Genomic DNA, 130,672 nt, shown 5'->3' on the forward strand with positions numbered 1-130,672 from the left:
TAGCAGCGGAATGGAACGTCGACGGTTCTGAAAATGAATTATTCGAATCAGTTACATTTATATGTAAGATCTCTGCGTTGTACAGCCTAGCTGGGTTAGGAATTCTGGAATCAACATTATTTGATTACTGACGTTCCTCGAATAAGATGGGGTGTTATTTTATTTATCGTATCATTGCACACACGCACCAAATAGCTGTCCTGGACGGACTAATTAGACCAGATAGATGGCATACCGTTTCTTTAGCGGGAAGTCCATACCGTTCGCCGCAGCGCCGATTGATTTATTAGATTATAAATGTTTGAAGAAATGCAGCAGGGAAACCATGCTGCGTTGTCTTTGGCGCTCTTCCCTGCTGGGCACAATTTATGATCTGTTTATGTACCCGTCCGGTTCTGCCCGGAAAAAGGTGAGTGATTATATGTGCTAATACGGGCACATAATTCTTATTTCTGATTTCCGCCCAGCTTCCCGTCGGGACAGACACGCGTGCGGGCGGCCGAACCGAAAGTACGTAACAAGCAGTTGCTTTCACTCCGAACCGTAATCGATAAAAAATCTCGTTGACATCATAATAAATGGAACGAGTGTAAGCGAACGAAACTGATCACCACATTAATTGAGGCGTTAAAATATGTAGAAACGTGTGTGCATATAAACAGCATCAGGAAATATTGTTAGAAGATTGTTCCAGTAGGTGAGCGTTTCTAGTTTCTACTCGTTAAGTACCGGAAGTTCTCATGCATCATTTTTAGTTTTGTTTTCCAATCATACAGAATGTAAGGAAACGGTTTCCGACCAATCAGCAAACAAACATAATAATATTAATCATAGTATTGAATCAAAGTGAGCAGTACGCTCGAAGACTTTCGTGCTGGTCGATCAGTAAAAAGGAAATAATTCGGGTTTTAGAAGCAATTGTAATTTTCTGGGCTCAAAATGCCCAGAAACCCTGTAATATAGACTTTAAATTTTCATTCGTAATGCCAATCATCACCATATGCCTGCATTCGCAACAGACGAGTTTTTCTCAAACCAGTATTAACACTAATTGTCAAAATCTTATCTTTGTAACGCTCTACCATGGGGCATTCTGTTATTATACTAATTATACTTCTGCATACATCAATCGATTAACACCGGTCCTACCGCACATCGATCGACAAGTGAAACCCATATGCAAATACTGGCCACCTTCCGAACGTACCGATTCCGAAACCCCTTCCACATCTTCTGTTCTCGGGCCATTTAGCTAGTGGTCCTTTCAGAACACAATGTCTATACAATTGAACGTACATTTCCGATATTACCAATCGCACTCTCCATCAACTACCGGGCCTCTCGACTACCCTGATCAGCTCTCGTTACCCTTTCCTGTCGCTTCCTGACTTGTTGATTGTTAGTCCAATCCGATACATGTATATTTTATGATCCTGCTTCTCATTTATTCATTTATTTCATTTTTCTTCCACTCAGCTCAATTTCTTCCGGTTGCATTATTTTGTTCGCTCCTTTCTTATCTTACATAGCCCCGTCCTTTCCACCGTCGTGGTGCCGCTCGTCAGTGATTTCCGCATGAGGCAAATTGCTGGTGTTCGACTTTTCAGAATTTTTCCCTCCTTTTCTTTTTTTTTCGATATCGATTATTATCCGCTGGAGCGTATTTTTCTTTATAATATTTTTTCCTCCCGCGCGCTGTTGGGCCCGTTTCTGGCTGCTGCCTTCGATCAGGAACGGCAACGCTAACGACGAGGACCGCCAGCAATAGCTAACGAAAGCAGCCTTCCCAGTGAAAGAAATCGAAATGGGTGGCAAATTGGTAGTGGGTAGTGGGTGGTATTTTACTTCGCTTCCAGGTCCAGGCGTCGAGGGTGAGTTGAGCGCCTAGAAAATGCAACGCGCAGAAAAGAGAGGATTTTTTTCAGCTTCGTTTGTTCGTTTTCCACCGGTTTTCGTCGAACTGGTTTTTGCAGCTCTTCGGGGACCCTTTTGTAGCATGTACATTAGTCAGATTTTTCTCCATTGTAATGTATGTAGAAGCTTTCCATTTATTTTTGGTCCCGCCGTGCCGTTCTCCTGTTTTGGTGGACATGGCCATGGCGCCAACCCAACCGGTTGATGTAATCGGTACGACGAAGCGATACTGATAATGGAAATTTAATCATGAAAAATACGGTTCAAGAAATATGTCATAGTCGTGTAAGGTTCAGCATTTCTCGTAATTTTTAACAGATATTTTTGATTAAAATATTTTTATATAATCGTCGCTGACTAGATTATGTCACCGTAAACCTGTGGATTGTGGACACCTGTGGGGCTCACTAAATTTGATAAATTCATATACTCTAACTAATTTATCCCACCGAAAGCAACCCGAAAGATTTAATAAATGCCAGGCAGCCAGTTTATGAAATGAAAGATAGAACATCAAGTTCAAAAACTAAAAATGAGATTTTGCTTCACTAAAATAAAAGCTTAACTGAGAAATTCGCTTTTCGGACGCAGCACTCCTGCTAGTCAAACAAAAAATAGCAATCAATTCCTTAGCAAATAAATCCAGAAAGATAATTGACCATTATTAAAATAAAAATGTTTCAATAAATTTAAAAGCGATGAGGGCGGTCTCCCACCCGGTTTCTGAGATATGACAATGATTGCTAGCTACGTAGTTTTCCTGTGTTTTAGTTTAACATCCGAAAACGGAATGTAATCCCTAGGCTTCTTTGACGGCAGCAGGAAAAAGTGTATTATTCTGCGTGAAATCGCTTCTGAATATTGAATTTTCTCATGTCTGCAGGACTCAAGTAGTTGTGTTCGTGATAATAGGCATTGTTGTAATGATTCTAGTACGTAGATATGGATCTTTACTGCGTTCTTCATCACATGTAGTTTCGGAAATCTGATTGTCCCTAGTAAGGCATTGTTAGCCTATTCTTTGGAAGGAAATTTCCTATCACACTTCTCAATGTCTTACTTCTCGATGACTGCGTGACTCTTGTTACAGGGATGCACTTTGTAATAACACTTTCCCTAGATTTCATCGACGATGATAACGCACGCAGAATTTTTATCTTAGGAATGACATTGCCTATGAAAGTATTCAACTTTTTGTATACGTCTCTAACTAACATGAATCTATTATCATCAGAAGTTTTCGGACGAAAACAATAATTCTACAATTTCAATTTTATTTTAACTACACAACAAATTTTCGTCCGCAAAATTATCATGATATGACATCTGATCAAAAGGAAATTCAAATAATAAAATGGTACAGTTCAAAATGGTTTCTTGAATAAATAAATAAAGACACAAATCATATACAATGGAAATATAAAAAACGTTATAGTTTCTTCTATTACAGCTGTACGCCCTTTCCCTTAGGCATATTTGATTAAAATTTAGATTGAAGTTTTTGGAGCGTCTTAGTAGAATACGAAACCTAAAAATAAAAAATAAGAAAACTTATCCAACTAGAACTTTCGAACTAGTTCGAAAACAGACACTGAGGAAGCCTGCAAGTCGTAGGCGAAATACATATCTGTCATTGAATAAAATACACATAGTAGAATTAAATTGGATAAGTTTTCTTATTTTTTATTTTTAGGTAAAATTTAGATACCCAAATGGCAGCGATAACAGATTGCTGCATTAAAAGAACATAATGATTACGAAAGCAATAAAATCTGAAGTTTCTCTATCAAATTATAATTTTATCATACCTTTCGAGAAGATTGCTGCTATTGAGTGTACATGAATTCACTTGTACGCATTGTCCTGAAGCATATTTTCCGCGAAAAAACGACGAGTGTTAATTCTTTGCTGCAACATAGGCTTCCGCCTAGTGCATATGTACACTAGTTGCCATATCAATCAACGCGCTACACTGGTAATTCACTCTGTACCTCATCATCAGCCTGAGTACACAACATAATCACTGATGAGTGGCAACTCGAGTGCAGCAGTGCTGTACCTCTTCTAGCATACGCGAACACCGCTATCGTCGAGGTGCACACCGAAAAAACCAGACGTTGACGACCACTCGAAATTGCACGCGTCCTCAAGGACGACAAACCGCCAGCCAACCAACGAGTCAGCCAGCCAGCCAACCAACCAGGCCGCGTGGATACGCTGAGGAAAACTCCCAGAGCGTATCGTTGATTTATAATTGAATTGCTCTCTTTTTTTACAACTCAAATCAAGTGTACAAAATTCAACAATTTCTGCTTCGTCTTTTTTAATTTTTATTTTGTTTCCGGCCTTTTTCCACTTTGCGCTCCTCTGTCAACGATGGCGATGGTACGATAGAGAGAGAGTCAGAGTCAGCCTGAATGTGAAGAAGTTGTTCTAATTCACCTGACATATTATTTTAACCTTTCTTCAGTTTTGTGACCCCAAATTATCGCCATGTCGGAATAGAACAGCCACTTGCTTGTAATAAATTGTTGACAAACAATTATCAATGTTTTAGAATAAAATTATAGGATTGAATTGTTTTGATTTTTGTTAGCGTACGAAAAAACTTTTGGGCTGTATATATGACAAAATATGTCAAATCGAGTTCCGGCGAGGCCCAATAACCAAAGGAAGACATAACCTTTCCGCATCAGAACGATGCCAAACGGGGAATGCTGGAGCTGAACATCGCTTTTCAAATTCTGGAATTGGGGCACACTGAAATGCCACCGTGCAAAATATGTCCAAAAAATTCAACTTCCATCCGTTGCATTCTTTCACATGCAGAAGAATACGCCAAGCTTTCAACTCTCGACAATACTACCGCTATTCTCTTCTTTCCTCCTACCTCCTATTTTACTACCCGCAAGCTCACTCGTATCCCTTCCGTTTTTCTTTCTCTGTATGAACAGGAAACCCGCCCAATTGTCAACGCTTTGCCAATTCTCTTCACTCCCTTTTTGCCCCTTTACCACTCCATCGCATCAAAATAATGACACATACTTAATTTTCCGTTTTATCCCACTTTTCCTGACTTACCACATGGCTTGAAATGCGAATAAATCCAATCTACTTGTCGTCTAGGCGTTACGCTGCCGGGGATGCTGATTCGTCTTTTTTTCTTCCTTCTACTCCAAGCCGCGAGTTAAGTAAAATCTGTGTGTTCTTTTGTTACTTTGTATGGTGTAAATTTTGTAATAGATCCCCATTAAAATACCGGATCCATACAACATGCGGTGCAGTGCTGCTGCGTGCCGACAATCGCTTAAGTGACATATTCGGCACGTTATGTTATTTTGGGACAAACTAAATTATTTCCACTAATGACCCATTGCATTGTGCAAACCAACTTTGGATAAACAAACGATGTACACAAAAACTGAAAGGAACATTCTTCGGTCGTTGAATAACGAGTCTAAAACTGATAAGTTTATCGACTCCTGTATCTCGTACTAATGAGTTCTTCGTCCTCAACCATATATGCAATTCATTCGTTTACATCCGTTTATTATGAAGCCTGCACAGCGCCCGAAGACTGAACACACGGAACGTGTGCTATATTTCTCTTAATTGATGATTCTGCTTCTGCTGCATATCAGTAATTTATGGTGAATAACCGGAATGAAATAATTTCTATGTAAAATATCGGCTATATGCAATTGCTCTACCATCTCACTTTGCTATGGATACCTACCAGCCTACCCTAGACCCCCCTAAACCATTCCTCTATCGCTGGTATACTCACTCCTGCTACCGGGTACAGAACCACTGCACAACTGTGACTGCCACCCTCCGATGCCGGCCGCCCACGCGACAACCTTTTTGCGGATTTTCCTCCTACACGTAGCTGCACACGCTTTTCTTTTCCCATCGTTTTTCTTTCGAGGGGATCCGATCCGATCCGTTTCACTTGTCAACGACAACAACAATAATAAATAAGAATAATAATATTGCTAACAGCACAGCAAGCTGGGCCGTTTGGGGACAGCAGCGGGAGCAACAAGAAATAACGTCCCATTTTCGCAGTATGGGGGTTTTAAACTTTAATGTAAATATTAAAGTTAACTCCACGCAAAACTAATTTGGCATTTCGATGAAACTATAAATTATAGACTGACTGGCTGACTGAAGAAAGAGAAAAAACAATGCACTGTTTCGTGTCGTCTACAATGGAACCTCTTTCTGATTGTATGTCGGCAACACAGATCCTGGGCGAACGAGGTTTAGAGCTGGGTTAGGGCTAGAGGTGGGCAGAGGTGGAGGAGCGCACATTCGAGCAATTCAAGCAGGCAGCAGTTTCGGTTCCTTGCTTTGCATGCACATTACATTTTTCAAATTCAACAACCCTATTCCAATTATTTTAACATTCTATCACTCGGCTTTGGCTGTAGGTATGCCTTGTGTACACTGCCCAGCTCGTACTTCCGTTCACTTTTGCCTCCATCCGTGTCGTTCCATCTGGAGAAAATCGGTTCCGTTTGGCCTCACATGTGCAGGTAGTTTACCCCCCCAAGTACGGTTGGGATGGATCGCATCGAAAAAGGTTTGCAAATTCGATGCTCTGAAGAATGAGAATTAGCAGGAGATGCCGATGATGCTACCGCGCTGTTTTTATTGGTTATCATTTGAAAATTTCAACAAAGGAAAGAAAAATCAATATTGGACTATTGGTTCACTTCGTTTAAAAATATTAAAGGAAAAAAGTTGCCTTTGGATGTAAAAAAATCTAAAAAAAAGAGCAAAAAAGATGTTGATCTCAGAGATTGACAATTTCATAATCAGCGAAAGCATCAGGCCCGTTCTGATCGGAAATCATATTCTGAATTCCAATCGACATGTATTACAGCATACAGTTTAATTCTGATCAAGGTAAAATGTCTTATTGAAAGGGTTTTGATCGGTACGATCGTTTCCTGAACATTTATTCCTTTCAAAAAGCAACTAAAGTTTGTTTTTTTTGAGCGGCTAGTGGAAAACGAAAATTGAATGAATGAAAAGTCGAAACTAGTTTTACAAGGAAAACGTTTACACCCAATCCATCCAATCCATCATCCAATTTTCGATTTTTTAGCATCTTATTAATTCCAAATAAGTATCTCCGGAAGGAATATTCCTATTTATTAATATAGTGTAAGGAGAGGCAAGACAGGTCACCTAAGAAAAACATTCGTCGTTTCTCTACGCATTCATTTAAGCCCACTTGTTCTCATTGGCGGAACTAGGGGGGGGCTAGGGGGGGCTAAGCCCCCCCTAGGAGAGATTTAGCCCCCCCTAGAAAAATTGACTTGGCCGACCAATAAAACGGTCGAAAAAAAAAATCTGGGGCTATAGCCCCCCCTAGAAATGAGCGCTAGTTCCGCCAATGCTTGTTCTATTCTTCACTATCTTGTAACGATTCCAAGAGATGGGAATCGACTGAACTATTACTAGCCTAATAACCACCCCGACCGGTGTATCCTAAAATCCGGATCACTGAAAGTGGAGGCAAGGGAAGTGTGAACAGAGTCGGAGACGACAAACTAAAACCACCGATCATGATCCCGATGATTTATTCCCGTAAGCGGGCCAATTCACAAAAATCCAGTTACAATCTATTCAGATAGAGTCATTAGTAAACTCCTCTAAAAACTCAGCAAGTCCGATTTTTAAGAGATTAGGTATATATTTTTTGTGAAAATGGGTTACATAACAAAACCAATTCTTTTATCCAAAAACCTTTGTAAATTATTCCAACGAGAAACCCCATCATCGATGTTATTAACGGTTGATAGCAGCAAAAATTCGAGAACGTAAGTAGAAGTGGATCGGGCACACCTTGAGGAAAGGAGCGACCGAGATCTACAGAGAAGCACTCGGCTGGAATCCGCAAGAATAGCGTAGAAGAAGCATACCTAGAGGCGTAGGCAACTTAGCCTACGACATCCGGGCTGTAGACGAAAAGCTGTCCAGAACACAGATGAAATCCATGACGATTGACTGTCGGCAGTGGAGATCTCTGATATCATCCCTTTGTTCTGCCGCCCGACATGGACAAATCAGTAAAAAGTAAATAAGTTTGTAAATTATTTATAGACAAGAAAACGGAACAAAAATTATTCATTGTTACCGCAAAAAACGATTTCTAAATAGGCGACAAATCAAAATAATTAACATTTTCATTCAGGATTGCCAAGTCTGGTAATTTCAAAAACCGGCCGGCAATGACTCTAAACAAAAAACTGGTTGTTACTACGACCAAAATCATGTCAAACTAATTTTTTGCTTTTATTCTTACGTATGACACTTTATTTAAAAAAACAAATTTACTATAACATTTGCGCAGATAAATATGTGTAAGGTATAAACCGATAGCAGGCGTGTAGTTTTGTCCTCGTAGATTTGACTAGTGACTGCAGCTCTGCCCATAAATGAAGAATTGGCTAATATGCTACGAACATGAATTTGAGAAAAATGCAATTTTATTACTTTGGTCTGTCAAAGAGGTTTTACGCGGTAATGGCAACCTGTTTAATGTGCATATTACCCGTCATACATGCTGGAGTCATGCCGTTGAATAGAAACAGCGATACCTGTGGCCAAAAGCCTTTCGGGGCACGTTTTTAACGCAGTAGCCATTTTTTCATTTACTAACCCAATGAGAGTTGACAATCCAGGGAAAAATCTCGCTAACGTGTATACGTTATCAATTATCTTATGCTGGCGAGTCTTCAAAATGGTTTTAAACTATTTAAAACAGTACGGAAGCATAAGTGACGACGAAATGGATGATGAAACATCTAATCCGTGCACCCGAAGAAGTTGTCGACGAAGCGTGAGGGTCAAGCGCTTGAAACTAGAAGGTAGAACCAGCTTCATCATGCCGTCGTATGCTGGTTTCTGCCAGGGTTACTAATAAATTTGTTACCACAAATGGGACAATGCAAATAAAAAATTTGGTATTTATCAGTTTGACACAATAAAAATAATATTAGACAAAAAATAAATTATCAGAAAACTGACCTTTTACCGGATTGACTGTCTGTGGATAAAATATTAGGTCTGCTTCGTTTTGCTTATTTCATGTATCGCGTAAGATGTGCAGACATTTTACATTCAAATTTTTCTATCGAAAAAGGATATAAATTAAGCAACGGTACCCCTCCTTACCTTTAGAAAGGAAAACAAAATCGGCAAGAAGTGTTTCGGCATTCAACAATTCAACGCACCATTATGCTATTCGTATTAAATAATTTATTACAGGCAGTAGAGCGGTCTTGAAACACCATCGTTACTTGCATTTACACTTACGACATCTAGTTTTGTTAATTTCACTACTGTAATCTAACTTTCCATTTATTATAACTAGAATTCTACACTCACTGGCATCCCATTGGCCAAATTCATTTTATTCACATACCCACTAGTTTTGCGGTACGAAGCATTTAGATTGTAATAAAGAACGAACGTTTTTTTGGTTTTGAGCTTCCATCGTATAAAATGTACAAAATTATAACAAAATATAAGAATATATTAAAGAAAAATGTCGTACTTTGAAGTTTGGTGCAGCTGTAGGTACACGCTGATTTTCCAAAAATTGGAAAGGCAAATAGACTCGTTTTACAATAACTTATCAAGATGGCATAAAAAATTGACTAGTTCAGCTACACATTCCTGTACATAGCTTAATCGATTTGGTTTCATTTACTGGGACTTTGCTAGACAACACAGAACGCCATAGAATGACGATGTTTGGAAGAATCGTCTACTCAACCACATGCCGGTTTCGTTTCAAAGATGAACGTCATAATTTTCCCAAACTAAGGATTTTTACGCGTAGGTAACTTATGATGGTAATAATGTTTCAAATTGAACAGGCTATTGATGTAGTCTAGCTTTAGGATTTACAACTAAAATTTTGGCAAATTTTTATTATTTATTTATATTATGTATGGCAACATCTGGCTTTGGAACATTGTATGTCGATTAAATTAACCGAAAGGCTTTGGTAAGAAAGTAAAGGTATTCAAAAACCACCACCAGAAAATCATCCTTTTAAATTAACTGTGTTGTAGCAGTTAGAAAGTTTTAGACTTAGATTAGGAAACGTTTGATAGCAACAAGGAAAATCAACGCTTCAGTTGAAAACTGCTGATAGTTGCGAAAAATCTTATCTATCGAAATGTACAGAAATAGCTTAACTTCAAAAGTGACTGAGTAAAGAAAAATCGCACTGTACGTACCGCCGCAGACGCCTTAGTTGGTCAAATCTTCCAACAATTCTTCGGTACTGCGGTTTGCTTTCTTAAACTCTTCCATATACTTGGCCGGCACGGTCCACTCGAGCAGCTCCTGCACGTTCTGCTTCAGACGGAAAGCCGGATCCAGTGATTTATCGTCGAACGCTTTGCGACCCGCGCATTTTAACGAATCAACTAGCACATTATCAATCAACCGCCGGTCAAAGCCCAGATCCTTTAACCGCTCTTCTGTTGAGATCTTTTTCAGTAGAATAGCAACCAGGAAGCGCATGTGTGACAGTGGCATAGGAGGATCAACCCCGCTATTTGCATTTTTCACCTAAAAACAGTAAAATTGATTGGTTATAAATCTTTAGCTAGAACCTAGTCTGTTACCTCTCTATCGATAATTTCCTCCACACTGGCAGCTGCCTCTGGTGTTTCCGGCTGACAGCTGGCAACATGATTCTGGTAGTCTAGTTTGGTTTTGAAGAAAACGTTGCAATTTTTGCATAAATACGATTTGTCCTGATTGTGAATAGAGAGCATGTGTTTCTTCAGATGGGGCAACTGAGAGAATCCAACCTTGCAGATCGGACATTCAAATGGTTTTTCCCCTGTATGTTTACGAATGTGTAACTTGAGCACACTTGAATGAGCGAAGGCTTGCCAGCAAACCTGTAACGGAAAACAACCATTAAAATAGTAAATCCTAAAAATAGATCCTAACTAACCTGACATCTGTAGGGACGCTCCCCGGTATGTATGCGCTGATGCACTACCAGTTGCGATCGCTGAGAGAAGACGGCACCGCAGACGGCACATCCGTGTGGACGAATCATCTTATGAGTTCGCATGTGTTGCGGAAGATGGCCTTTGAACATCTTGTTGCATATATGACAATGGAAAGCCTTTAAATTTGCGTGGTAGCATTGGAGATGCTTCTTCAATGCGTCCGGACGATAAAACCCTTTTCCGCAGATATGGCACGTATAATCACGGATGTCCAGATGACTTTTGAGATGCATTTTCAGATTGGCCGCACACGAGAAGGCTCCCGAGCAGTGGGGACACTTATGCCGGCGAATTCCGTTGTGTGTAGCTAGATGCTGAGTGAGCTGAAAAACGAAAATCAAACATCGTTTTATTAAAAGATTAAGAAAAATGCTTTAAACATTCTTTCGCTTTTCTCGAAAATGTTCATGTACTGGCACACATCAGAGGAATGTCAATCGTTCCGTGACGGCAAACACTGTTCCAATTATACGGTCCTTATCGGCAAGAACATGAAAGGGAACAAGCTCTATTTGCTATTCATATTGGTGAGAAGAAAAATGTTTCATGAAAATAAAAGAAAAACAAGCACGGTTCCCGATGGAAAGTAAAAACGAAGCAAAAAGCAATATTTGTGTTAGTAATCAATTTATCGTGTTTTTGATTACGACCCTTTTCCACCCATCATTCTGGCTTGCAGGCTTCTAGGGATAACCTTATACAGTTTTTTCCCCACTCTAGCTATGGTCGGTTCACGTTTGGAAGGCTGTGGGGCGAAACGCTTCCCCACGTCTGCTACTGCTGCTGCTGCTGTTACCGACCGTTCCTGCATCGAAAGGTGGATACACGCGTATGCAAAACATCATATCGCAGCCTGCACAGTAGCCTTGAAGCGTACCGTTTCGGCTACATTTGGGTAGCCGGCGAAAGGGGGTGTCAAATGCAGAAGAATATTTTTGAATAGGTACCTCACCACCAACTGCCCTATGGCAATGTCAATCATTGCGTTGGTTTTAGTGGCGCGCAGCTGTTCCGGGCAGGCATAGGTTTACTTTCCAATGGCGGTATTCCAAAAATACAAATTACTTGCGTTTTGTGAAAATAGTAAATAATGTCTATGTTATAATTTAAATATATATTTATTCTAGTAGAAGGGCGAAAAGAAAGCATATCAATGTTTACCATACTATTTATGTCTAATTTAAAAAGATTATAACAAGTATTTATAAACCGATGATTGCTTTAACAAGTTTTCTAAGGAAAATTAATTACTTATTATTGTCAACTACTGAAAAATGTTTGTGCTACCGGAAATTTGATCAAAGGTTGAACATCAATGATTTTACCCTTGTGTGACATGATTTTAAAGCATATATCTCGTGAGAAATGAGTAAAAGAATATATTGTTATTTGAGATGCAAATTTGAGTAGCATTAAGAACGAAGATCTATTCAGCAAGCACGCAATTTTTTTATTTGCCATCTTTCTCTTTTACATCAACGCTATTTGATGCTATTGTTATCCATTAGACCTATTACATATTGCATTGCCTTCAATGTTATAGAAATCAAAATTTCCAACAAATCTTTTTAAAGTTATTTGGTGCCGTATACAAATCGTCCATAAGATTAAATATTTAATTCTGCTTCACAAACTCCACTGAATCTGAGTGAAGTTTTTGGAGCGTCTTAGTAAAATACGAAACCTGGAAATTAAATAAAAAGAAAACTTATCCAATTTAACTCTACTATGTATATTTTATTTTTGACAGATACGTATTTCGCCTACGACTTGCAGGCTTCCTTAGTGTTCCTCAGTTTTCGAGTTCGCTTCTTTTTGCTATAATCGCTATTGAACGAGCAATTAGCTTATTCAATTTTATACGTGCTTGTGTGTATTAGGTTTACCTTTCCTTCAAACGTTACTCTACTTTACCCACTCGTTCCTTACTGCTAGTACTATCCCATATTATAGATGTCCCTGGCGAGGACTCAATGCGTTCCTCTGACCAGTACCCAGTACACTTAAACTATTAGAGTGACTTATTGCACTGTCATTGTCAAGAAGCCTCATCGGGGTAATATATAACTCACCATGAAGGAAGGGTAATAAGGGGCCTGAGAAAAAACCAACGCTAAAGTCACTTGACACCGAATGGACTGATTCTAGGAGTCCTTTATTGTGACTGTGATGGTAATAGGGGGAAGTCTTCTATGCCCGGACAGCCTCTATGTCCGGACACTAAGTTTTCTCAAAAACAAGAGCTAATAAAAATATTCGGAAAGAAGTGAACAATAGTAAATTGCGAGATTTCGCAGTGTCCCATTTATGACGTCTTTGTTTCAAAAGGTAAATAAATGAGAACTGACAAAAGTTCAAACATTTAAAACAGAGTCCAGTAAATTTCATGAAAGTGTAGTTGCAAATGTTGTAATAGCAATATTTCTAAACGATGGCTTGATAAAGTTATTTTTTCGAAACAGTTTAAACTTAACATGAAAATACAAGATTTTGAAGAAAAAACTTATTTTTTAAAACTGTATCGTGTCCTCTACGGCCGGAGCCCAACTAGTCCTCTATGACCGGACAGTAATGTAATCAGCAAAATATACTTACTTAGTCTAAAATTGCTGTATCTTTAATTCCTATGCGAAATAAAATTAGATAAGCAATGCAAAAGGTAAAAACTACAAGGTATACAGCCCTAAGGGTGACGTAGGACTATGTCAGATCATTAGATCAAAGACTAATAGTAAACTAGTAAACTGCATTTCTGGTAAATGTATATTTATAAGAATCTATGAGTGCCATTGTTTAAGTGAATGTTTAACAGAGAAGAGCGAAATATTCAGATTCAATTCTTCATTGAATGCAATGACACTTTGAAACGCCTACAACCTTTGAGACACCGCTGGAAAGCCGATCAACGGCGAATAAACAGCCTAACTAACATAGTCCAGTAGTTATCTAAGAGTGTGCGTTAAGCACAATAGCCCCTCCCTGAAGTAATACCGATAAGGTGGTTCCAGGGGGGATTGAGGCTGGAGACTCGAGTAGGGTTTTAGTGGGTCTGGATCCTCACGTCCCAGTAGGGGGGTCGGGATACCAAACCCCACTCCCTGAGTTGTCTTCTCAGGTGTCTGATAGCAGATTTCCCTACTCGTTAAAAAAACAACCTTCGAGACATAGAGATTTCTTTTAAAATCAATTGTGCATCACAAAGGTTGAAATAGTAATGTATGACCAGCCCACAGCTTATTGTATTAAATATGATTATGCGTAGCTTGACATGTTTCAATAATCTTACTTTGACTCGCTTGTGGCCTTTAAAAGGGCCATTGGTTACAAATAACCAATTAGAGCCAAAGCACGTTCATCGCAAATATGACGTGCCATTCGAAAGTCCTTCTCTTTTGACATGAATGGGAACAGGAACGTAAGTTAGCGGTGTCGATTCACTGTCTTTCTCCGAGAAGGTTTTTCTAGTTTACTTTTACAGTTTACCGCTTGTTACATAGGACATGGCAGAAAATATGGCACATGCGCAAAAATTTCTGTTTTATTTGTATGAGAGTCCTTATTCTCCTACCACAGGGGTGAGGGGTCACGAACCATCATAAAATAAATTCATGCCTCCAAAAACGCCTACATACTAAATTTGGTTATATTTGCTTGCTTAGTTCTTGTATTTCATTCGTATGGGAGCCCCCTCCCTCCCCTCTTAGAAGGTGAAGGGGTCTACACCATAGAAAAAATTCTTACCTCCAAAAACCCCCACATGCCAAATTTAGTTCCTTTTACTTGATTAGTTCTAGAGTTATGAGGAAATTTGTATATTATTTGTATAAGAGCCCCTTCCTCCTCCTGAAGAGAGGAGGGGTATCAATTCACCATAGAAAAAATTCTTGCCTTCTGAAATCCCCTCATGCCAAATTTGGTACCATTTGCTTGATAAGTTCTAGAGTTATGAGGAAATTTGTATTTCATTTGTATGGGAGCCCCCCCTCTTAAATGGGGAAGCGATCTCAATACACAATAAAAAAACCCTGCGTTCTGAAAGCCCCACATGCCAAATTTGGTTCCATTTGCTTAAATAGTTCTCAAGTTTTGAGGAAATTTGTGTTTCATTCCTATGGGAGCCCCCCCTCTTACGCTCTCCTTAAAATTGCTCTCTCACTTTTCCATAAAATTGCTGGTCATTTTATCTATCCAACGACATATAAATTGTTCAGTTTCGTTCAGTAGTTTAGTAGTTTATTAGCATTTGAAATCTTTCATTCAAACGTTACACTTCTATTTTCTTTTTCACAAAGTGCTACCCAGTCCCAGTATAGTAAACAAAGACGTAGTCCTACGTCCAAAAAAATCAGAAAAAATTCTAGCAAAATATCAGTTTGATGTCATTCTATCACCGTGCTTTGTAAATGGAGTTGCCGCATACATTTTCACATGCATTTCGCGTTACCAGCACTCTCAACAAACATTTTATGTGAATAGAACTTTACTTTTATACAGACTAGACTCACAAGATGTGTGCTGAAGTTAGGATCTTTTTCTTCCATTGATGTAGGTTTTAACAGATCAAATTGTCATGTCATGAGCATAGGGAACAGCTCTCGATTTGAGCTAATTTGTATAAAAAATACTTTCTATTTTCAAATTTAACCTTGCTGCACAAATTTTGTTGCTTTGTATTTTTTTGCTTGTAATACTGTTTTTCTCCACATTAAAGGGGAAAATAGATGTAATAAAACCGGGAAATATTGAGTTTTATCTGAAAATCCTTAAGTGTACGAGGACTTCCCCCTTATAAGAATAATAAAACTTTCACACAAAATTTTCTACGACAACCCCAAAGAAAAGTTAGAAGATATATGTTCTGACTTCATGGCAAAATTTAAAAAATATTTTTAATTAACAGTTTTTTAGCAATAAATATTTCACGATGGCGGTTTCTGGTGTTTTCGGGTTCGATTTTCCTCAACACTTAACTACTTTAAAAATGCATATCTCCAGAGCCAAGCTTTGTTTTCCGCAGAACTTAGTTTTCATAGTGATGGAAAGCTCCGAAAAAATTAGGAAAAGTATTTTCTACCTGCTCGAAAACTTTCAAAAATTCAACTTTCAAACAGGTTGCAGTGTATGTACATATATGACAACATTTTATTTCTTTGCTGGCGGTGGGTATGAAATGGGGAAAGCGACCATCATAGCTTTTGCCAGCCCAAGCTCCTACCTACCGCCTCCACGTGGCCATACCCGGTAATACTCTATTGAGCTAAGCTAAAAGGTGCGATGCCACGTGGTTCCCAGATGCAGACGGCTGAGCCCCACGGCCTTGGTAGCAGGTAAGTATATGTTATTTTGATTATTTGTTTCGTTTTAGCTCAAGCTCCTATTGTACAATTAAGACTCTAACCGTAACAAGCTTAAATAATGCACTAGGATATCGTAAGGAAAAATTAAATTACTTATTGGATATTAGATGATGGAAACTGACGCAATTTTTTTTATTCGAAGGACTGATGGTGAGATTGTTCTATTTTTCCCATATATGCTATATTTAATTTTATTTTTAATATTTTATTCATATCGTATATACTGGGTACAAGAACACCTATGAAGATTGCGTGAGTTTTTGCGCATCTTCTTAAAGTAGGTGGTCAACTAACGTACCCATTTCTACAATCGTAAGGACATGGCCAGGTGTATCGTGTACTTACGGGTACATCATATCAGTCACCCATGATGTGTACGTCTGTGCTATGCTATGCTATGCTATTTTATTTCTTTGCTGGCGGTGAAATTTGTAAACTCACTCTGTTACTTTAATTTAACTAGAGAAATTGATCGCACTTTTGGCTCAATTTACGGTCGACATAATCGTCCATTAGAGCAATTTATTCGAGCAGCTATGGATCGTATTGTGCGTACCGAGCAAATAATAACTGCTGTATAGTGAAAAGGAACTAAAATGACTTCAATTTATGGAAGATTTTGTTTGGTGAATGGGCGGTGAAAGTTATTGTTGATTCCGAATTTCACAAGAAAGTTTTGCTCAGCTCTGAAGCTCATTTTTATTTAAACGGATACGTCAATAAGCAAAACAGTCGCTTTTGGAGGAAAGAGAATCCTCGTACCATTGTTGAAACGCCGTTGCATCCTGCAAATGTCAGTGTGTGATGCACTTTACGCGCCCGGAATTAATGTTCTCCTAAAGTAATGCCAGCCAGAAAGTAATACGGTTAATGGCAACCGATAAAGGGTTATGATCACTACCTTTTTAGAACCACAATTGTGTTTCCTTATGTGAAGTAGCCAATATTTTAATAAGACGGTACAAAATGCCACACCGCGCCGATATATTAGACATTCTAATTAATTCGGAATCGGAACTCGATGGGCTTAGTAAGAATGTAGATTCAATGCTATCATTAATTTTCAATGATATGGTAGTAGTGACTTCAATGACTAGAAAGCCGAAAACTTATACAAACTATACAGGATTTTTGTATATTTCCGTCAAATAAAAGCTCCAACAAGATTTTGTGTGTTTTTAAAAACGATCGTTGATAAATACTAATGCTTCTAATTTATGAATAACCGAATGCTTTTATGAATGATGCCACTGTCACACAAACCAACTCTGTGCGATTCTTTTATCATGTCATGTCAGTTTATCAGGCTATCAGTTTCAATCATTATTGAATAGAAAGCATCGAGAATTTGAGAGAGCAAATATCATTACTGCATCTATTAAACAATAACAAATCGTACTTTAGCTTGCTTGATGCTAATGTGTATCAATTTGGTATCTAAGTGAGATTGGTTTATTAAAAACTTGACTTTAATAATACGCAACAGGTCGCTAGAATTGCTAGGGCAAGAATTTCACGTAATACCTAGGGATCGTTATCAAAACTGTAAATTATAACGACTATTCATATTAAAAGCCTACCTAAATTAGAAGATCCAATTAAAATCCAATCTGGAAATATAATTTAACAGCAATTTTTGACTAACTTAATATTCGATGTTTTGCCTCCACGGGGAAATAATTTCTTTAACATTACTTGAACATTTTCTGCCACACCTTTTTCCACCCACAGTAGAAACTTATACGAGAAGAAAAACTCAAACCAACTCACCTGGCCACCTCGGGCGAACTTTTTCGGGCACATTGGGCACTGGTACGGTTTCTCGCCGGTGTGCACTCGCATATGTAAACGCAGCCGTTCCTTGATTGGGAACGCCTTCCCGCACAGATCGCACGTGTACAGTGTATCCGTACCATGCTGGGACGCGATATGATTCTTCAAACAGCCTGCCTGCCGGAAGCGGTTGGTACAGTGCGGACAGCCGTACGGTCGCTCGTCATTGTGAATGCGCAAATGCTTGCGCAAATCATTTGCTCCCATAAAATTCTTATCGCACACGTTGCATATGTACTGCTTGCGAGATTTCTTTCGCCCTTGTTTTGGCTGATCGGTTCCGCTAATATCGTCTCCATTAGACCATGTACCAGACACTGGCTCATAGTCTACAGCCAGAACCAACAAACCGTTGTCCAAATCTTCGGCCTCCGGCAAGATAGGTTGCTCCGGTAAAACAAGCTGCGGAGATTCTGGCAAATTGGAAACCTCTTGAGGAGTAGATTCCGCCGGTAAAATGAACTCCGGTGATTCCAGCACATTGGAAGCTATCGGTTGTTGATTGTTGTTGTTTTTGTTATTTTCTTTTTTAATGAGCCTGCCTTTTCGTTTGCTTGGAGCTTCAGCAACGGGAAGGATATATTGCTCGGGCAAAACAAGCTCTGCTGATTCTGGTACACTAGAAGCTGCCAGCTCATTATTGGTCTTGTTATTTCCATTTTCTTTCTTAATGACCTTAGATTTTCGTTTGCTTGGTAATGCGACTTCCGGAAGGATTGACCGCTGCTGTAATACCGTTCCGTGTACTTCCGATGATTCTGGTAAACTGCAAGCCACCGGATTGTTAACGTTATTGTTGTTTTCGTTTTCTTGCTTAATGACTTTAGCTTTTCGCCTGCTCGGAGGTGTTTTCGTCACTTCTGCTGTCCTAGCAGGACGAGTGCGCTTCATTGTGTGTTAGTTAAGATATCAGATATTTGTTTAAGGTAAATGCACAATTGTACTTAATATTTTTGGGTTAGGTTTAACTACGCTCCGATATATGGCACAGAACTCTTTGGTTTGCTTACTGTCGAACAATTCGCTAGCACATTACACTGGATTGTTAGTAATATAGTAGAATGACAATAGTTTTTTGTTAGTTACACCACCACCAAATAGCGAGAAATTACTGATTACATCACTTCTACATCCCGATAGGGTTTCTGCTCTATACCATCTACAACCGACAAAGCTTCGTTGGAAACTATAGTCCTGCCACTTTGCTTTCCTAAGCTAACCTCCGTTTGTACCTTTTCTTTACGTACTGCTGTATCCAACCGATTCACTCGACATTATGCATAAACACATTCGTTTTTTGCTGCTGCCGCAACTTTGCTCCGATTTCATTTCGTACACTTTGGTGCCACTTGCGCGCGGCACCAGTAGGGACCGGGTAAGAAGAGAAATTGAATTATAATTCTAATTTATTCTTTTGAGTGTGACTAGCTTCTTCGATTTCGTCGCCAAGCTTTGGCCGGAGACTTCCTCTATCCGTAGGTCAACTCGAGGTGACGGCGTTGACTGCTACTGGCGACTGTGTCACATGCAAATCAACTGCAAACGACTGGATCTGAAATTGAAGCAAAACAGAAATAAACGGTTATTCAATGTTGTCCAAAGATTAGTGCAGCACTTGGGAAGGCGGTACATACATGTATACATAAAGTAACGTACGCAACGGTTATTATAAATAAAAGATTTAAACCAGATTCAAATATTTACTTTTGGGTACTAGATTCTCAAGCTCGAGACACGAGTAACTTGGCTCATTGCTCTCGTTGTGTTCGTCGAATAGCGACACCGAGATAAGCTGATTAAACACTATACGAGGCTACACTGATAAGCTGGAACTCTACTAGCTAGCAATGTTGCTGCACAAATGACTGCAACGATAGGATCTGTACCGTAGAGCAACTTTTACAACCGAATGCTTCAGCAAAAAGGAGTTGTGAAAAACTTCAATACAGGATAAAGTCGGAAACCCCTGACGAGCCGAGGGTTCTTTGCCGTACATATGGAAACAGGACCTCGAAAACATATTGTACACTGCGTCCCGCGTTTTGCGTACATATACCTAGACACAGCGTGGCAGGGAGGCAATGTGGTTATGACGACACGCTTCCTCACAATCGATGTAGGTATATAGCGGAGCACTATAGTCAGTTTCAAATGTGTGTCTTTTCTATGTAACAGCTGTATTTTCCCCCTTTTTTGTGACGGTCGGGTCAATGAATTAATTCGCTTTCCGGGGACGCAGATTTCTGAGCGCGCCGCATAGGGTGACTGTCTGAATTGCGACGCTCTTCTATTCGAGCAGTATAGTATATGCTAGGAAGTCGATGAAATTGGAATGGACTGTTTGTCTGATATGGTTTGATGGCATAACATAGACCTTGCACTTGCAGAAGTCAATATTGTGATTTAATACGTGGTAACTCAAGAACTGATCTATTCATCCTCATTTGAAACTAACAGCAGTTTCCTCCGAAGCATCGACTTTTTCGTCCTTTTCACTCATCCTAAATTGACCCTCATCTTAGACTCACGATCACGCACTCTACCGCTCGCTGCTACGCTGGGCGTGCATTGCACTCAACCGAGTGTGACTCATGTGTACGAGTGTACCTACGATGTTTGGTTTATGCTTCTTTCCTTTGTGCGCTCACAGTCGTCGTTTGTGTGACATACTACTTCATACCACTGCTCCTGTAGAAGTTGTATGCACAAGGCATTATTGTAGACAATCACATGGAACAGAGTGGCACACAAGCGGTGCGATATATCCCGGTCACCATCAGCTGCTCTACATAGAGGAGCTCGATCTCTTATCCTAACCTACGGAAAGCTGCCGTCAGCAAGTTCACACATATGGTTTACAGATTGTCCCGAGTCATAGCAAGGAGCACAAAATATAATTGAAAATATGACATACAAACGAGCACACAAAGACTTCTGGACAAGCAACGAACGTCATATCTTTTAATTGGACCTATGAGACATAATTCTCCATTTATGGAATGTAAGATTTTAAGGAAAGAAATTTGATATATGTGCCTTCATCATCACTTTTCGATACATTCGGAGAAAAGCTTCACATAAATATACGATTATTAAAAATCCAACATAAGCAGTTATAAGTTTATGTGTCATATGATTCGCAATAAATTTGACTCAGACTATTTACATTATGCGCAGGCACCGATTCCTACAACTGCTCAAGTAAAAAGCAGCAGACCACAGGGGCCGGGTTTCCGGCTTGCTCGATGAGTCTAGATTGTGCTTTACAGTGCGATATGGCGGCCAACGTCTTCCGAGAGGAGCGCGGTCACGGCTCACTGATTTCAAACAAAGAACACATTCATCGATGTGATATATATTGGATGCATAGTTTGGGGGGGGTGTGCGGTCATAATTATTTCATGACTGATTGAAGCTGATAAACTTAATTTCTTCCAAGAATGAGGATGACTCAGTCTTTCTGCCCCACTTTGGACTCAGTTCTGTTGCACAGTTTAATGCTAGATTGCTTTGGGTTAGGCACTGGAAATATCAAAAGTAAGCAAACTGTCTCGATGTATTTAAAATTTATTTTTAAATTAAAATAGATTGGCAGATTTGATATCTTTGATTTTGATATCATAGCCAGGAACTTTGCAACGGCGGAAGCAATCTATGTCAGACTGAAAGCGGAGTCGAGGAGGATTGGACTATAAATAAATGCGTCGACGACCATGAAAGGAAGAGGCTCAAAGGAAACAAACGTGCACCTTCCACGGACAGTAACCGTTGACGGCGACTAACTAGAAGTGGTAGATGAATTCGTGTTTAAGATCGCTGGTGACCGCGGACAACAACACTAGTGAGGAAAACGACGCATTCAAGCGGGAAATTGGTTCACTGGGTGAAGGCGTATGAATCAGGAGCTACGGGCAGGGATGACACGATCACTTTGACTGAATTCATATTCATTTGACAGTACCATCTCAGCCAAGTAAAATTTGATGAAGTTTTATATAGGACATATGTAGAATTAGTTATTATCTACAATTTTGCTGAACAAAGTTATGCTGTATCTTTGTAGTTACGGCGCGACAATGCTAGCAACTCATTGGTGACTAAATGAACCTTCACTTAGTTACTAAAGAGGTACTAGTAGCATTGTAACACTGCAAATACAAAAGATACAGCAATACTTTATTCAAAAAAGTTGTAGATAATAACTAGTTCTTCAATCGTCCCATATACAACTTTTTCAAATTCTGCATGACTAAGACGGTACTGTCAAATGACTGTGAATTGAGTCAAAGTGATTGTGCCATCCCTGGATACGGGCACTACTTACAGACATTTCGATCGACCAGACATCTGGTTAAAGTCGGTAAGCTATGGTAGACCGGACACGTCGACGAAAACGAAAACAACCCACCGGCACCAGGAACAGAGTGGCTCAACGTGCAAGATGGCTCGACCAGGTCAAAAGTGATTTATGATATCTGAGACGACTGGGGAATCAGCCCAAGATCGAGTTGAATGTATATATGACTGCTTGAAACAGCACGAGCCACCCCCGCTCTATGCTGCTGACGACGACGACCTCCTCGTGGTACCAGCCGGGATACGAGCAACCGTGGTGGAAATCGGGTAACCAATCCCGATGGAATCCAAGGTCATATGTTGACAGGGAAGCTTCGTCCGTCGTTGGTCCGGCAAGCCAGGGGACTGGCGCCGTAGGCCTTGCAAACCTCCACCACGAAAAACTATTAAGCAACAAACGAGGGACGAAGAAATTCAAACTTGAACAATCGAAATAGACCCCTACGACGTTCTCTCAACTTTCAACTCCAAGGGAGGACTCAAGTGCTCTACGACGTCATAGCGCTGCAGGAGGTATGCTGGAAAACGTACGTACGTTTAGAGATGGACATACCATCTACCAGAGCTGCGACAACACACACGAACCGGTTACAACTTTCATAGTGATGAGCGAGATGCGAAAATGTATGATTAGATGATGGCCATTCAAGCTACGAATGTACAGGTTGAGAATCAAGGACCGGTTCTTCAACATAAGCATCATCAACGTGCGCAGTTAATACGACCAGTTCCCAAAACATGATATCAAGAACGTCATCGGTGTCGGCACCCTCACTGACCAACGAAATGGGCCTAAGAACTATCTACTTTGCCGTCTACAAGTAGTACCTTCTTCCAGCATTCCAAATCAAACAGAATCACAGATCGACCATGTTTTGATCGACCACCGGCACTTCCCAGATATCACTGATGTTAGATCCTATCGAATCGCTAACGCTGCCTTGGACCACTATCCAGTGATGGTTAGAATGCACCCAAAACTCTCCGTTGTGAACAGCATTCGGTACCAACGCCAGCCTCGGTTAAATCTTACGCGGCTGAAGCAACCAGATGTCGCAAACTACGTGCACTCCCTTGAAGCTGCGCTGCCGGAAGAGGATGAGCTGAACGAAGGCCCTCTCGAGGAGTGTTGGAAAACCATCAAAACAGCCATTAGCAATGTAGCGAATAGCTCTATCGGGCATGTTGCACGGAATCAACAGAACGATTGCTTTGCCAATGAATATAGGACGGTGATGGATGAGCACGGCCAAGGTGCGCACTGCCACACGTCAGAACGTGGAAAGACACAAACAGAAGAAGATGCAGCGAAAACAAATCTTCCAGGGAAAAAAGCGTTACCTGGAAAAGCAGGAGCATGCGGGCTTAGAGCGGCTGCATCATTCTCAGCAAACGCGAAAGTTCTACCAGAAACTGAATGGATCTCGCAAAAGCTTTGTGTCGCGGGCCGAAATATGTCGTAATAAAAATGGCAGTATTCTGACGGACGACACTGAGGTGACCTATCGGATAGGTGGAAGCAGCACTTCGATGAACCTGAATGGTGCCCATTCGAAAAACCAAGGCGGTGGGGAAAGCAATTTCGACGATGCGACAAACGGTGCCAACCGTTGGGCGAAGTTAAGGAGGTCATCAAACAGCTAAACAGGAATAAATCGGCTGAGAAAGATGGCGGAGCCTATTAAAATGGAACCAGAAAAGCTGGCCTTGGCCTGCAGTGGTCAATTGGTTAGAATTTGGGATTGGAAAGATGGGGTTATCTATCCGATCTACAAGAAGGACAAGTTGAACTGTGAGTGCCATCACCGTTCTCAATGCTACCTACAAAATGTTCTCCCAAATCATCTTCCGCTGTCTATCACCAATTGTACCAGCAATCGGGGCCAGCTATAAAAGACAATCTTCGTGACTGTCGACATTCTTGAACCCAGTGCCCTTCTGGAACACAAAAAATCACCAATTGCGAACAGATTTGTGGGAATTAAGCCAACTTTGTCGGCTTGAATGGCGATCAACAACGGATCAAATGTTTACACTGCGACAGATCTACTAAAAGGGCCTGAATACAGAGTTTCTACGCACCATTTGTTCGTCGATTTCAAAGCTGCATATGATACCATCGAAAAGAGTAATAGAAAATTATGAACGAGAACGACTTCCCCAGGAGGCTGACTAAACTGATTCAGTCTGATTCAATGGATGATACACAGCAATGCTGTGTTCAGATTTCGGGTGGATCGTCAAATTCATTCGAATCACACAGAAGTTCGTCATGGCAATGGTTTATGCCTGCTGTTCAAAATAGTGCTACAAGGTGTTATGAATCGAGCGGATATCAACACGCGGAGCCTGAGCTTCAGCAAATCTAGTCAATTTGTCTGCTTTGCCAATGACATAGATATTATCGGCGGTGGCTGAACAGTACACCAGACTAAAGCGCGAAGCAGAAAAGATTGTGTTAAAGGTAAATACGTCTAAAACAAAGCACATGCTGACCGGCGGAACCAAGACCGACCAACGCCACTTGAGCAACAGTGCGAAGATCGACAACGATGAGTTTGATGTAGTTGACGAATTTGTCTATTTTGGCTCACTGCTAACGGCGGTCACTGGCGCCAGCCTTTAGGACGGCGGAGGCGAAGTATCAGCGGATGTCGTGCTTTACTATGCGCTTCACAAGCAATAGCAGTCGAACAGACTTAGCCCCCGTACAAGAGGCTCATTAATCCGATTATTCTCTACGGGCATGAAACGTGGACAATGCTCAAAGAGGACCTGCGAGTGTTTGAAATTTTCGAAAGACGAGTACCAAGAACGATCTTCGGTGACGTACAGTAGAATGAAGTATGGAGACAGAGCATGAACCATGAACTCGCACAACTCTATGGCGAATGGACAGGGCAGGTTACTAGAATGCCGGACAACCACCCTGCATAAGTGGTGTTTTTGTACCAAATCCGATAGGAACAAGACGATGAGGGGCGCAGTGAGCAAGATGGTTAGATTGGAGATTGCGAGATCTGGTGGAGAGTACACGGTGTTTAAGGAATTGGAGACCAGTAGCCCACAACCGAGCGATTTGGAGAAGTTTGGTTAATCAGGCTATGACTTAGGTCAGCAAGCCAATTAAGGTTAATAAGGCGTGTATATAGATATTTTTTCAACTAGTTTAAAAATAGAAATTATCATTAACAAACGTGATGCGATTCTTTTATCCATTGATTGCAAATGTGTTACAAAAATTAGAATGATCGAAAATTGAGGTCTGTATTATTTCTGATTTAATTGCAGGGGATCAAAACTTTTCATGAAATTTGCGGCGTCATTCCCCACAGAAGCCTCACACAGTCACATAGAGCTGACAACAAATCGAATTAAAGCCACCTGAGCCCTTCTGTGCAAAGAAATTTAAATGCAAATATGAAGCGAACCTGATCGGTGTGACAGCACTTTTGTTGTAGCGATCATCACAAAACAATTAACTGCATACATAAAACGAGCATATGGCATAGCGAAAAAAATCGCTAATACCACCATGTCATCACATTTCGTTTGCCATGCGCAGGAAGCCAAAAGTACCACAACATCAAGCTAGTTATACTTTTTTATTGAGCAAAGTGATATGTACCACTCATTATGAACAAAATCAAGCACGACAAAACTAGAGTACCAAGCGAAAAAGAAAACAGCGGCCCGTACTTACCTGCTCGATTACAGTAGGCGGCGTGTACCGTTGACTAAAGGCCGTCCGATAAGAGCGTAATTACGAAATTTTATAAGGTAAACATTGCGCTAGGCTCACGCCACACAGGTTCTTTGCGATACCCGGAGAGTATTTTTTGTAAAGCACACTTTCGCCAACAATTAAATTGAAATTCACTCACACACATGTACTATAAGAATGTGTGTCTGACCTGGCCATACAGTTGACTGATTGTTTCACAATCTCTATTGTACTGATAACTGGAGCTCCACATTTGCAAAAAGACACCACGCGACGCGATCCGATTTTGTTTGCTGACAAGCACTGCCAAGACAAGCGGTCGAATAGTTTTGGTTTCTGCCCGGCGAATTGAGTTGATTTATTTCAATTGCCTACACTTGATTCCCAGAATGGCAAAGTCGAGAGAATTGCCGGCCGATCTCGTCGCTGTGACTCTCGTTTAATGCTCGCTCTATATTTTAATCACTGGGGTACCGACCGCGTCGCGTTTGCACAGGATGCAGATGCACTTATTTAGCTATTTATTTCTGTGCAGTCGTCAGCAGTGAGCCGACAGCCTCCAGCAGGGATCGCACGATCGAAGTCACACCATAACAATTTGTTGTGGTATATGCGCTGTGCGGTTAATTCGGTTTAGAAATACTCTAGTAAATGCACTCGGTCGACGTTGGTCGTTCAGTCGAACGAATGGGATGACACGAACTGAATGCGCTGATTGTTGGATTGAAACTGTGCGCACGCGTGTTGGCCTTCGGCGTCGGGTCGGTTCTGTTTTTCGAATTTTCCTTCTTTGTACGCCGCGTTGAGTGACGAACACGGTGGGTTCAGAACTTGCGATGCAAACTTTTTTTTATTTTCGGTTGAGGCGTAGTAAGATTAGGCGGTCATTAAATTTACTTTCGTCGGGTTATTAACAGAATAGAAATGTGTGGTCATCATCACATTATATTTATTGATTTAACTAAAGATATCTTTCAAACAATCAGTTCGTTTCTATTGCGAATGAAATCATTAATCAATTTTATTAGTTTACGCGTGACTTAAAACAAAATCCACATAAGATATTAAATACCAATGCTGTCGATTATGTACTTCATTGTTCCACAACAAGATCAACGCTATCAGCATTCTGCGTTGAACCCGCAGAAGAGGCATACACAAGTTTCTTACTAGCACTGTCAAATAAATTGAGAAACAGTCGCCGTCATCACATTAATTGTCAACAAACTCGAGTGCTCTGGTTATTCCTGGTATGTATCACATAGGAAAAAGTAAATATAAACCCTCAGGGGCTGCACACATGCGGTACTTTCAATGGATTTCTTTTTTATTTCCTTTCTTAAATAAACTGCTGCACGTGGAACATGAAAGTTCGAGCAGTTTCAGTGGCTTCAATCTGACTTGAGGTTGATAGTTCGGCTTCGAAGCATTCCGCACATAGTGAAGTGACGAACTTCATGCATCTTACTGTAGAACACATTATATTGCTCAAGATCTTTGCAAATATGAAAATGACTAAAAACTTGGCAAAAATAACCTTTAATTTTTCTGCGACATGAATTGTACTTAAGTTGCATTTTTGAAATGCAATTTTAAATTTTCTTCGGTAAGGACGAAAAATCTACAATAAATTGCAGATTTGCCCCAATTAAAAACCTCCTTCAATCCACAATTTTTGTTCTATCAGACATAATTTAGAGGAGTGTGAGGCGGATAAAAAGGCAAAGTCTATAGACCTATGGGTGCTACATATCGCAAATTGGCCTTCTGTTTTATACGAAAGACTTCGCAGTCGGCTGTTACAGTACAGGACAATTGCGGGGCTGGTGATACGATGCTATTGACTCTAACAGCCTCTCCCATCTGAGATTCGAACATACGATGACTGGCTTGTCAGACCAGGATCGTACCTCGAGGCCAACAGGGAGGTGACTAAAATGTCGAATTAGTACGGAATTATAACGGTTTGAAACTACACGTCTTGAGTCTCGAAATTACAGTGCGCCCTCGTTCGTTTGATTGCTCATGCCCATGCAAACCAACGGAGTCTGTTTTTTATTTGAGCCACTGGCAATCCTAAATATGCTAAAACTTGTATGAACTGGCCGCCCTGCTCTTTGTTATTGTTTTGGTGGTTTGATTCGTTTGATTCAGTTGGTAGTTGCAAGTAGCGAATAGTTCGTTCTCCCATCAGATTTCCATCATAATCGTTGAGAAAACGGAATATAAAACAGATTAAACAAGCCAGACCAGTACAAACAAATCGTGTTTATGTGCATTGTCTGCATAAGCAATTGATGTCATGTTGAAAATGACATTTGAACCATTTTTAATTTGCACGTCATGAAAACCAGCGGGGCTCCAATCTAAAAGTGTTCAGATTAAAAACGGTCAAACAAACGGGGGTCCACGATATATGAAAGAAAATTATTATGGCTTTTATAGCCATCATAAATCAAGGAAAGCAATTGTGATTTATGAACATTTGTAACAAATATTATCCCCAGGCCTGAATATGGCAAAATTTATGTTGCTCAAAGTGGTTCACAAGTCCATGTATTTCTTAAAATTTGGCTTATGTCGACGCACATTTCATAACTGATGATGTTTCTCCTACAAAACTTATCACAGATTGATGACATTACGGTTACGTTAACTATTATTGCTCTAATTTTTAGAATTTAAACGTTAAACTTTTACCACGTGGAAAACTAACTTTTGTCCCAATATTGGAGTAAGAGAACGATTTGGCATTTGATCAAAGAAAAGGAAGATTTGGTTTGCAAAAGCACTGTTATTCCATGTGAATGATAGTAAAATGTTGCATGTTGCAGTCATGTCGCCAAAGGGGGGCCCTGATTCGACTCTAATCGTTTTATATGCCTATTTTTTTCATTTAAAACATAAATACATAAGATGTATTGTAATGTATTGTAGTTTTAAGCGGCAAAATATGCATATAAAACAACCGAAGTCGAAATAGGGCTACCGCTTCCCCTCTGGCTACGTGGCTGGTGTGCTGAGTTGTTGAACCAATATCGAATATATTTCATTTTATGGTTTTGTAAATTGTCTTTTTGAAATTTGGTCTTTTTGAAGACATTTAAATGAATTTAAAGAAATTTAATTAACTATACATAGCAGTTGACGAGTTGACTAGGACAAACAAATAAAAGAATATTATTTCCCTTTTTCCAGGCAATGAAAAATGTGAAACAATCATCTTTTAATCATACCAAAAAACATTTTTCTCATTTCGCTGCTGTTCAAAGCATGAGCCACAAAGATGATTTTCCCCACTATCTTCAATTTATTTCCATGCAGTTTTTGTGAAATGTTTAGCGATATTTCTAGCTCATAAATATAGTATGCATAAATATTTCTGCCCAGTTTCGAGGTACAATGCTGGTCTAAAAAGCCAGTCGTCGAATGATCGAATTTAGTGCAGTAATGAATTAACCTGGAGAAATCGAAGCGTCCAACGTAACTTTCATTGAAGCACAAATCGTCCTATGTAGCACATCCAAAATTATAATAAACGATAATAAACCAAAATTACCCAATTTTAAATAGATTTGAATCCAGACAACATAAATCATTAATCACGTTAAATAAATGTTCAGAAATTGTTTCATTTTGTAATTATATTTAAAATTCAATGTAACGAACTTCAACCTCGTTTTCCTCGATATTTTTTATTCAGTTTTATTTATGTTGCTCAAATGCAGACAATTTTCTCGATGTGATGAAATTGTTACCTTGGATGTAACGACGTGAGATTTTTCCTTTATAATGATTACCCTTCAAAACACAGTTTCCATATTCCAAAACAGAAAACGTTTTTCTTTAAATAGCCATCAAGCAATTAAGCGACGTTCAAAAATATAAAATGTGTCATATCGAGTCCAGTATTCATTAGTAATGAAATATTCATATTCTATCAACCAATTTATCAGATTTTATTGGGAAATATTCACGACTAAAATATACAAGCCTTGCTACTCCGCGACCAGCTATTTTTTGTGACGTTGGTAAGTTCGATGAAATAAGTCGTGGGAAATATTCATTTTTCCGCTATTTAGAGTAAATTACCAATAGGTAGTGGCACACCTAATTCGCTTGCTAATATTAGTACATCATAGCCAGATTTTATTTTCCAACCTGTCGTACACTTCTGGAATCTGCATTTTAATAGGTATTGTCCAATCATAAGAAGCGTCCAATGATAGGCAAATTACTGCACTTCATGCTAATAATGTCAATCCAACAAACTCAAATCTAGAAACAATTAACTGCCAAATTCCAGCAAAGCCGGAAATCTATCACTGGCGCTGACTCAGGGCGAGAAATTATATGACAGGATTCGAGCGTTGAAGTCTTTTTCGTAGTTTGCGAAACTGATAACAAACACACTTGTAACAAAACGGAACCTTGCGACTACTGCAAGGAAACATGCGCGATACAGCAGAAACAAAAACAACAAAGAAAAGTAAGAAGGGAGCGTTGGGGCGGTTGCAGATCCCCCCATGAGTATCATTTGTTACCAATATGTGAGCGACATCCCGAAAATCCCCTGCACGTCTCACGACGGTGACCAACGCTGATAACCGGGATGGATTTGTGCGATATGAAGATTAGCGAGCGCATTTTTTCGAGCGAAATTTACCTAGGAACGTTGGCTGAGTAAAGAAAACACATTACGCAATTTCTATTTTTAAACTAGCGCTTCTAATTAATCTCAATTGTTTTTGGGTTGGGTGCAGTGAGTATGAAAAAAAAAAGCATCTACTGCACAAATAAGAAAGACGTACCGTTGGAAAAGCAATGAATCGTCGAGTTTACGAGAAAGGGTTCCTAGTCTAAGACGTATGCAGTCATTCGCCACTGTCATGACCTTTAGTCGCCTTTACTCTCATTCAAAATCTAGGTACGATAAGCGAAAAATGACAAATAAAAATAAGCGAATGGGGCTATGTACAAGACATGCAGGAGTTTCTTTTCTTTGGATGACAACATAAAAGACAAACAAATTCATGCAAACAAACACGCGGATTTCATTGGAAACCTACTTACAAGAACCATTAATAGAGTTTCGAAAAATTAGAACTGATTTCACTTGAAATAGGCAACTTCGATCGAAAAGATTTACGGCGAGCAGAGCAGGAACTTCCTCCTAGATACGGTCGGCAGAAGATTTTTCACTTTTCTTCTATGTGTACCCGGATGACAGTTCGTCCGGTATGGCACACACACTACGAAACAACGATGTTCTCCGCTACTGACATTTAATTTTGCGCAAGCGTGTTCAGATCCGTGTTGCCAGAAGCTAACTCACCAGCAAATAGTATATCCTAGAACCGTTTTGATGCGACAATAATTACAATATATTTTGATATTTTCACACGAATTTTACTACTAAAACTAAATTAAACTGTTAACAGTTGAGTGATTGCAATATTTTATCACCAAAATAAATAAAACACTGAAACCAGCGGGGTGCTATCCTTATCTTAACGAACGGTGTTTGACAGTCGACTTAACGAAGGGCGCTATTTGCAAGAAATGCAGGAAATAGCGCCCGTCTGACAGGTAAATTTGCTGCCAACCTTGTCGAGATGTGCTGAGGATGTTGGCAACAAAAACATGGCACCCATCGCAAGCCCCTGACTGAAACCTGATTTAATCATTTATAATTGAAACAATATAACTGACGGCAACACTACGAATGCCCACCGAGTTTGATTAATGACGAATGAACAAAGACAGTCTATACTACAGACGGTAGATAATCTACAGACGCGCAAAGAGAAAAATTACCAATTCGGCAACACTTTTTTTTGTTTATTTTATTTAAACAGTTTTGGCAACCAGTCAGAATTGGATCAATCTCCCTATAATCAGCAGTAAGTTGCGTGAATCGCGAGGTATGTTCCATGGAACTTCGCGAATTACGACGCATATTTTGCAAATTGAACAAGCCAATTGAATTTTTCAAAGCATTATATGATATATCGAGTCCATAACTAATCCATATGTTGTTAGTAAATCAATAGTTAAAGTTTTAATATTTCAGGTAGATTACAAAACTTAGTCTTCCCTGCCTATACGAAACACAAGTTTGTTTACTTTGCTCATTTGGTGTCTCGATTTGACGGTTCGATTGGTGTTTTATGCCACGCTCTTTGCGCGTCTGTAGATTATCTACCGTCTGTAGTCTATACAGCAGAACAGTGGTCCTCCATATTAAGCGGTTATATACAGTTAGGAGGCTTAAAAAAGTGGATTTTTCTAGAATTTTTCTAGAGAAACCCCTTTAACTGATTAAAGTGAAAATTTGTATATGTCTTGCAGTAGATTTTGGCTGTATTTTAACATATTTTGTTTTTGAAAATTCAGCCGTTTTCGGGAAATCTTGTTCACCGACTTTTAAAACACGGTTTTGAGATTCGCGCGTTCAAAGTTTCGCGTTCCTTCTGCAATCACTCTGACACGTCGTTAGAAATATGCGTTTAACTTCATTAATATTTGCCGGATTGGCATGAAATTTTCCGTGTGGGTGTGCATACTTAAATATATGTACACTACGAAAATGATATAAACAGAAAATCAATTTTTCGAAAATTCTAACTGTATATAACCCCTTAATATAAATTCAATTTTTTTACGGAAAACCATTCGTTTCTGATTTTTACTGTATTATTTAGCCATTTGCATTGGCGGAACTAGGGAAAAGCCACCCTCGGAGAGATTTAGCGCCCTCTAGAGATATCGACTGTTTTTTAAACTTAAGAAAAACAATAGTTAGGAAACTGTAGGAAATAAAAACTTGAGAGCAATGTTTATTTGTATCACTTTTATAAGATCTCATGCATTAATGTGCATTTAATTTTATTATGCCGAGGAACTCCGCCTGCAAATGACGATTCTCTGTAGAGGCATGTTCGAACGAACCTGAAGCTACTGAGAACCAGAGCAGAGGTTCCACAGCCCCTGCCTAAGAGGAGGATGGTTTTAATAGCTTCTAACCATGGCTATTGGGCAATGACCTGAATGGATAAACCCCTAATCCAAGGTGTGACGCGAACCGAGCCGAGGGATGAATGGTGGAGGGGTTTTTATAAATACCCAGCCGCAACGGAGCCTGTGGAGTACTAGGGCGCCCACAAGAGTAATTTGCTCTTGCTGCATTAAGCCGGTCACTGATGTAGTGGACCATTTCTTACCGAGCAACCGGAAACAAAGAAACGAAGGGAGTGGAGATGAGAAAAAGGGAGAGACAGGACCTGAATGATGCGCTATCAGAAGTTCAGTCCCGTCCCTCGTCTATACTTAATGCGCCGACTCGTAGTGAATTTACGACGAAGATGTGGCTCCAACTCTCCATTCACGAGTCCAAATTTATTCTGCTAAATCTCTGACTATGTGCTGAAGGTTAAGCTCAAACAATGGGACAGTCGAACAGTCATGACCAATTAGATGGTCGTACAATAACTCAAACCATCAAAAAAATTAAAACGCCGAGTACTAAGGTTACTCATTAGTTGCTGAGTCTCAATAAGAGAAATCTCAGCACGCTTATTTGTCTTGTGACAGGACATGGACCGAGTAAATATCTTCGGAAACTCGGTTTCGTACAAGATGATATTGAACCTCGGGACACTTGCTCTGAAATTCAGCACTAATAGGATGCAGACTGCAGTATCTCAAAAAGGGTTTACTAGAACCTAGGGAGATCTGATTTGCGTAGCCGATCAGGGTAACCAGGTTCATAAATCAAGTCATCCCTGGTTGGTACCTGCCTCGCTCCAACTACCAGCCTATGACTTCCTCAATAAGTAACAGGTAAGCTTGAAGCGTACAGTAAAAGAAATAAACGGGACATACCACAATAGTTCAAAATATTGGACGCAGTGGTAAGAGTACCCAACAGAAGAAGAGGTAAAAGAAGAAAAAAAAGGTAAAAATATGCCGGGGGCTACATCCTTTGTAATGAGGCCAGGCTTTGTAATGAGGTTGATTTTTTATAGCGGTAGTTTTTTTTACAGTCGACGGAGGGAACGGTAGAGAAAGTAATGAAACAAAGGTCTTGAAAGTGTCTCCAGGAGAAGACAAAACGTGAAGCAGCGGGTGGGCAACGCTGACTAAGTTTGTATAACGTTCCTCTGTACCTAACCAAGCTATAGCGGGACCCAATTATAACCGGATTCGAGGCCAAACTCTTTCCAGGACCTATGTATCGCATATCCAAATGTCAGAGCCTATTGAGTTCATAATGTACTAAAACGTAATTGTTAAGAAAGAAAAAAAAATATTGCGGTCGAACTGACTAAGCTCAATGTACAAATGCAAATGTGCAAATGTACAAGACGCTCATTAGACCTGTTGTTAGCCCGGCCAGTTAGCTTCATGGTTCGATGCTGGCCTAACGAGCCAATCGTTGTTTGTTCGTTTCTCGGCAGGGCGGTGCTGTCATAGAGTCAGTAGGATCTTTGCATTAGCCCCGTAGTTATCCTGTACTCTAATAACCGACCGTCTGTCGATGAAGGGTCAAGTTCTAAACGGCGTTTATACCCACATGGCTTTGCTTTGCTTTTAGACCGGTTGTTCTCTACGGACATACAACGTAAACGATGCTCGAGGAGGACCAGCTGGTATCCGGAGTTTTCGAAAGACGGGTGCTAAGAACGATCTTCGACGGCGTACAAAAAAACGGAGTATGGATGCGGAGGATGAATCATTAACACGCTCAGCTCTATGGCGAACCTAAAAACTTTCCAAATGATATTTTTTCTAGATTGCTGATCTGTATTGAAATTTTAATGCAACAGTTTTTGAAGTTGGTAAATGATCCAACTGGGAAATCGAATCGCAAGAAAATTGTTGAAATTGTTACCACTAAAAGAATAAATAGAAATTGCCAAAATAGAAAACGGTGAGGTTTTCCATTTAAATACTGTTTTACTACCGTGAATCGCATAACAGCCCCATTTATATAAAAAATGGTACTGTTATGCGATTCACGAAAGTTTAGGTCTTTTACATATGATCAAAAATTCACGTATTCACATAAATATGCACAAAATTTTATAAAATTTCAGTCCATTTTCTACGATAATTTTAATTAGCAAATGCCCATCTGTGTCTTAACGTAATTCAACCGTGAAGTGCTTTACTTCTATGTGGCTAATTTTTGGCGCCTACTTCCGTGAGGCATACAGTTTTATTATTATTTTATTATTTATTATCTTACTTCATCGGATCTACCTAATGTCTGAATGAACATTAAAACTGTGAATGGAATTTAAATGGGCAGTTAACGAATATGCAAATTTTCGCACACAAAATAAATGCCAGGAACATCGAATTATAATTTCATATTTTTACTAGTATTTGTAAACGTACCAAATCAATTAGGAAGTGACGATAATATTCCTATACATTGCACTCCTTGTAACATTCTCCTCACTTCCTCTTTGCTCTTTGATACGCTACTACAGTTTTTTAAATTTATAATACAGCTGGGATCGATTTTTGAAATCCTTTATAGTAAATTTATTCGTTCACAATAATTTTACTATACGATAATCAATTACGTTAAAAAATAAGATTACAGTTTTCGTCCGGCCCACAGGTTTCAAGATTATTAATCAATGAAAGTCTATAGACTCACTGCACTCCTCAGCGTATGTGCTTTGATTGCTCTATATAATGATGAGTATAGTATGCTCTATATAATTCGTGTGCACCTTCTATTATTCCGCCAAATTCTCACGGTCCAGCAATTATTTTATGGCTGTGAAATACGCCGTCCGCATGTTTAACACGCAAATTTGTATTAAGTGCTATGATTCAAACGAACGATGGATACGTCATACCCAGCTAGTGCAATCGGAAAGGAAATTACGGTCCCCTTTGAACGTAATTATTCCCAGCTTCAGTATTTCGACGTATCTGTAACGAGTAAGATGCTCACATCTTTGTATCAAAAATTAGCCATAATTTCATTATGTGGATTTACACTACTAAATGCTACCGTGCCGCGCCGGATATCGCGTTACCGTCCACCGAGACCACATTTCGAAGTATATCACCCGAAGGGACTAATTGTTTGGATTCCAGCCGATGTCGGTATCACTCTGTTCACTTTTCATGGCAAAGCGAACCAACGGTTCTTCGATGAACACGAGATTGGCGACTGGGCACAAACTATTTCCCGACCTAAGGATGGTCGCTTCACCTTTGTGGACCGAAAAGCCGAACTAAAACTTGGTGACGTCATCTACTTCAAAACAATCATGGCGCACAATGGAATAACGTATCGTGGGAACTATGGGGTTCACGAGGTCAGCAAGTATTCAGGCACAACGCCGAGAGGCGACGGTGGAGGCGGCCGAAAGACTACCACACTGCCTCCATTTGTGTATAAGAATAACGAACGACGAACTAAAGGTGTTGATCCGGATACGTATGTCCCCATGGACCCGTTCGAATATGAATCGAAAGAATTTCATTCACCAACGTTAATAAGAACTCGTACAATTTCGACCCAAACCAGTGCCGAGGAGCTAGGACACAAGGAATGCGATACAGCACAAACGCAGGTGAACGGAAGAAGAGTGTGCCCTGGCAAGTTGATTTTTGAAGAAACTTTTGACGCTGGTAAATTAAACGAGCGAAAATGGCGAATTGAAAATCGATTCGCGTCAGATCCGGTTAGTAGGACTTATTTGTCCTATTTTTGTAATTTTAACTAACGGTGGCTTTAAATATATTGTAGGATAACGAATTTGCGGTTTACGCCGACTTCGAAGAGAACATCCAAATACGCAACGGGAAGTTGCTTATCAAGCCGACACTGTTTGAGAGCAAATTCGGTCCCGGTTCGACCAATACGAAATTTATGTTTGCTTCTGAGTGCACTGGGGTGCAAAATTCGCGCGATTGTATACGGGATCGGAAAATAGATTTTGATATGATTCCACCGGTTCTTACTGCACAAATTTCCACTTTCAATTCGTTCAAATTTATGTACGGAAAAATTCTAATCCGAGCAAAGTTGCCCAGGGGAGATTGGGTGTTTCCTCGTAAGTATGTTGGATTAAACAAAAAGAATCAAATATAATGAAACGTTTTTCAGAACTGTACCTCAACCCGCGCAATGAATATTATGGCCGCGACGAATATTCCTCTGGATTGATGCGAGTGGCTTACGTACCTGGTGGGCCTCGGCTTCGTAATCAGTTATCCGGTGGAGTGCTTCTGAATAATGCGGAACCACTACGTTGCTCGAAAATGTGTACACTTACACGTCCCCGCAATTGGAGTGATGAATTTCACGAGTTTGGCCTTACATGGAGTCCTGCGGGCATCTTCATGGAAGTAAACAAGGAGGTATACTGCCACATTGACCCAGAACAAGGCTTCTTTCGGGAAATGATGGCCACAAAACCACAGATAGCAAATCTATGGAAGCTGAGTGGAAATCGCATGGCACCCTTCGACAAAGAATTCTACATTAGTTTAGGCGTCGGCGTTGGCGGTCATTATGATTTTCATCTATTCCAGGAGAAACCTTGGAAAGATCTTTCTGTCAAAGCCATGCACTCGTTTTGGAGTGCACGAGATAGATGGTATCCCACGTGGAACGTGAACAGTACTCTGCAGGTGGACTACGTCAAAGTATACGCTATTTAGATACGACTGTAGAAAATTCTTTCAAATTTCAAAAATACTGCGCTTCCGTTCAATTGTATTCCTCGTCAGCAATAATACATTTCATTTTAAACGATGTTAGGTACTCAATCATACTCACCAGAACTATAACTCGTCCTAAAAAATTAATAAAACTTATTCACTTACAACTGGTAAATTTAACAGAAAAGCAAACCTCATTTTTTGCTGGTACATTCTGCGTATCGTCCCTCTCATCAACTTTGATATCATCTCCGGTCTGCTGTTCTTCTACCTCCTCCGGTTCACGTTCGAAAAGCACCACTAGTTCAACATGTGGCGAGTGTGGAAACATATCCACAGGGATGGCCTTCTTTGCGACGAATGGTACACCGCGCATTGTTTTCGAGCAGGGCCGCATCAAATCCACCCAGTTTTTGATGGCACTCCGCGGCGAACAGGACACGTACACTAATCGATTCAATCCGCGAGCATTTCGCAGCTGCGTGATCGAACGAATGTCTGTGGAGAAAAAAAAAATTCAATTACGATCACTTTAGGTGTATATCCTCACGAACTTACGTAAACCGGCTCTGGGTGGATCGACAATCGCCACCAAGTTTTCTCCACTTTGAATGTTTGCATTTCGGATCAACGACGTAATCAAGTCGTCCGCATTTCCCGCATAAAACTTGCAATTTTCTATCTGATTCAACTCAGCATTGTACTTTGCATCTTCTATGGCTTGCGGGACAATTTCTACCCCTAAAACTTGCTTGCAATGTTTCGCGAAGCAAAGACCAATCGTACCGGTTCCACAGCAAATGTCTAACACTGAAGACTTCTCCGAGACATCTGCCAAATCAATAGCACATTGGTACAGTATCTCGGCGGCAGGAGTGTTAATCTGAAAGAAGGCTAACGGACTAATGCGAAATTTAAGCCCAAGAATAGTGTCCACTATGTGTGTCTCTCCGAACAGGTGCTCCACTTGATTAACGTGCTGGCCTGGTTTGTGTTTCTCGATCTTTTCGAAATAAATTGAAGTTATACCGACATCTTTCGCCTTGTCGGTGGTGAAGTGAGCAACGATTGATGCTTGAAATTCTTTGAGTTCATCCTCGGAAAGCGACTGAGGATGAATTCCAACGACAATCATTACTTCTCCTGTAGCAGATGACGTTCGAATCGTCAGTTGCCGAAAATAGCCTTGATAGGTTTCTGGACTGTACACCTCGTATTTTGACTGTCGTACGAACTCTTCAAATAATTTAACAGTCATCTTCATTTTATCTGAAATGTTTTTCAGATTCTCAGGTGACTCGACTTCAATAAAACCGTTGGAATAGCTTCCCACACGGAAACCGACTGTGGTTTCACCGTGCTCATTCTTTCCAACAGAAAATTCACATTTATTCCGATAACCATCCGTTAGAGGAGATTTTCTTATCGATTCCAGTTTGCACGGAAGATTATCATTGAGTTTCCTCTGCGCTTCGATATGACTCCGTAATGATACACAGATTCTCCAAATTTCGTTTCCAAATGAACTCAACACGTTTCGCATTTCCGACTGCTTCTGCATTAATTGATCCTCATAACTAAGGTAGGCCAAAGCAGTTACTGTTTCTTCGAGTGTTTTGCGTTTCTTAACACTAGCGATCCCATCCGTACCAGCGGCCTCGTTACGACGTTTAACCAACGGATCAGGAGCGGGTTTGGCTTCAAAGGCTTGTAACGTTTTGCCCTTCCAAACGTAACCGTTTAGCACTTTAATCGCGGCTTGCCGTTCCGGCTCGTCGCGAAAACACACAAATAGAAACGGACATCCTGGACGCATTATTTTTATCTTGTTCGTTGCAAGTTCCAGCTTAACATTAAGTAGTTTTTTTAGTTCCTATGATGAGAAACTGTATCAATATAATTTTGTTTTAAACCAATTATAGTGTAATACTTACATGAATACCATAGTGCTTCGGTAAATTTCTAATTTCTATCTTAAACAGCTCAGATGTAAAGCCAGTAGCTTCAAGGTAAGCATACTCATCTTCCTTTGCGGCAGTCTTCTTTTCTGCTCCCTCTTTCAGCTCAGTCTCTGCTCCTGCAATGTCCAGGTCTTTGGGGGTATCACCTTCGGGAAGAGATAGTGGCGCTGTTTCCATGTTTTAGTAAACTGTTTCCGGCTTTTCTACTAAACAATACCCAACGGAGCGCTTCAGCAACAAGCAATGTGACGGATGTGAATGTGACATGTGCGTTTGTTAGTAAACAATGAGTCGATAAGGGATGGGAAAATTATTGATTTGCCGCATATCGATGATCTTACCGATCTCGCCTGTCGCTGAACTTTTGACGTAATCCAAAATTGCCTCTGTGAAAATAAAACCTTTTATCACAGACAAACAGACATAACACTCGTTTTCCATTCATCGTACCGATTAAACCGTCATTTCAAATTTGGGCTTAGTTGGGAATGTCTCCGTTTTGGTCAAAGTGGCGCTTTTTGACGAAAGTGGGGGAATTCCCCATAAAAAGTACTTGCTACTTCGAGGGATACCCATATTGCTATTTGATATTTGGGAATGTCAATCATAGATGGTGCTAGTGTTCAGGCTAAATGGTGAGGTACGATAATTTTTGTTGATTTTTCTTCCAAGAGTTATGTCTGTTTGTCTGTGCTTTTATGCAAGGGTTAATTATTTTACGCGTAATTAATTTTTATTCGATCCTGCTGCCATTATATATATATTGGTAATAATAGTCGACGAATGATTGATTGATTTGCCAGCAGCTGTACGTAATTTGGTTACCTACAGCAACACCAAATGAAAGTGTCCAAACTATGCATACAGCAGAAAATGGACTCCAAAATAGTTTTGTTACTTTATTATTCGCTCCTTGAATATTATCCCCAGGTTTTGCTCGTGACGTCATTATAGTTTATTTTGACACCAATTTTGCGAGACTGTTTTCAGCCCTCTGATCAAGCCGTGAATTAAGCGCTGGTTCCAGGTGTGTTAAGTTATACAATAGTTGAATAAGCTACTCTTCAACAAAAATGATGGTTGGAACGTCGAACTATAGCTACCCAACATATATGTTGGGCTCGAAATAAACAAAATGTTGGCCGAGTTAATATAGCCGAGCGTCTAGCCTCTTCTTCTGCAAACTTGCTTCACGACTTTCGCACGAATGCGAACATGTTGACTTAGCCCTGTTTATAATATTCATCCATGCAAATCAATCTTCTCTCTGAGAAGACAACAATGCAAGCAACAACGAAATGAATTTAAGACTAAAACATCCATTATTACCCTAAATTGCGTCAACAGATATTCGATTGAATGTTGTCAGATGTCGCTGCGGTAGGCCGGTTGCTGTCAAAACTTCGGCCAATCACGGTATCACACGAACGTAAACTTGCCACGTCTCGTTTACTCGTCGGCTTTACCGTTTCGTGGCAAAAAGCAGAAGGAGAAAAATATCGTCTTCGTTGCGCGCCGGACGGAGCATCGTTCAGTAACAATCTGTTCGTGATCGTGAATGTAAGTACTAATTTTTGTTGTAGTGGGTTGTTTCGTCTGAAGGAAAGAGACTTTTTCCAGTGATTTTTTGTACATTATTGTATAAAATATCTTTTCAATTCTGTTGGAAACTAGTCCTTTCTTCCTTTAAACAAATCCATTTTCAAGTGCTCTAATATGCATTGCGTTCGTAATAAGAAAAGTGATGTTTATTGAATTTTTCCATCTGGCACTCAAATTGCAGAGCAGCAGTAGGCTAAGGAACTAGAACACAATATGCGTGCAGCAACGTCGCTGGGTTTGGCAGTGCTTGTCGCCGGAATTGCCCTGGTGGCATCCAAGGTGGAAGTCAAAACCGAGGAAGAGGTGTTAGTACTTACGAAAGATAACTTCCAGTCGGTGATCGACGAGAACGAATATGTTCTGGTAGAATTCTGTAAGTATTATCGATTTATAATCATTCATCGCCTGGACTGAAAAATCATTCTCCATCTTGAAAATAACTGAACATGGAACCTATGTTCGGCTTTGATGTGCTAGGAAAATTACCAAAAAGTGCTCTTTTTCTCAGTATGCTTCCTACACTTCATTTCAAGTTACCTATTACTTTCCTGGAGAAAGGAGAATAATTATTTTAGTCATCGAAACGCCGACACATTTCCTTATTGCAAACTGTGAAGTCATTTTGTGCCCAGTCTGGATACTCAGCGTCAGCACTGCAGCATACTTGAGCCGAGTCCAGACTGTCTGTATACGTGGAATTTTCTTGTTCCATTGCTATACACGTCGATGATGGTTGCCGCGACTTAGCTACGCGTACAATACAATCAAGATAACGCTATCGAGTTTGTCCTGTAATCAAAATGCACATATTTTTGCGGCCGGTGTAGACTTAGTTAGTGCATCTTTAATTATGATCTCGATTTACTGTTGTTTCCACATGCGATCGGTGAGAATAGAATAGTAGATAATTTGTAGTCGAAATGTTTCCCCCGCCCTGCCTACTCTATTCTTAAATTAAACGAGTATTGGTGAACTCAGTCGGCTTGATTTACAATCCAACCATGGATTTAGTGGTTGTGCGTCACTAAAACTAACCACTACCTTTTCCTCCGAAAGCTTAGTGTTTAGTGAGGCACGTCCGGAAAAAGAGAATGTCGTCGCCAACGTTTCTTCTTCCAATGATGAGAAGACAACATTGCACAAAAGATAAAATACTACCGGTTTACAGGGATTCACTCAGTAGGTTGAACCTTTTAATTTTACTGTTTCGAATGAAACATTAAATTAAGTCAGTAAGATTTTGTTTTTGGCGTAACCGTTTTGACACGTACAAAGTAAGTACATATTCGGTTTTGGATTTTTGGAACATATACAGTAGGATTTCGAATTTGGTAACAAATGCGTAGGATACAGTAGTATTTGGCAACAAATGCGTGTCACCTATGTTACCAAAATCGAGACTCTTTTTTGATATGAAAAAATTGAATGTAAATGCATAAGAAATCAACTAAATATCATTAATCAACGATTTTTCCACGATTCCAACCGTTTTACGTTTAAAAAGTTCACCAATAGTCCAGTACATGTAAGTTTTCGAAGCTTACACATGTAAGTGTAAGCGTTTGGACGTAGTCCTACGGCAATGAAAATATTGTCCACAACATTTTATTAACCTACTGAGGGCATCGGTTTTTTCGTCAATTAGAGCATGTATGTGGAAACGGATTGATATTTCACGAGAATTATATGTTTGCAGTGGTTAGGTGATACCATAGGATATAGGATGTCCGACCATGTTGGATTCAGTACCGTTTCACCTTTTAACGTTGTAAAAATATCGTTAAACATCACATTAGTAAATTTGAGAAAAAATCAATTTGTAGCGCATTCATTATTAGGTTTGCCTATATCAACAAAAAGTTCTGAAATTTGCACGTTTTCAGTCTCGGCTCGGCAGAACAGACGTATGCCGCATGTGTTGCAAAAATCAAAATCTCACTGTATCACGAGGTTAACTCCTCCGCAGTGGAGTCGATGCGATCTTTTTAAACTTTCTTTTTTAACAATGTCTGTACGTTTTTCTTATTTATTTTTAACAACATGCAATATACGCCAAAAAACGATATCAAAATCATCAATATCCATTAATAGTTGCCGTAGCGAGACTGGAGAGCATTGCTCCGTAAATAATATATGATTATTTATATGCCGCATTTTGCACTGGACTTACTGGACTTTGCAGTTTGAAAGTGCGAACATAGTGAAATTCCAATAGTAAAAGTTTTTGTAAAACAGAAAGAGCGACCTCGGCATTGCTGTTTTGTTTTTATATGAATTGACATTAAGAAAATTAACCTACATTCAACTGTTAAACACAATACAGTTTTTACGAATCTGTAAAAATCTTTTTTGGTTGACGTAGAAGTAAAGGTAAGGGCACAGATAAACAGTCACCTCTTCCAATTATCACGGCGATTCGACTTTAACACATCAACTTTGCATTAATCGGTTGTTGGCACCACTAGTTAACTAAGCAAACGTCCAGAAAATTTTCTTTGAAATACATTTGTGTCCCCGTAATAATTGAAAGAAAGGGAAACCAAAGAGAGCCTCTGAATGTTGCTAAGGTCCTTTTGACAAATAGGAGAAATAAGAAGTAAATAAAAACTAAATTTGAGGAATGTGAAAGGATAACCATAAAAGCAAACTGAAATAGCATAACCGGACTCCGACAATCAAAAATGTTCATAACACTTGTTATCGAAAAAAGCCGAACACTCATTATAGGCTCAACCAAAAAATCTAAGCACATTGAAAGGACTAATCGCCGGCCACTGCCCACGCAAACATCATCTCATTAAGTTAGGAAAGCTCAGTGGAAAGCCCAACGCGCTGGCAAGATTGTCATCTGCGTATTATTTGAGTAGTCCAGTGGTGGACAGCTTATCTTTGAACTAATTTCGCTCATGCTCTATTCATGGTGACACAATTGCAAGACTGGTAATTTAAATGTTGTCCGGTTTTCCGAAATATTTTGAGTGACACCGAGCTTTACCGATTTTTGAAACACCCGACCGAAACCGACTTGAAAGCGGCGTTCGATGGAATAGACCATAGCAAATTGTTTAAGAAAACTTTGCAGCTTGGTGCGTCACAGATTACTGTATGGCTTAGTTCGTACACACGATAGAGTTCTGCGTGTAAAATTCAACAAATGTCGCTCCACTGAGTTCACCATCAATTCCGGAGTCCCACAAGGCAGTAACATGGGGCCTTTGTTATTCGCACTATTTTTCAACGATGTTTTGCTGGATGCCAAGCTCTCCTTCAACTTACACCGCATAAACGTCATCGCTAAGGCAACACTTCAGCTAGGTTTCATCTCGAAAACTGCTCGGGATTTTAACGATTATCATTGCTTGAATGCCTTACATTGTGTTCACTGGTGCGCCCGCTACTCGAGTACGCTAGTTTAGTGTGCTGTCCTCAACAGCTTGTATGAAACTTGCGAATTGGACGAGTACTAAAATGGTAAAAGAATTATTGTGTGCATTAGGAACTTTATAAATTGACTTGCTACAGTTTCATTAAGACAGTATGAATGGTTCTTGTAAATCAATCTGCATTTCCAATGATGCGATGTTTATTGGTGTTTCCTGTCAGTTCGTTGGGGAGGGCCTGTCGCTTCCTTCATGTTGATAGTGAGCACTCTGCGAATGCCGAGTATTTATAAAACGCCTGCTGCGTATCCTCGAGAAGGGAATACTAAAATCTTCCGACATCTGCCTAACGTAACGTAGTACCACGTCAGCCCTTCCGATTTTTACTTCCGCTTCTTTATGCTAATCAATCAGCATAAAAAGGCATTGGATCGGTGCAATATCTTGCGTATCTATCAACAGTTGAGAGATATAAACGTTGCCTCCAGCCTTAATTTTTTATCACTGCAATTCCTGTGTGCTGTAGCTTGTAATCTCGCACGTACAATAGTGCTTAGATTAATCTAGATCTAGGCAAACAAAAAATCTACTGTTTGTTCGCTTCCCACGACGAGTCGGCGGTCGAACTGGTTCTGATTACTACTTTAAATAGGGCATGTTCCTTAGACAACGCACTTTAATATGTTTAAATAAATTTACTTCCAGTTTTTCAAGATTTACCTCGTTGGCTGATCATCAGTCCTTCGTTACCAAGCCATAGCATGAATACTATAATAGAGAGATGAAATTATTGTTCCAATTGTGTACTGAATATTCAAGCTCCTATGGTTCCTGTTCAAACCACCACTCCTTAATGGAGCAGTACTATTTTCATCAAGCTTACGTGGCCGGATTGTTGCAACGTAGCAACATCGCACACATATTCTCTATCACTTGCACCTGATTATCGCGACTGGCATTTCACTTAGTGTGTAATTAAAGCATGTTATTAGACAAGGAAAAAAAATTGTCTTATCAAAAGTAAACAGCCATGTACCTCAAATCATGATTTTGAAATTACAGCAAGCAAGATAACATATCAATTTCCTCGAAATAAAACAGAAAAAATCACCAACATACACGTCCTCTTTTCGTCGAAAATAGTTCATAACTTTAAAAAGCAGGAAACTTGGTTGCTGTCATCTTCATTCACGGAATACACTATCTTTATTATGCATCAGTCAAGCGATCAATCAATTATTGGCCTGCAATCACTACGAGAAAGCGAATATATTAGTGATTCCAGCCCGCAGTTGCGGCCGGCGCTTTTCACCGGCATCAGTCGCAACCATGTTTTTGATTTTATTGTCGGCATACCGGCTTTTTGCTGACAACAGCGCGTGCCGCACTCGATGTGCTTACTGGAACCAAAAAGCATGATTTACATTTTCGGTCACTCACCTTCCGGCGCGGAAATTTGCCGCCTGCCGCTTGCCGGGTCGGTGCGTCTTGCTTGCACTTGACATCGAGTGCATGCTCGAATGAATCAACGGGGGGTTTACAAGCAAAGCTCAATCAAGTTAAGGTTTAAGCGCAATCAGCGAGTTGACTGTTTTGGTTAAGTCACACAAACCAAGATACTAAAACACAGTTATTTTTCTCTTTCTTGTATTTACACCTGTTTGGTGTGCCCGTTTCCTACCACCTAAACATTGACAGCATATTTCATGGTAAAGGTGTACAAAAGTCGATATGTCAGTTTAATGGTTAGTACCTAGGTAACTATTTTCTTTTGCTTTTGCTTTGCTTGTGCTCACAAACATACATATGATTTAAACAGTTTCAATTCAGCCGACGAAAACGACTTATTAATGCCGTTCAGTCGCATTTCTTTGGTGTTTTAGTAATGAACACACGTTTTGAATTACCAAAAAAATAAACTAACCAAACTTACGAATGCTTATGCTTTGCTAGTTGATCCAGCGCTTGCTAGATTTTCAATGAAAGTAACCAACTATGGGGTATATCTACCAATAGTGGACCCTCTCCCTATAGTGAACCCTCGGGTACAATTTCAGCGTTCATCAGTTGGTACTTTCTTATTACTGTGGATAAATAACAAGGAACAGAAAGAACTAAACATAACACACATTTTAGATCATAACATTTAGTTGCATTCGTTTACTAAAGCCGTAATTTCGAAATTTTCCACAAGCGAGGGTCTATTATGAGCCTACCAATGCAAAAAATCTTACCCTTAGTGGACCCTCTCCATAAGAAACACACAAGAATTCCTATAATGGACCCGAACGTTATCCTATTATAAACCCAAAGGGTTTATCAGTTTTTGGAAAGTACAGTGATTTGCAGCATAAGTTGATATTTTGGCTAGCTTAATCCAATGTTACTGATATTGTATGTGCTATTGGTTGGATATTCTATAATGCCAGTTTAAAAAAATCCACAGAATAAGTCAGCTCGAGCCCTGAAAGTGTCTACTACTGGTAGTTATACTCTATAGTGGGTGCCTGTAGATGCTGTTACCAACCAAGCGGTAAATTACGACAGCAGAATGATGTAACATGTTGAAGTAGGAAGAAAATGTTTCGCTGTTCAGCGTATAGATCTAGCAGGAGATAAAGTAAAGAGCTTTGTACTGCGTTGATGTGAGTGTTTATAACAGAACAGCACAGACTGTATACATACTGACGTGGTGCTAACGAACTGGAACACGATTGAACGTCGTAGAGAAAGTCAGAATTAGTCGGATTTCTAAGACGCTCGGAAATAGTTTGTAATTATTCTGCTTTTTCTTGTGTGGTGTGGTGTGAACAAAAAAGAGAAATGTCAAGAATATTTCCGGTCGGTTATATTTAGAAATTTCTAATTTTTCTATGAACTATGTAATGAAAACAGCATAACTTTGCAATCCTTTTTTTGTCAAAGCCACACTGCAATTGCAGAATCTAGAAAACATTGACCGTTCTGCGGCGGTCGCCGCATGTCGCTGTCAAAACAAATCTCACATGTTCATGTTGGCCGTCATGTCATAACATATCATGCCAAAGAGTTTCCTTTGCGACGTCGAGTCATTTTACCAGGAATCTGCTGGTGGGAATTTTTCCCGCCAACACGTACGGCACCGGTGTAATTTAATACTTTGCACACACGTAATTCGATAGGGAACGTTTTCGTATATTCCGCTTCGACACCCTTCTTTCGCTGCAATCTTTCGTTCCCTCATCCTTTGACTGAACGGACGGCAAGACAGACTCCTGGATGTGGCGACCAGTCGCTGCGTTGATAATGTTGATGATAATAAAATTGATGACGTGATAAACACACTAACAATAAGGCTCTAATGAAAAACTTCAAAGACCAAAAATAGATTCCATGTTGCGTTTGCTTTTCATTAGATATTCACAAACAAATGACCATATTCGCAGCTAAAAATAGTATGCTAATCTTGTTCGTCTTTCTTCTTTCGGAATAGATGCTCCTTGGTGTGGACACTGTAAGGCACTCGCTCCCGAGTATGCCAAGGCTGCTAAAGCTCTGGTAGAGAAGGACTCCAAAATCAAACTTGCTAAGGTGGATGCCACCGAAGAGCAGGAATTGGCCGAAAAATTCGCAGTTCGGGGATACCCGACGTTGAAGTTCTTCCGCAGTGGTACACCAATTGAGTACAATGGTGGTCGCGAAAAGGATACAATTATTTCGTGGCTGGAGAAAAAAACCGGCCCAGCTGCCAAGGAGTTAGAAGCCGTTACGGACGCTGAAGAATTCCTAAAAGAGTTCCCCGTAGTCGTGGTTGGTTTCTTCAAGGATCGTGAATCTGCCGAAGCTAAAGCTTTCCTAGCCACTGCAAATGCTGTCGATGACTACCCATTCGCTATCACATCCAGCGACGACGTATACAGTAAATACGAAGCCAAGTGCGGTTCAATTGTACTGTTCAAGCACTTCGATGAAGGAAAGGCCGTATTTGAAGGTGAAGTAAACGAGGAGGCTTTGAAAAAATTCATCTCCGCAGAATCACTTCCGCTGATTGTCGACTTTAGTCACGAAACTGCCCAAAAAATCTTCGGCGGTGACATCAAGAACCATTTGCTATTCTTCGTTTCGAAAGAGGCTGGCCATTTGGAGAAGTATATTAACGATGCAGCTAAAGCTGTTGCCAAAAAATTCCGAGACAGAATTTTGTTCGTCACCATCGATGCTGACCAGGAAGATCATCAGCGCATCTTGGAGTTCTTCGGAATGAAGAAGGATGAAGTACCGTCGATGCGTATCATCCACTTGGAACAAGAAATGGCTAAATACAAGCCAGAAACCAATGACCTGTCCCCCGAAAAGGTGGAGGAATTCGTACAAAACTTCTTTGATGGCAAGGTGAAGCAGCATCTCTTGACGCAGGATCTGCCAGAAGATTGGGACAAAAATCCAGTTAAAGTGCTGGTTTCCACCAAATTTGATGAAGTTGCTCTGGATCCCACAAAGGATGTACTGGTTGAGTTCTACGCTCCGTGGTGCGGACACTGCAAACAGCTTGTGCCTATCTATGACAAACTTGGCGAAAAATACGCCGATTCAGAAACGGTCGTCATCGCCAAAATCGATGCTACCGCCAACGAGCTGGAGCACACCAAAATCAATTCGTTCCCAACCATCTATCTGTACCGAAAGGGAGACAACAAGAAGGTTGAGTTCAAGGGAGAGCGCACTCTGGAGGGACTTTCTGATTTCCTAGATGGCAAGGATGCTGGGGTGAGTTTAAAATTTACTTTTTAAATTTATTCTTGATTAATGTTTTTTTTATTTTCAGGAAAACGAGGTGAACGAAGACACTGAAGAAGAGGAGAAACCCACAAAGGATGAACTGTAAAGTGGTGCAGAAAAAAGGAGCAAAAAAGACCGATAAAAAAGATCGTCAACTAATTTGGACAGCACAGCCGTTTGCTCTGCAAAACACAACAAACAAACAAGCAGAACAGCCGCAAAATTCACTCATTCAGATAACCAATCTAGCGGAATCGTTAGAAACCCCTAACAAAATGAATTGTAAAATAGTCACAATTTTGTTCAATACCTCCCTTTTGCTTGCCCCTTGCTGATAAACACGTAGAGGCGAGAGACCGTAGAAATTCCAATTTGCAAGAGACTGTTTTATAGTAATTTGTGCTGTCTGGGAAATACCAGCGAAAACCCACGAGGGGTATGAATTGAAATTATCATAGGCATGTTCTTTTTCCATCAACAACAAACAACAACTTAAAAAGAACAAAGAATGGTTCTAAAATGATGAGGTTAGGCTAAACAGAGATGCATTTTTAAATGTTATATTAACATTAAAGAATAAAACAAGTGAAAAACAGAAACGCATTACTTGTTTGGTTCTAAAGGCTTCCAGAGATTAAATCATTCAACAGAGAATGTCATCGGTTTTAACCGGCCGGTTTTGGGTTGTAGTCGCTGATTATCGTTTGCATGCAACTAACGGGCAAATTTCAGTTTTAGCACAAAAAATAGGAAGGTTTTATAATTTTGTGAGTGTGATTTTTTCAGATGTTAACAGGAAGTCTATGGATTTGAAAAGAAGAATAATAAAAAGAGTTAACTAATGTAAGTAGCGATTAATTTTTTACTGTGAAGTATCTCGACTCTTGAATCAACGGAGCTACGGTTACGATTGCGTTTGAAGATTTTTTCAGATTTTCGGTCGATTTTAGTCGTAATTTAAGAATACTGAAACCAACAGCAAAAATAAACATCGTTGGTAAATATTTGAAATGTTTCGTCGGAAAGCCCAATTTCGAAAGCAGTTTTTGGGCCCAAATCAGGAGCTCCATTTTTAGAAATGTATTCACCGCATTTCCGCATTCTTCTTGCCAATCTGAACACAGAGAATATATTTTCATGAAAAGAATTTTTGTTTCAAACAATGCTTTTGAAATTTGCAGTATCAATGACGACTTATTTCTCCTTAATGATTCAAATTATGAATATAGTAAGGTGCCCTACTTCCAGGCGGCTAGTTTTGGTTTCTAATTCTGTGCACCTGAAACTAAAGTCAATAATCTCTCAACAAATCATGCACATTTCCTCCAACAATGTTTGAATGCTTGAAGGAGAATACGTTCAAAAATATTCTGCATGTTGCGAGGCAGTTTTCAGTTGAGCGGACACGGGCGAGAAATATGAGCGGTCCTAGATGATTGCCCCGCGGAACACCTGAAGTGGCACAAAATGTATTGGATCTGCAATCGCCGATGGTAACCATCGCATCGTCGGCTGCGAAAGGCTGGAATTCCATATAGAAAACATTATCATAACAGTAGCAGTTGACTCCGTAAGTAAGAAGTTGACTCAGAGATGGTTTTCATACTAATGAAACTGTAATATTTACTGTAAAAAATCTGTTCAGTCTTATGCATTGCATTTTAGCCTTTGGAATTACAGCCTTTCGCAGCCATTACTTTGAAGAGGCTTGCAAAGGAAAAAATTGAGTATATCTTCTATTTTGTCAGAAAACTTTAAAAAAAAAATTCCGGTGATTTTTTTTAACGTCAAGTCAAAGTCAAGAATTATTCTTAAATCAAGCATCGTAGAACAAAATCCTGAAAAAATAATTAGCTCACCGATTTTTGATCTTTGAAAAACTAAATCCAAATTTTAATTATTGAAACATAATTGTAAGTAGAAAATATATTGAAATTTTTTCATGCGAAAGAGTTTTTCTGACTTTTCTTTAAACTTTGTCCAGGTGTTATTTGTCTTGAATTGCTGAGAAAAATTTTGCTTCTATAAACAATTTTTGTTCAACGTTGTGTGGTTCAACAGCCCAAATTTTTTTAAATTGGAAGTATCCGAGAAAATCGGCATATCTACTGAAAGTTTTAGGGGAAAATAAGAGATCAGACCTTAAATTTTCTAAATATTGTTTTCGGCGAAGAACAATCCTGAAACTCTTGGTACGATAATTCGTAAAAATGTCCCAAAGGATACATTTTTGTCCCGTTGTTCTATCAAAGTAATTTACTTGGCGTTTTGATCAATTTGTACGTTATTTATTTTTGCATCGAATAAGTCACCGCTATTTTATATTTCGAACGAAAGTTGTCTCGAACGAAATTTCCGCCAGCAAAATCAAATGGGCAAAACATCTCGTTCGAAACAAGTCAATCGAAATAAAGATTCGTTCGAAATACAGAATAGGGGTGAGCGTATATACAGTAGACTCTCGGAAAAGTTAATTGTTCAGAAAAGTTAAGCGAGTACCAGCTCTCATGCAACGCTCTAAAAAGTTAATTTTTGCCTTAACTTTTCTGAGAGTTTAAATTTGTTGGATGTCCAAGCGTTCGTCTATACATGTGTGTGGTATTCTATCTTCATTTCTCATTTTTCGGTTTATTGTCGCGTTTCCATAGTTTCATACAGAGTCGCATCATAACTGGGATTAAATATTGTACCGGACAGTTATACCAATAGTTCAATACAGGCACATCGTTACTTCAGGATTATTGATAATATACTGGAAAAGCACAAATGAATTTAAAATGCAAAAGAAGGACCAGCAAGGAACTAAAAATAAGCGCGAACGTCACAAAACGTAGTCGCAGACTACGAAAAAAGAAAAGTAATGTAACCGACTATTTTAAACTTACAAAAAGGAACTAAGTATTATTTCATAAAGATCTTGCTACATATTTCTTTCCATTACAACTTCCAAATACATAAAAATGTGTATCCTATATCCCGAAATGCATTTTTCGCTTTTGTATTTATCATTTTCAATGATTTTTAGGACAACTCGGAAAAGTTAATATTTCGGAAAAGTTAATCGACCCATTCCCCAACCGATTAACTTTTCCGACAGTCCACTGTATACGGAAATAAGGTTGTATGTTCGATGATGTCCGCCAAGGTCAAATTTTGCAACGTTTAGCGATAAATGGAGACTAAGTTGTGTAAACATACTGTAGGGAATGTGTCAGGCAGAATAAGTTGGTTGGATAATTAATTCAGTTAGGTTATAAATGTTTGTATTCCTTTCCGTGTTACAAAATGGTGTTGGCATATAGATCTTGTTTACTGGTATGAGTGTAAGAATTCCTCTGCATGTGTGAACGAGATCATGCATCGTGCGCACAAAATGCGTGGCTCAACACTCTCTTGTCTGAGCAGAACAGAGGAAAGGAGAGCGAATCGTTCGTTTCGAATTGCGGTTGCGAGTTTATTAAAAGCGTTGCGCGAAACAAGAGAGGCAGTTTTTTGGAAGATGTAAGCTTGGACGGACGTGTTTCATCGGAGTTCGAAAGTTGTGTCGATGGTAGATTTGGAGCTGAATTATGCTCCAAATCGTGAAAATTCTAGTCATTAAAAGGAGAGACACGACATTGGCGCAAATATCGCTCCCAAAGGGCTCACCCTTTCACGGCTCTCTGAAAAAGTGCTACCAAAGGTGTTTTGAAAAATGCAGCTGGCGGATCATTAATTTAAGAAAATTATTGTGATATGTTTTCTCAATTGCGTGATTATGTGGTTCTTTTTCATGTAGTGCGGAGGCGAAGACAGTGCCTAATTTTGCTGCCGGAACCGAATGCAAGAGTGCATTTGATAAGAAAAAGAAGTACGCTTGCGCGCGTCTAATTGATTCGTGTGTTCTGGAAAGGCAGAATACTTTTTTGAAACTCGCTGGTGTGCGTGGTTTGTGCGCCCCTGGGAAGGCCACGTAAAAATCGCTTGTGTGCGAGATTTAAGTGCCTCTGCGAAGGTCTTAAAAACGTTTTTGTGTGTGATTCTAGCGCCTCTGGGAGGGCCGTGAATGCTTTGTAAAATACGCTGGTATGCGTGGTTTGTACGCCTCTGGGAAGGCCACGAAAAAATTGCTGCGTGCGTCATTCGAGTACCTCTGGAAAGGTCATGAAAATTGCTTGTATACTAGGTTTGAGTGCCTCTGCGAAGGCCTTAAAAAAAACGCTTGTGTGCGTGATTCTAGCGCCTCTGGGTGGGCCATGAATGCTTTCTAAAATACGCTGGCATGCGTAGTTCGTAAGCCTCTGCGAAGGCCTTAAAAACGTTTTTGTGTGTGATTCTAGCGCCTCTGGGAGGGCCGTGAATGATTTGTAAAATACGCTGGTATGCGTGGTTCGTGCGCCTCTGGGAAGGCAACGAAAAAACTGCTGCGTGCATCGTTCAAGTGCCTCTGGGAAGGCTATGAAAATCACTTGTATGCTAGGTTTGCGTGCCTCTGCAAGGGCTTTAAAAACGCTTGTGTGCGTGAATCGAGCGCATCTGCGAAGGCCATTGCTATCTAAAATAAACCGGCGTGGTTTGCGCGTTCTTGGGAAGGCCACGAAAAATCGCTAATTTGCGTTGCTTGATCGCCGCTGGGAAGGCCATGAAAATTGCTTTTGTGCGTGTTTTGAGCGCTTCGAGTGCCTCTGCGAAGGTCAAAATCTGAGAAAAATGAATACTTTGTTAAAATATGCTGGTGTGTACGAAAGGTCAACAGAAAAGAAACATAGATTTTCACCGAAATGTTTAGTTTTGGACAGTCCACGGTTTTGGTAGTTGTCTGTAAGGCAGTTGCGCGTACGTTGTTTTCAATATTCATCTGTTGAGAGCAAATAAAAGTCATTAATTGCAATTTTACATATTGCTGAAGAATGTTGTAGCTCAGTTTATAACCATTTTTCTTCAATAGAAAACTAAAGATAGGCGATAGTTTAACGAATACCGACAGTATCGTTATTTTGCCAAAATATGGTCTCGAAATCACTCTACTTCCGTTTCGGAAAGCAACTTGAACGGGTATAGTCATAGTTATAACACAGAGAAGCTATAATATGTTATATCTCACGGATATAAAGTAGCTGGTTTTCGTCGATTATCGTTGAGAACGTAACGTTTAATCACGTTTAATTTTACGTAGTAGCAGCGTTCTACTTGACGTAAAAGTTTAAACTTGTTAAGTCCTACCGACTGCGCCAATGTCGTGTCTCTCCTTTTAATGACTAGAATTTTCACGATTTGGAGCATAATTCAGCTCCAAATCTACCATCGACACAACTTTCGAACTCCGATGAAACACGTCCGTCCAAGCTTACATCTTCCAAAAAACTGCCTCTCTTGTTTCGCGCAACGCTTTTAATAAACTCGCAACCGCAATTCGAAACGAACGATTCGCTCTCCTTTCCTCTGTTCTGCTCAGACAAGAGAGTGTTGAGCCACGCATTTTGTGCGCACGATGCATGATCTCGTTCACACATGCAGAGGAATTCTTACACTCATACCAGTAAACAAGATCTATATGCCAACACCATTTTGTAACACGGAAAGGAATACAAACATTTATAACCTAACTGAATTAATTATCCAACCAACTTATTCTGCCTGACACATTCCCTACACATACCATCTAATCTGTTTAGTTTTTCGCTATAATTTAAAAAACAAAAAACAACAACAAAGCACTAAGTTATGTTTTTATAATGTTTTATTGACTGGTAATATTAATTATGTACCTATTCATGTTTGTTAGAACTTGAACTGGTGACGTATTTTGTATTTTTTTATGAACCCATTGTTTAGTCAAATATCAAATTTGCTATGTTTCGAATTACTGGAAAAGTATAGCCATGTTTTCTGCAAGCATCAGCTCTGTATAGAGAATTATGGAAAAGATGAACCCCCTTCCATGAGATTTTTTTTCCTGTGAGAACTCATCACTGCGACCAGTATAGTTGATCTATTGTGATATCGCCCGAGTGTTTGCTGTATGACCTGCACTACATTTCTTTTTGCTATAATTGCTATTGAATGAGCGATATGCTTATTAAATAATATGCGTGCTTGTGTGTATTGGGGTTTACCCTTCCTTCAAAACTTGTACTATCCCATATTATAGCCGTCCCTGGCGAGAACTCATTTGTTCCTCTGATCAGTGCGATGATGAATGATGAATTCGTTCCTCTTCCATGAGATTAATAAATAAAATAAACATTTTAGAGGGACTTTTTCAAGCTCAGTGATAAATGAGAAAGTATGATGAATTTATAAACAACTTTTTGCTACATGTGGCTTCTAATTCATCACTGACACATGATCATCATGATCGTCACCCGAACGTTAACTAACTTTTTAATGTCATTCCACTTAACCTTTAACAGCTAATTACGATTGAATGTTGTAACATTCAAGAGACTGCAAAGAGAAAACTGCAAAGAATTTTTTCTTACTCCCCCAGAGTAGACCAGAAACTAAATATTTTTTTATAAAACCGTTGTTATTATTTTTTTGCAAAACGAGCTAAAGTTTATGTTGAACGACATATTTTTTACAGGTATATGAGACCTGTTCAACAGAAACGCTAAAAGAAAATACATAAAGACGTACCCAAATGCGTACCATAACCCACATCAATCATTTGTAAAGCATTATTCACACAAACGAATAACCTATCAGGTATACAGGGTATGCAATTACAAATTCGAAGTGTTTAAAAGTTCGAGTATTCGTCATAATTTACTTAAAATAAGTTCATTTAACTTTACATACTGTTTACCTGATCACATCCTACCTAAAGCACATCCATGCCTAAAGTCATTCTACTTCTACCCCTGAAATAATATCATAGGCATAACCTCTAAATGAGAGAGGAAGCCACAGCAAAATCGTTTTTAGCCTTTTTAGCGGTTTATTGGGTGAATCCCATACAATGTCTTCACACTTCAGTCCCGCCATTGAAAAGGTTTACCTACCTGGCTTTCAGAAAGGACATATTAGCATGGATTTTAGAAAGATAAAATAGATGGATGGAACAAATCAAGACTCTAGCGTCGTACTTCAAGAATCAGTGGAATTTATGCTGCAACCAAAGGAAACAGTGAGAGAAAATCGCAACATAACGCACATTCCGCTATATTTCTCTCTCTGTTCGACGGCGACACAAACACAATATGTTTGACTGCCAGCTTCTCTCGCGTAAAAAGAACTGACAGCCCATAATACACAAATTGCTGGGAGCATTGGTAAAGTGAATGTTCCCGGAGATCAGTCAGTCAGTTTAGTTGCGCCAGTGAAGCGGGTTGTCGTGAAAGTTACAGTCGGAAATTCGCATGTTCGCTTTAGTTTATTGAACGAGTGAGTAGTAGCTGCTGCCTATCCAATATCCATTTTGTTCGTTCCACGGTGAGAGGGGAAACTGAAAATTATTGCAACACTATACGGTTTCTCTTATTTAATTTTGTCACCAGCCGGAGTTGATTACAAATTAAACGAAAAATCTCGGGGAAATATATTGCAAAATATTGCCTGTTGTTCGACTCGACTAGCAGTGATTTTCTACGCGTGATCAGTTCGTGTTTGCATCCGTGTGTGGGAAGCGAAGGAGGAGGCGGAAAATTTCTCCGTGCAGTGTTTTGAAGCAAACCAAAACTGCTGCATCAATCCAATATGGAGCGAGCGGTGGCAGTATCAGCAGCAGTGCGTTTGTTATTGTTTTATTAATCGAAATTATTGCACAACCTGTAATACCAATTTTCCAGTGACGGTGGGGGAGAAATAATAGTTACCGCTGCAGTGCTTTTTGGTGGTGACATGGAAATTAACATCATAGGATAGTAAAGTTCTGTACAGTGCTGAAACTGCAATATTCGGTGCTTCTGTTTTAAACCCAGAAGCGCATTTCGAACGAAATCTGGTGAACGCAGCAGCTTATAGGAAAAAAGTTGGTGGTGTTTTGCTAGTATTGATTTTTTTGGCGCACGTAGTTTTTCTTGCTGGCATAAAATCGATGCGAATGTGCTTTTTAGTTTGTTTTCGTTTTTAATCTTTAGTTTATCCTTCCTAATAATTTGTACAAACATTTAGCTCTTATTTGTATAATTTCACGTTACCAATTTCGTATTGTATATATGTAGTATATACTTATTGCTAGATGTAGTCGACATATAGTGATAATGCTTTTTTAATGCACGATGGCAACATAACAACATGGTTCGAAAACCAGTTAGTAATCAATCAATACGACATTTCAGTTGATGTGTGTAACCTGATTTGTCTCCGTCAGTAAAACACTACTGTGGAAAACAGCATGGATATCATCACTCAAGTAGCGAATGATGGAACAACATCGAAAAATAGCGAAAAAAATCTCCAAGCGTCGTCACCCACATTTTTTCTGCCCTCTGTCGGTGCTTCCTCGTTTAACGACAGGGACTGCCAGCGCTCGCTTACCGGTGTGGAACCCATCGAGGAAACGAGAGCGAAAGCAACGATCATCTGTGACCTAGATCTGCACACACCGCCGGTGTTTGGCGGAAAAGATCGTACCTACCATCATCATTTGCTGGTGCAGCATCAACACCACCATCATCATCATCACCATCACCACCTCCACCACAACAAGCTCCACAATTTGCAACTTCAGCTGAACGGTACTTCAGCTGCTAATAGCGTCAACAAATCTCCCACCGCCAACAGCATCGACATGCGGGACAACTACTGCTTCTACCGATTGCAGCGGTTTATCTCGCGTAACCCGATGCTTAACTACCTGCTGCCACTGTGCGTGATTGCAGTGCTAGTGTTTGTGATTTACGCCTTTCGTGATTACGCCAAAACGCTTCTGTACTGGATTGAAACACAAAACTCGTGGATCATATTCGGCATCTTCCTGTGTTTGTTCACAATCGTTAGCTTCCCAGTGACGGTTGGATATTTGGTGCTAATCATAAGCAGCGGCTATCTGTTTGGTTTCGTCAAAGGTCTCCTAACGGTGGTAATCGGTGCCAATCTGGGCGTAGCCATCGCACACAACACCATCAAGGGACTTCAGACCAAGCTGCCATTGCATAAGTAAGTATCATATGAACTGGCTTGTATTAGATTGCCAAAACACATATAGATAAGAGAGATTCTAGGAAACCGTATAAGTGGCTGTGAAAAGGTCATACGGTACAAACGATTATTGACTCAAGCTTGCGACTAAATATTGACACCCTTTCCGATTTCACAAGAAACAATCATTCATTCATGCAATACGCGTATCTTTACGCTGTTGTTTTTATTGTTGACTTTCGAAATATTTTCGGAATCAGCTTGATTTGATTTTCTTCGGTTAGCAACAGGCGTATGAATAATGCATATTTTTACGACATTGCTTGAAAACAATTTCTCACCAACTTTTCTTTGCAACTTACATTTTTAGCAACCACTTTAAGGCCAAATACTAATAAAGATGGCTAGGTTCGGTACTTGTAGGTACCAGAAGCGCAGGTCATGTTTTCAATTTATCCATTTTAGGACAAACTTTTATTTTATAGGACGAGATTTTCACTGTAATATGAGATCGGTCGGATGATCAATCGACCATCATTACCAAAATGTTGTGAAATTTCCATCAAGGAATTACTTAGGTGGCTTGCCATCCTAAAACAAAGCCTGTTGAACAAAGTTTCTCCAATTTACTCGATTGTAGACTACCGCTCCCCAATTCCTTGTAAACCGAGTACTCTGCCCTAGATCTCGCTCCACCTGGTCTAACCATCTTGCACGCTGCGCTCCTGGCCGTTTTGTGGCCGTTCCTGTTTGTCTTGTTGTCAAACACCATCTTTGCAGGGTAGTTGTCCGGCATTCTTGCAATATGCCCTGCCCATCGTATCCGTCCAGCTTTAGCCACCACCATAGATCTGTGCGACTTCATGGTTCATCCCCCATCTCCATACACCGTTTTCCTGTACGCCACAGAAGATCGTTCTTAGTACTCGTCTTTCTACTCCGAGTAGTTGCAGCTCCTCCTCGAACATTGTCCATGTTTCAACTGGTCTAATGAGCATCTTGACAGGGCATGGTACCTGTACGGAGGCTTAGTCTGTTCGACCGCAATCGCTTGTGAAGCCCATAGTAAAAGCACGACTTCCGCTGATAATACGCCTCCGAATCTCACGACTGGTGTCAATGTCCGCCGTTACAAGGAAGCTAAGGTAGACAAATTCGTCAATTACCTCAAACTCATGGCCTTCGATCGTTACCATAATGCCCAAGCGGCATCGATCGACTTCGGTTTTGCCTGCCAGCATGTACTTTGTTTTAGACGCATTAACCTTTAACTTAATCTTTTCTGCTTCACGATTTAGTCTGGTGTACTGTTCAGCCACCGCCACAGATGTTCTGCCGATAATATCCATGTCATCGGCAAAGCAGACGAATTTACTGGTTTTATTGAAGATCGTGCTCCGCGTGTTGATATCCGCTCGGTTCATAACACCTTGTAGCGTTATTTTGAACAGCAGACATGAGAGGCCATCACCTTGATGAAGCCCTCTATGTGATTCGAATAAACTTGACAATCCGCACACTGCTATGTATACCATCCATCGTAGATTGATTCAGTTTGATCAGCTTTGTGGGGAAGCCGTTCTCGTACGATACTGGTCCTAGTGAATAGTCCTTACAGGAAAAAGGCCTATGAAAGGTCTATGATTTTCTATAGAACTTTTCGGTCGATGGTATCACATGCAGCTTTGAAATCAACGAACAAATGGTGTGTGAGTATTCTATATGCACGGTCTTCCTGGAGTGCGGATCTGCTGCAATGTAAATATTTGATCCGTTGTTGATCGATGTCGATCATGTGTGCCGCCATGGTTCTCCGTCTAGGCACAATTCAAGCGGTCATCTTGCGGACGTCCGTCAAAATACCACCATTGTCCTGACACACTTCGGTTCGCGGCACAAATCCTTTGCGGGTTCCGTTTAGTTTCTGTTTTAGGTAGAATTTTTGCATTTCCTGACAACGACGCAGCCACTCTTACTCCGCATACTCTTGCCTTTTAGGTAGCGCTTTACGTCTTGGAAGATTTGGGTTCGCAGCATCTTCTTCTATCTATCTTTCCTCGTTTTTACGTATGGCACTGCGCATCCTGGCCGGCCGAGCATCGTTCTCTTCATCCATTTCTCTCCATTCATCGTCAAACTACTCGTTCCACTGATTCCGTGCCACGTGCCTGATAGAGCACTCCGCTACATTGCTAATGGTTATTTTGATGGTCTTCCAACAGTTTTCGAGGGGCTTCATTTAATTTGTACAGCGCAACTTCGAGTGAGTGCGCGTAGTTTACTACAAATTCTGATGGTTGTTTAGGCACAAATCTTCTACATGATTGTGAGGAACGTGCTGCTTGAGCCAAAGATGCTGATACCTGATACCTGATGGCTGCTTCAGCCGTGCGTCGGTAACGAATGTTGTTCACAAAGAAAAGTTTTAGGCGCATCTTAACTATCACTAGGTTGTGGTCCGAGCGCTCCGATAAGATCTGACGTCAAATGTGCCTGAGAACTGCCGGCAGTCGATCAAAACGTGGTCATATCTGTGATTCTATATGATTTGGTAACCTCCAAGACTATGCCGTAAGTAGATAATACGAGGGGCCATGTTCGTGGAGGTGGCAAAATCTATAAGGTCCATTCCGTTAGTCCGTGGGTGTACTCTCCAATCACTGGTTTGTATTCCTCCTCCTAGTCGACCTGAGCCTTGAAATCCCCGATAACAATCTTTGATATCATCATGTTTTATGCAGCGGGCGCATTCACGCTCCAACTGCCCGTTGAGTTCCTCCATTTCGTCATCAGTATTTCTGAGGTGAGGGCTGTGCACATTGATGATGCTTATGTTGAAGAACCGGCCCTTGATTCACAACCTGCACATTCGAGGATGCACCCAATCACCCGTTTCCGCATCGCTCCCATCACTATGTAAGCTCACCCAGCTTGTGTGTTGCCGCAGCTCTGGTAGATGGTATATCCATCTCTGAATGTACGTATCCTTGAGCCCTTCCAATACACTTCCTACAACGTTACGACGTCGAACGTCGAAATAGATACATACATCAAAACATCAGAGAGCGCTCGAGTGGGTAAAAGAAAATAAATTTTTGAATAATAACTAATGGTCAATTTTGATGTATCGCTTAAGCGACGGAGCCAAAGATTTTAATAATTTTTAAGTAATACTGACACACATTGCCCCGTTCTACCTTAACCCCTCTAAGGTTTACATCATTTTTAGCGCCGCAAAATTCACTAAAATGGCCATAACTTTTTTATTTTTCAATATTTTTTCACCAAATTTGGAAATTTTGCCGAAAATATTTTCTATTTTCATAATATCTATAGATAATGGTCATATGCCATATGGTCCCGGAGTTATTCCGGAGTTCCTTGGGGGATCTAGATATGGCTTTTTTAGATAAAGTTGCCAAATATCTAGAATTTGTTTGAAATCTGTTGATTTTTGAAAACATATCATCAACTGTGGACAAATCAGTTACTTTGCCGCAGTTATGTGCCATGGTGCGCGCCATCCGGATCCGGGGGGACACTATGAATCCGGAACCGGTTCCCGTAACGGGACATTTCAGCGTCAGTAAAGCATGTCGTGTCGCATATCAAAAAACAGCAGCATTCGACAAAATAGTCATTTGTGATCATCTCATGTCTCTCAGAGGCCGTATGACCGGTTCCGGGTCCGGGGAGGGTTTCTTTTCTGATTCAAGCACAGAACGGATTTCGGAGGAACTTGTCCGGGACCTGGAATCGGCCATATGGCCTCTGAAAGACATGAGATGATCGCCAATCGCTATTTTATCGAATGCTGATGTTTTTTGATATGCGACACGACATGCTTTACTGATGCTGAAATGCCCCGTTACAGGAACCGGTTCAGGATTTATAGTGTCCCCCGGATCCGGATGGCGCGCAACATGACTCATAACTGCGGCAAAGTAACTGATATGTCCACAGTCGATGATATGTTTTCAAAAATCAACAGATTTCAAACAAATTTTAGATATTTGGCAACTTTATCTAAAAAAGCCATATCTCGGTCCCCCAAGGAACTCCGGAATAACTCCGGGACCATATGGCATATGGCCATTATCTATAGATATTATGAAAATAGAAATTATTTTCGGCAAAATTCCCAATTTTGGTGAAAAAATATTGAAAAATAAAAAAGTTATGGCCATTTTAGTGAATTTTACGGCGCTAAAAATGATGTAGACCTTAGAGGGGTTAATAGGTGTGAATGGTCAATAACTTTATTCATTGACACGTCTATCATGAAACAGTTTATTTGAAACAGAAAATGGTGTGATGGGTTGAGACTATCATCGGACCTTTTTCGTATATGTAGACATTTCGTGGTCCGTGGAATAGTTCTCAACTTCTGGAAACAGCTTAAGATCAAGAGTCGGAGAGCAAAAAAGCAAATAATACAGCAAAGAACGTCTTTGAAGTAATGCTAGAGAAGCTGTCGAATAGTGAATACAGCTTTTGCTACTTTGTGGAAATTTGACAGTGGTTGCGTTCTTTTCAATCAGTTGTTGCGATCTTTTCAATTCTTTACAATCATTACATCATTACAATCTTCAATAAAATATTTAAAACAGACAAAACACTATAAATAATAAACTGATTATATTAATAGTATTATCTTAGTAATAGTTTTCTAATCAATTACATGCCGATTCGTAGCAAAACCATTCTTTGGAGACTGGTGCAGTAGAATGACACAAACACATGGTAAAGACTATAAAAATAACCCGAAACTAATTATGCTTGAAGCTAGTGGAACACGCTTAAATAATTTCGAACGTCGTCGATAAGTACCATGTCCTTCACCATTGCCTAGCCTATACGATTCCGCTTACTTTATTACCACACCACACCAGTGTTGTGAGAATGAGTTGTTCAAATATCCACATGCCTACGATATCATTGACACGTATATGAATGCAAATACGCGTGAATGGAGTAGCACACAAATTACGCAGCAATGAAAAGATATAAAACTCCATTGCCTTCCTTAGACGATCTGACGAACATTTACTTTTTTCTTCATATCGCAAATAAGCATAATTCTACGACATGAGGTCTGATGCCGTAGAAGCAAAACAAGCGGTCATCACTCCTGTTTTGCTGGCGTCATAACGCGAGGTCTTCTCCATTGACTTAGCACAGTTTCTACGGATGACTTTTGAATATCGCCTGCACGGTGTCTGCAACAACCAAACAAATAAAATTATTTCTACCGCAAACACTATCATGAAACTCATGTTAAAAGGCAATTACATGAATAGTCAGAAGTAGTTTGTCGATTGTCAGTTCGCCATCCGTTCACAGTTTCGAGCCAACCGCAAAAAGATACTCTCGAGGGGTCTACCTTCAAAGCAGATCATTCTAGCGCAAAACGGTTTTAGTCGTCATGATAAGTAGCGATAGGAGTGGGAACTTCCACTAAAATTAAATCGGATGTAGATTGCAGCAAGACCCCTCGCTCAAGCAGCCGTAGTGAAGTACAATAAGCCTCGTTTGGTGCGGCACGGAAGCTTGTCATAGATTTGTCGCTTTATTAGACACCTCGGATGAAAGTGGCACTAATAAAATTGCATCACGAACAGAAGAACTCAGGACCTGTAACCGGTCAGATAGGATACAGTAACAGGCTAGAAGGGAGTACAATTTATTACTTGAACGACCACTTGTTATTGCTCAATTAGTTATTTATATGTATTTCAAACAGTTGAATTATCGCGATGATAATTTCCGAACGACGTTAAAATTAATTGGTCTGTAATATAAAGAAGGTAATAATTTATGAAAAATGTGCCTTTCCTTTTCCGCGATATAATACAAAACCCATTGAGCTAATGAATTAAGTTGATTGCTAGTAAATACCAGCCTCATTGACAGGTTCTTCGAAGTTTCTACAATTGTGCAACGCTTTATTGCATGCTTCCTTTCTCCGGAAGATAAATTTTTGTTGCAGACAGAAGACATGCTCGATTTTAAGTGATAAATTCAAGTAATTTTCATTCACGTTTTATAGAATGACTCCTTTCTATCTTCACTGTTAGAAGTTGGTTTAAACAAGCTATTAAATCTTATAGTGAAGCATTACAACTGCTAGGTTCTAATAGTTGATTGAAACATTAACAACATTTAATTACGGAAACTATTTCAAATTCGCAGCATTGATTTTTTTTTTTCATTTTTCCGAAGTTGAGTTCAATTAGCATACTAAACTCGAACTAGTATAAACGAAAAATTCATATTCAAATACCAAACAGCTTAAAAATTCCCCGGAAATTTTCTTGGTTGATTGTCATTTCTGGATGACTGAAGTTTTGGAGCGTCTTAGTAGAATAAGAAACCTGAAATTAAATTAAAAAGAATAAAACTTTCCAATTAAATTCTATGATACGAAAAATCCGTTCGACAACATTGTTTGACCCTGGTAAATCTAGATACACCTGTTGAAGCAATAGTTTCTGCTTATAACATTTTGCAAATACATAGCATAGCAAGACTTCTGCCAATAACGGGTGGAATCCGCTTTCGCAGGCACTCTTCTCCATTGGAACCCGTAAGCGTTCGTCACAGAAACATGTACTTGGTGGCAACAGCTGCAGATTCCCCGCCAGATCGGCAGTTTTCTCGCGAATTTATCGACGCATCAAAGTTTCGTACGTTGTGATGAAGTCCTCTGTGGTATAGGGTAAGACTGGGAAAAATGAAACGCTTACTCGAAACAGACTAGATTAGTAGACCTTTTACATTAGTTATTATGCTAATACGTTATAATGGTAATATTTCTACAATACAATGTACACAGCAATCTGAACAGTGTAGCTTTCTAATTAAATAATATTGTGTACATTTTTTTCCATTTAACGCAAAGAATTAAAGTATTGTTTTAATTTTGATTTAGACATAGTGAAGTCAATATTTTCGCAATGTTAGTTGCAGGCAATCATCATCTGATTTAAAGGCTAGAATTTAGCATTATTTGTACGGCAGTGACTTGTGCTAAATATATTCCGGTTGATCAATTGCCGGGTCGTTACGTAAACGCAAAGCTTAGAGTTCTATAGTTCTGTAAAAAAATGTTCTATAAAAATGGGCTGGTACCGAATGGCCGAAATCCAAATGGCCGAATTTCAATAACAGTCACAGAAGGCCGAATCACGAAAGGCCGAATCACGAATGGCCGAATCACGAAAGGTCGAATCACAAAAAGCCGAATCACGAATGGCCGAATCACGAAAGGCCGAAATTTTTCGGAATGCCTAAATAACTACTTAATAAAAAACTATGAATTGGCAAGTTGTTAACAAATAACTTTAATCAACCAAAGAACAAACTACTACTATTAAACAAACAAAACATGCTTTACGAACGCCTTTAGCGCTTAATAAAAGCGCAACTGCGTCAACCAAATTTTTGCTGCTCATTTTGTGAGCATTAACACATTTCGAGTAGATTTTTTCATCTATTTTTCGGCACGAATTCGGAACATCCCCCTGAAGAATTCTAAGGATGTTCCCCTCTATCGCCTTTTGCTCCACCCGCAGCTCTGTGATAATCCTGGTCATTGACAGGTGATGGGAACCAACAATGGTTGTCCATCATTGGTGCCATGCTTCCAAGCTGTTTGTGGCCCGCGGTAGTTTGTCAATGACGGGCTTAAAATTTGACCTCAGAGTGGGGTGAAACAATGGCCTGTTGTTCCGGTTCCTCCCACTTATGTAAGTATTCCAAAAATATATAAGGAAATTCTCCAATTCTTCAGGCATCCGTCGCGTCGCACGCCTCCTGTATCCGATTTTGCGGCAGAAAAGACGAGGCCTAGAATTTTTATTACATTATAAAAACATCAAATAAAAGTACTTTATCAACAAACCTGCAGCCGTTTTACCGCCATGAATATGTCTGTGTTGGTCGAGTAATGTTAGTCCGCGTATATTTAATTGTTTTATTATATTTTGTGTGAAATGAAAAAAGCATTAGAAGCATTCCGCTTCTGCTTGTTTTTATTGAATAGTATCCCATCAATGGAAAGCATCGGTTTTCCTCCCTGCGACAACACAATTTTAACGACAGGTGCACTTTCTTCGTTGTTGAAACCAGCAACATCGGACGAATCGCCGGATGCACTCATTTTTCACAGGACAACTACCAACTACCGTGCGGAAAGCAAACCGTGTTCAACAACAGTGGACACAACTGTTGGCTTTGCTATGTGCGGTCAACAAAGATGGACACGGCGGGATATTGAATCAAATATTTCGGCCGCTTTAGTAATAGGGTAATAAACTTGTAGTTTACTGCATTTACTTCTTTATGAAAATCCATGACAGTAAGAAGATTACAATTATAATATAAGCATATATCTACGAAAGATAATTTTTATACTGGTTTTTACCTCATATTTCTTGATTATAAATACATCTTCATTATAATGTGCGAGACGTATTTACCGTGTTAGTAGCAAGTGTTTCCTAGATGATTCAGGGCGAGACGCCGTAGGCCGCGAGTGTGCGCCGGTGACCCGCCGTCGGAAGCGCCGGCCACTGCGGGGGGGCAGCCCCCCCGCAGAAACCACTACTATTTAGGTGCATGCATTTTCCTAGGTTTACTGTCTACTAGGGATTATCCCTTAGTTAAGTCCGAACGAGCGGCAGCGAGTAAGGACGGCATGTACCCAACGTTTGCGCAGGTTGAAGGCTATGAATATTTTCGGTCGAATATGACATTCGGCCTTTCGTGTTTCGGCCATTTGTGATTCGGCCATTCGTGATTCGGCCTTTTGTGATTCGGCCATTCGTGATTCGGCCATTTGATATATTATGCCATTCGTTATTTCGGCCATTTGTGTTTCGGCCATTCATGATTCGGCCATTCGTAGGTAATCCATAAAAATTCTATAGAATCTATACGGTGTGAAACAAATATCGTTTACAAATGATGCTTTATTGAGTTCAACTCACGCCGCTGTTTTAGTGTTTGTATATTTATAAGCAAGACGCGGGCTTCATAAGAGGGAAGAGGAAAACTTGTCCAATTTAGTTTATGCAGAGCAAACGACACGAATTGTTTTTGCATGGATTCTGTTCACTCCTGGTGTATTACTGAAAATGACGACCAGGCTACAGTATTCTAATATTGATATCGCATATGCAATATATAATGCTGTTATTGTGTCATGGAAGTCGTAACTAAATCTTTTTATAAATCCTAGCATACTTTTAGCTCTGCTGATAATTGTGTTATAGTGTTCAATAAATGTTACTTTTGATATATTTCTTAAATCCCACCTCCCAGTTGGCCTCGAGGTATGATGCTGGCCTAATAAGCCAGTCGTCGTATGTTCAAATCTCGACTGGGAGAGGTTGCTTGAGTCAATAGGATCGTAGCAACTGGCCCTGCAATTGTCCTGCACTGTAATAGCTGGCTGCGAAGTCTGTCGTATAAAAACAGAAGGTCAAGTTTCGATAACGGAATGTAGCACCTAGGATTTGCTTTTGCTTTTTTACTTTTTTGCTTTAATGCTGATTTGTTGAGCGGCCTTTTAAAAACCCATGCTGCATATTAGATATTCTACTTTAGACTTGATTGAACTTGATGTGATTTGATTCATTGGTGATTGCTTCAAAAAGTTTGGGAGTACAAGAAATAATAGCAATTCCACGATAGTTGCTTATATTAAATTTTTTACCGCTTTTAAAAATAGGAATGAGGTATGAGACATTCCATGCCTTAGGGAAATCTATTACCACGAACAAGATTTTTAAGGTAATGCAATTATTAACAGTATAAGAAAAAGGTAAAATGGAATGGTTTGTAGTTTGAGCAAAACGAAATGTTTTCTATGAATTCTCGGGTAAATTTTCAAATAGACCTAAGTGACAATGAGAAATTCTCTTCGCGTCTCCTCTCTTCCGTCTTTCACGGCAACATAAATGCATAGAAAAGGAAATTTTCAAAACATTTAGCTAACTAGTGACTCCGGCAACCGTTTTATGCAAAGCTGATGTGTTAAAATTCATTAGGATCGCCGTAAAAAGCGGAAGAGAGGAGACGCGAAGAGAATCTCTCATTGTCACTTAGGTCTATTTGAAAATTTACCCGAGAATTCTCTTATTCGTGTATTATGTGATAAATAATGAAAGAAAACCTAGATCTTCTGGGAAAGCAGGATTTGTTCTAATCAGTTTGCAATCAATCCATTTTTAATCAACAAAACGTTTATTATATTGCAAATAATTTGGAGAGGAATCTATTTAATACAATTGTTTTATAAATAATTTATCATAGTAAGCAATACGAAGAAGATTAAAATAACAAATCAAATATCTCCTTTCAATTGTATTTATTTATTTAGATTGATTTACTTTTGTTTTATGATTTTATTTTTAAAACTTTCCGTTGGTAATAATTATAAACAAATTAAACATAAAAAATGTCTTATGCAGCAGCTGTGAAAACAGAAGTCACTTGCCATCAATTTCACTATTCACGTTATAGTTCTATATCCAATAACGTGTGAAATGTAGCTGCTGCTGCAGACAATCTGTTTTTCATTAGAGCAAGTTGGGGGAAAAGTTGCTCGTTTGGTGTATAATAAATGTCCATTTAATCTGGCGACAACGACTAAAGTTCTTTTGTTGAACGTCTTAATGTCCCTAGGTACAATTTTTTCCATCTTTTTATCAGATCCCGAATATCGTTGTGATAAATGTCTTCTCATTTCCCATAAATCAAGTCATTTTTGTTTTATGGCTTCATATGAGCGGAACTGCTAATCAGCCATACTATGTGCCAATGCACAGAGCAAAATGGATAATATCTAGGAAATATAGCGGGTGAGGTAGCCCTTTTGAGTGTTTCCAAATAGGTTTCAACGGCTTTGACACCGTGAGGCGGAACGTTGGCATGCTGTAGCATCACTTTGTTCTACCGCTGCTCGTATCACGATCGTTTATCGCGCATCTATCAAGTTCAACACCATTCCTCAGTAACGACTTCACGGTGCTCCAAATAGCGTTATTATCAAAAAAAATTCTCCATAAAATCTGAGTATACCAGTCGATTTGTATTACTTTCCACCATCTTCAGTCAAAATTTTAAAAAAATCATAGGCACAGTTTTAGAGAAACGGCCATTTAATGTCAAAAAGGCATAAATCTCGTAGAAAAAGACAAAATACATATACAATTGTGCTTATTTTATCACACAATGATTTGCAATAATCATACTGCTGTCATTATCATAAAAAGAACATAGTACGCCTTGTTCTGCACTACAACAAAAGTTATTGTAAGATTTATTTTTTTGTGATAGAGTAAGGTGGGGCAAAAGTCCGATTCAATGATTTATCAGTGCCGATTCCGCATAATTTGACAACATTGATATGGACTTGACATACTTTGACAGCTTAAAGTCCATCGTATACATTTACTATTTACGAATCTTAATTGCTGAGTTAAATGAAAATGTTCAATTAGTGCGGTTTGGATGTTTTATTTCGCAATACAGGAAACGCAATATAAACATAGTTGAAGCAGCATTTCACATTACTCAAGCATCTCTTTTGAAAATGCGGTGAGAAAAATTTACAAAATATATTTCTATTTTACATAATTTAATCAAATCCTGCCAAGCACCACATGGGACAAAAGTGCATTTCAATTAGTGTATTAGCAAGTGTACTAATTTCATAAATTCAAAGTTCGAACTTTTGCCTCGCGGTCAACGCTCTTTTTCCGTGCTAATTTGGCCAAAATGCGATTCGGCACCTGATCAGAAAAATGATGAATTTTAATACTATTACTCCAGATGATTTATAGCTAAATGTGAAGATGTTGAGTTGTTACATCAATATTAAATATAGTTTACTGTTGTGCTTCATTTCATGAAAATTGAAGACAACTTCAAATGTCGCACTTATGCCCCACCTTACTCTAATGGATATTCACGAAGAAAATCGTAGGAAAGTTTTACGAAAAATAAAAATGCCCACTAGCGTGGCAAAAGTTCGTTTGAATCCAATTCATAATTACAACGTATTATTTACTTGTCCATGAATCGCACTTTTGCTCCGCCCGTGAATCGCATTTTTGCCCTACAAGACTTTTTAAGGGATTTGATCAAATTATGGAAATAGAAATATATTTTGAGAATTTCTCTCAACGCATTTTTAAAATAGCGAAACGCTGCTGCAATGTTTCAACAAGGAATAGCCTCCATATCAACAGGAGCCGTTTTTGCCATATAACGAAATATTACATCAAAACCGCTCCAAAGTAACATTTACACATAAACAACAAATGTTTACGATAAATTCAAGCTATCTCAGTATTCGACGATTCATACTAATGTTGTCAAATTACGTGCAATCTGAATCCCATATAGCCCTAGCTGTGCTGGCGGCCGGCAAAATGGAATTAAATAAATTACGTGCAATCTGCACTGATAAGCCATTGAATCACACTTTTGCCCCTCTTTACTCTACACATATTCACAAATATGCAGTTAATTAAAGCAAAATTCATTAATATACGAGAACAAATTGGAAAACTCCTTTTAATACTACAATATTTTATGTCTAAAGCTTGCCACTTGTTTTTTTGCACGACTTTTTTTGCACGGTTTCTCGAAATAACACGGTTTTTCCAAAAATTTCACCAACAACAGTTGTACACCTAATTCTTTTTTTACACGGATTCTAGTACGCGGAATTTTTTTTGCACGACTTTTTTTGCACGGTTTCTCGAAATAACACGGATTTTTTTACACGGTTTCTCGAAATAACACGGTTTATTTTAGCACGGTATTTTTTTACACGGGACACATCCCCCGTGTAAAAAAGAATTGGGTGTATTATACAAAACTCATTAAGTAATTCATATTTCCGTTATGTTGCATGCAGCATATCTCAAAAATATTAAAATGCTTCTACCGATATTTGGTACTCTTTTGCGCACTAAACAAGCGTATTTGTATAGCTATTGCGCCAATTTTCTTATGATTTTTGCTCTTTTCATTTTAAAAGGGCATCTCTCCAAAACAGTGCCTGCGCTTTTTCTAAATTTCATCCATATATATTGGTAAGTGCTACAAATCGGCTGGTGTACTCATATTTCATGGAGACTTTTTTTTTGATAATAACGGTCTGGGGAGCACCGTGTAAGCACAATTGTATATGTATTTTGTCTTTTTCTACGAGATTTATGCCTTTTTAACTTTAAATGGCCGTTTCTCCAAAACTGTGCCTACGATTTTTTTTAAATTTTGACTGAAGATGGTGGAAAGTAATACAAATCGACTGGTATACTCAGATTTTATGGAGAATTTTTTTTGATAATAACGCTAGAGCACCGTGGACTTGGTTTTGTTCAATTTCAACCACCAAATACCTACACAGACATATGGCCCTGTAGTCCCCATATGACTTTCTTTACTGTAGGTTGCTATAATGTTTCAAATGAGTTATTTGGTATGTTAAAATTCACATTGTCATTGAAGATTATCGTTAAAATGCATATTGAATGAGTTGCAAGATCACTACTATCTGATTTCAAAAGTGCGTATTAGTTAAATTGAGAACGTTTAATGGCGAACTTGTGCCCCCTCTTACACTATTTGTTTACTGTGGGGAATTAAATTTAGCTTTATCGGACAAGCGGCGGATGAACATTCTATTTCCCGCCTATTGCGGAGGCAGTGAAATACAAACTGGAAAAAATAAAACCGAGTAAACAGTGCCGTGTTCACTGTCTTACTTCGTCACTCCTATCGTGTTCAGTATTGATAGTGTTTTCCTGTTTTTATAAAACTAAAATACAGATGCGAATAATTTCGCTCTCCGCTGCTGCTACCGCAGGCTTGCGCCCTGAGACTTGCACCCGGTAGAGAGCACACAAAGCATGAGGAATTGACCATGAAACTGCAGCCAGTTCAATGCGATTAGGTTGAACTAACAGTGAGGAACACGTTTGTTGCTTGTCGTACGTAATTTACACCTCCCGGGCGTATGGGAAGCCCAGCCCGAGAGACACTTTGGTTATGTGAACGTAAAAGTTTTCCAATTACACTATTACTAATTACAGTTTGGGGTAAACCTAACTTGGGTTCGAAACAAAGAACCTACAAAATTCATACTTTCAAAAATCTAAAAATACAATTAGTCTGTTAGTTCAGTGTTCTAACTTTACGGTAAAGGCTTATTGAATACCCGACGATGGAAACTGATTTAATCAAACACAATTTTTGTCAATTAACGCCGCTCCCGCTTGCGCTGATACCGAGTATGAATTCTTATCGAGGTTAACGATTTCAATCAATTTTAAACTATATTTTGTATTGACTATGTTTAGTTACTCTTGAAATCTAAGCGAAGTCTAATCTAATCTAATCTCACACTAACGCAGCCAATTCTTGAAGGCATCCTGGAAAATGACGATTACTTGAATCAATCATTTTTCTTGTCAACGGCCAGGCCAACTGCGCAGCATGTACCGCAGAGAGAATTCCAAGGAATCAAGTGGAACCAGAAAAAATATCTAATTCCATTAAACTCCTTGAAATCAAGGGGAAGGAAGAAAGCGTGGACCTCCCGTACCAAACGCTTCCCGTATACATAGATAATGATTTATTTACAATCGTTGGGAGTATCTTTGCTAATAAAGGTTAAATGATACTCCGGACCCTCAGGGATGAACTAATGGTATTTAGACCAGAAGCCAGGCTGCAATTGGCCAAGGATATAGCGCCTTATTTCGCTCTCTGAAAATAGATTAGTTTGCCAAAAATATTAGTTTAAATCATATAATACTTGAAAATAAAGTCGTGTGGTTTAATGGTTGCCTAAAACTACATTTGTAAGGTTAGGAACTGAAAACCGCACGACCCCGCACCTCCTAGCTTGGCTACTCAATTATACAAATTGAAGTATTTCCAGGTATGGCCACATGGAGGCGCTAGGTAGGGGCTTGGGATGGCTAGAGCTATGTTGGGCGCTTCTTCCTAGTTGCCTTCCCCATTTCATACCCTTACTCTTGAAATCTAAGCGAAGTAGACTAAAATTTGTTTGCAATGTTCTCCGATACTTACTGAGTCTATTAAAGTTAAACATAAACAATACACATACGCTAAGAATAATGACCTAATACTGTTTTGAATATGTATTACGACATAAAGTGGCAAAATAATGTAACTCAATTTTTAGCGAAGAAATCGTCATTACTTGTGCACTGCAGTGAAGTCACGTTTTCAAAGATAGTTCTCATACGTATGGTGCCAGGAACGGCGTTAATGCAAACAAGGAATATGCCAAGAAATGAAGCATGAGCTAAACAAAAACTCGTGTCTCATAATACGGCTCGTCTGTTGTTTATGCATATACTTTGTGCACAGTTTATTGATCTACAGCGATACGAGTAAGGCAACACAAGTTGACATACGAATAGAAACACCTTGAACTCGCGGGCCATGATTTTTGCGGAGGCTCACGTGATTGCCGGTTGCCCTTGAAGGAAAACGACGTTTAAGGATAATGAGAGAGTTTCGTGATATTTACTTGCAGCACGGCCGCCTGTACTCTGTACATAACACTATAAGCTGTCGACTTGACTGTGTGAGAGCTGTAAAACGTTGGAACGTATAATAGGAAACACTTGAATAACATAAGTTTGCCGCCTTTGAAAAGAAACTAAACAACGTTAGGTGCATTAAGTTTTTTTCTACCTGAAACTGCCATGGAAACATGCAGTCCACTGGAAAGCCATCTGGTACCTAATCGTACTCGGTATATCTCAAGATGAGCTCAAGTTGAATTTTACGAATGTAGGAAAAGAGGTCAAAGTCATAGACACTGAAATATAGTTTAACTAAATGCTAGTTGAATCTCACACCATATCTCTTTTCTTTTCTTTCTCTGTTTCCCATGCCAGGTTGATAAAGAATGAGACCGCCCGAGCCATTCTACGCGTGATATCGGGACCACGGGCGTTCAAAATAGTATTATTCGCCAGACTGACGCCGATACCGTTTGGACTGCAGAACACCATCTTTGGGGTAAGCAACAAATCAGTCACGGTGCATTGTTGTCCTGTGTTTCAGTCCTGAATTGAGTTTGAATAATGACAGTTTAAGAATACTTCATAGATGTCTCCTTCCATTATCAATAAAACGAGCTAAAATGAGTCAAGATAATATCGACCAAATAGTTATGTTTTTGCATATGTATAATAATCAATATGTCATGGCATTAAAATAAAACAATGCATCGAAATTATACTAATATTTCATCGCCGTTGACCCGAGAGTGTTCTTTCTGGGAGACAACTTTGCACCACCTATAATTTACAGTTCGATCTATCAAATTAAAAAAAATGCTCATCAATTTACGATTCAGGTTAACTTTAGATTGGTAAATGGCGGAATCATTTCAAATCATTAATGATTTTAAAACACATAAATATTCAATTTGACATATCGTCTTTAACTGTGACAAGAGAGAAAAAACAGAAATCAAGGTCACGTCTGCCTTTCCCAGTCCCGTTTACACTTGTTACGCTTTCGACTATAGGATCGATTCGGACCTTTACCGGCATCAACGGATTTCACAGTCGGTCCGGTTGTTTTCTGCTGCGTCGTCGCATCCAATCGCGCTTACAAACGCCAGCCTGAGCCAAACAGCAGTTTACTGCTGGCTAATAAAAATAATATATTTCTCATTCAGTCATCAAGTTGGCGCGACGAATACGTAAACAAAACCAACAAAAGCCAATGGTCTGTTTTCTTTCAAGACTGCGTCGAATTGGCTCGTGTTGGCCAACGCAGCGGCCGGCAGCGAAAGTCTTTCGCCATAGCCGGTCAGATCCGGTTTTGTGGAGGAGAGATGATCCTATATCAGATCCGCCTTTCGTATTTAGTTTACGTTTGCTATGTTTCGATTACGTAAAGAAAATGTTGCAAAATACCTGTTATTAACGATTGATTATACGATAAATTTTATTTAAATTAGCTTTTAATTTAGAATTCAAAACAGGTCTCTATGTTGCAAAGTTTGTTTTTTCCTAAAAATACATTTGATACATTCAAACTGTTATTATTATGTTAACTGTTACACTACTTGAAAAAATCGGAGCACTAAATAAATGTGTAAACGTTTTCGTTGCTAATCATAACGTCATACAAAACATCGTGGTCAGTCACATGTAAGTACTGCCAATATACCCTTCAAAATTTCCGGTGATTTCTCGATATTTATCCACTATGTAGTTCCCCAATTACTAAAAGCGAGGTTCCCTACTAACCTGGTTCATCCAGTTGCACTCGGAGCTTTTTCAAATAGAAGCAAAGAAGATAACATGTTCATCCAGTTTTAAACTGCGTCTGTATATTCCGTTACAGGCGAGTGTTAAGAACCGAAATTGTTTTTGTTTTGCACTGGATCAAGGTAAAAAATTTTATTTTTGTAAAATTTCAGTAAAAATGAAATAACATATTTTGGTGTAGTTTAAAAAAAACTTCTAAGAACATCCGATTAGAGTTAGGACTACATTCGAGTTGTGTTGTTAACCATCGCGATGAAAACAGACGGGATGCCGACCATATGTTTTAAATCAATATGTACCTATTTGTATTTTGTTTCATTTCATTTAGCCGTGCGTGTTTTTTTTATCTTTCCTGCATTATATATTTTTAGCTCAGCGCGGTGAATGCACGAAGCTACCACACCGGTACGGTGATAGGACTGTTGCCGGCGCAAACCATCAACGTCTATCTCGGTTCCAAACTGCGCTCGATCCATGAAGTGCTCAACGATCACAATGCTGCTCTTGGTCTTGCTGGGTACGGCGTGTTCGTGGTAGAGGTAAGTGACCAAATATGAAGTCGAAGTCATTTGCTGCTACATTGCTAATGCATTTTTATTTCCTCCTTTGAATATATGGACACAATCAACCAACAACAACCTAACTACAAACAGGTCATTGTCGGCGCTGCTCTGATGGTTTGGGTGATACAGAAAGCCCGCACGGAGTTATCCGCCGCTCTGCTGTCCGATATGGAAACAGATGACAAGATACTGATTGAAATCGAGGCATAGGACTGTTTGAACGATTTATCGAAAAACGTCTCGACTGTTGCATATATGTTGAAATAAAACTATAAGCTAAGGATAATTATATAGAAAGCTCGAGTCAAGCCGAATATTTTAAGCAGATGATGGCGATAAAGGATGTGCCTAGAAGGGAGTGTTCAGGCAGAGTCTGGATAACAGTGTCGTTCCTATGAAAAAAAAGTCAGGTAAGAGTTTGTTTTCAGATGGTATCAAAATATCAGATTAGGTACTCCAAAATAATTACAGATTACTTTGGAACATTGTAGCAGAATCTCAACTAAATAAGGCAAGAAAGAAATTGTTGATCATGCAGATGATTACTACTTGCAAAATTGAACGTATTTTTTGCCTAATTTATTGAAATATCAGGTACTGCAAGTCAGATGAAATGGAACGGAATATTACTCAATTATTAAATCTAAAACAATATTATAACTCCGAAGAGTCTATCGTTGTGTTGCCTCTGATAAACCGTCCAAGCTATTTTTATATTTAAAGATTGATAGATTTTTTACAAATTTTGTCCACTACTTTGTCAGCAGCGGTAAGGAAGATAATGCAATTTATTTGGTTTCTAACAGCAAACAACAATAATAGAGTTAATTGATAAACAAACATCGAGTATGACACGTATATCGAATGGCGAGTACCTCGAAAAAAAAAATACGACAGGATGTTTGAAATGAAACCGCACCTAACGAACGTGCGTTGAATTATATTGAAACTCTTATCGTTGTGCAAATTTGAAAGACATACATTTTAGTTATTGAATAGCGGATGTCGTATTTTCATCAAATCCGTCGCTCGCGAATGAGATTTTGGTAGCAAATTCTAGAATATCATTTTTGCTGAATTAAAATCAGATATTCCGTTTTCAAAAATAAGATCAATTATCTGAAACGTTATATGCCGACTATTTGAAATCACCTAAACACTAGTTTTATACTATCTGATTTGTCAGTGACTTTAAGGTTCAAACACGCGTCATTGATTTCTGGAATTTCATGTTCATGAAACTGTTCTCACTTCATTATTTGCGTCTATCAGAACGCAATCACAAATGTTCGTGAACGTAACTTTTATTTTGAGCATAAAAACTGTTTTGAAATCCCAAAAATCAAAAATGCGTGTCTGAACCTTAAACAAAAAAACAACAAAATCGATAAAATTTAAAACTAAGTTCTATTCTGACAAATAAGATGGTGAAGGGCACTATTAATATGTTTTGTTGCTAGCAATACCAAGTTGTACCATTGCATTACCACAAAGTGCATCAGTTGGTAGCAAAAACAATCAGTACAAATCTGAAAAACTGCAAAACGTTGACTTCCTGCCTATTTATAGTATATTTCCGAGTAGTAAAAAAATCAAATGAATTACCAACAAACTACCTATTCGGTTTTCGCAAAGCTAAATAAAAGTGTCATTATTTTTAAAATTTTATGTTCCAAGAGCCCTTTGCTCAGCAATTGTGATAGAAAAAAAGTGTTTCTTTAGAAGATTCTGCCTAGCGTAAGATAAGGCCTGAAACGCCACCGAAGAAGATGCGTTTTCAATGTTCTCCCGTGTTTTCTGTTATTTATTTTTTGTTTCATTGTACAAACTACCGTAACTGTAAATCCTGCACCGTAATATTATAGCAATTAAGATAACCTTAAAAAGACTATGAATTCTGAATTAAACTTGCAATGTACCAATATGTAGATGTAGATATAAATCATAATATGCATATCCAATAGCCGGTTACAAGTGATTGAGGAGAGCGTTAAACTGATAGTGCCATCTGTGAAGGACTAGCTAAGTAAGGTTTCAATCCAGTTGAAAGCAACATAAGCTACATGAATGCCACATAAATGAATCACTGAGGGTGTGTTTCAATTTCAACATTAACAATTTAGAATGATTTAAAAATGGTTTTAGAAATTACGAAAACGTAATTTTACAGTCAGCAGCTGCTGCCAAAACTAGGAACTCGAGAAATTCGATCTCTTTTTCATATTGCAATCTTCCGGTGGGTTCTGCCGATTGCACGAGCTCCGATAACAAACGTGCAACACGTTTTATCATTCATAATGACCCAATCATTTTACATCAGAGTTTACGCCGAAGTGTTACGTCTAGATTGTTTCTTTGCCTCCAGGGATTGCATACGTTATGATGCGGTCCAACTTGTACCTTGATTCTTCTCAAATCAGCACTCTTTTTTTGGGTTCTGAACTACGATTGCAAAGCCCAATGTGCCTTTGTATTATACAGCTTCCGCAGGAAGCTCATCAAACTGCTTCAATCTACAATGGATACGGTGGACTACGTAGATTAGCGGCCCACAATGACACCAGCCGTGAGATTCGGAGACGTATTGTCAGCGGAAGCTGTGCTTCATAAAGCAATTGCAGTCGAACAGTCGAAACCCCCGTACAAAGTGCACCCAGTACAAGACACTTATTAGACCGGTTGTTCTCTACGGGCATGAAACGTGGACAATCCTCGAGGAGGACCTACGAGTGCTCGGAGTTTTCGAAAGATGAGTGCGAAAAACGATGTTCGGCGGGGTACAGGAAAATGAAGTATGGAGGCAGACGATGAACCATAAACTATCATATAGCGAATTCATAAATTAACCTGGCTCAGGTCGATTAGCACTCAGTTTTAATCGAAGTGCTGTCAAAGCGTTCATAAATTAACCGAGATTGTATCTCGGTTAAACTGGCAGCATTCAGTTTGAAGCGCAGGTTAAAACTGTCTAGCATTACGGTTTACGGGTCGATCTGTCAAACTGCCCGTATCGTTCATAAATTTCGGGTTCGAGTTGGCACGAACCCAGGTTAATTTATGAATTCGCTAATAGTGAGTATCGATCTTCGGGCGAGCTGTCATCTGTGTGAGTGATGACACTCCACATCTTTGGACGGATGGGTCACTCATAGGGGAAAGCTTTTTTAGTACATCCACGAAGACTCGCAACTGTATGGGTGATAACACTCCAAATCTTTGGACGGAAGGGTGTTCATGGTTAAATTCTTTTCCTAGGATATAGATTCAAACTTAATCTCGTGTTTTTGTCTTAACATATAATGAAATCAATTATTGATTCGAATAATTTTCCGCTCATTTCCCTTCACGTCTTATTGCACCCTAGGGATACTAACAAACTCCTGAGTTTTTTTCTTCTACCATTTCCTTCGTCTTTTAGAAAGACTATCAATATTTTTTAGTGTTATTTAGCGAGTAGACAGAGTTAACGAAGCAATCGTTGCACTATTATTACGCAATAGATCAGCGGTTCCCAAATGGGGGTTCGCGAACCCCCAGGGGTACGCCAAAACTTTAGTTCGCTTCAGAATAGTATAGGGAAATCGGTCAGGGGGTACGCGAACCGAAAAAAGGTTGGGAACCGCTGCAATAGATGATCATTAGCAACAAGCTCTAACATCAAATATAATTCTCTATTATTTCTTTAGAAGAATGATACGTTACTAACTTGAAATATAGTTACCAGAATAATATTCCAATAAAGCATTTCTGATTCAAACAAATCTGTCTGAAATTTTGAAAGGAAATATTAAATATTGCACATTGGCTACTTTCATAGGATTATTCTTTCAAGTATTTATTGGTCATCAGGAGTTATTTTAAATCAGAATACTCGTTACTATTAAGAAAAATTTGTTTAACTAACCGAATCATTAAAAGTTGATTTTGCAAATGTGGTACAACAATCTTATTACCTAAAGTACATCACAGATATACAAGCGGTGAAAGTCAAATCACCATCCCGACCATCCTCTTCCAGAGTCATTAGCGACACTGCCGCGGCGGTCTCTGGAACATCAGCATCTTCGACAGCCCCGTTTTCGTTTTGTCTGGTGTGCCATACAGGCATAATCTATCACAGTTAAGGCATAGTCAGCATCTGCCCGAGTAACACAAAGTGGAGGTTTTATCCGCAAAACCTGTTCCGGAAGAAGTTAAGCATAAAGCGTTAGAGTGCGGCTTAGTTATTTCTGGTTTCTTTCGGTTAACAAAAGCGATGTCTAATGTGTTAGTAACATGATTAATGAGATATTATGAGTCTACACTCCACCTCTAATAACATTAATTTTATTTCGATACCACCATTTTGGATTCTGCCGAGATTAACACTGGTCCTAGCAGTGGGAAACAAGAGGTTAGAGTCTGACTTTCTTTCACTGTCACATTTAAAGCTCAATTTCGAAACATTCTTCTTCAGAAGTTTTAATTCCATTTTTGTTGTTTGATCAGAAAATAAAATCTCAGCTTGTTAAATGTCATGTTCATGTTCAGTGCTAGGTGCATGCCCTGGAGTGGTCCGCTTCTTTGCGGTTGTAAGTCTCAATTTAGTTTTTGAGCTTTCTCGGAATGACGCTTAAGCGCCGACCCGAGCGCATTCAAGGCAAAGTCGACGTCATCTTTGGTTACACACATCGGAGGTTTAATTCTAAGGACCTGTTGAATACAAGGTGAGGGATAGAAATAAGCACGAAAAATGCGATTATGATAGCTACTAACTACTGTGTTAATTGATCAATAGTGATTATGCTTTTGGTGCTCAACAAATGTAAGGACTGAGGTTAATAAAGCAATTACGGATGTACACTTACGTTTGCGTTTAAACCACCCCGACCGAACAGCACTCCCATATCCTTACACGTTTCCCAGATCTCAACAAAGTGCGGAGCGCTGAGATGCTGCCGGGTTTCCTTGTCCTTGACCAACTCGACACCAATCATAAGACCCTATGGAGAACGATCAGTTAGTTACGAATCAACAGTATTTTAATGGTTATTAAACAGTAATTTTGTAACCAAGTTAAATTGTTTAGTTGAATTGTAAAGTGATTCTATATTAATTTCTGAATCATTAAACAAGATAGTTTCCGTCCAGTTCCAGATTCTGACTGCAAAATGTGATCACTATTAAACATGTGTCTTGCACACAATTTCGAAAAGCAATTTCCTATTGCCTTAACATGCCTTATCAAACAGAAAACGCCCCTTTTCTCCCGAACACTTGCATAGGAAAATACCTCGCTAATTTATCAGTCTCATTCATTCATTCAACATGTTCAGTTCAACTATTCTAATTACAACAGTGTTTATTGCACAAATGTGCAGCTCAATTAAAATTTGGCAGCACAATCTGAATTTCGACAATCCGGACAACTGGATCGCGGGGAACATTCCGAACGCAGGCAATTCCGTTCGGTTTCCAGCTAAGTTGAATGCACTGGTCAGTCTACCCGATGCCATTAGTGTACCCTCTATGATACTCCCCCAAAGTGGAGTTCTTCTACTGCCGGAACGTGATTTCTCACTGGTCTTCGCTGATGCCTCCAAGCAACGTGAAGAGTCACGCTTCAAGATTCCTCTTCGCAGACCTTATTACTCAACGAAAAGCTGGCAAAAAATAGACAGCAGTGCTAGCGGTTCCGTTGAACTGAACAAAGCTATTCCGCACACTGAAAGGATTCCGTGCCAATACGAAATGGCAGTTTTTACTAAAAATCCTACACCGATCGATTTCCAATATCATCAAGCAATCGAAGTGAAAGATGTCAAATATGCAAATACTCAAGGACTGGACGAATTTCGGCATTTTCTGTCCACAGAGTTGGGCCAATTTGCAATTTACAATGGGGAAGAGACTCTAGTGAAAGAAGGTAAATGTGGAAGTCCCGAGAAGTGTCCCTGCCAGCCGGATTGGGTGAAAGATGCAGTGTGTGCCAACGAAGTATGTCCTGTTCCATTATGCTTGAAACCTATCGTTCCAAACGGCCATTGCTGTGCCATATGTGGAAGCATGCTTACGATGGATTTGATCAACTTCGGTGGCAAGTTTATGCTGGGAGAATTCTCTAAAAAACTGGAAAGAAAAATTGCTTCCTCCGAAATGGATGAAACAATGGTCAATTGGCACGTGAGTGTTCAGAATGATGCTCTCCAGCTGGTGGTTGTCGATGCTGAGAACTATGATGAGAAAAGCATTCAACTGATGCAAAGTTTAGAGCCGTTTTTTATGAAGCAATTTCTTAATGGTTGGTGCTCAATGAAATTCTAAATAATAAATTAATTCAAAGGTGTCTACCTTTCGCAGGTCATAAAATCGTTCATTCTGGACATCCTTATATCCCCTACGAGAGTGGCCAGCTGTTTATGACAATGTTCCTGACTTTATTAGTGATTTCTATTTGCTTCACAATCATCTACGTATATTATTACGACAATAATATGCTTCCGCGAATAACTGCAATGATTCGCAATCGCCAATTTTTCCTCTCGCCATTTGTTTTTGCCAGGTTTGATCCAAATAATGATAACGAAGAATCTACAGTGGATATTAATTTTGTCCCGTCGGGAGTGGAAAATCTAAACTCATCTTTTAATAATCCAATGTTTGAGGATGCTTCGAGAGAAGTGTCCGTACCGGTAGAAACTGGCAAAAAAGCCGAAGGCGAATCTTACGTTGATGTAGAATTGAAGAGCCATGAATAATATTTATATTCTATAATAAACGAAATAAAACATTTGCTATTTACCTTTCCTCTAACATCTCCTATAACTTCATATTTATCGCGCAGTTTCTCCAATTCTTTCAACATGTAGGTACCAACCACACGGGCGTTTTTCTGCAGTTCTTCTTCGTCAATTACCTGCAATCAACTACATGTTAAAATTTGTCCAACACCGTCCAACAAAAAAAAACTAACATCTAGGACAGCCATTCCAACGGCACTAGCCAACGGGTTACCGCCGAATGTATTGAAGTGCAGTGCTTGTGACAGCACCTCCGCTACCTTTCTCGAAGTTACCACGGCACCGATCGGGAACCCATTGCCAATGCCCTTCGCCATCGTCACGATATCCGGCACAATGTCGTGTGCCTCGAAGCCCCAATAGTGCTCTCCGGTTCGTGCAAATCCAGACTGCACCTCATCGGAAATGAACAATCCTCCGTTTACGCGCACAAGTTCGGCAGCTCGCTTTATGTATCCCTTCGGGTACTGTACCGTTCCGCCGACTCCTTGAATCGACTCGGCAAACATAGCGGCAACCTTTCCCCTTGGCAATGAGTATTTGAAGACCTGCTCCAATTGGTCATAGTAACGTTCGGAAGCGAGACACTGATTGGCAGGACAATCACAATGTCGTGTGGTTTGTACCGGTGAATCCCGACAGTGACTTCCACCCCAGATACCGGTGTACGGATCTGGATTCATAGCATGTAAAATCCCATTGCTAATCCCTGGAAGCGGATATCTCCACGTCGAATGAGCCGTTAGGCCCATGGTGTACGGCGATGCTCCATGATAAGCATTGCGAAAGCTGATGATTTCCTGGTACCCGGTGTACAGGCGAGCAATCAGCATAGCCAGATCGTTTGCCTCCGAGCCTGAGTTGACAAAGTAGACGTTTTTCAGATCACCTGGAAACTTAGATGCCAGCTTTTCGGCGTACTCATGGATTTTGGGATGCATATAGATGTTAGTTGTGTGCCATAAGGTTTTCATCTGCTTTTCCAGTGCAGCATTAATCTTCCTAGAATTCAATATTGGATGTTTCAACAAGTGTTACTAAGTTATTATATAGATAAACCTACGGATGGCAGTGTCCAACGGAAACGGTCACAATGCCAGCGAACATATCCAAATAGCGGCGACCTTCGTGGTCGAACAGCCACTGCATGCTACCCTTGTGGATGAGCAGTGGCTTCTTATAGTACGATGTCACATTGGGGGTAAGATACCGTTTCCGTAAATCGGCAATCTTTTCATAGCTATGCTCACCGTAAGCCGGTTGTTCCTGGCCAGATTTTGACAGTTCCGGTGTGTCCTGTGGTCTAGCACTAGCCTGGATAGAGAGACTTTTCTGCAGTGTATTCCTGGTTCCCTGCAATGCTGAGTGGAAATAAAACATTAAGTGTAGTGTTTACTACATTTGATTTTTAATAAATAAGAGTAATAAAGGAAAAATTAATTGCAATTTAATTTCATCGGCTCGGTCTCCAAACTTATCTTTTAAAACGGGAGTCCTTCCTATAGACGGAGGGAACGGTAGAAGAAAGTCGTGAAATCAAAGCTGTTTAGAGTATCCAATGGAGTGGGACAAGTTATAAAAATAATTAATGCCTGACCTCATTACAAAAAAGGTTAAGACAACAAAACATGAGGTGGGTCTATTCCAAATGTATGATTTTTTTCTCTGGAGAAAGATAGTAAAATTAGAGTGTTACGAATTTTAGCAAATTTACGAACAACTTTGTCGAAGAGTGATGAAGAGTTTGAAACGCTTATAAAACTTTTGTCGGAGCTAATTTATTATGCACCAACATATTCTAGATACTTTTGTAGTAAGTTCCTTCTATTAGCTTTCGGAAAAAGTTATCGGGGTACGATGTGAGATTTCGGTCACATAACAAATTTACATTTATAGATACACTAGCTGACCCGACAAACTTCGTATTGCCACAAATTAACCTGTGTTGTACATAAATCATGAATCTCGGATGATCTTTGTCACTATCTCGAGTTTTGCAAGCCCCCCAGTGGGCGGCGCTTCCGACGGCGGGTCACTGGCAACACTCGCGACCGGCTCGTCCTGAATGATCTAGTGTTACTATAGATAGTTTTTGTGGTATTGTTATTGATTAATGTTTTATGGAAGAGTCTCGAATTTCTCGAGTTGGATTAGTTTTTGAGTTTCGCAAAAATTTCTGTTTTATTTGTATGAGAGTCCATATCCCCCTACCACAGGGGTGAGAGGTCTCTAACTATCATAAAATAAATTCAAGACTCAAAAATCTCCTACATGCTAAATTTGGTTCCATTTGCTTGATTAGTACTCAAATTATAAGGAAATTTGTATTTCATTTGTATGGGAGCCCACCCTCTTAAAAGGGAAAGGGGTCGTAATACACCACAGAAAAAAAATTCTGCCATCTAAAACTCTCACATGCCAAATTTGGTTCCATTTGCTTGGTTAGTTCTCGAATTATGAGGAAATTTGTATTTCATTTGTGTAGAAGCCCCCCCTGTTGAAGTGTGGAAGGATCCTAATTCACCGTAGAAAATATTTTTGCCTCCAAAAACCTCCACATGCCGAATTTGGTTCTATTTGCTTGATTAGTTCTCGAGTTATGGGGAAATTTGCATTTCATTTGTATTGGAGCCCCCCCTCCTAATGTGGGAAGAGGTCCTAATTCATCACAGAAAAAATTCTTGCCTCCAAAAACACCTACACGCCAAATTTGGTTCCATTTGCTGGATTAGTTCTCGAGTTATGAGGAAATTTGTATTTCGTTTGTATAGGACCCCCCCTCCTAAAGTGGGGAGGGGTCCCAATTCATCATTGAAAAAAAAAATTGTCTCCAAAAACACACATATGCCAAATTTGGTTCAATTCGCTTGATTAGTTCTCGAGTTATGAGGAAATTTGTATTTCATTTGTACAGGAGCCCCTCCTCTTAAAGTGGGGAGGGGTCCTAATTCACCATAGAAAATTTTCTTGCTCTCGAAAACCTTCACATGCCAAATTTGGTTGCATTTGCTTGATTAGTTCTCGAGTTATGAGGAAATTTGTGTGGAAGCCCCCCCTCTTAAAGGGGAGAGGAGTTATAATTCCTCTTATAAAGAGGGGAGGGGTCTCAATTCACCATAGCATAAATTCTTGTCACCAAAAAAAACACCCACATGCCAAATGTTGTTCTATTTGCTTGATTAGTTCTCGAGTTAGGAGGAAATTTGTATTTCATTTGTACAGGAGCCCCCCCTCTTAGAGTGGGGAGGGGTCCTAATTTACCGTAGAAAATTTTCCTGCCCTCGAAAACCTTCACATGCCAAATTTGGTTCCATTTGCTTGATTAGTTCTCGAGTTATGAGGAAATTTGTATGGAAGCCCCCCCTCTTAAAGGGGAGAGGAGTTACAATTCCCCTTATAAAGAGGGAGGGGTCTCAATTTACCATAGAATAAATTCTTGTCACCGAAAACTTGCTTGATTAGTTCTCGAGTTATGAGGAAATTTGTATTTAATTTGTATAGGAGCCCCCCCTCCTAAAGTGGGGAGAGGTTCTTATTTATCATAGAAAAAATTCTTGCCTCCAAAAACACCTACATGCCAAATTTGGTTCCATTTGCTGGATTAGCTCTCGAGTTATAAGGAAATTTGTATTTCGTTTGTATAGGAGCCCCCCCCCCACTTAAAGTGGGGAGGGGTCCCAATTCATCATAGAAAAAAATTTTGTCTCCAAAAACACACACATGCCAAATTTGGTTCCATTTGCTTGATTAGTTCTCGAGTTATGAGGAAATTGGTATTTCATTTGTACAGGAGCCCCCCCTCTTAAAGTGAGGAGGGGTCCTAATTCAGCATAGAAAATTTTCTTGCCCTCGAAAACTTTCACATGCCAAATTTGGTTCCATTTGCTTGATTAGTTCTCGAGTTATGAGGAAATTTGTATTTCGCTTGTATAGGAGCCCCCCCTCCTAAAGTGGGGAGGGGTCCCAATTCATCATAGAAAAAATTTTGGTCTCCAAAAACACACACATGCCAAATTTGGTTCCATTTGCTTGATTAGTTCTCGAGTTATGAGGAAATTTGTATGGAAGCCCCCCCTCTTAAAGGGGAGAGGAGTTATAATTCCCCTTATAAAGAGGGGAGGGGTCTCAAAGTACCCTAGAATAAATTCTTGTCACCGAAAACACCCACATGCCAAATTTGGTTCTATTTGCTTGATTAGTTCTCGAGTTATGCAGAAATTTGTGTTTCATTTGTATGGGAGCCCCCCCTCTTAGTGGGGGGAGGGGTCTCTAACCATCACTAAAACCTTCCCTGGCCCCAAAAACCTCTACATGCAAATTTTCACGCCGATTGGTTCAGTAGTTTTCGATTCTATAAGGAACAAAATACAGACAGACAGACAGACAGACAGACAGACAGACAGACAGACAGACAGACAGACAGACAGACAGACAGACAGAAATCCTTCTTTATAGGTATAGAAGATTTGCAGCTCATAATAAATGCTTCAAGTATTTATTATTTTTGATACAATGATAGCAATAAAACTATTCCAGGTATATACCACAAAAAGCCGTCAAAATATTACCAAATCATTGTACTAGTGTAGGTACGAATATTTTTAATTACTATATCAGCAATTACATGAAAAGTCATATTTCAAGTGGATAAAAGAATCAAATAGCATGGGTGATTGCCACTTCGGGATTCGCCATTCCTACGTAGGCCTAGCCTAGGTTCTTAAAGTAGCTTTACATTTCTTAATTTTTCTCCGCAAATATTGCTAATGTACGCATCAGTGCTTTAGAGTTAATTAGAATATACAGAGTTGATGTCGCTGAGCCTATTAGCAGGATGTTTCTAATAGTATTATTTTCCATACGCCTTAGCATGCGTTTGCAAAATGTCTTTCTGTAAATGAATGATTCATTATATCCCTTACTATGCTATAGGATAACAGCAAAACAGTTATCTGATATCTTCGTTATAATATCTTATATTTTCTATCATATATATTAATTTGCATTTTCTAAAATAAACACCAAATTTGATTCGTTCGTATATACAGTAATTTGATTTGAAAATTTACTACAATATAAATCAACATCATAAGCATTGATTAAATTATAAGTAATAATTGAAACACCTGTATTTTTCTATAAAAGGATTCCATTTTTTCTGGCAATAACAATCACTTTCATTCTATTAAACATTACGCAATGCGTGACAGGAACATATGGTGACTAAAAAGATTATTATTAGGTAGCTTAGTGCAAATATTTCAGGGTACCGTATTTGACGAAAAAAATCCTTCTACGCTTGTGGTCAAATCTCAATCATTAAAGAGTTATTAAATAATTTTATTATTCGGTTCTGTTTGTCATAAATTAGCTCTTGTGTAAAAAGTACGCTAGCTAGCTCAATTCTGTTACTTTCATTCGAAGGTTGAGAAAATTTTGTATTCGAAATTTCTTTTCAACGTACTTGATCCAAATTGTGGATAACGGCAGTATGAAGTCAAAATATAGAATAATAAAATATGTAAAATGCACATATATTTAATATTACTCTATAAATACTTTGAACGACGTGTTGGGAATTGTTAACGGATCGACGGAAAAATATCTGGGAATTAACATCAAAACGATTTACCTCGCGGTAACACTACTTAATTACACTATTATTTTCGGTTGAAAACAATTATATATTGACAAATATGCTTCTTCTTCTTCAGCAGCATAGGGCCGGGGTGGCTCGTGCTGTTTCAAGCACTCGTCTCCATTCAGCTCGGTCTTGGGCCACTCGTCGCCAATTTCTTAGTCGTCTCAGAAGTCGCAAATCGCTTTCGACCTGGTCGAGCCATCGTGCACGTTGGGCCCTCCTGTTCCTGGTGCCGGTGGGGTTGTTGAAGAGGACTATTTTTGTCGCATTGTCGTCCGGCATCCTTACGACGTGTCCGGCTCACCGTAGCCTGCTAACTTTCGCTAGATGTACGATGGGAGTCTCCCCAAGCAGTACCTGTAGCTCGTGATTCATACGCCTCCGCCACTCTCCGCTTTCAGTTTGTACTCCGCCAAATATCGTCCGTAGCACTTTCCGCTCGAACACGGCACGGGTGCGTATGTGCTCTGTAACCAGCGTCACGGCTTCAAGTCCATAAAGAACTACCGGTCTAATAAGGGTTTTGTACATTGTTAGCTTCGTGTGGCGGCGTATTCTTCCTGATCGTAGCGTTTTACGAAGGGCAAAGTAGACCCGATTTCCCGCTTAGATGCGCCGCTGGATCTCATTCCTAGTGGTGTTGTCCGCGGTCACCAGCGATCCCAAATACACGAACTCCTCTACCACTTCTAGTTCATCGCCGTCAACGGTTACCGTCCGTGGGAAGCCTTGTGCTTGTGCTATCGGTGACAGCCGGCGTAACAGGATCTGGGAGAGTACCTTGTAGGCGGCGTTTACCAGCGTAATACCACGATTGTTGCAGCAGTCTAGCCGATCACCCTTTTTGTAGATGAAACAAACCACTCCTTCTATCCATTCCTCCGGTAGCTTTTCCTCCTCCCAAATCTTCGAAATAACCCAATGTAGAGCCTTTGCTAGCGTTTCTCCGCTATATTTATAAAGCTCTGTCGGCAGGCGGTCCTTCCCAGCGGCTTTATTGGTCTTCTGCAGCCCGATTTCTCGTTTGACTTCTTGGAGCGCCTGATCTCATTACTATCTTCCATGGGCGCTCCTAGGTTAATTTCCGTTCCGCCTCCTTCTGCGACTTCGCCATTGAGGTGTTCATCGAAGAACTGTTTCCATCTGTCGACCACCTCGCGCTCGTTTGTAATTAGATTCCCTCCCTCGTCCCTACACATGTCAGGTTTCGGTGTGTAGCCCTTCCGAGTTTGGTTCACCTTCTCATAAAACTTGCGCGTGTCATTAGCTCGGAATAGTTGCTCTAATTCTTCACGATCTCTGTCCTCCTTTTGGCGCTTTTTCCTCCTCAGGATCGTGCTCAACTGGTTCCTAGCTCATCGGTATTTGGCCTGGTTCTCTCTAGTGGCAATACTTAGATAATTTTTCCAAGCATTTTTTTCTCCTCCACCGCTTGTTGGCATCATCATGAAACCAATCATTTTGTGTACTCCGAGGCCCAGATAACACAAAATCGTAATAGAAAGTTCACATTAAATCGTTTTCATGTCAATTTCACATTGGAATTGTATAATGATTAGAGTATGTCAAATCTAAGTGAACAATAAGTTGTTTTGCAGTCGTGCGTGCCTTCATATACAATTCATGGCTGTGAATTATAAATCAGGATAGGCGATTGCAATATTTGATTATATCTTAATCATATATTCAGGAGTATTTAGTTGCGTGTTATAAAAACTACGCAAAATAGAATTACAAATAATTGATAAAGCTTTCGCACGTATATCGCCTCCACTTTGGTACATATATGTTCTTATATGGCGTGAAATATAACTTTTTCGTTCAGATATGATTTCGTATATCTCAGTTGCAATCGAGATATACAAACCAAATGGTTTACTGGGGGCTCAATACCTAGTGCCGCGGTAGCGGCCTCTCCGATGGCCGAGCGTATTCTGCTCCAACCGTCTTCGAGGTTTGAAGCACCTAACCCAAGGTTTTGCTTTACTTTCTCCATGGTCGATGAATGGGCTGCAGCAGACATCTATGATCTATGCATAACAAATTAAACTCATCACAAACTTTTTCGCAGTTTTTTTCTTTTTCAAATAAAAGTAGAACCCTAAGTTACGGAAATTTATACTATGTCTAATATAGAGGAATCTCCCTAAGTTAATAATTGTGCAACTTAGCAGACATCCACAGTAAACGAAATTCGTACATGGGGCATTAATTTTGGCGTGAAAGGCCACCTACTAGTGCAAAACAAGTCGCTTCGTTCAATATAATAATACCAATCGATCATCGTAGGTACATCATCCGCTTCTGTAGAGATTATCTCAAATTAGACGCCGTGATTATGAATTGCTGATAAAATGAACAAGTGCAATGTAATAGCTATTATTGCTGTGTTCCGATCAGAGAATCGAAAGATTTTCGACTAGATTGTTGATAGATGTTTTTTGAACGAGTTTAATGGTTCAAAAACTGAAATTAAACAATACCTAATAAAAACAATTAGATATTTCCCTTCAATTATTGATATAAACTGACTGTAAAACCCGATACAAGCATTCAACCAGTACAATCACCTACAAGGCCCAAGCAATGGGTTACTCCTACATAGTGTGAACTCTTGGTGTTAATCAATACAGTGACGATTTAAACGTTTTTGTTCAATCGAATTCTACAGTCAACTAAGGTGACTTGCTAGGTACTAATAAAATACATTTAAGAAATATTGTCTTTATATAGTAGACGTAGGCTTTACGATATGAAGGTTTAACAGTTAGGTCGTGCAAAAATTTTTAAGGTTCTAAGGCATTGTCTTCCGCATATAGGCACAGGAGGGTATGTTCGGCCAATTGCCTCTATTTTTTCGGCCTAGGCCTAGTACTAGAGGAAGAACAGGTGGTTTCAACGTTCTTTTGATAAAAAAAACGGTAGATTACTTACGTTCTTGAGAAAATAGTCATAACATATTAAAGATGTATATCGGCAAAGTATTTCTATTAGCGAAAGAAAAGGAAAATAGGCTGAATTTAGAAACAGGCCGTAAACATCTTCCCGTACCCTATATCGTGTTCCTAACAACCCTATATCCTATAACAACTCTTTTATACGATTGGTACTTACATGTTACATCACATTGGATTCAGTTAATCAAATCAGTCAGTAATAAGAAGGCGACTAAAGCACATGATATTATTATTAGCGCAGTCTTGATAGTAATTTGCATTTAAATCACAAATGAGCAGAATGTTATATCATGACGGGCATAATAGATATTATTAGCCGCTTGGCTATCAAGTTCGTTCATAAACAAAAGAAATGACTAATTTTTACTATTATTACTATGAAACAAGCAATGATCCTATGTTCTTTTGACTGGGTTCAACTTAGGTTTCAACAAAGATAGGCTGTACAAATTCAGCGTTTGTATGTACAATAAAATAATAAGAAGGAAGGGTCATGTAAGCTGTAAAAGGCTATCGTTTTTGTGTCAATGAATAGTTGTTGAAAAAGATCAATTCAAAAATTTCAATGAAAATATGGAACCAATCCTGACTGCTTTCCCTAGTGCAAATAATCAGTTGAAAAAATGTAAAAGACGTATTTTGAATATCTGGAATTTTACGATCGTCCGACATTTGATTACATTTTAATGCATGGCTCTTCCAATTCGTCCGCTCTTCGAGTACGCTACGCTGGGGTCGTTTATACTTTTCATTGAATGAAAGTGATAACCCCCCGGGTCGTAGCTCTTGCTCTTATGTGTGAAATTTGATTAGAAGTTTCGTGATAATAGCAAAAACAACGTAGGTAGTCCTAATTAGCGGTTTTAGTTATCATTTTTTGATTCAGATTCAAATTCTGCATATAATATTATGAAATTGATTTAAGACGTAATTCACTGAAATGATTCTCCTTGCAAAAAGTTAAGGGTAGACACTTTTCTAAATCAGCAAGTTTTACGTAGAGTAAGACCCTCTAATATAATTAGAAATTCATTGTGATTAGAAATGATTTTTCAGTAGAATGCCATCTTGCGGAATAGAGATGTAAAGCAAAGGCTTTGCTTGACCGAAATGCTTGCTGCCTCACATGAACTTTTCAGCTACATTAGATATTATTTAGTAAACACACAGAAACGCTCAAAAACCTATGTAATAGCGAAATTGAAAAAAAAAATTGGAACATGATTTGTTATGTTGAGTTACTTAGAAACGACATTATTATTATTTAATGTCTTTAAACGATTCATTAAGATTTACTTTATCAGCTGCTTCGGCTGACCTTTGGCTCAATTTAGAGATTATCTTTTGGTTTGACATTTGATTGCTTTATGGGTGCAATTTTTGCCCGGCTTTATCTACTAGACTGAGAACTGACTGGATTTTTGCCCGGCTTTATCTACTAGACTGACTAGAAGACTGAGCTATATATGTAGTATCTGATTCTTTACATCTGATAAACTTTTTCTACATCAACTTACACCTAATCAAGCAATGCGTTGCATTTGACGTAAACTCAAGCAATTCAATTGAAATATTAGAACGAGAAAGTTAATACTAATATTCTAATTAAGTCAGTCGCATGTTTACAACCACAACCGGCTTGATCGATCGCTTGTTTCAACGCTTCCAGTGCATTGTATTAAAATCCAGTTTGCAGTACCTCCCGGATCAGGCCCGGATCACCACCGATCGTACGTGCTGTGTAACGGTTCGAGATAATTTTCATTTAGATCGTTTCACAGACAGTGAGTCCGCCAAGGGCGGAATGCGGCGATGGAGGAAAGTGAATGCGACACATGTGTTCTCTGAAGATGCGAATTGTTCACTTGATAAGTGGCGCATGCTAAAAATAGCGGAGGACAACACGGTGGTTTTATGATTTTTTTTATGAAATGTTTTTATTATGCTTTTTTTGTCTGCGGTACATGGTTTTTAGTATTTGTAACATCATTAGCGTCGGTAATGTTATATTTGTCAGGTTGGGTTTATGAAAAAAATTTATTTTTTTAAAGCTTTTATAGAATTGAACCCCTAACAGAACATCGCCGATTTATAATAAATTTTGATCCCAATGTTCAATTTTCATCATTCGCGCCTTGAAAAAAAACAACCTTAAACTAGAATTTTAGTTATCATGTTATTAGCTGACTCACGTTTTGCTTTCCAGCTCTAATCATAAAGTAAAAATGCTTTCTTTTTCTTTTATGCATGATAAAAATTGGCACCTAGTTAACAGCCCTGGTAACGCTACTGCAACACGCGCTGCTTTTTACGCCACGCGTAAATTGTGTTTATCAACATTCATTGAGTTCAGTGATTTAATCAAAAGCTATGTTTACGGTATGCCACGAAGATATGCGACTTGGTCTATTAATAAGTAAAAAATCATTTGCTTAAACTGGTAATAGAAAATGACACAGCCGGTTTTCGAATCAGGAACTAGTCGATCTAGGGTCGAAAGGTTTAAATTAATTCCGATCGTTCAGCGCCGCATACATTACAACTATTTAAGCTTCATTTGCATATTCATACAGCTGGAGCGCCACAACTCAATTGCAGTTGGTGATGATCAGTGGCGATCCCCGTTAACTTTAGGTATCAAAGTTCACTTTTTGTATCATTTGTTTGTCCAGTTTTTCTGCGATCGGCAATCCGCAATTCGTTGTAATGAAAGATATAACCATTCAGTTCGAAAACGCGTTCTGAACCTAGCATGAAAGAATGACCTACGAAAGCAACGATGTCTCGCTCAAAGCTGACGCGCAATTATCAATGGAAGAAGTTCTCCAGTTCAGTACGTATGCAACGGTTGGTTAACTGACCGGCGGTATTGGTTAGAGCATGGCACAAAGCACGTTTTAATGACAGATAAGGAAGAACACACGTATTCTTTTCTGCGACTTTTTCAAATATAACTTAAGTGTCCTTTATTATCAGGGAATAATTCACTTTTCTTTGTCACTAACCTGATGGAGACAATTTTTTCAATAACATGTTCTTTTCTTTTTATTTATGTGCCACAAAAAAAGATTCCGACAGCCACACTTATTAACAACTCTGCAACTGATCTAACTCGTACGCTGCTTTGGTTTACATTACGTTCTGAGCCTATCAGCGACAGCGTCGATCTTCAACCGATGAAGTTCGACCTATTCTATGGCACTGCTCGACGGACACTACATGCTACAAGCTGAGCGTTAATGGAATATATTCGCCGTTATATGCGATGTGGTTTTATGCGAAGGAGGACAGAACCTATTTTGATCCATTAGATCGAATAATAAATTAACCAATAAGCATTGCAAATTGCATGTTGTAAATTGAAATTGAATTCGTTTTAAATATTTGGAATTTATAGTAATTTACCTGACAGTATAATATACAAAATGTTAGCAACTACTGCATATAGTAATTGTACTAGTGTAAGAGATGATAATACAATACTATAAATATATTACTCGTACTTTCAACTTGCGAGCAGTGTTTGTATTTACACGTCGATAGAGATAAGGTAAGAGCGCGCGTTTCGATGACTGCTCTATTGGTAAACTGTAGCAGGTGATAAACCACGTGGAAAAGAATCTTTTCCAGAGAAAACTATCACTTTCAATCCCAAATAAAGTACATCCAGGCTGTAAAATAAACTTAAAGGTCCTCTCAGAGATTTGATACCCCTCTTTATCGCCAGACTTGGAACTAAGCTGTTAGTGCATGTATCAATATTGTGGGCCTTTCGCAACGATTTCTTCCAGTTGAACTTGCAGTAAATAAGATGCCGTATCGTATCGGGGGGTGCTCTTGACTACACCTCTCCCCAACCACTGGCATATTTTTGCTCAAGGTAGAACAACAATATCCTAAACTAAAACTGCATGTACTGTCCTGTTCTGTACGCGTTAAAAATAATCTCTCAGATTATGAAGAGCTTTGGAAATCATGATATCATGATCAGAGATTACTTTTGTCATCGTTAACGAATTAATTAGGTAATCAATGGTAATTAGTAGAGTAATCAATGATAATCTTAAGGGGGCATAGTACTTTTTACACCATATTTTTTGCCTTATTTCAAATATTTTTTTCTCGATAACGCGAAAAGCGAATCGATTCGGGTTTTTTGCATTTTAAACATTGCACTTTATACTAATATTTACAATTTTGTTTGCATACGTGAACCTCTTTCCCTCTCCCCTACGGCTCCTTGAACATGATCATTCGAAAAAAACATGATTTGCGGTACCATGGATTGGCGCTGGGGGGCTTATCCGAATTGAAAAATTCCAAAACGACATGAAAGTATATTAAATTATCTCGTGTTTGACCCATGATTTTTTTAAAATTCGAACGCATAACAAAATGGGGGACATTTAAACATAAAAGTAAGGTTTTTAGTCGAAAAAATTGACTTTAAACATTTCTAAAAAATACAAAAATTGCAATATCGAAAAAAGGATGGGTCAAACACTAGATAATTTTGTTGGCTTTCAAACAAAAAAAGAATCAACAAAATTGCTTGAGCCGTTCTTGAGATATTTATGGTACCGACTTTGAAAACCTGATTTCGAGAAAAACGGCGTAGAAGTTTCTATTCGCCGTGTAATCGCTCCAGACATGCGCGGTACAAATAGCTGAAACTTTGTCAATTTTTAGATGTCATCCAAACGACTTCAAACACATATGGTCAACATGTTAATCTTTCGAAATAATCAATAAAAAAAATTCGATTTTTTTAAATAGAAAAAGTACTATGCCCCCTTAAGTAAAATCATTGGTAATCATGATTAATTTAGAGCTGAGAGAGATTCGCGGATAGGAAAAATTTGTACGTCAAATGCAGCCAGTTCGAACTGTCAAATGCAGCCAGTTGTTATTATTGGTCAGGAATGGAAAAGTATTGGTAACTCATACAAGTTTTCGGCTGGTAGTTCTTTAGGAAAACACAAATAAGAAATTAAATTCGTCTTATTTTTTCCGTTGTAAATTAGCTGCTAGCTAAAAAAACGTTTGATAATATTTTACACTAACCATACTTTCGAAATTCTCACAAAAGTACTCATAACGTGCCATTTTACATGCAATAAACTATGCGCTTCCGATTTATCGCATGTTGCATACAGTATTTTTGCAAGAGTTGATGTCCCATAGACCAACTAGTACCAAAAAATGTCACTGCAAGACACGCACTTTTCACGTTCAATGTAGAGTTCACGCACGCGCTTGAACAGTCAGCCCAAATATGAACACAAACATAATAAGAAGAATAAGAACTGTCAAAGAATGAGAAAAAGAAAACCGTCTTTGCGACTCTCTCTCAGATTTATAGTAATCACAAGAGATTGATGTTGTGTATTAAATTTACCTAAAAATTAAGATCAATTATATCGATTTATTATGGCAGTCTTTCTGGCAACACTGTCATCCGATAAAAAGTAGATTACACGAGCCGGTCTCGGCAGTCTAAGTTGATTTTCCAACGTGAACTAAAGTGTCAAGTGTCATCATCCGAACTCCATTACTACGATTATCTACGATCTAAAAGGATCTGCATTTCACCATCTGATAGGATTTACACTTTTACTACCTCTTTGGATTCCCGGCTCAGTAAAGTAATCAAAAGTAACTTTTTTCGAAGGTGCGTAGTAATTATTGCTTTTGGAAACCCCTTGGATTAGTCTAATGTACTCTGAAACAAAAACCATGGTATCTCGCACAATTTTGCAGAAAACGCATGCTTTTTGTAAGTACCATGAAAAAGCTATTCAAATTTACCATGATTCTAGTACAAGTAATATGTTCTCAGATAATTTTACCACATTTCATGATCATGTCTAGTAATTTTGACTGCGATTCTGTTATTTTTGTTATGTATCAGGGTAACGCCGAACGTAACGCATAGTAATTTTGACCAGAACACTGCTTGAGCTAAACAGAAATCTTTTCTGCAAAAATTCACTGGTGTGTCCTCTTAATTTCACCCTCTAATATGGTAACAATTACCATGATTCTTGTTTCAGTGTACACTCAACCCCCGCTAATATGAAAAACAGCTCGTTCAGATTGGGCGAGTTCATTTTTAATCTGAATATTTGGTAACTCTATTCATTTTCACATACGCGCAAGACGCACACCCTATGAACTTGTTGTTTTGATTTGACGAAAACAAACGTTTTGAAAACATTTCAAACATGCTCGAATTCTAGAGGTTTGATTTGTAGAAGACGAATTTGGCTCGGCAGTTTCAACTCAAATGGCCTATTTTGAGTGCTGGAGAGAGGTAAGTTGCATATGAGGTATATTGCCAAAGCTCCGAAGCAAGAGGAAACGCATTAAGATTTTTTGCTTTTTTTTTAATTTATCGGTCAACTTTAACGTCAATTGTGTGTGACGCTTGACCGGTTTTTAAAGTGAACGCATTCATACCACCGGGGTACAGATTAAAAATGTTCAGATTAAAGAAGGTCATACCAACGGGGGTACACGGTAGTTTGACAACCACACCACCCCTCTGTGTAGAGTGACTATATATAGAGTGGCGACGATGTCAAAATTGGAATGATAATTATCGGTCAGTGTCATTCCAATCGAGCAGACGACCAATCCAACGCGTATGCGGGAAAGAGAAAGAAAATACGCATTGCGCATATACTTTTGGTAGAGTGACTATATATAGAGTGGCGACAATGTCAAAATAGGAATGATAATTATCTGTCAGTGTCATTCCAATCGAGCAGACGACCTATCCAACGCGTATGCAGGAAAGAGAAAGACAAACCTAGGAAAAACCGCATTGCATACATTTGGGATGTCATGTCGCCACTCTGTATATAGTCACTCTAACTTTTGGGATGACATGTCGCCACTCTGTATATGTCGACCAACATTTGAAAGGGGCGGATAAGCCAACTGTCAAACAGAACGAGTGAGAGTTATTTTTTGCTGGAGCAGCATAGGAAAATGAACTCTCACTCGTTCTGTTTGACAGTTGGCTTATACGCCCCTTTCAAATGTTAGTCGACATATACCGTGGACCCCCGTTCGTTTGACCATTTTTAATCTGAACACTTTTTAATTTGAACCCCGTTGGTTTGCACGACGTGCAAATTAAAAATGGTTCAAACGTCATTCTCAACATGACATCATTTGTTTATGCAGACAATGCACATAAACACGATTTGTTTGTACTGACCTAGCGTGTTTAATCGGTTTCACATTTCGTTTTCCTAACGATTAAGATAGAAATCCGATCGGAAAATACAATATTCGCACTTGCAACTGCCAACTAAAACAAACCACCAAAACAATAACAAAGAGCAGGGCGGCCAGTTCACACAGGTTTCAGCATATTTCGGGTTACCAGTTGTTCAAATTAAAAAGTAACCCCGTTAGTTTGCATGAGGAATCGTTCAAACGAACGGGGGTCCACTGTAGTCACTCTAACTTTTGGGATGACATGTCGCCACTCTGTACACTCAAAATAATCCACACGTTCTTCCCACGCGAAAAATCACTTAAATTTCTCTACATGCAGTTACGTGATCTTCAGCTGACTGTCATTGGAAAAAATAATAGCATCTATCTGATTTTCACGTTAACGCATTAGTATGTCTGCGAACTACCTGAAAATCACGTAAATAGTACAGGAAAAGCTGGATGGAAAATATTCACATAACTTTTCCTACACACTTAATCGGTTCGGTAAAATTTTACCGAAATCTAAACAGCAGAACGTTCGGTAAAATTTTTTATTGCACCAAACATTATTAATGATCTGTAAACGTCGATTGGCACCATCGAAATTTTCGGTAACATTTTGCCGAATTCGGTGCTTTTTGTTAAGTGCGTATGATTTAGACGTGAAATTTATTTTGAGTGTATAGTCACTCTATACTACAGACGGTAGATAATCTACAGACGCGCAAAGAGAAAAATTACTAATTCGGCAACACTTTTTTTGTTTATTTTATTTAAACAGTTTTGGCAACCAGTCAGAATTGGATCAATCTTCCTATAATCAGCAGTAAGTTGTGTGAATCGCGAGGTATGTTCCATGGAATTTCGCGAATTACGACGCATATTTTGCAAATTGAACAAGCCAATTGAATTTTTCAAAGCATTATATGATATATCGAGTGTAACTAATCCATATGTTGTTAGTAAATCAATAGTTAAAGTTTTAATATTTCAGGTAGATTACAAAACTTAGTCTTCCCTGCCTATACGAAACACAAATTTGTTTACTTTGCTCATTTGGTGTCTCGATTTGACGGTTCGATTGGTGTTTTATGCCACGCTCTTTGCGCGTCTGTAGATTATCTACCGTCTGTACTCTATACCTCTGGTGTTTTCCATATGAAATATTTCATTTCACATTATTGCTGTTGCAGTTGAAAACTGTGATAATCGACGTGCGACAATGGGTTTTTGTTCTTATTCTGTGTGTCGCAACTACGTCGCACGAGGTGTGCTGATAGCGAATCAATGTGCGATCACAGCGCACCACGTGCGACGTAGTTGCTATCACACAGAACAAGAATAAAACCGAATGTCGCAAGTCGATTAATACGATTTTCAACTGCAACAGCAATAAATCGAAGAGGAAAACTTTTGACACCCGAATGATCAGTATGAATCAATTTTATTTATTATTGTCAATTGCAAAGAAAATTGTACCATCCAAAGTGCGATATCGCTCATAAAAGTGCTATTTTGCATTAAATCGTGTCGGTATCTTCGACGCACTTGTTCGTTATCTTCCAAGCAATAAGTGCGCCGAAGAGACCGAAACGATTCAAGCTAAAATAGCACTTTTATGAGCGATTGCGCACTTATTGTTGGGACAATTTTTCTTGCAATTGACAATATTTATTATAATTATTTATTTGCACATTGAAATTCATGTGTGTTACCTTTGGTGTCGCCGTGTCTATTTTTATCGGTGTTGGAACTCCCGTGATAATGGTCTATGAAGTATATAATTCACACGATAAAATTTCGACATATGCTGAGACCCTCGCTGATTCTGTTCGCAGTAGGAATAATTCGACAATATCAAATTTCAAACTCCCGGATCATCTCCTCCATTCTTTGCTCCCCCTCAAACCAACACCTAGGGTAACCAACGTATTTTGGACCCCATCAGCAGCTGTACATAATTTGGACACTTACAGCCAAATCAAATGGAAGTGTCCAAATTATGTACAGTTGCTGAAGGGGTTCAAAATAAGTTGGTTACCCTACGAGTCCCAGCTACAGACCTTTCCATTTATGTGTGTGTTGGTGCTTGAAAATGAGGCAAACAGGCATTAGCCCTTTCCCAAAATGAGGAAAATATCATGTATATACCAACGGGGCGAAGTGGCTGTCAAATTCATACATTTTCAATGTCCCACGCATAGGTACCAAACTGTTAATTTTGACAGGAACCAAAAAATTTGCTGGGAATTCCCCTTTACCGAGGACCATTTGAAAGTTGCTCTCTTCACTCCTACATGAGAAAGAGATAGCAACACACCATGCCCTTGGTATATACACGCGTATTTCGTGTTCGCTAGTGTGGGGCTTGAGTTGTCAGAAAGCTCTATTCTCGGGTACTTTTTCATTTCGACGTATATCTCTTCCGTTGTTTACGGCGATACTAATGCATTTTGACACATTAGCTTTGCAGGAATCGGTTGCCGGAGTCACTAGCTAGCCAAATGTTTTGAAAATTTTCTTTTCAATGCATTAGTTTCGACGTGAAAAGCGGAAGAGAGGAGACACGAAGAGAATCTCTCATTTGCAGATACGTCGAAATGAAAAAGTACCCGAGTATTGTCATTCTCGTTTAGTGACGTAATCGAAAATTTCTCCATAGCGGAAATATTTCTGCAGCCAATGTTAAAGCGATTAAACGAGATTAAAATGTGGCAATAAAAAATTTCACAGCTTCAGCAATATTTAAATTAAACCAGCAACCCGGAAACTTAAAGAATAAGTTGACTATGAGGTTTGTTTTTTTATTTTTGAAATCTAGTTACTACAGCCTGAATTCGTTAATTGGGCCACGATTGCACTCCAGCTGATTCGCTAATTGGGCCGACTGACAGTTGTTAGAAATTTCTAAACTCGAAAATTCCATACAATTTTGACATTCAAGTTGTCATATAGCCCAATTAGCGAACACCCAATTAACGAACCGCCCAATTAACGAACCACCAATTAACGAAACTTTGCTGTATAAGCATACACACATTATCGTTAACTCTGGCATCATTGATCACGAGTGAGAATTTCCGTAATTTTCTCATGTTTCGATACTCGGGTGGTGGGTATAGTGAAAGTGGTTGAAATATTTCGTTAGCTGTCAAATTTTGAGATGTTTGCGTTAAATGTGTTTATAAACGCGAGTGCAGAATGGTGTAATTTTTTGTCTTCATTGCGATCGACAGTTTAAGGTGTTTTGGATGGCTCAAATTGAATGAAGTGCTTGTTATTGACAAAAACAATAGTGAACGATAGTGTTTCCGTAGGATTGTGCCGGAAAGACTAACAGTTTTTGAACGAATATCTGACATTCCTTCGGTGGCGATCGGAGCGAACCGTGAATTGAGATTCACCTCTTGCTCGCGCTTCCTTTGTGTACGGACGAGTGAAGAAAAAGGCATATTGTGCGTGGAAGAACCAAGTTAAAATGCGAAATAAATGTGAGAAACGCCTATGAAATTCAATTTTAACCCCGGAAAAATATAGTTTACAAGGTAAGATACTGGAAACATACTGATAAATTCCATTTCTGGCTGTCTTTGAGTAGCATTAGGTAAATTATGTTGTTACCAAATCGTACTACATTTTTTTTACTTTTCCACGATTTCCTTTTTATACACTGTCGCACTCACGAGCAGGTCCTCTCGCTCTTCATTTTTACCGATATATAATTTCAGCCGCCGAACTAAGAGAAAATAAGCGTCAAAATTCTTTTTTTTAAAGTTTGTTTATAATCGTCACGGTTATATTTGACAAACTAAGGTGATTTATCTATTTTGGACAGGCATTAGACGTACTCTTTCATTTGATTTTGCCGTAGAATGGCAAAAATAAAGTACGCGTAATGCCTGTCCAAAATAGATATATAAATCACTCAAAATTTAACGTACAAAAAAAATATAAAAAAGGTACAGCAGTCCCTCGAATAAGGCGGTATGTAGTAGTGTATGCCCACAGCGATTTCTTAGTTATCCTTTAATCAATAAAGTTGATTGTTGGTACATTGTTAGTATATAGTATGTAATATATCCTAGTAAACTAGCAAAAATCTATTTTATTGGTTAATGGACAGCTGCAATGGGTGTACAGGTACATAAATTAAAATTTTACTATATTGAGAGAAATGGTTAGAAAATTGAAAATTTATTTTTATTTTAATATCGGCAAGCATGTAAATTTTAAACATGAATATGTGTGTACCTATATCTATATTAGGTCATGAAAGGTACGGCTACGGCTCATAGCTTATCGTAGTAGCGCACATGAAATCCCAAACTCGATTGATACAAGAAATTTCTGTTGTTTCTGGAGCATATTATGCTTGGACTTTGAAGTCTTTATTAGGGGTCATCCAGATACCACGCGGACCGCAAAATGCCAATTTTCAACCACCCCGTCCCCCTCCGAAGACAAGCGTGGACGTTGACTCAACCCCACCCCCATGTGGCTGAGCCCAAATTCACTGACATAGTCTAATCGATTCATTCAAATACATAGTTTGATTTACTACGTTAATTTGAAACTTATTTTACGTGAAAGTTGAACAATTCTTGAAAACTTAGAAAAAACTTGGAAACTAGAGGTATTAAGCCTCACCTGTGTTTGGACGCCGCGGATAAAGCTGACGGTGAAGGATTTGGGTTTGGCGCACTACGGAACCGGGATTTTTTTGTTTATTTCGAGCACAACATATTTATGCGTATATGGAAACCTATAGAGTCATTAAGATCGTTGCGTTAACCCAGTAATTGTTCTGTACTATAACAGTGTACTATGACGGAATATAAAACCAAGCTTTTCTAATAATCAAAATTGTAAACAAAAGCTCATAATAGAGAAATAATTCACTATCTGTACATGCACCTTAGGGTGATTGACGGGTGTTGGATAGCCATTTGGACCTTCAAGTCAAAATCAAATGGAAATGTCCAAAATAGAGTACGCGTAACGCTTGTCCAAAATACATTAATCATCGTAATATGCAAAAAAATGTTATCAAATCTGTGAGTTATCACCTCACGCACAGATCATGTTAGGTATAGTACAGGGTGGCAACTACCTGGAAAAACCTGGAATTGTCAGGGAATTTGAAATTACCTGGAAAAACTATTACCTGGAATAATCAGGGAATTTTTCAAACTACCCCAATGATCGGTTCATTAAGTAGTCAAGAACCCTTAGAAATAGATAAAGAAGTACGGCACACAAGCGATAGATTGGGTTATCGATAATTAGCTCAGTGTTTTGCAAAGGGCCTTATTCTGCGAGGCAAGTGAAGTGATATAACAAATTTAGTTTGCACTCATTTTGCGCCTTTCGTTTGGCGTTAGTCTAGTCGAATAGAATGACATTGAAGTTTCAGAACGGACATTTTGCGGCATGTGAGACCATTCGCCGAACATCGAAGTAAATGCCAGTGGCACCGCAGCGAAATTTGGTTGAGAAATTCCACTGACACAGTGCATGTGGCATGTGGCAGTGCATAAACTTGCCATACTGTTGAACAGGCTTGTCCTGCGCTCAGTGAACTTATTTTGCTTTTTTAACTGTAACACCTCAACCAAGCAAAATTTGAAAATATATATATGGGACATTTAGAGTAAGTTATTAATTATCCATAAGATTGCTGAGCTAAGTAATGCTCTATCTTTAGTATTTACGGCGCACTCCCAGTTCACACTGGACAATACTTAGTTCAGCAATCTTATGGATAAAAATTTACTCTATAAATGCCCCATTTGTAATATTTTCGAATTTTGCTTTGCTGAAGCGTCACAGTTAAAAAAGCAAAATAAGTTCACTGAGTGCAGAACAAGCCTGCTGTTGAATGTTACAAGTTGTAACCAAAATGCGAGTGTAGCGACCCTACCTTTCACGTTACGAATTTTTGGCTCTAGCTTGGACCCGGAAGAGTAAATTCCGATCAATCCATGCAAAGTGAAGTAAGCCGCGCATGGCTTATGGCTCGGAGAACGAAAATTAAACATATGAACATTTCCGCGTGGCTGGCAGGAAAAGCACCACGGCGGGTTCGAGAGCTAGCCGCAATGGGCACTAAAACTCCGCTTGCACCTGAGTTTGCGAATAAACTTGCGCGGGAAAAAGAACAGATAAGGAACTCACGGGAGGAGTGTAATTTGTTGGTCGGCAGAATAAGAGAAATTGATTGCAGAATTCGCCTAGGGAAATAGAGTAGGTGGGGAAATTTTTCTCAATACCTCGTTGATTGATAAACAATTGAAATATCAATGATCGAAACACACTTTCAGTTAAAATTATATCGCAATATGAAACCGGGAAAAACCTGGAAAAATCAGGGAATTTGGTTTTTCGTATCCAGTTGTCACCCTGAGTACAGTTCATGAACAATGATTCTTTAGCGCTAATCACAAGATTTTATTCTTTTTACAACACTCAGCAGCCTATTAGAGTGTTACATCTCACCTAACTGCAAAAAAAGGTTACCCATGTTTCTTGTACTGAGAATCACGCACGTTATAATTCTCAACGCAATCGAGCAACGAACATGATCTGTTATGTTTGTCATCATAATCATGATCTATTCATGACAAAGTTTATATCGTTTACAAGCAGTGATTATTTATTATTATTATTATTATTATTATTATTATTATTATTATTATTATTATTATTATTATTATTATTATTATTATTATTATTATTTATTTAATACTAGCTGACCCGACAAACTTCGTATTGCCACAAATTAACCTGTGTTGTACATAAATCATGAATCTCGGATGATCTTTGTCACAATCTCGAGTTTTGCAAGCCCCCCAGTGGGCGGCACTTCCGACGGCGGGTCACCGGCAACACTCGCGACCGTCTCGTCCTGAATGATCTAGTGTTACTATAGATAGTTTTTGTGATCTTGTATTGACTAATGTTTTATGGAAGAGTCTCGAATTTCTCGAGTTCGATTAGTTTTTGAGTTTCGCAAAAATTTCTGTTTTATTTGTATGAGAGTCCATATCCCCCTACCACAGGGGTGAGAGGTCTCTAACTATCGTAAAATAAATTCAAGACTCCAAAATCTCCCACATGCCAAATTTGGTTCCATTTGCTTGATTAGTTCTCAAGTTATAAGGAAATTTGAATTTCATTTGTATGGGAGCTCCCCTCTTAAAAGGGGAAGGGGTCGTAATTCACCATAGAAAAAATTTCTGCCATGTAAAACTTCCACATGCCAAATTTGGTTCCATTTGATTGATTGGTTCTCGAGATAAGAGGAAATTTGCATTTCATTTATATGGCAGCCCACCCTCTTAAAGGGGAGATGGGCCATAACTCGCTTTTTAAAGAAGAGAGGGGTCTCAATTCACCATAGAAAAAAATCTTGCGTCCAAAACCACTTACATGTCAAATTTGGTTCCATTTGCTTGATTAGTTCTCGAGTTATGAGGAAATTTGTTTTTCATTTGTATAGGAGCCCCCCTCCTAAAGTGGGGAGGGGTCTAATTCATCATAGAAAAAAATTTTGTCTCCAAAAACACCCACGTGTCAAATTTGGTTCCAGTTGCTTGATTAGTTCTCGAGTTATGAGGAAATTTGTATTTCGTTTGTATAGGAGCCCCCCTCTTATAGTGGGGAGGGATTCTAATTCACCATAGAAAATATTCATGCCCTAGAAAACTTTCACATGCCAAATATGGTTCCATTTGCTTGATTAATTCTCGAGTTATGAGGAAATTTGCATTTTATTTGTATAGGAGCCCCACTTTCTAAAGTGGGGAGGGGTCCCAATTCATCATAGAAAAAAATTTTGTCTCCAAAAACACCCACGTGCCAAATTTTGTTTCATTTGCTTGATTAGTTCTCGAGTTATGAGGTAATTTGTATTTCGTTTGTATATGAGCCCCCCCTTTTAAAGTGGGGAGGGGTCCTTATTCACCATAGAAAATATTCTTGCCCTCGAAAACTTTCACATGCCAAATTTTGTTCCATTTGCTTGATTAGTTCTTCAGTTATGAGGAAATTTGAATTTCATTTGTATAGGAACCCCCCTCCTAAAGTGAGGAGGGGTCCCAGTTCATCATAGAAAAAGTTTTTGTCTCCAAAAACACCCACGTGCCAAATTTGGTTCCATTTGCTTGATTAGTTCTTGAGTTATGAGGAAATTTGTATTTTGTTTGTATAGGAGCCCCCCCTCTTAAAGTTGGGAGGGGTCCCAATTCACCATATAAAATATTTATGCCCTAGAAAACTTTCACATGCCAAATATGGTTCCATTTGCTTGAGTAATTCTCGAGTTATGACGAAATTTGCATTTCATTTGTATAGGAGCCCCCCTTCCTAAAGTGGGGAGGGGTCCCAATTCATCATAGAAAAAATTTTTGTCTCCAAAAACACCCACGTGCCAAATTTGGTTCCATTTGCTTAATTACTTCTCGAGTTATGAGGAAAATTGTGTTTCTTTGGTACAGGAGCCCCCCCTTTTAAAGTGGGGAGGGGTCCTAATTTACTATAGAAAATATTCTTGCCCTCGAAAACCTTCACATGCCAAATTTGGTTCCATTTGCTTGATTAGTTCTCGAGTTAGGAAATTTGTATGGAAGCCCCCCCTTTTAAAGAGGAGAGGAGTTATAATTCCCCTTATAAAGAGGGGAGGGGTCTCAATTTACCATAGAATAACTTCTTGTCACCGAAGACACCCACATGCCAAATTTTGTTCTATTTGCTTGATTAGTAGTCGAGTTATGCAGAAATTTGTGTTTCATTTGTATGGGAGCCCCCCCTCTTAGTGGGGAGAGGGGTTTCTAACCATCACTAAAACCTTTCCTGGCCCCAAAAAACCTCTACATGCATATTTTCATGCCGATTGGTTCAGTAGTTTTCGATTCTATAAGGAACATACGGACAGACAGACAGACAGACAGACAGACAGAAATCCTTCTTTATAGGTATAGATATCCATCTGACAAAGTCTTAATGAAATAATAGTCACATGTAAGGTCCACAATTAAAAATTAAATCAGTGTTCCATAGTCGCTGCGTGAATTTTCCAGTTGGCTCTCCAAACTCGAAGAGTTCTTCAACCCGAGTGAAAGTCCGGACACATGCAGTCATCGGTTCGTGGAATCCAAATGTGATGTCAATGAATCTATATCTGATCACTCTTATGTTCTTGATCGCTTGAAGCGATTTTGCAGAAAACAATGTTGGAAGTAAGAACAACGCGATGACCAAAAACGGTAAATTTTTGTTTGTCTCTTTTGATAGGTTTTTGCATCAAAAATAATGTATATATGAAAAGCAAGAATAGATTTAGTTTTCACGATTGAAGTTGAGATGAAAATGCTTGAATATTTATGCCTGAAAAATCCTATTCGTTTTTCCCATTTGAAAAAAGTCTATTATCAATAATTCATATAAGTTTTCAGGGAGCTGATAAGACGCCATATTTTCGTTGCTCGCATGAAAAAGGCGGCAAATGCAAAACGATTTCAAAAAAACAAATTTAACTAACCATTTTCACAGTTTAATGTGTTTCGCATCAACTGCCTGCCTGGCATTGGCTATATGATGCTAAAACCTTGGGTAAAATCAAACTAAAACTAACAGAATTTGACAATTTACACATCCGACTCGGTTGCCAGCTTGAGCCCATCTATGAAGCTGTCAGCTTGGGCCCGCTCTATGTTGGCTACGTTTTTTTGTACAAGTTGCTATAAGAAGCGTCATTCCCGTGTAAGTTTTATGCTTTGGAACTAAAATGGCCCCAAAATGCAGATATGTCGTCCCTCCTAAGTAACCTAAGTGTCTAATTTTGATTAAAGAAAAAACGAACATGTACATTTTGATTTCGAATACCATTTTCCCCGTTATATATCGTTATTTTCAGAGGTCCAAATTTAGCGAGGAACCTTCGCTCATAACGATTTTTAGCTCACATATATTTATTGTGTTTCAAATAAAACAGTAGCGGCTGCTTTTGTTTTTCATTATCAGGTACTACTCAGAGGTGTGCCCCATTGATACCGATTATGGTATATATTGGCTCACTGTGCTTAAGTTGTTTTAGCCGCTTCATGGTTTGTTCATTCATCATGAAGTTCAGCCGCCATATTATAGTACAAACACCACTGTATTAACCGCATGCCTAACTAACACTACTATACAATCGAGTGAGCGAGCAGAGTGAGAAGTCTACGAAGCATGATGTTCATTGATAGAATAGTGTAATGCAAAGGTATGCTTTATTCATATTGTTGGGTTGTGGTTGTTGTGTTTATGTCACAGGCACCGTTAGTTTCATATGGGCGCCGGAGTAGGTTACATAGTACATACGTCACCAGGTGTTTCGGAACATGATGACCTGTGTGTATATCGACTTTTAGCTCCTTTCGATCTGAACACACATCTGTCAGTTGGTTGTCAAAATTGAATACGAGAAGTGTGTGAAAACGAAAAAAGTCTACTTCGTATTGTGTGTCCGCCGTAGCAGGCTTTCGACGGAAAAAAGCAAGAAAAATTTCCAAATACTGGTCTGCGAATGGGCCATTTTTGAATACAAAAGTACGGTGCTTTCGATAGCGGTGAAGTTGAAGCATAATGTCTAATTGGAGATGAATTTTGCTAGTCTAAGTTCGATTGGCCAGGATTCGTCTCGTGAAGATTTTTTTCGACTCACCATCACATAGTGCCACTAGAAGACATAGGGTGGAACATCAACAGTGGACTCTACTAGTGTAGAATAAGTCTGTTGTTTACGAATTAAATCGAAAATTGGATATGCGTACAAGACAGGTTCCAGAGTTCAGAATAAAGTTACACAGGAGCTCAAGAAAGGTGAATGTACGTTCTGTAGTAGAAATACGCATAAGTGTAAATGTTGGCTTTTCACCCTAAGTAGCAAAAAATGTGAATTGCATTGACTTCGGTCAGCAGCATAAAAGCCAAGAGGAAGAGACCTAGAGAGTTTTGCTTGTGTGCAAAAGAGGACGTCTCTCGCGAATTCAGTTCTGTCGTGTGGTCGTAAAATCTACATCGGTAGGAAGTTTTTTTTACTTTTTCTTTCCCGAAAAACAAGAAATGTGAGCTGTGGCAAATACATCGAGATGGACAGTGAAAATTCTAGTGACCTCCGTTGGATCGACGACTGTGAATTTTCCTATTTTATCTAATTGCACGAAAAAAGTGTCGCTCCGTTTTATCTTGTATCATCGACGAGCAAACCCGCCTTTCATTGTTTATCAGAAGGTAGGAATATTATTTTATTTGAAGTCTACTTGTGGTTCTCATGAATGGTTGCAAGAGAAAATTTCTCTTTGATTTTGATTTCTCTGTACAGTCTATAGGACAGTGAGTAAATTTCACTTCTATTGTACATACATAACTGTCAAAGTGGCATTTTGACGACGAAAAGTGAAAAACCTTCTGAGGTTTTGTTTTCGGCTGCTCTATGCTATCAGTTTCCATCGTGTTGTTGCCGTTGTGTAAAATTTGTGAGGAAAATGTCGTTCTCGTAAAGTCGTATTTATGAGAAGATATTGAAGCCATGCGATTGTGACGTATTTGTCACTCTGGGCTGGTGAATACTCGAAACATATATGTTGAGCGTTCACTTTTGTGAATGGGAAACTAATAGTAGGTCATCACATGTGTCTGAAATAGGTTCAATGTCGCTTTTTATCCGTCAGTGTTGCCAAAGATGTGCTCTGCAGTTTACGTCGGTCGTAATTATAGGACGTTCTAATGCTTCAATTTGACTAATTGGAAAATACGTCGTGGCATAGTATGATGTTCCAAAATGCTTTTATAAATTTAATCGATTCATTGAAAGCAAAATTTCCAAATACAGTAGAATAACATCAAAATGATGCAACACTTCAATGATAATGGCATAAATTAGTCGATTCTGTTCGATTCCAATTTATACTGGCAGCTCGCTGACCGGCTGAAAAAGTGAGCTACCTATGAAGATCGTTGTGAGAAAATGAGAAAATTGGAAGTTGTTTATCAAAATAAAACCCTTCTGCTTTGACAGTATGGAAAAGAATTCCTCATAGTTGAACATAACGATTACGAAGTAATCAATCATAGTCATTTAAAAACGAGGACTATGTGTCAGGAATAAAACATTGTAAAGTAAAAGTGTTTTCAGTGCACGTGTTTTCTACTATGATATTTCCTTCATCACTCACATAGGTACCATGATATCTAAATCTACGCAAAATGAAGTTTTACGGTATCACTATTTTTTCTATTTAAATTTTTAAAAGAATGCATTCGATTTGTTTTTATTATGCAAAAACCATTTTCATTGTTTAGTGAACAGCAAGCTCTTTACAAAAAACTGCATCATTTAAATAATGTGAAGTGTCGAAAATTGATCTTTATTGTGTAGTTATTTTCAATGCAGCTGCTGCTTATTTAAGAGTATATTTCAAGTTCTTACTAATTTTGCGATGTCAGGTGCTGTAGGCATTGTATGTAAATATGTTTATAGAAGTTATTATACGATGATTATTTAAAGGTTTCCGTCTATGAGGAGGTTATGATTAAAAAATGTTTTGAATCCCATAGAAATCTGCAGTCAGTAAGCAACTTTTAAACCTCTTGCGTTTACAATTTTTTGAAATCCGATAAATTCAGGAGGTCCGAATAAAAACTGAGTCTAGTTTCGAAAACGGAATGTAGCACCTAGGCTTTGCTTTGCTAACACAATCTCATTAAAACCGCTCAACTTTTTTACACATATCCAAAAAGTTTCATAAATTTGAATTGGGGAAAAGGCATGAAAATTTGGTGAAGATGATAATAAACTGTATTAGGCAAAAAACAAAACCATGGCCTTAAACGTCTTTAAAACTTGTCTTTTATTGATTCTTTATTAATAGACATTCACTGCGGAATCGAGGGAAATGAATTTGCTGACAACCTAGCCACGAATTAGCTCAGTAATTTATTCAGGGTGGCAAATCAACCAGGAAAGAGGGAAAACCATGAAAGAAGCAGGAATTTGTTTTTCAATACTAAAAACCGGGAAAAATCAGGAATTTTCAACTAAAACCAGGAAAAAAATTCAGATACTTACTGATGACTTAATAACTTATGTGTCAAGGTCCGCTAGTTCGGCAAAACAAAAAAGGCTATTTTCCAAACTGCTGACGGCTATTTGCCATGGCTTTCAACTGTTGGCACCAATAGTCTGAAAGTGTTGACTAGGCAATGCCGCCATTAGCCTCTAGAACTGCTTCTTCTGCGTTGTCCCTGCGAATTCCGTTTTTCCCGAATTCTTTCGTTAGCTCCGGTCCTCAAACTATGTCAGATCGGCCTCCACCTACGCTTCCAGATCTCGGTTTCAAACTGACTAACTTCTTCAAATTAAAAACTCATGTTAGGGTGCATAGATCTAATTTGAGCACCAAATATTCCAAAGATCCAAAAAGTCACCACTAGCTATCCTGATTCGTGTGTCTATATCAGACTTAATACCACCGCCTGGAGTTGTCTGGCTACCAGGATATTAAAAATCGGGCACCTGCTCAACCTCTACTGTGAAATTGTTAATATTCATAATACAGTTTTCAAACAGAGCCCTTGTTTTGGGGCCAAAAACTACTTCCGAAATTACAAGAAATGTTTTGCAAGATTTCCTATATTTTAGTGCTAATTCAATTTCATCGAACGACAGCGCTCCGGAGTTGACACGATCGAAGCGACGTACTGTGGGCGCCACGCACTACTGATTTTGTTGGCCTACGAAATTTTAAGACTTGGAAGACTTGTTTAAATGTTCAGTTCAACAGTTAAGTTTGTCTGTACGATCGATCAGTAATTGATCTCTGCCCTTCAGCGACATCTCGCATTGATGCTAACACCACTCACTAAGGCGGTCAAAAAATTCCTACAATTAAGTGGATAATATCCACTGGATATGTTTATTGGCAATGGCCCTTTCTCCCTCCGCAACTAGATAGTTACCCCTGGCTCGCTTGTTCCGTTTACAAGATTTAATAGCCCTGTTCAGCTTGAAGTATCGTTGATGGCTTGCTGTCTTAGTTACGCTTAATCCTGGTTTTCGCCGTGCTTGGAATCGGGTATTTTCCAATGGATTTTGAAAATATTTACATTAATCGATCAGAAATTTTTCTAAAAATTAATTAATATAGCAAATATAAGAATAATTTGTGATATCACCATTAAGAAAAGCATAAATATTAGGCATTTTCAAAAACCAACGAATCAGCCAATTACATGGAAGTACTCTTTTGCTTCCCAGGCCCGGTACGACAATCTTATACACCTGCAGTTTCGTTTACTTCGATTCTAACAAAAAGTGACCGAACCCTTGCTTTCCAACAGTACAGGAATTATTCATTATCAGTAAACCTGAACCAAATTGAAGTCCTGAAGGTAAACAATTTCGTAAAAATTGGAAAGTGCCCCCGCTCTTTCATCGATGCTATTATTTAAGCATTGAACCTAGACGAATTCGATGTCCTGAAAGTAAACAAGTTTGTAAGAGTGTAAAACCATCCTTTAAGCAATTATCCTTACCCTTCGATCGATCTTATCATTCGAACATTAAATCTAGACAAAGTTAATGTCCTGAAAGTAAACCGTTGAAGAAAAGAACGTACCTACCTCTCCTTATCAACCGATTATATCAATATACACTATAAAAATGTATTCTAAATGGGAGTCTTGTATAAAAACGTGGTAGATGTAATATTCTAGCATGTAACACGAGGCACAAATTTTCAGTGCTTGTTTAAAGACTAGCCATGAAATTCTTCAAAAGCTTTCGATTTAATTGTTGTAAAGTATCAACATGACTGAAAAGCAGAGAACTTCCTATGTACTTAGAACGATAATATGAATTGAAAATCTTCCAACCTGCGTAATTTTAACTATCAGGTATCAGGTATCAGGCGAACGAAAAGGCAAATAGGCTGAATTTAGAAACCTGCTGAAAATACCCGTACCCTATTTGAAAACTACAGTCCCTAAGTTGATAAGCATTTCCTATTTCCTATTATCATCGCAAATATGCAGAGATATAGCGCCCCGCACGCTCATTTCAAATCGGCCAGGAAAACCGGAAAAAAGGGAATTGATATCGCACCCTGTTTACTGGCCCTGAAGCACTTCCACATTCGCCGTAAAAGGCATATTAGTGATAAATTACGATAAATTTGAAGTGGTTGGTGAGTTGATATTTTTGAGATCTCTGATTACCGCAGACAACAACAGGAAATAGAAGATTCAGCAACGCATTCAAGATGTAAATGGCGGGCACCGCACCACACTGACGCTGTATAAAGCGTTTATTGGAACGCTAGTTCCTTACGGATTTGAGACCCTACTTACAGTAAGCCTTTTACTTTCCTATGCCTCGGAATTGTATGGCAATAGGGATTATGCCACATCCCCTGAGGCAAAGTCTACTCCAGACCTGCGGTGAGGCCTGCAGCATAACCGAATCTATGTTTAACAGACTTAGCACTAAAGGAACAAATTTAGAACACAAGTGGAGAAATTTGGAAGAATATGCCATAGGAGGTCGTGCGCGCTAGCAATGAAAGTCAAAGTTGATCGATTTTTTGGAACTAATCTGTTGCAAATATAAATCTGTAAGCTTCAAATAAAAGTATAATTGGTTGATTTCCATGAACGCGTTTCTTGGTTGTCGTACTTTAAAACGACGTACTTTAAATGAATAATGAAAAGATAATAAACGTATAAGTCACTTGGGAACAAAAGGACATGGCTGACAGGGGAAAAACGTACGAATGAGGCCTTTGCTTCCTGCATTATGGGAAATTCTGCAACGAAAACATATTGGGCAACTGGGAGACAAAAGGAGGGAGTGGCCCAAGCAAGATCGGGCACTCAGCTAGTATGCTATACAATAAGAACTGTAACAGTGATCTTTCAAAGTTTCTTAACATTTTTCATTAGTTTTGTTACAGATGAAAAATAGCTAGCCACATCCAACTGCATTTTTACTTTTCCTCTTGTTTCAGACGCTTAATCAACAGATGTCGTTTCACGGTATAGTTAACTGACTCCTGCAGAACAGTTCTGAAGACTGTGGACCATATTGTGAATGTATAAATCAATAGAATATCTGTATAAACCACAATGCAAAGTTTGGAACCTGCATCATGTCAAGAAGCTGATGTAAGTATTACAGACCGTTGACGACTCACCTTCATAAATGGTGTACATTTTCTACTTTATTTTATCCACAGTATATGTTGAACGATGCTTACTGTAAGCTAAGGAAGTCCCCCTCGCGACAGCAGACGTTGTTAATTGATCCACCGCCGCAGTATCCAAGTCTACCTAGTCCTATTTTGAATGACAGCACCCCGCTGTTCAATACCAGTAGCAGCAGTAGCGCTACCAGTCCGCTGCCGTCGTCATCCTCATATGTCACGCTAAGCGGAATACAGTCGACTTCACCGCCTGCAACGCTTCTAGCGACCCCTACAACATCGTTGTCCTCATGCCTCGGACCCAGCAGTAGCGGGACGGGTTCCCACTTGCTGTATAAGTCTGTTAGCGGTTCGATCAACAGTTTGTCACTGAGCAATCACCATCATCATCACATCGATAAGAGGGGAGCGACTGATTCCGGCTACATCAGTAGCTCCCCGTCGAAAAAGTCGAAATTATCTTCCTCAGCCGGATCTCTCCCGTCATCGGTATCTGCAGGGTCTTCGTCAATCAACAGTTCTTCCACGAGCGCAAGTAATTTTACCGGTAGCAGCAGTTTGCAGCATCATTATCATGGCGCAGGAAGTAGCAACAGCAGTAGTGGTAGTAGTCATCCTTACGGCTCAGCTGCTTCTCCCTCGTCTGCTAGTCTTGGAATTATCGCTGGACCGTCATCATCGACCGGTGGAAGCTCTAATGCTACCGGCAAATTCAACATCCATGACAAACTTAGGGAATTGTTTCTTGAGTTACTAGCTGAGGACAATACTGAAACTAATAGGGTAAGATTAAACAATCTGAGTTTTCTAGTCGAATATCGTGATAAGACCGTCGATTTATTTCGTTACTAGCTTAACTTAAGGAATACGTCACTTCTGTTGGAGAAACTGGTGTTACGAGAAAACCTCAACACCTTGATCCTAAATCTCTATCCCGGCAATAAAGGATATTCGTTAGCATTTAGAAAAGGAACTGAGCAATCAAGTGATGGAGGGCGGAATGTAAGTTTTTGTTTTTTTTATAGTATAATTTGTTGAACGTAAAACTGAAAATCACTTCTGTGTAGCAGATCTCAAAAAGTGGTGCTATACAATCGGAGCATTCTGGATCGCCTCTACCGGGCGCCGCAACGCTAGACATTAACTCAGAACAACTCCAGGAGACAATCCGGTGGCCGTATGAGGAAGAAGAACTCCTAGAATGTATTGACCGGGAGGAGCTTCCGCTTGTGTTAGCCGACATGTTTGAAACCAAGTGCCCTGGATTGTTTTACTCGGGATGTGTGATTGCTGAGATTCGGGACTATCGGCAGTCATTCCCTATATTTACCTGTGATACGTACCACGTGCTGCTAAAACCAACCAATCAGGTACGGTGGATAGTTAGACATCAATCAACAGTGGAATAATCTACATTTTTTCTTCTCGTTTCTATTTTTGACAGACCTTGCTAGCGGACGTTAACCTGCTGACAACCGATGGTGACTGGAGTCCAGAGGAAAAGCTCGCACTGGAAAGTCAGCTTGTGTTAGCAACGGCTGAACCACTCTGTTTGGACCCTAATCCCGAGGTGGGCATTATGGCCATTAACCAGCAGCATCGACGTCACATTTTTAATACGAAACCGATTCGACGGCAGGCGAAAAAGTTTTCCCAGGTCGCCATTAATCGTAAAAGGAAAACGGACCAGTTTACTCATAGTTTCGGTTTGGAATTGAGCGATTTTATGACAAAGTATCGAGCAAAACCACGCCAGTACGCGGCTACCAAACGTAGTGTGGTCAGTTTCACACTGCCGAAAAAACCTTCGGATGTTAGTTCAACGGTCCGGGTACCCAATTTGGAGTTACCGGAGCTATCGGCTCCGTCAGAGGTGAATGTAGAGAAATTTGCACGAAGATACGATGGGCCAAAGGAAAGCCGAGATTGCATTCCACAGCTTATCGAGGAATACATCCTGGAAACGGATCGAGTAGTTAGTCGCGGGGATACGCGGCTATACCATATTAAACTATCAATCTTCCAACGTCCATCTAACTCGGAATATTTAGGAGAGCTTTACGTCGACAGGGACTATCGCGAAAACGAGCGAAATGGAGAGGCATGTCAGTTTACGCTTGGAACCCGGGCGCATGCACATCGATACATACAACAATTTACCGAAATATTCACCGAAGAAGGTAGAAAATCGGTAAAAATCACTCACCTCGTGCCAGGTCAAATGCCAAAGGTGCTACACACTGCTGGTATGCGGGAGCAAAATGTGCAACAGCAACAACAACAACAACAACAACAACAACAACAGCAGCAGCAGCAGCAACAACAGCAGCAGCAACAGATTCAGCAACAACAAGCAATTCAACAGCAGCAGCAAGCTCATATACAACAGCAAGCTCATATCCAGCAGCAAATTTCCCAAATTCAGCAGCAGCTTCAGTCTCATCCTACGCATGCTTTAATGCGACTGCAAGCAACCAACCCGGCGTTGGTATCTCAGATTGCATCAGCTGGTGGTAATATAACCATTAACGCTACAAATCCTAGCACGCTTCCTGGTAATCAGCAGCAGCAACAACAACAACAGCAACAACACCAGCAGCAGCAGCAGCAACCAACACAGGTCATTCAGCAACAGCATCCACAAATCATAACCGCTGGTCCGTCCACTAACATAATCACAATCGGAGGGGCAACGCTTCAGCAGCACCCGCAGCAACAGCAAATTCACATACAACAGCAACAGCTCCCAAATCAACATCATCAGCAGTTGCAGCAAATCTTTACCTCCTGTGATACTTCTGCTAACTCTGGCCAACAACAGCAACAATCGATAAGCACCACAGTCACTCTGCAGCAGGCACAGCAGCAGCAGCAGCAACAGCAACAACAGGTGCAGCAAATCCATACTCAAACGCATCAACCGCAGCAGCAGACATTAAGCCTGAGTAATGGTTCACTTTTGCTAGTTCAACCGACTGGTCAAATTTCCAATCTTACAGCAACTTCCAACCACCAAACGGGTTCTGCCGGAAGCACGACGCAAAGTATTCAAGGTTTTACTTTTACCTCATCTCCACAAACTGCCACTATAATCAATCAAGGTGTAGCAACTGGTACTACGAACACTACTGCAAATCGTGTCCCTCTGCTTGTCCGACTCGAGAACAAGGGTTCGCAACAATTACAACAGCATCAACAACAACAACAGCACCAGCAACAGCAGCAACAACAAACGCAGCATGTCCAATCTCAGCAGCAAAATCAAAGCACCACGACCACTATTCATACGAACAACCCAGAAATCAATGCAATCGCTCTTAGCATAATGAATTCTGCCAATCAATTCCGCCAGCAGCAACAGCAACAGCAGCAGCAGCAGCAACAACAACAACAACAACAGCAGCAGCAGCAGCAACAACAGCAACAGCACACTGTAAAATCTAATTCAAATGCTGCTATTATCAGTCTGCTGAACAGTGCTCCAGCTGCCATGACCAACTCGTCGGTGCTGAGTAGTAGTCTCACAATTCCTGTCGGTAAAACTGGATCAGAACTGCATCAGCAGCAAACAAATCAACAACAGCAGCAACAACAACAGCAACAGCATACGGTGCATCATCATCAGGTGACGGGAACTACGACGATATCTGGCAGCGCAGCCGCTGCTTTGTTCAACAGCGTTGGTGGGCGCAAAATTCAAATTCAACAGGCCGGTGGCGGTCAGCGAATACTAAACCACGCCAATCTAATCGCGGTTAGCAGTAATCCAACCAATGGCGGAATGGGTCAAACACAGCTGATCAACATTCAGTCGGCGCCTTCCGGTTCTTCAGGTGCAGGTGAGCAACAACAGGCGCAGTCGCAACAGCAACAACAAATCCAACAACAGGCACAACCTTCCAGTATCCGAGTAACGATGTCTGCGCTGGCGTCGCAGTTAGCGTCACCACCGGCTATTCTTACCACTTCGAATTTGCCGCAAAGTTTCAACGTTGTAGCTGCCGCGGGGAATGCTTCCGGACAAAGTTTCAATAATGCAAATAACAATACAACCAGCAAGCTTATCATCAATAGTACAAACCAACGAATACTGAACATCAACACAAATAGCACTAATAGTTCATCGGCAGCTGCAGCTGTTGCTGCCGCTCTGGGTGGTGCGATTCGGCGCGTCAATAGCGCTGGTAATGATGGAAGTGGGAGCATTCAGTTGCAAATTCAGGGCGCAGATGGTATTCGTCGAATAACAACTGGCGGTAGTGGAGGAAACGACATTCAGCTTCAAATCCAAGGAATATCTTCGCCTGGTTCAGATCATTCGAATGCCTCTTCGTCAGCATCGTTGAATGCTGCTGCTAGTGGGACTGTAACCGGAAGCGGATCAGCGGTTGGAACCACCGGTTCGGCCGGTAACATTATATTTAATAATATGTCTGGCCTAAGTGCACTGCTGGCAACAACCACCTCCCCATCTCCTCAGCAAACGGCTGGTAATGCCGCCCCCGTAGCTGCGGTGGACAACAGTTCGTCTCTCACCTCCAATCTAAGCAGTAACAGTAGCAGTAATAACAATAGTAATAATAATTCAGCATTAATCGAAAGACTGACTTCATCTAGTAATATAAACCTTACCAATAACCTTCCAACTGCGAGCCCTGGGTTGCAGTTTACGATACCATCACCGAAGACGCCCCAGCAACAGCAATCTCAACAGCAACATTTGCAAATACAGTCACCATCATCATCGATATCGCCACTATCTAGTCCTCCGCCGTCAGTGACGCTTCACCCGCAACAGCAGCAGCAACTACAACCGCAGCAAACGGTTCAGCAGCAGCAACATCAGCAAGTACAGCATCACCATCAGCCCCAGCAAACGACTGTCAACCTGCAGGGACTTAATTTCGCCAGTCTGCACGGTGCAATGGCGTCGATTCCGGGGCTGCAGAATGTTCAAGTTAGTATAGAAAAAATTCGATTCAATCTGTCGTTTCCTAAAAATTATCCAAATATTTACAAATTTTTCCGATTCACCACAGGTTCAAATACCCGGGCTTGCGCAGCCAATTTCATTATCCCTTTCGTCCGCCCCATCGGCGAATGCGACCAGTGTTCTAAATGCATCCAATAACAACTCTGCAAGCGGAGTCACCGGTCATCACCAGACCACTAGCCTGCTGGTGTCCGTACCAGTTTCAAATGCTGGTGGAACCAATGCTGCCCAGTTAAATGCGCTGAACGCAGCTGCTGCAAATACGGGAACCGCTGGTAGTGCCGGTAGTTCTACGGTCGGTGGAACCAATATTCTTAGTGCAAATTCCCAAGGTACCACGCAAACTGTGGTGCTCGCCAACCCACAAACCAGTGGCGGCGGATCTAGTCTGCTCTCTTTGCCAATTGGTGAGATAACGATTTTTATTGGTTAACAAACTAAACAAAATCTAACTTTCATTGCAGCTCAAATCGTAACTTCCGGTATGAAAGGTTTAAATCAGCAAAGTTTACGTGCTGGAACGCCTCTGACGGTAAACACTGGTCAGCCGGGACAGCAGATACAACTGCTCAATATTAGCCAACGACCGCGCAGCGGACAACTTCCAGTGGTGACGTCCGTAACCACGCCGATCACCGCCAAGCAGATAGCAGCACGCGTAGCTCAACAAAGAGCTATGCCCGGTTCGACGCTAAAAATTGCAACTCCAATTTCAGGTACATTTTATACCCAGATTTCAACCTAAATCATACTAACAGAGCTTTTCAAATCAGCATCACACCATGGCCAACAACTCGGACAAACGCTGAATGTGACAACTAGTGCTGCTCCAAATCAGCTGGTTATGACCACCAAACAGCTACAGCTGAAACTTCAACAACAGCACCTTCAACAGCAGCAACACCATCAACAGGTCCAGCAGCCGCAGATAATTGCCACCACTAATCAGCCTGCCACAACACAGATTCATATACAACAGCATCAGCAGCTTGCGCAAGCTCAACAACATTTGCAACAGCAGCAGCAGCAGCAACAACAACACCAGCAGCAACAGACGCAGCAAATCAGTATAATTAACAACAGTGTTGTATCGCCACTTCCTCTGCCTACTATCACACCACCGCCTCCGCCTGCACCACAATCTGCAGCGCACCATCAGAGTGTGGTAAACGCACTAGCAGGTAAAAATCGACGGAGATCTGCGGCCGACATGAATAAGTAAGCCCCAATCTTTATCACTTTTTGCTAAGTTGCATAAACGAAACATATTGCTGAATTGCAGCAATGCAAGGCACACTTACACATACACACACACAGGCAAAAACATTCATCACTACAAACCGCAGCCTTTTTTAGTCATTCTAGATTTAAGAACAAATTAGCAAAGTCTCACACCGTTGCAACACGCGTGAGTAGCTGCATATTCGAGAGCAGTGTTTATTTGATCAAGGAATAAACATATAGTTTTTTTTTATTTAAACAGTCGCAGAAATTATTTAAAACCGTCCGGGTAAGATGAAGAATGTCATTGCTCGCCTGACGAGAAACTTTACTTTACACTTTACCACTTAACCACGGCCAACAGTAAAAGCTCGGTGATGTTTTTGGACTGCTGGTGGTGCGTTCAGCTGAACAGTAGCGTTGCAAAGGTTAATTGTTTTTGGGGCCTTTTTGCGCAATGGTTGACAATTTCATGGAATTTTGTTGATTGTATGCTCATAAAAATAAAACGGAAAACTCTTCTGTTGGACTAGTAAGTATGTACCATAGAAGAAGATGGTTCTGAAATTTGTTATAAAGCGTTTACAAAAAAAAATTTAAAATGAGTTTTGGGTTTCATTTGATGTTCACAAACGGCATCTGATATATCTACGTGGTAAAATGGATTTTTGTAAAAAAATATTGTCGAGTCGATCGCAACTAGAAGTTGAGTTCTTCAGCTAAGATGTAGAGCACTTATCATATCTGTGCGAAAACGTTGAGGAAGCCTAGGTGCTGCTGCAGTCCGTTTTCAAAATTTGATGTTCCGTGTTCTGGCTACAGTACAATTGAAAAGCTAGTACTACGATCCTAGTAACTCTCATAGCTTCTGCTAGTCGGCTTCGCATATGTAACGACTGGTATCTCGAGGCCAACTGGGAAGCTTATGAGCGATAAATAATTCTAATATGCGGATAGCAAACGAGCCATGTTTCATATCAATCACGTGATCTACCATAGTTGTCAGATTATCTGTTAATCTGTTAAACTGAAAACTGTTAAGCGATGTAGCCCTTCGGGTGCTGGAACTGCGGTGGTGATGGATGGAAATACCTACTTTTAAAGGGGTCGATGGATTGGTCTACCTTGGCAGGCTTGTGACATGTGAATCGTTCAGTAAAACGGTGAATAGCTGCTGAAAGTAAGTTTGCATACCAGCTAAGGCCCCGTGACTCGCAACTCTATACAAAACATAGGCTCTATAAGCAGGATTGCGAAGCTCACAGTCGTGTGGTCTAATTTTTACACATACGCGTACCCGTTCTAACGAACACGCTTGCATAAACATCCGTTCCGGACTCTAGCTCTTCTTTATTCTTGCACTGCAACAAGTTTTTGCGAGTGTTATTTAGCTAACAACCACGGTCGTCGCCCTCGCTCGTCATTGCAGCCCAAGCAGCTGATACCGACCACACACGAGGGCTCACACTTCAACCCGCATGTAGAATCGAAGGTGTGAGATGAAGAAGAAAAGAAAACATGGGCAGCTCGTGAGTGGGCTATGCAGAAAGACGCTATGGGGCTGTGCGTTCGCGAGCGTGTAGTTAACAGAATGTCGGCACACAGAGTAGCGAGAGAGCAGGTATCATTTCCTTCTCACTCGATTTGCAATCATCGCTATTCTATATTTCGCACGAATTGGTATTTCGAACGAAAGTTTTTTTGAACGAAATTTACGCCTGCAAAATCAAATGGGCAAAACATCTCGTTCGAAACAAGTCGATTCTAGATTCGTTTGAAATACAGAATAGGGGTGAACATTGTCCATAAGACGCTAATTCTCTCGGTAGTACCCTACGACCATGAAGCGTGAACGTTGAAGAAGAGCGATAGAAAAGCTTGAGATGTATTTTGACGGAGGATTAATTCTTGGTGGCAAATTAGTGGAAAGAGTATGGCCCAGATGTATTACGAGATATACGAGGTGCATTAAGTAGCAGGGAGCAATATTCAGCAGAGAACCCAAAAGAAGTTACTATTGACGAGCATGCTAACACCTGCGTTGGGAACGAGGATGGCAGGTCAAGACCGATAAATGCCGAGAGACGTATCCTAAACTTGGCTCTGAGTATATAATCCGACTGCTGCCGAATAAAGAAAATGCAGGTGGAAGGAGTTCTTCAATGAACACCTTAATGGCGATGTTGCGTCACCTGCAAAGTAAATTTTGCAGAGAGCCGACAATGTTGAAACTCGTTATACGTGCTCGATATTATATACGGCTTTCGCTCGCTGCGGGTGATATGTAGTGGAGTACAAATCGAAACTGTAGAGTGGCGAAGCCTTGGGGAGAATCCCATCGTTCACCTGGCAAAAGTCGGAAGGAATCAATGGGTCGGATGCCGGTCAGCAGTGAGCGATTACCGCATTGTTCAAGATGCCGAAGAAGACAATTTGCGACTTCTGAGGCGACTGAAAATCCAATGGAAACTACTCATGAAACAGTATAACAGTATGATCTAAAGTTTTGTCATCATGGAACAAATAGGCGTTAAAACGCTGCACACCTGCAGCAGACCAAGATTAGAAGCTTTATTAGGCACTAGCTGAATGGCATAAATTATTGCTTAACTTGAAAGGTTTTTGCTTAGCCCGTTAATGAGTATGTAACCAACAGTCCATGAAAACAGAGACCATCACTTAAATGTAATAATTGAACAATTAACTTTGTTAGGGTGGGGCAAAATTGAATTCTATATGAGTGCTTTGATGCATCATATATTTGTCGACAGGAAAAATAAGCTATGGTTGGACCCAGGCGAGTCCATGAATCCAGAAAATAACTAGCAAGCAGGAAAACAAAAACAATTTCTCTTAAGCAAATACTTCGACCACAAGTTAAACAAAAAAAAAACAGGAAACGAATACAAAATACTATTTGGTTGAGAAAATACGAAAACGCCAAGCTGCCGAAGGCTGCTGGTGTGCTGGAAGGGTTTTCAATTAACAAAAAAAAAAAAGAAACTATACCGCAAATAACACGATTAGCAGTAAGGCAGATGCATGCGATTTGAGATTTGAGAGATAGAACTGTTTTTTTGGTGGGCCGCTGCGCAAATACTCACCCATTACCAAGTAATGAGAGCGGCGATCCAACTTGTTGTAACGGATCTTCAGGTGAACATAAAATGTACCTATATTCGCTAATATGAAATAATATTAATATCCGTGAATGAGAGACGCTTTTTGATTTATTTCTGATTTATAAAAAAACAAGAACATATTAATTAAAAGTTAATCTGTTGACGATTTGAGTTATAATTAGGTAAATACTACACAAAAACCAGAGTGTTCAAAGCAGGATAAAGAGGCGGAGCAAATATTTAAACTTGTTTGACTGTACATTACTAAAATTCGGTTAGGTAGTTCAATCAACACCAATAAGCTTTCTCAGTTAATGATTATGTTGTTCTAATGTCGTGTGTCTGGAACCAAAAGTTCGACAGCCGTTTTCCGTTTTAACATGTACATTTCCTTTTCTTTCTTCTTAGTGTGTACATAACATTTACGCAAATAATGTTTAGTTTTAGGACGCATGCGAAGAAAACGCGAGAAACCCAAAAGAAGAAAAAAAAAGAAAAAAAACTTTACGCTTGTTTTAGCAGAATTTTTCTTTTCGATTTTCAAGATTGGAACTTTCTGAGCGAGAAATTACGAGAAAAAAATGAAACAAACAAAAAATAGAGAAATCAATACAATACAGAATAAATCATTCGAAATCAATCGGCCAGTCGGTTCCAGTCTGACGAACCGTTTGTGAAACTGAAAACTATACGTTTATGTTGTTTTATTTTCGTCCAATTCTACTGCTTTTTAGTTTTGCCTTTTTGTACTTTTATTTGTTGCTTTATTTAAATCTTTTCTAGGTTTGATGACATTCTTTTGACAACATTTTTGAAAGCAAACACTCTTCGTAGAATAGGTTTTTCTTCGGAGTTGGTCCATTAATTACAGTCGCTAAAAAACTGACGTTCTTGTATGCTGAACCTGATAGCATTTTAGTCGTGGTTATAAATCAGTCCCGTTGGCTTATTCGTTTTGTATGCAACAGTAATTCGACTAAGACGTTCGAAAATAAGTTACCGTTTTGAAAGTTTGAATAATCGGCAATAATAGAAAATAACAATCCCCATAAAATATCGTTGTATAGCCAGATTCCCTGCGGTAATGCTACTCTATCCATCATGATGAATGGTGGTCATTCTGTATTTATTTTTGTGTTTCCTGTATTTGTTTTCGCATGATGAAAAGTAAATTGAGATTATACACTACTCTAACGAAAGCTTAATCGATGTGTGGCGGCAACGAAAAAATTAATTAAGCTCATACCTGACTAACAGGATGCGCGTATGGTTTGCTTCCTGTGTTAATTTGCGATTTACAAATCATGTGCCCACAAGGAAGCATTATAATACCATTACTTTTTGCAAGCCTCTCAATTGGTCTCGAAGTACGACACTGGTTTAACAAATCAGTCGCCGCATGTGCGAATCTAACCTAAAAGAGATTGGTTAGAGTCAATAGAATCGTAGCACTTGTTTCTGCTTTTTGCAAATTTCTTTGATGATGGAATTGGCTATGACGAAGCATCGTTCATTGTGAAATCAGGAGAATTTTTCGTGTAAATTATTTGATTATCTTATCGACGATGTTAAGTTGTGCACCTTCACTGCCTTCACCCTCTCTGTCTCATACTAGCCCAGATAATCGACGACTTCCGATACTATAATCAAGGTATCAAATATTTAAGACATTTAAGTATGGAACATAACGGTAGCATCGTTATAAAACCATATAATTTTGCTTGACGAATGGATTGTTGATAATTTTTGCAGATGACCAACAGTTGTAGGCCACCCTTCTTTGAAGGTCATCTTTGAGACAGAAAAAGCCAAATCTGGTTTCTTCTGTAGTTAATAAATTCCTAGAAAACTGCAGTTGGTGTGATTCCCTCAGTATTTAAATTGAAACCAAACACTAACTTCATCTTCTTCTAGCGGCTTAAAGCCGGAGTGGCTCTTCCCGTATCAAGACTTCCTCTCCGCTGTACTCAGTCCTGGGCTACTCGTCGCCAATTCATCAAGCGTCGCGACACACGCAAGTCGGCTTCAACCTGGTCGAACCATCTAGCACATTGGGTCCCTCTGTTCCTGGTGCTGATGGGGTTCTTGAAGAGAACGGATTTCACTGCACAGTCGTTCGGCATCCTTGCGACAAGGTCGACCCACCGTAGTCTCCAAACTTTCGCCAGATGACGATGGGAGTCTCTCCAAGTAGTGCCTGCAGCTCGTGATGCAGATTGGCCTACGCCACTCTCCGCTATCCGTTTGTATTCCGCCAAAAATAGTCCGTAACACCTTTCGCTCAAATACGGCAAGTGGAACGTCTTCCGTAAGCAAAGTAACTGTGTCAAGTCCGTAGAGGACTACCGGTCTGTTTAACGTTTTTCACATCGTCACCTTGTACGGCGGCGTATGTTCCTTGATCGAAGCGTCTTGCTGAGGGAAAAGTAGGCTTGACTTCCAGCTTGAATGCGTCGTTGAATCTCTTCACTCATATTGTTGTCAGCGGTGATCCCAAATATACCAACTCATCAGTCTAGTCTCGGTTTTTAGTCTAACACAGATTGCTTTCCCCGTCCCAAGGTCTCTAGTAATGAAGTCGAGGTCGTCGGCGAAGGTTAGAAGTTGGCTAGTTTTGCTGAAGATTGTTCCTCTCTTTCCGATGTCTGCTCGCCGAGTCACACCTTAAATAGCGATGTTGAATTACATACAGAACAGTCCATCCCCACAACCTTCTGCGCGATTCGAAGGAAACCGAGAGTACCCACGAAACACGCACGTAGCACATCACTCGCTAAAAGGAAGCTTTGATCAGCCGCGTCAGTTTGTTCGAAAACTGTTCTCGCAGCTGTTCGCGCTCAACTGTATCGTATGCTGCCCTGAAATCCACGAAAATATGAAGCGTGGGCACGTTGTACTTTTGACATTTCTGGAGGATTTGTCGAAATGAAAATTTAATGCGCAGTAGCACGCAACTAAAATGAAACCAGAGATCGTTACTATGTCAATAAATATTTTTGTAGCTTTGAATCATAGCGTATTTTACGTGGCATTTTAAGACAAATTTACCTTTCCAGATCGATCACTTGTGTTCATATAGAACTGAATAGAGCAAAGAAAACGCATGGGTGAGCTCTTTTTGTCGCTTCCCAAATAGATCCACCTAAACCTAATTCTGTCGCCGACATGGTTCAACTTCGATATAATAAAGACATGTAGTCAATGATTTAATTTTCATATTTTAGCTAAATTTATTTACATGCTTACATTCTTTTTAAATTTTACCGATTTTTGTTCGTCCGTCATGCTAAGTGCTCAGTGGCCGCCAATCGGCAGTTGGCAGACAACTTTTTGCAATTTAGAGAAAGAATCAGTAGATTAATTTTAGGTCACTTTTATTGGTTATTGTTTAAAAACTTCTCGAGAAGAATGCCCGGATGTGAATAGTATGGGTTGGATATAAATTGTAACTAAATTGAAAGACTCGTGAACAATGCAGATATCTGATATAATCTTAATTGTTAACAAATCAGCATACATCATTAAAAACACTACTGAATCATTGTCGGTTACAGTAAGCAGCTGTGGCTCATACATCAACTAATCATGTATAATAATAACCGCAATGTCGCAAACTTTTTTAGCAATATGTTAGTAATTGAAACGCGCTTCCGCGGAGACTATTGAAAAAATTCTTCAATGTCCGTAAAATCTTTTCGATTACCGTGATATCGGTAGGAATTTATGGACAACAGAATGTATAACTTCAGCACATTAGGATGCAATGTTAGGCACTTCAAACAAGAACAACAACAAAAGATGCTGTTTAAGTGGTTTAGGATAGAATATGAAAACAAAATCAATTGAAAGTGAGACAAGAAGAAGGACATAGTGCACTAGCTGAAACTTGGGTAAAAAAACTATAGCAGAGACACAACCTAACTAAAACTAAAGAGAGTAAGAGACATGCCACGTTATTCGAACTAAATGAAATATAACTACGAAAGTGAAACAACAATACACTCTGATATAGTAGTACCTAGGAACTGGGCGAAAGGTGAGCGAAACCGAAACTACTAATCTGCCGATGAAAATGATTCTGTATGTATTTCTGTTAAACTATCGAAAAGAAAAATAAACAAGAAAGGTTTATAATATATTGAAATCAGATGACAAGCAAATAGACATTTGATGCCTAATAATTTTTTTTTTCCAGCTTAAAAAGATGCCTTCCCTTTGCATAGGAGTAGCGATTCTTAATCTTGATCTGTAATGAGTAAAATTCATAGTGGAATTTAATCGTGAAACAGTTTTCGTTTATGCAATTTTCGTATTTCACTAGGACGCTAATAAAACCTTTAGTCAATGTTCCGATTCCATGTCCGTTTGCAGCACGAGGTGGGGCAGTGCGAGCCAAGCCTGTCAAAGGCTGAGAGAAGAAGTGCGGACTATACTAGCGTTTTTTTTTTTCTTCCAATTCTATCATTCTATATGCCACACGCTTCCCCACCGATAGTTATTATTTTTGTATGACTACCCTTTGTTCCTACTGCCAAGCAGAGTTATCGTACTCAAGTTAGAGTGCGATTGAACGGCCAGTTGTTGCCGACTGTCTACAGCAAAATTTTTCTTGGTTTGGTTTGCTTATATTAGATCCAATATCCAATTGGATTAACACAAAAAGTCTTCTGGAATCAATCGAAGGATTGAGAGTTGAAATCCCAGCTGCCGATCCACCATCCTGTTAGATCATGGCAATCGTGGCTAACAAACAAGAAACAGTTTTTTATTCTTGGTTTGTCAGCTATTAGTAATAGACGTAAAAAAGCAAAGCCTTGGGATTAAACGTCTTTCTTAAGACTTGACCCTCCTCTCCAACAGACTTCACAACCATTAGATTACAGGACAGTTACGGGGCTAGTGCAAAAATCCTACTGACTCTATCTAGTAATAGATGTAAATATATTGTATTTCATAATTGAATAGTCTTTCATTGCTTCCAAGATACAACAAATAAGCGAGGAGCCTGCAAAATCGCGAAAGAATAGCTGAAATTAAGAAAGCGATCTTGCGAGTAACGGAGTTACTTCAGTACAAATTTACGCCGAACAAATTTTTGAAAATCTCGCAAGTAATATTATCATATCAATTTCATATTGGAGTTGTATAATGATTAGAGTATGTCAAATCGAAGTGAACAATAAGTTGTTTTGCAGTCGTGCGTGTCTTCATATACAATTCATGACTGTGAATTATAAAGCAGGATAGACAATTGCAATATTTGATTAAGGGTAAACGGGGTAACAACGCCCGCCGGGGTAAAACCGGCTCAAATTGGTGTTAAATGTTGATGACAGTCATATTACTGAATGCGTACGCAATATTTTACAATACCTTGTACAGCAATATCGTATAAACTATCGGAGAAATAAATAAAAATAGATTTTTCGTTATAATCGTTTCGTTTTTTATAACTTTGTTCCCGCAGAACTTAGGGTTTATTTTATTCAAAACGTTAAAACTTTCAGTAAATCCAACCCACATCGCTTCTCTGATCCTGTCTTCATCCGACAGTACCTAAATTAGGTAACTGTTCATGCAATTTTGTTGAAATAAATAGTGAAATGTGTATATCGGTCATTTGGGGGTAAAACCGCCCACAATGAACGGCGCAAGACCGTCGTGTATAATGCTAGTGCGATAAGGAGATTTTTAAAATAATTGCATAGTTTGGACCAAAGAATCTCAGATTTACATAAAACAATATAAATGTGCTTAGTTTATAGCTGGTGGACTGTTTGGAAAAATCTAAATCGCAAATTTTCCCTGCGGGCGCTATGGACATTTTCGTGTTTTCTCGGATATAGCTTTTTTAATAATTCCTCCCTCTTGGAACAAATAACATGGAATAA

General features: G+C 39.4%; 7 protein-coding genes across 17 annotated transcripts; 4 read left to right on the forward strand and 3 right to left on the reverse strand.

Annotated features, from left to right (window-relative positions):
- Positions 1 to 9,200: 9,200 nt before the first annotated feature.
- On the reverse strand, positions 9,201 to 31,441 carry LOC128734681 (zinc finger protein 37-like). 2 transcript variants are annotated; one of them, XM_053828981.1, is made up of 5 exons: positions 31,311 to 31,441; positions 18,095 to 19,709; positions 10,907 to 11,290; positions 10,569 to 10,850; positions 9,201 to 10,512 (listed from the first exon to the last, which is right to left on the reverse strand). In XM_053828981.1, exons 2-5 carry the CDS (start codon positions 19,046 to 19,048, stop codon positions 10,189 to 10,191), a joined length of 1,944 nt encoding a protein of 647 aa, XP_053684956.1. In that variant the 5' UTR covers positions 19,049 to 19,709; positions 31,311 to 31,441; the 3' UTR covers positions 9,201 to 10,188. The 2 variants fall into 2 exon arrangements, with proteins under 2 accessions (XP_053684956.1, XP_053684955.1); XM_053828980.1 differs by lacking the exon at positions 31,311 to 31,441 and adding an exon at positions 26,217 to 26,262.
- On the forward strand, positions 24,182 to 37,931 carry LOC128738762 (beta-1,3-glucan-binding protein 2-like). The gene is made up of 5 exons (XM_053834116.1): positions 24,182 to 24,305; positions 36,231 to 36,702; positions 36,766 to 36,949; positions 37,015 to 37,321; positions 37,375 to 37,931. Exons 1-5 carry the CDS (start codon positions 24,182 to 24,184, stop codon positions 37,929 to 37,931), a joined length of 1,644 nt encoding a protein of 547 aa, XP_053690091.1.
- A 42-nt stretch (positions 37,932 to 37,973) lies between these two features.
- On the reverse strand, positions 37,974 to 40,123 carry LOC128735828 (tRNA (uracil-5-)-methyltransferase homolog A). The gene is made up of 4 exons (XM_053830313.1): positions 39,866 to 40,123; positions 38,490 to 39,804; positions 38,125 to 38,429; positions 37,974 to 38,066 (listed from the first exon to the last, which is right to left on the reverse strand). Exons 1-4 carry the CDS (start codon positions 40,067 to 40,069, stop codon positions 38,055 to 38,057), a joined length of 1,836 nt encoding a protein of 611 aa, XP_053686288.1. The 5' UTR covers positions 40,070 to 40,123; the 3' UTR covers positions 37,974 to 38,054.
- Positions 40,124 to 41,349: 1,226 nt separating this feature from the next.
- Positions 41,350 to 50,479, forward strand: LOC128734075 (protein disulfide-isomerase). The gene is made up of 4 exons (XM_053828076.1): positions 41,350 to 41,452; positions 41,676 to 41,867; positions 48,347 to 49,620; positions 49,679 to 50,479. Exons 2-4 carry the CDS (start codon positions 41,708 to 41,710, stop codon positions 49,736 to 49,738), a joined length of 1,494 nt encoding a protein of 497 aa, XP_053684051.1. The 5' UTR covers positions 41,350 to 41,452; positions 41,676 to 41,707; the 3' UTR covers positions 49,739 to 50,479.
- A 6,454-nt stretch (positions 50,480 to 56,933) lies between these two features.
- Positions 56,934 to 95,321, forward strand: LOC128733824 (transmembrane protein 64). Of its 8 annotated transcripts, none has more exons than XR_008411947.1 (6): positions 56,936 to 57,339; positions 57,894 to 58,713; positions 74,649 to 74,772; positions 76,409 to 76,576; positions 76,691 to 77,010; positions 95,046 to 95,321. XR_008411947.1 is itself a non-coding variant. In XM_053827637.1 (6 exons), the coding sequence occupies exons 3-6, from the start codon at positions 57,950 to 57,952 to the stop codon at positions 76,808 to 76,810; spliced, it is 1,176 nt and encodes a 391-aa protein (XP_053683612.1). In that variant the 5' UTR covers positions 56,936 to 57,339; positions 57,402 to 57,583; positions 57,894 to 57,949; the 3' UTR covers positions 76,811 to 78,517. The 8 variants fall into 8 exon arrangements, 6 of the variants coding, with proteins under 6 accessions (XP_053683615.1, XP_053683612.1, XP_053683611.1 ...); XR_008411946.1 differs by lacking the exon at positions 95,046 to 95,321 and adding an exon at positions 77,072 to 78,517; XM_053827637.1 differs by lacking the exon at positions 95,046 to 95,321 and adding an exon at positions 57,402 to 57,583 and having other exon boundaries at positions 76,691 to 78,517.
- LOC128733823 (alanine--glyoxylate aminotransferase 2, mitochondrial) lies at positions 80,508 to 95,236 on the reverse strand. Of its 2 annotated transcripts, none has more exons than XM_053827633.1 (6): positions 94,983 to 95,236; positions 84,443 to 84,740; positions 83,553 to 84,381; positions 83,382 to 83,495; positions 81,448 to 81,582; positions 80,508 to 80,778 (listed from the first exon to the last, which is right to left on the reverse strand). In XM_053827633.1, the coding sequence occupies exons 1-6, from the start codon at positions 95,008 to 95,010 to the stop codon at positions 80,656 to 80,658; spliced, it is 1,527 nt and encodes a 508-aa protein (XP_053683608.1). In that variant the 5' UTR covers positions 95,011 to 95,236; the 3' UTR covers positions 80,508 to 80,655. The 2 variants fall into 2 exon arrangements, with proteins under 2 accessions (XP_053683608.1, XP_053683610.1); XM_053827635.1 differs by lacking the exon at positions 80,508 to 80,778 and adding an exon at positions 80,889 to 81,292 and having other exon boundaries at positions 94,983 to 95,235.
- A 7,127-nt stretch (positions 95,322 to 102,448) lies between the features above and the next one.
- Positions 102,449 to 124,785, forward strand: LOC128734159 (homeobox protein 5). 2 transcript variants are annotated; one of them, XM_053828202.1, is made up of 10 exons: positions 102,449 to 102,752; positions 115,251 to 115,407; positions 115,479 to 116,228; positions 116,298 to 116,447; positions 116,516 to 116,815; positions 116,890 to 118,390; positions 118,445 to 120,402; positions 120,485 to 120,845; positions 120,903 to 121,154; positions 121,212 to 124,785. In XM_053828202.1, exons 2-10 carry the CDS (start codon positions 115,369 to 115,371, stop codon positions 121,658 to 121,660), a joined length of 5,760 nt encoding a protein of 1,919 aa, XP_053684177.1. In that variant the 5' UTR covers positions 102,449 to 102,752; positions 115,251 to 115,368; the 3' UTR covers positions 121,661 to 124,785. The 2 variants fall into 2 exon arrangements, with proteins under 2 accessions (XP_053684177.1, XP_053684176.1); XM_053828201.1 differs by having other exon boundaries at positions 116,890 to 120,402.
- The last annotated feature ends 5,887 nt before the right edge of the window (positions 124,786 to 130,672 follow it).

The sequence above is a fragment of the Sabethes cyaneus genome, chromosome 2 (assembly GCF_943734655.1).
Source record: "Sabethes cyaneus chromosome 2, idSabCyanKW18_F2, whole genome shotgun sequence".
Taxonomy (NCBI): Eukaryota; Metazoa; Arthropoda; class Insecta; order Diptera; family Culicidae; genus Sabethes; species Sabethes cyaneus.

Bases quoted from the DNA above. Each gene is read 5' to 3' on its own strand.
- LOC128734075 (XM_053828076.1), top strand. From the start codon at position 41,708: ATGCGTGCAGCAACGTCGCTGGGTTTGGCAGTGCTTGTCGCCGGAATT. The intron at 41,868-48,346 runs GTAAGTATTATC...CTTTCGGAATAG, and splicing joins ATATGTTCTGGTAGAATTCT to ATGCTCCTTGGTGTGGACAC. The intron at 49,621-49,678 runs GTGAGTTTAAAA...TTTTATTTTCAG, and splicing joins TAGATGGCAAGGATGCTGGG to GAAAACGAGGTGAACGAAGA.
- LOC128738762 (XM_053834116.1), top strand. From the start codon at position 24,182: ATGGCGGAGCCTATTAAAATGGAACCAGAAAAGCTGGCCTTGGCCTGC. The intron at 36,950-37,014 runs GTTAGTAGGACT...AATATATTGTAG, and splicing joins ATCGATTCGCGTCAGATCCG to GATAACGAATTTGCGGTTTA. The intron at 37,322-37,374 runs GTAAGTATGTTG...AACGTTTTTCAG, and splicing joins GGGAGATTGGGTGTTTCCTC to AACTGTACCTCAACCCGCGC.
- LOC128733824 (XM_053827640.1), top strand. From the start codon at position 57,950: ATGGATATCATCACTCAAGTAGCGAATGATGGAACAACATCGAAAAAT. The intron at 74,773-76,408 runs GTAAGCAACAAA...ATATATTTTTAG, and splicing joins TGCAGAACACCATCTTTGGG to CTCAGCGCGGTGAATGCACG. The intron at 76,577-76,690 runs GTAAGTGACCAA...AACTACAAACAG, and splicing joins ACGGCGTGTTCGTGGTAGAG to GTCATTGTCGGCGCTGCTCT.
- LOC128733823 (XM_053827633.1), bottom strand. From the start codon at position 95,010: ATGTTATTGAAAAAATTGTCTCCATCAG. The intron at 84,741-94,982 runs GTTAGTGACAAA...ATTTCCACTCAG, and splicing joins GAAAAAATTGTCTCCATCAG to CATTGCAGGGAACCAGGAAT. The intron at 81,583-83,381 runs GTAAATAGCAAA...CGTTCTCCATAG, and splicing joins TAGGAGATGTTAGAGGAAAG to GGTCTTATGATTGGTGTCGA.
- LOC128734159 (XM_053828201.1), top strand. From the start codon at position 115,369: ATGCAAAGTTTGGAACCTGCATCATGTCAAGAAGCTGAT. The intron at 116,229-116,297 runs GTAAGATTAAAC...TTTCGTTACTAG, and splicing joins ACAATACTGAAACTAATAGG to CTTAACTTAAGGAATACGTC. The intron at 116,448-116,515 runs GTAAGTTTTTGT...TCTGTGTAGCAG, and splicing joins CAAGTGATGGAGGGCGGAAT to ATCTCAAAAAGTGGTGCTAT.
- LOC128735828 (XM_053830313.1), bottom strand. From the start codon at position 40,069: ATGGAAACAGCGCCACTATCTCTTCCCGAAGGTGATACCCCCAAAGAC. The intron at 39,805-39,865 runs GTAAGTATTACA...TTCTCATCATAG, and splicing joins CGAAGCACTATGGTATTCAT to GAACTAAAAAAACTACTTAA. The intron at 38,430-38,489 runs GTAAGTTCGTGA...TTTTCTCCACAG, and splicing joins TCCACCCAGAGCCGGTTTAC to ACATTCGTTCGATCACGCAG.
- LOC128734681 (XM_053828981.1), bottom strand. From the start codon at position 19,048: ATGAAGCGCACTCGTCCTGCTAGGACAGCAGAAGTGACGAAAACACCT. The intron at 11,291-18,094 runs GTGAGTTGGTTT...TTCGTTTTTCAG, and splicing joins AGTTCGCCCGAGGTGGCCAG to CTCACTCAGCATCTAGCTAC. The intron at 10,851-10,906 runs GTTAGTTAGGAT...TTTCCGTTACAG, and splicing joins AGCGTCCCTACAGATGTCAG to GTTTGCTGGCAAGCCTTCGC.